The 116,325-nt window shown below is 42.8% G+C and overlaps 2 protein-coding genes, 2 long non-coding RNA genes, 3 other non-coding genes and 2 pseudogenes across 11 annotated transcripts; 8 read left to right on the top strand and 1 right to left on the bottom strand.

Moving 5' to 3' along the window:
* The first annotated feature begins 5,282 nt into the window (after nt 1-5,282).
* LOC120057621 (rho guanine nucleotide exchange factor 15-like) lies at nt 5,283-34,653 on the top strand. Its single transcript, XM_039006187.1, has 16 exons — nt 5,283-5,827; nt 6,246-7,364; nt 7,518-7,569; nt 7,714-7,778; nt 8,330-8,502; nt 8,660-8,743; nt 8,941-9,101; nt 9,448-9,600; nt 15,037-15,166; nt 16,200-16,274; nt 18,539-18,631; nt 31,539-31,693; nt 31,860-32,036; nt 32,169-32,254; nt 32,364-32,468; nt 34,192-34,653. The coding sequence occupies exons 1-16, from the start codon at nt 5,458-5,460 to the stop codon at nt 34,341-34,343; spliced, it is 3,150 nt and encodes a 1,049-aa protein (XP_038862115.1). The 5' UTR covers nt 5,283-5,457; the 3' UTR covers nt 34,344-34,653.
* Nucleotides 34,654-53,513: 18,860 nt separating this feature from the next.
* LOC120057394 (mitochondrial fission 1 protein-like) lies at nt 53,514-69,624 on the top strand. 2 transcript variants are annotated; one of them, XM_039005999.1, is made up of 5 exons: nt 53,514-53,993; nt 54,410-54,542; nt 54,723-54,799; nt 55,255-55,360; nt 66,915-69,624. In XM_039005999.1, the coding sequence occupies exons 1-5, from the start codon at nt 53,877-53,879 to the stop codon at nt 67,079-67,081; spliced, it is 600 nt and encodes a 199-aa protein (XP_038861927.1). In that variant the 5' UTR covers nt 53,514-53,876; the 3' UTR covers nt 67,082-69,624. The 2 variants fall into 2 exon arrangements, with proteins under 2 accessions (XP_038861927.1, XP_038861928.1); XM_039006000.1 differs by lacking the exon at nt 66,915-69,624 and adding an exon at nt 65,965-66,872 and having other exon boundaries at nt 53,523-53,993.
* On the bottom strand, nt 59,190-59,297 carry LOC120057635 (annotated as a pseudogene).
* A 3,480-nt stretch (nt 69,625-73,104) lies between the features above and the next one.
* On the top strand, nt 73,105-76,576 carry LOC120056680. Of its 4 annotated transcripts, XR_005477824.1 has the most exons (5): nt 73,105-73,192; nt 74,077-74,214; nt 74,513-74,645; nt 74,936-76,059; nt 76,308-76,576. It is a non-coding gene; the product is annotated as an uncharacterized LOC120056680 (long non-coding RNA). The 4 variants fall into 4 exon arrangements; XR_005477823.1 differs by having other exon boundaries at nt 74,077-74,645; nt 74,865-76,059; XR_005477825.1 differs by having other exon boundaries at nt 74,077-74,645; nt 74,936-76,087.
* A 27,523-nt stretch (nt 76,577-104,099) lies between these two features.
* Nucleotides 104,100-106,687, top strand: LOC120056681. Its single transcript, XR_005477826.1, has 4 exons — nt 104,100-104,212; nt 105,090-105,227; nt 105,530-105,662; nt 105,882-106,687. It is a non-coding gene; the product is annotated as an uncharacterized LOC120056681 (long non-coding RNA).
* Nucleotides 106,688-110,710: 4,023 nt separating this feature from the next.
* On the top strand, nt 110,711-110,897 carry LOC120057639. Its single transcript, XR_005477931.1, has one exon. It is a non-coding gene; the product is annotated as a U2 spliceosomal RNA (small nuclear RNA).
* A 305-nt stretch (nt 110,898-111,202) lies between these two features.
* Nucleotides 111,203-111,319, top strand: LOC120057647. Its single transcript, XR_005477936.1, has one exon. It is a non-coding gene; the product is annotated as a U5 spliceosomal RNA (small nuclear RNA).
* Nucleotides 111,320-112,797: 1,478 nt separating this feature from the next.
* Nucleotides 112,798-112,964, top strand: LOC120057637 (annotated as a pseudogene).
* A 300-nt stretch (nt 112,965-113,264) lies between these two features.
* Nucleotides 113,265-113,380, top strand: LOC120057649. Its single transcript, XR_005477938.1, has one exon. It is a non-coding gene; the product is annotated as a U5 spliceosomal RNA (small nuclear RNA).
* The last annotated feature ends 2,945 nt before the right edge of the window (nt 113,381-116,325 follow it).

Genomic DNA, 116,325 nt, shown 5'->3' on the forward strand with positions numbered 1-116,325 from the left:
GACAGGATGGACAGCAGATCGTCCTCGCAGTGGCAGGCCACATGTAACAACACCTGCACAGAATCGGTACATCCGAACATCACACCTGCAGGACAGGTACAGGATGGCAACAACAACTGCCCGAGTTACACCAGGAACACACAATCACTCCATCAGTGCTCAGACTGTCCACAATAGGCTGAGAGAGGCTGGACTGAGGGCTTGTAGGCCTGTTGTAAGGCAGGTCCTCACCAGACATCACCTGCAACAGCGTCGCCTATGGGCACAAACCCACCGTCGCTGGACCAGACAGGACTGTCAAAAAGTGCTCTTCACTGACGAGTCGCGGTTTTGTCTCACCAGTGGTGATTGTCGGATTCGCCTCCTTGTCATTGCAGGAAATCTCAATGCTGTGCGTTACAGGGAAGACATCCTCCTCCCTCATGTGGTACCCTTCCTGCAGGCTCATCCTGACATGACCCTCCAGCATGACAATGCCACCAGCCATACTACTCGTTCTGTGTGTGATTTCCTGCAAGACAGGAATGTCAGTGTTCTGCCATGGCCAGCGAAGAGCCCGGATCTCAATCCCATTGAGCATGTCTGGGACCTGTTGGATCGGAGGGTGAGGGCTAGGGCTAGGGCCATTCCCCCCCAGAAAGGCCTGGGAACTTGCAGGTGCCTTGGTGGAAGAGTGGGGTAACATCTCACAGCAAGAACTGGCAAATCTGGTGCAGTCCATGAGGAGATGCACTGCAGTACTTAATGCAGCTGGTGGCCACACCAGATACTGACTGTTACTTTTGATTTTGACCCCCCTTTGTTCAGGGACACATTATTCCATTTCTGTTAGTCACATGTCTGTGGAACTTGTTCAGTTTATGTCTCAGTTGTTGAATCTTGTTATGTTCATACAAATATTTACTCATGTTAAGTTTGCTGAAAATAAACTCAGTTGACAGTGAGAGGACGTTTCTTTTTTTGCTGCGTTTATATATGTTGTAGTTGTTTATAACCATCAGATAAAACATCTTTGTAGTTGACTTTCAGATTGATTTGTCTTGTATGAGCCTGTATAAAACCCTGCCATGCACTCCTGTAAATGCATACTTATTTATTCTCATTCAGTTTTACCTCACAATCCAGAAGAGGTTTCTGTACACACTCAAGTTGTACAACTACTGTACAACACATTTGGTACAAAAGTTTTGATAGAACGGAAAGTCTGTCCACACAAAAAAAGTATGTGTTGTGGGAACACCGCACAGTGGTAAACATTTTTGTGCAGACAAATTCTCCATTATATCACAAAAATATGAATTGTATTACAACCGTTGTGTCAAATGCGGTGTACATGAGTTGTACAACCTGAACCTGCATAGTACCCAGGATTGTGGTGTACTGTAGCACTTCTCAAAAAAATACACTTAACATGTTCCTCATTATATCTTTGAAAGAGAAATGAAATTAAGATGCGTGAAAGTAGTTCCCCATACGATAAACACATTCCAAACTTCCTGTGCCTACATCTACCTCAAAAGCTCACTGCTTCCAACCCAGTCACAGTCAGAATGGACTCTACAGTATATTTTATCTCCCAGGGGATGAGACATGTTAGACTATCAGACACGCCAATCTATCGCTAAATGTTCTCCCTGATTGTCATACAGTAGAAAGTGAAGGACAAAAATAATGTTGTATAGTCACAGCGATAAAAAAAAAAAAGTGTCACTCCACAATGATACAATAATTAGTTTAAAGACACTGTAGGTTATCATAGGCAAACAGTACAATGTGTTGTAACAAACGCATCACGTTGGATACACAGTATACATCATAAACAAAGTGAACCAAAAGCACAAGTTAAAGGGGAAGTTTACCCAAAAAACACATCTGGACCCTTTATAACAATTGCCTGTCAATGCCCCAGACAGTTTTAGGTCCATTGTTTGAGTATTTAGCATTCTGTATTTTTATATCAAAATGCTGATTTTCCGAAATTACCTAAAATGCATTAAAAACAGTGTATTTATTGTTACATAAACAACGATTGATGTCGCTGCATTGAATTGCCAAATAAATGTGGTGTTTAATGTAAAAAATCTAGAAAAACAAAGACCTTCTTCATGCTAGCGCAAAAGTCTTCCATATGGTCTGTAATCCGGTAGATACTCTTCTTCGTGGTTCTAAAATGGATAATTACAGGATGCGGGATGAAGGAGTGTCTTACTATTGGTCTTCAAGAAAGGAAATCAAAATGAAAGGAAGTAAACAAAGAGATGGTAGCTAGCTAGGCTACCGTTTAGTAATCTCTGAAGGTAAAGTAAGGTTAACCGAATAATCGTCTCTTATGACCGAAAAGAGCTTCTGGTTACCAGGACAGCGATTTTTCACCTCGTACTGGACAAATCATTTTTCTTTAACGAGTCGGACACAAAGGATTTATTTTCAGACACCCGATAAGGCCCACATCCCCATCATTCGCATGAGAAAGAGACAGAGATATTGGGGACATAGGTTGGGGTGCCTTGTAAGGATCCAAAGGCGAGTGGGTAATCTGCCTCTACCATCAGTCCTGTTAGCTAACGTACAATCATTGGATAACAAAGTAGACGAGCTATGATCACGAATATCCTACCAACGGGACATTAAAACTATAATATCTTATGTTTCACCAAGTCGTGGCTGAACGACGACATTCATAAAACACAGCTGGCGGGTTTTACGCTGTATCGGCAAGATAGAATAGCTGCCTCCGGTAACAACTGCCAGACGGATTATCAGAACGTGTTCTCCAAACATGCGCTGACCAACTAGCAAGTGTCTTCGCTGACATTTTCAACCTCTCCCTGTCTGAGTCTGTAATACCAACATGTTTCAAGCAGACCACAATAGTCCCTGTGTTTAAGAACACTAAGGTAACCTGTCTAAATGACTACCGACCTGTAGCACTCACGTCTGTAGCCATGAAGTGCTTTGAAAGGCTGGTCATGGCTCACATCAACACCATTATCCCAGAAACCCTAGACCCACTTCAATTTGCATACCGCCCCAACAGATCCATAGATGATGCAATTTCTGTTGCACTCCACACTGCCCTTTCCCACCTGGACAAAAAGGAACACCTTTGTGAGTAGGCTTTTCATTGACTACAGCTCAGCGTTCAACACCATAGTGCCCTCAAAGCTCATCACTAAGCTAAGGACCCTTGGACTAAACACCTCCCCCATGCAGTTGGATCCTGGACTCCCTGACGGGCCGCCCCCAGGTGGTAAGGGTAGGTAACAACACATATGCCAAGCTGATCCTCAACACGGGGGCCCCTCAGGGGTGCATGCTCAGTCCCCTCCTGTACTCCCTGTTCACCCATGACTGCATGGCCAGGCATTCCCCATCCAACGTGACAGAGCTTCAGAGGATCTGCAGAGAAGATTGGGAGCAACTCCCCAAATACAGATGTGCCATGCTTGTAGCATCATATCCAAGAAGACTCAAGGCTTTAATCACTCCCAAAGGTGCTTCAACAAAGTACCGAGTAAAGAGTCTGAATACCTACATAAATGTAATATATATATATTTTTTTTAATGATCTAAAAAACTGTTTTTGCTTTGTCATTATGGGGTATATTGATGAGGGGGGAAAATATTTAATACATTTTAGAATATGGCTGTAACATAACAAAATGTGGAAAAAGTCAAGGGGTCTGAATACTTTCTGAATGCACTGTACATCTAAATACTCAAGCAATGACCCTAAAAACTGTCTGGGGAACTGACAAACGACCAGGCAACTGTTATAAAGGGCCCAGAAGTGTTTTTGGGTGAACTTCCCCTTTAAGGACTTCCCCTATGACTAAGAGAGTACGGGGTAAATCTACAGACAAAACACAGAAGTGACCCCCTATCTGGCCCACTGTAAAATGAAAGTAGTCTACAGCACACCACTCTCAGTCTCACAGAGGACTGCATGCAGGAAAAGACATGATCGTGGTATGTAAATATTCATAATATCTACTAATTATCATCAAAGTCATTCTGGCGTCCCAAATGGCACCCTATTCAACTTCATGGTTCAACTTCACATGCTGAAAGTGTCACTGACAGTTATTTATGATGCTTTGGATGAACGTGTCTGCTGAATGACCATTTTATGAAAGTGATTGAGTTCTCCTGTGTCAACTCCCTTGTGGTGATCTTTAACTTACTTTCCCAGCTGATCTATGTAGCGTTTCAAAGATCTAGAGAGTAATAGCGGAGGCCCTTTTCAGCTGCACTGAACAAAAATATAAAAGCAACTTGAAACAATTTCAAGGATTTTACTGAGTTACAGTTCATATAAGCAAATCAGTCAATTGAAATAAATGAATTAGGCACTAATCTATGGATTTCACATGACTAGGAATACAGGTATGCATCTGTTGGTGACAGACACATAAAAACAGTAGGGGCGTGGATCAGAAAACCAGTCAGTATCTGGTTTGACCACCATTTGCCTCACGCAGCGCAACACATCTGTTTTGCATAGAGTTGATCATGCTGTTGATTGTGGCTTGTGGATTGTTGTCCCCCTCCTTTTCAGTATCTCTGTGCATTCAAATTGCCATCGATAAAATGCAATTTTGTTCGTTGTCCATAGCTTATGCCATAACCACACTGCCACCATGGGTGCGCTCTGTTCACATCAGCAAACCGCTCGCCCACACAACACCGATATGTGCAGAGATTCTTTAGTCGTGCAAACCAACAGTTTCATCAGCTGTCCGAGTGGCTGGTCTCAGACGATCCTGTAGTTGAAGAAGCCGGATGTGGTCTGCGGTTGTGAGGCCGGTTGGATGTGCTGCCAAGTTCTCGAAAACAACTTTGGAGGTGGCTTATGTTAGAGAAATGAACATTCAATTATCTGGCAACAGCTCTGATGGCATGAGACTATCTGGCAACTTGAGATCTGTGGCATTGTGTTGTGTGACAAAACTGTACATTTTAGAGTGGACTTTATTGCCCCCCAGCACAAGTGCACCTGTGTAATCATTATGCAGTTTATTCAGCTTGTGTATATGCCACATTTGAGAGAAATACCATTTTTTTGTGCCTATGGAAAATAGCAGGGATCTTTTATTTCAGTTCATGAAACATGGGACATACACTTTACATGTTGTGTTTATATTTTTGCTCAGTGTAAAAGTAACAAATAGTGGTGAGTCATAAGAATAATTGCTTTGATAATAAAGTTTTTAATCAATGTTCTTGTTGTTAATGAAGTCCAGATTTCGACCCAGAGCCGTCGTTCCCCCAAATCCTTCCAACCTCAAACCCTTGGGGCCAAACATCCCAAACCACTTCCAGACCAGAAACCAGAACAGACCAAACCCGAACCAACCCCCATCAGGGGAGAGGAGCCAGGAGAGGAAACAACATCAACCACCGGAGGGGAAGGTGAAGAGGATTGTGCGTAAGTTCAGCAGCCAGGAGAATGAGGTGATGGGGCAGGCAGGACTAGAGACAAGAACAGGGGTAGAGGCAGGGGCAGAGACCGTGACTGGGGCAAAGCAGGGAGACGGTGGGGTGGTGGGGTGGACAAGGACAAGGGCAGAGGCAGGACAGCAGGCAGACAGTAACAGAGGACAGACAAGGGCCCGGCAGGCCGACTATGATGCTATAATAATGAGCCCTTCTGTGGAACTCAGCATCATACCACCTCCGGTACCATTGAGAAAGCCACGTTCTGGCCCTCACACACAACCTACAGCACAACCCACAGCACAGAGGGATGCCGTGCCCCTGGGGCAGGAGACAGACAACCATCCGTGCACCCTTCTCACACCTGGACATGGACGAGGAAACAGATCAGGTAAGCCGAGTCACATCTCTTAACCTCAGAACGTTCCTTTGTAAAATGATTAGAAGTCAGCGCTATTTTCTGACAACGAATTACGTGAGAAAGGGTGCGTTGCTGCACATGAAGGAACAGAGAAAACCTTGTGGTATATTGATGTTCCTATATATCCATGTCCATAGGTCTATGAGGAAGAGAAAGAGTAAATAACGATCATGTCTCAGACGTACAGAATCTGTTTTATGTTCCAAGTAGTCTCTTGTGACATCAATGTAAAAATTGAGTAGCGGGAGATTTGGTTCTGGGTGCCGAGGTTAGGTTCACACGGAATGGATTATTTGATATAATAATGTTGCACTAAGTAAGTAACAAATGAACAAACGAGCACAGTGTATTTCAGACTCACAACACAATATCACGCACTGTCTTTCAGCTCCCGATGGTAGTGAGGTGGATGAAGCGCCTGTGTGTGTTGCCATTGAGAGCGGACAAACCACAGGCTCGGCAGCCACCCCTAGTGGTCACCATGGCAACACGGCACAGTGCCAGTGCATCTGTCACCTGAGGAGAACTGGCATGAAGTTAGTCTGGGTTCCCCTGGAGGAAGAGGAAGATAACTATTTAGAGGTGATAGGGGATGAAGAAAAAGACAAACGAGGAAATGAGCACCAGAAGAGGGTGGTGAAGGAGCGGAAGGAAGAGGAGGAAGATGACTACATAGATGTGACAGGGGATGAAGAGAAAGAAAAACGAGGGAATGAGGACCAGAAGAGAGAGAGGAAGGAGGTGAATGAAGAGATGTTGGGACCTTTCAGAGCAGATGAGCGAGGGGGGAAAAGTCAGACAGGGTGCCAGACAGAGACAGCTGCAGTGTTCAGTGAGCACAGAGAGGACAGAGTTCACGAGGTCAGCGAGAATAACAGCCAGAGATCCTTCCATTCAAAACATAACACATCATCCAATGCAGAATCTTCCCTGGCCCTGACGATCTGCTCACAGCACAGCTCATATCAGCATAGCACACAACAGCACAGCTCACACCAGCACAGCTCACACCAGCACAGCTCACACACCAAGCAGATTAGACCCCCTCAAAACAAAACTGAGACATATGATGAGGTTACATATGAGGCCATGCCCATGTTTGACAGAGAAGAACCACATCCACCCCCACCCCCACCCCCACGCCTGATGAAACCTCCACTGACGCACAAAACGCAGCATCCCTCTCCTCCGAAGGATCATCTCCAGAGAACCCTTCTCCAGAGCATGTCCACTCCCTCTCTCTCTGGCCTACTAACCTCAATTTCAAAGTCAGACATCCAGAAGAGTACCCCTTCCCCTCAGACTCCTCCCTCCATCTCCAATGGCAACTCCCATCAGCCAATCCTGCGACCTCTGCCTCCACTTCCTGTTTTACATGATCTCCGCCTTCTCCCCAGCCCCATCATGCCCCGCCCTCCTCAACTCAGACCTCAGATTCCAATGAAACCTCTTCCACCTAACCCTGAGCCCAGTGGCCCTAGCTGTCCCAGCCGACGCTCATCCACAGGTGGGTAGAAGAAGAACTTTAAAATATGGATTTTATGGTTGATTTGGTTATGAATCTAGAAATTCTATTTATATGGGGAAAATGCTCACAATTGAATAAGGAATCAATGGAGAAATATTAGAAACCAGATGAAATCACCACTTTCCCTCCCAGATGCTGATGTTAGGGATGACTGGGTGACTGTGGACAAGGAGGACATAGAGGAGTAAGTCTGAGCTGCCATAGTAGCAACTCTCAACATACGGTACAACACAAACACCGTACATGTGTTTACATCTATGCTATGAATCATCTCAAACGTTTAAAAGATTGATAGATATGTTTTACATTCAGCATTGTGCTTCCACAGGCCACAGGAACAGGCAGATAGTCCCAGGAGGATCTCCTCAGACTGGGGACCTTTGAGGCTGGACGGTACAGACTCTCGGTTTTGTTTTATTTCTGATATTACAACACGGAGACAATATACACCGAGTATACCAAATAGGAACACATATTGAGTTGCACGCATTCTTGATACACACGGGTAACTGTTGAGCGTGGAAAAACCCAGCAGCATTGCAGTTCTTGACACAAACCAGTGCGCCTGGCACCTACTACCGTACCCTGTTCCAAGGCACTTAAATATGTTGTCTTGCCCTCTGAATGACACACCTACACAATCCATGTCTCAAGGCTTAAAAATCATTCTTTATCCCGTCTCCTCCCCTTAATCGACACTGATTGAAGCAGATTTAACAAGTGACATCAATAAGGGATCATAGCTTTCACCTGAATTGACCTGGTCAGTCTATGTCACGCAGAGAGCAGGTGTACTTAATGTTTTGTTTACTCAGTGTATCTTTTTACCTCTCCTCCCTTCCTCTCTCTCCCTGGCCCTCTCTCTCTCCCCCCCTCCTCCCTCGTTATTGCTCCCCCACCTCACCTCACCCCACCACTGCCAACCCCCTCCCCTCCGCTCTCAGAACCTCTGTACCAGATCTACCAGGCTAAGTCCATCAAGGAGGCGATCCAGCTCCAGAGCATCAGCCGGAGTGCCAGCAGGGCCACCGTGGACCTCCATATGAGGCTGAGGGGCGGTGGGTCCTTAGGGGCCCCTAAGGGCCAGTCCTCCAGGGCCAGGAATGGCCCCGCAGAGGTCAGTCTCAGTAAAGAATGAGAGTTCTCAACTCTAAAAAGGATGTTTTGAACCAAAAATGTATCACATAAAAATGAAAAAGGCCAGCACTCGAATATGATGATTTTTTGGGGATAATAATATCATATATATGATTATTTTTTTGGACTCCGCGGAGGTCACACTGTGGCAGGAGTTACCGGTGGTCAGAGACAGTGGGATCCTGGAGAGACTCAGTCCAGAGGAGCTGCAGAGACAGGAGGTGAGAGGAGGGGTGGAGGGGAGGGGAGAGGGAAGGGAAGGGAAGGGCAGGGGGAGGAGGGAGGGAAGGAGGGGAGAGGAGAGAGAGGAGTCAGTTATATTGTCAGTCCTTTATACCAGTCCTTTATTGTACCAAATTCCTATGTGAAACATTTTCTTAACAGTTCAACAATATTTCACTAATGTTTTTTCTGTCAGAGCATGTTTGAAGTATTGACATCGGAAGCCTCGTACCTCCACTCACTGAACGTTCTCACTGATCACTTCCTAATGTGTCGGGACCTTGACGACACACTGGTGATCCATGACAAGAAGACCCTCTTCTCCAACATACTCCAAGTGTATGAGGTCAGCCAGAGGTAAATGTTGTCTGGAAAACAGACAGATGGAGGAGGAGTGGATGGAAGGCGGGAGGGAAGGAGAGAGAGAGGGGATGGAGGGAGAGGGACGGAGTGGATGAAAGGAGAGGGGATGAAAGAGATGGGATGGAAAGAGAGTGGATTAGGGGGAAGGGATGGAGAGAGGGGATGGAGGGAGAGGGGATAGAAGGAGAGTGGATGGAAAGAGAGGGGATGGGGAGAGGGTTTGGAGAGAGAGGGGGAGGGAGTGAGAGGGACTGGAGAAAGGATGATACAGGGGACTGTAAAGAAAGAGAGATCCAACCTACGTAAGTTGAAACATCCCTCACTCAAATTCTTCTCACAGGTTCTTGAAGGATCTTCTGAATAGGATCGATGAGAACATTCTGATAACTGATGTGTGTGACATCATCCACCAATACGCCCTGTACGACTTCTCAGTCTACATTGATTACATCCGTAACCAGGGTTACCAGGAGAGGGCCTACAGCTCCCTCATGTGAGTAAATAAGTTCACCCACAACACCTTATAAGGCCAATGTACTTATGGATTGTGTGCTTCTGAGTTTTGAAATATATATATTTATTTATCTTAAGACTATTGGGCAAAACATAACCCAAAACACAACCAAAACAAACTGCAAATGCATCCGACAAGTTTGTAGAGTCACAAGCTTGATGTAGTCATTGCATGCAAGAAATATGGGACGAAATACTGAACTGAATATACAGTACTATAAGAGAATTTGTCCAAATACTTATGACTTCTTCGGGGGCTAGATACATTTCTAAACGGTAAAACATATGTATGAAGGGCCTCCCGGGTGGCGCAGTGGTCTAGGGCACTGCATCGCAGTGCTAACTGCGCCACCAGAGTCTCTGGGTTCGCGCCCAGGCTCTGTCGCAGCCGGCCGCGACCGGGAGGTCCGTGGGGCGACGCACAATTGGCATAGCGTCGTCCGGGTTAGGGAGGGTTTGGCCGGTAGGGATATCCTTGTCTCATTGCGCTCCAGCGACTCCTGTGGCGGGCCGGGCGCAGTGCGCGCTAACCAAGGGGGCCAGGTACACGGTGTTTCCTCCGACACATTGGTGCGGCTGGCTTCCGGGTTGGAGGCGCGCTGTGTTAAGAAGCAGTGCGGCTTGGTTGGGTTGTGCTTCGGAGGACGCATGGCTTTCGACCTTCGTCTCTCCCGAGCCCGTACGGGAGTTGTAGCGATGAGACAAGATAGTAATTACTAGCGATTGGATACCACGAAAATTGGGGAGAAAATGGGATAAAAATTTAAAATAAAAAAAATAAAAAATAAAAACATATGTATGAAAATACCCTCAAATAAAAGGTGACCTTTTGTCACCTCATACCAAATATTTGATCTCCAATCCAAAATGCTGGAGCATAGAGCCACATTTGAAATTATAGCTTCCCTCATGTATTTGGACAGTGACGTAACATTTTCACATTTTGCTCTGTACTCCAGCATATTTTTTGTTTTTTTTGTCTACAAATGTTTTTATTGTTATTGGTAAAACAAGTACACATGGACAAATTAACAGACGGAACAAGAACAAGACAAACATGTCCCTCCCACTCACAGGACTTCCCTAACTAATAGTTAGATTAGTAGTTCATACTAGCAATCTTACTGAGTCACATGCTGATGAAAGAGCTGTTATGTTTCTTTCGCTAGCCTCATGCATATGTGCTACAGATATTTCCATGTTTATAATGTCTTTGAATGACAGCAACCACTGATGTCTGTTTGAAAATGCAGGAGCCCACCAACTTGAGGCTATCGTTTGTTGGCTGCTGTTAATCCAGCCAGACAAATATGTCACTGCTTGAGAGACAGGTCCAAAGTAGTGTCATCATTTAACAGTAAAAATAGATGGTGAACATGGTATATTTCTCCCCATTATGTCAGAGAAACCGGATGAAACACATCTCCAGAAATGAAAAAAATTGCCAGGAACCCCCTGAGGGCACAGTGAGCAATTTGGAGATTGTTGTGCAGTAAATCCTATGGGCAAAATTGTAATGTTTTATTTGATGATCGGAGATTCTTGAAGCAATTTATATATTGGATCACGCTCTGGTCCAATTGATTACAGTAGTACCCATGGATTGGTCTTTCTTCCAAGAAGCATGGGAAGGAATTGCTTTGTGGGTAATTGTGATTAACAGACAATGTAATTTTGAAAATAAATCCCTGTGTACTGAATAAACAATTTGTGAGTTGGGTATATAGAGCATTCTTTCCCCCATAGGCATGCAAAGCAGAACAGAGCTGTAAGTAATAGAAAAAGGAAGTGCCAGGTTTCTGGAGGTTTTGTAATGCACGGAAACAGTAGCCTTCAGTAATGTCTGAGACCATTGAGGAAAAGAGATATGTTTTCCAAACAGGTGCCAGACTGAAATAAGTTGCGAAACGTCAGTGGCAAATTTGAGTTTGCAGTGTTTGCGTGGGATATCAGAATGGGTTATGTCTTGGAGTCTGTGAGGGGCAACTCGATTTTCCTCCAGGGGGCGCCGGGATACAGCGGTATTAGGATTTAGCCATGAATACAGAGGGCGTAAAATAAGATTTGGCCACTGGTTTTGGTCACCTGCACATTTTTCCCACTGAAGGGTAGAGAATTTAACATGAGGGAGGTCCTCTTCCAAATGAATTTGGCAAGCAATGAATGTAGCCTATCCCAATCTACTGATGGTGGTGAAAGAGGGATCATGGAAGTATAAAAGTTGATTCTTGGCAGTATATTCATTTTAATGATCGAGTCTTGAGCCTGGAATGAGTTTGGGATTTGCTCCCATCTTTCCACATCCGACTCTATGCTTCTTAACATGGTATTGAAGTTGTTTTTGACTATTGACTAGAAAGAAGGATAGATTTCTATTTCCAGTTTGCGGAAATGCTGGACTCTGGGAATGTTTAGAGGCAGCTGTGAATTACACATTGCCTAGTTCAAGGGGTAATCGAGCAGATTTTGTCCAGTTTTTATAGCCAGATATAAAGCTGTAGTTATTAAAAACGCTGAGAAGTTTAGGTAATGACTGAGGTGCGTTGCCAAACATAGAGCAGTTTATCATCTGCATACAGAGATACAGTATGTGGTGGTCTGTGCCAAGTACAGTAATGGGATCATAATGTTGTGACTGTCGGACCACTTGCACAAGCGGTTCGGGGGATAAAGCAAATACCAAAGGACTCTGGCAATCTTGGCAACAAGATCTGCCTATGTTGAAGTGGGATGACCGTATTTTGGATTGGTATAAAGGACTTGGATCATGGATATGACTTGTTCACCAATTCTCATACGTCGTAGGACGAGCCATAACAATTCCCATTATAGGCTTTTTCTGCGTCTAATGAAAATATACGTAGGTGATGGAGAGTCAGTATTTATAGACCCCCAAAAAATATAGAGCAAGTGAAATTATAGCAGTGTTCATGTCTCTATTGAAGGAGCCCATATTACTGAAATAATGAATAATGTCTAGGAGTAGTTGACCTAAAAAGATACAAATAACTGTGATTTCCTGGTATTCATTGTTTGGATATTTTTTGTTGTTGCTCAAATCAGAGTAATAGGGAGTAACAAGTGCCTCTAGTGTTGCAGGAATGAGCATCAGGGTGATGCTGTGGCAGTTGCAAGTCACGGAGTAAGGAGATACGTTTATCATCATTATCATGTGGGATCTCAGATCTATGTAAAGTCCCGGAATGTTGAATGTATTAATACTGGGTCAGAGTGTATGATGCCGTCCATTGATTTATTTGAAGTTATATTTTTAAAGTTTTGGTTGGCACATAGTCTCCGGGCTAATAGAAGGCTTGGGCGAGCTCCATGAAAATAATAGAAGTGTTTCAGGAAACTGAGATTCTGCCCAGTGTCTATGTGAATAATTAAGTTATTTTCTGACAGTCTACTGATCAAGAATAGCTTGTGGAGACGTCAGAGTGCATTTTTGTTTCTAGTGGTGATCATTTATATTCCAAATCAGTAATTTGTCATTGTTTAAATTAGATTAATACGAGGTAGAGTATGAGCTAATAAAACCTTTGACCGCATACCACAGTATTCGAGGGCCCTGAACAGTCATTGTTTATACCAATGAATTCAGATAATTGCTCTTCCATCCGAGACATGAGCTGAGGATTTCACCAAGAGAGGCTTTGCATAAAATACCCTTGTGGTCAGATAAATCAGTGGGTAATATTCCAACATTTTGAATGTTATCAAACAGATCTTTAGAGGAAGAAATATATTTGATTCTTGCGGTGTCTCAATTAATAAAAATAGAAAACTCTGGCTGTAGGATTAAGAGAGCCAGAGGTCAATAATTGCGATTTCATCAGCCTAGCACCATAGCACCATAGTTGATAGTTATTGGTCTCTCACTTCTGTTGGTCCAGTTCTATTACGCACATGATCCCATTTAGCATTAAAATCACCACCAATAATCAGCCTGAAATCATACAATTGTTGCAAAATATTTGTTAATGAGCCATGAAAGTTTTTCTCAAATGTGTTTGGTGCACAGACTGACACCAGAGCAATCGTATGCATAATGATTGTAGTTTTGATAAAAGTTGTTATATCCTCAGAGTCATGACCTAAGTTAATGAATTGTACATTTCACTTTGCTACTATCATTGCCCCTCTTGTTTTTTTGTTGTACGAGGATATCACTTGATATTGCGTGTTGCCGAGTCAATTCACATATTTTTGTAACATTTTTCCTTAATAAATCTAAGCTGCTAGCCCGCTTGCGAGGCATATTTAAACCATCTACATTCCAAGACAGCGGTGTGAAATGATTCATAAAACATATTTAAAGACACAACAGCAAATGGAATTAAATAAGGTCCTGTCCCTACCCCAAGTCCCCACACAAACCCTGAGGTAGACACAGTGACAAGCCATTCCACCTACAAGTACCTACAAAAAAACAACAACCCATTACCCACCCTCTGAAAAAAAGATGGCAGAGGAAAAATCCCCACTCGACCACTCCCACCCCAAAAAAAGTATGTCCGTGATCATTGTGAGATCGCATGGTGTAAGAATGAATGCAATCAATTGATTATTGAACGTTATCGATGGACACAGCTTTGTAGAACCAAAACATACACAGTCTGCCTCTGCTCTACTCTCAAACTCAAGAAGAATCGTTTCGGGGGCTGCTGCAGTTCGCGAATGATAGCTAGGCTATTGGGCAAATCTCCTTCGTGGCAGTCAAGCAATTGCATTCCGCCAAGTCATTCACAATCTAGTCTGGTTGCGGCAGCAACTAGACCTAATTTAAAAGGTGTCAATAAATTATCTTATTTGTATGCCTAGCAATCCCAAATGTACATTGTTTGAAGCACAGTTTTATAAGTTTCAGTCACAGATGACAGCTCCAATAAGCCACCTAATGTGAACGAGAGGCTTGTAGAATCATGATTATTTTGTTTTTAGTTCATCGTTCACCGGTAGGGGGTCCTGCGTGCTCTGGGTATTAAAACCAATTTGTGGTCTTTCTGGAATCTGCATTGGCCATACAGCATTTACTGCGATGCGGCCTCTGCAGAAGTCAGGACATTCATACTTCGTGTGCTTTGCGGAGCAGAACTGTTGTGAAGGAAGTTGTCAAGGAAGTGAGTTTGTGTTTATGCAGATCTTATCAACCCCACCTACCGTCAACCAATCATGTCAATGCAGAGCTATACGGAGCCCTCCTCATTGTTATTTTTTTGGGGGGGTGGCAAGACGATGCGGTAAATGCTCTGCATGGTCTTTCCGGTTTCTGGATTGGTGGATAAAGCATAAATCGTCCTTTACTGACTCAAATGAACAAAATCAGTCGAAAGATTCAGTCGGAAAGATCAGAGTCAGTAAAAAGAGCCGACCTTCCCGTCACTATTCGTTAACCCACCAATCCACTTTGCAGGCAGACCAACAACCCGTTTGCGTTGGTGATGCGGAGGCTGGAGGAGTCTCCTCTATGTCGTCGTCTTCCCTTCTCCTCCTTTCTGCTCCTTCCTTTCCAGAGGATCACACGCATCAAGATCCTTGTACAGGTCAGTGGCTGCATCTCTCCAACCCAGAATCATCATAATGTAATAATAATTTGAATAAATTAGATAGTGGTAATTCCATCACATGCATCAACATCTAGTGTCCGATTTCCCAAAAGCATCTTAAGGCTAAGTTAATTGTTAGAACTTTCATAGGTTAATCGTTAAACTTCTTGCTGAAGTAATACTTGAAAGTGCTCGTTACTTAACGACTGCCTCAGCCACTCATAGACCGGCTAAGTGCGTCATTTGCCCTTGTATATGTTACATCCCTTTATACACAGGCAACCTCCGCTAAACATAGAATCAAGATGTTTATCTGTCTCTCTGTGACCACCGATAACTTCTGAACAAAGTTGACTACAAATACAAAGTTGCAAATGTCTTTCGCAATTGTTACAAAAAAGCAAAGGATGAAAACCGAGATGACTGCAGTGTTGAATACTGAAGGCCATTAGGCTACGTAGACCAATATATTACAATCATATTGAAATCAATTTCATGTTCATTTCAATGAGTTCTATTACTGTCTGTAATTTTACCTCAGTATATTTCATGATGTGTAATAACATGTGCTCAATGACGTGCCAAATCTTGATTTAGTGCATTATTACAGGGTAAGCATCGTCGGTATTGTGGAATAATTTGAATGTTAGGGTAAGATTTCAATGGATAAAACTGTTCCGAGAGCGGCGCTGTCTTTCTTTCGATCCTATCGGTATCGACAAATGCCTCAACGATGCACTTAGAGACCGTTCTCTCTGCGTGGTGTTTCGGGAAACGAGTGGTGCATCTTCGGCGTTTGTAAGAAAGATGCATCGGGCCCTGGTCAGTAACAGTGGCTGGCACCATCTCTAGGTCACAGGTCAAATTACATAGCAATGCAAAAAATGTATGCACTCACTTTACTGTACGGTTGCATCCCAAATGGCACCCTATTCTATACAGTGCACTACTTTTGACCAGTCAAAAGTACTTCAATATATAGGGAATAGGGTGCAATTGGGACACAACCTAAGTCTGCTTTTCCACACAGAACATCCTGAAGAGGACTAAAGAGGGAACTAGGGAGGAGAACACTGCCTCTAGAGCCCTGACCTCAGTGTCTGAGGTAACACCTATTCCATCCACCCCAATTTGATACACTATATGACCAAAGGTATGTGGACACCTGCTCATCGAACATCTCATTCCAAAATCATGGGCATTAATATGGAACTGGTCCCCCCTTTACTGCTATAACAGACTCCACTCTTCTGGGAAGGCTTTCCAACAGGTGTTGGAACATTGCTGCAGGGACTTCCGTTCAGCCACAAGAGTGTTAGTGAGGGTGAGCACTGATGTTGGGCGATTACACCTGGCTCGCAGACGGCGTTCCAATTTATCCCAAAGGTATTCGATGGGGTTGAGGTCAGGGCTCTGTGCAGGCCAGTCAAGTTCTTCCATACCGATCTCGACACACCATTTCTGCATGGACCTCACTTTGTGCACAGTGGCATTGTAATGCTGAAATAGGAAAGGGCCTTCTACAAACTGTTGCCACAAAGTTAGAAGCACAGAATAATCTCGAATGTCATTGTGTGCTGTAGCGTTAAAATTTCCCTTTACTGGAACCAAGTGGCTTAGCCCAAACCATGAAAACATCCCCAGACCATTGTTCCTCTCCATCAAACTACAGTATACAGTTGAAAGTATGCATTGGGGCAGGTAGCGTTCTCCTGGCATCCACCAAACTCAGATTGGTCTGCCGGACTGCCGAATGGTGAAGAGTGATTCATCACTCCAGAGAACGCATTTCCACTGCTCCAGAGTACAATGGCGGTAAGCTTTACACCACCCCAGCCGACACTTGGCATTGCGATCTTAGACTTGTGTGTGGCTGTTCGGCTATGGAGACCCATTTCATGAAGCTCCCAACAAACACTTATTGTGCTGCCGTTGCTTCCAGAGGGAGTTTGGAACTCAGTAGTGAGTGTTGCAACCGAGGACAGACACGCTTCAGCACTCGGCAGTCCCTTTCTGTGAGCTTGTGTGGCCTACCACTCCGCTGCTGAGCTGTTGTTGCTCCTAGACGTTTCCACTTCACAATAACAGCACTTATTTAAAAAAATAAACTTTATTTAACTAGGCAAGTCAGTTAAGAATACATTCTTATTTACAATGATAGCCTACCAAAAGGCCTCCTGCGGGGACAGGGGCTGGGATAAAAAAAATATAGGACAAAACACACATCACGACAAGAGACACCAAAACACTACATAAAGAGAAACCTAAGACAACATCATAGCATGCAGCAACACATGACAACACAGCATGGTAGCAACACAACATGACAACAACATGGTAGTAACACAACATGGTAGCAGCACAAAACATAGTACAAACATCATTGGGCACAGACAACAGCACAAAAGCAAGAAGGCAGAGACAACAATACATCACACGAAGCAGCCACAACTGTCAGTAAGTGTCCATGGTTGAGTCTTTGAATGAAGAGATGTCCGGGGCAGCTCTAACAGGGAAGACATTTTACGAACTGACTTGTTGGAAAGGTGGCATCCTATGACGTTGCCATGTTGAAAGTCACTGAGCTCTTGAGTAAGGCAATTCTACTGTCAATGTTTGTCTATGGAGATCGCATGGTTGTGTGCTCGATTTTATACACCTGTCAGCAACGGGTGTGGCTGAAATAGCCGAATCCACTAATTTGGGGTGTCCACATACTTCTGTATATATAGTGTACCGTTGGATTCTGGGTTAAACTTGGAACATTGCTATCCTAGAGACTGGTTTTTACATCAGAAGTTAATGGTTATCTGTAGGAGCCAGATGGCTTTGGAATGTGCTGGGTGGACAGGAGGAAGTCACAGGATTGCTATAGGGGATACAGGTGGAGATCTTTGGATTAGGCATCAACAGGGTTGAGATCAGGTCAGATCCCCTTAAGGGAAAAACAATGGTTTATTACCCAATCACTTCCTCTTCCTGTCGAACCATAAGAAGGAGGAATACCTAAATTGGAGTATATATACTTGTGGTGGTGGAAACATGTTTTGTCTAATGCAGCTGCATTGATCCTCTGGGAAGAATTAAACTTGGTTAAGCTTTCATAGTGTCCGTTGAGTTATTTACTCTGATAATTAGAACCTAACAGTACGTATTGGTCACTGTAGACATGCAAGCAGTATAAAATATTACACATACACTATGAACAATGTGCCATTGAAAATAAGTAGGCCTGTTGAAAAGATTTGAAATCCATTAGGAAATGGACAGCAGTCTTTCTGTTGGATACTTCTTCAAAATACTGGGCCAACAAAACCAAAATGTGCTCCACTACACCTCCACTCTTTGTTGTTATTCTCCCTCTTCCAGATCATCAAGGAGTCCAACACCCAGGTGGGCCAGATGAAGCAGATGGAGGAACTCATACAAGTCAGTAACACACTGGAGTTCAACAAACTCAAGGTATGTTCATATACATGTCATTACCACACAGGAGTTCATCAAATGAAAGGTATGTTCAGAAACATGTAATTATTACCACATTGGAGTTCCACAAACTCAAGGTATCTTCATATATAGTACCAGTCAAAGGTTTGGGCACACCTAATATTCAAGTTTTTTAAATTAAATTTGTCCTATTTTCTACATTGTAGAATAATAGTGAAGACATCAAACCTCTGAAATAACACAATCATGTAGTAACCAAAAAAGTGTTAATGAGATTCTTCAAAGTAGCCACCTTCACTCTTGGCATTCTCTCAATCAGCTTCATGAGGTAGTCACCTGGAACGCATTTCAATTAACAGGTGTGCTTTGTTAAATGTACATTTGTGGAATTTCTTTCCTTCTTAATGCGTTTGAGCCAATCAGTTGTGTTGTGGTATACAGAAGATAGACATATTTGGTGAAAGACCAAGTCCATATTATGGCAAGAACATCTCACATAAGCAAACAGAAATGACAGTCCATCATTACTTTAAGACATGAAGGTCAGTCAGTACTGAACATTTTAAGAAATTTGAATCTTTCTTCAAGTGCAGCAAAAACCATCAAGCGCTATGATGAAACTGGCTCTCGTGAGGACCGCCACAGGAAAGGAAGACCCAGAGTTACCTCTGCTGCAGAGGATAGGTTCATTAGAGTTATCAGCCTCAGAAATGGGTAATTAACTGCACCTCAGATTGGACCTCCGAGTTCAAGTAACAGACACATCTCAACAGAAGAATAGAGAGTGATGGAGTGCTGCATCAGATGACCTGGCCTTCACAATCACCCGACCTCAACCCAATTGAGATGGTTTGGGAGAGTTGGACCGCAGAGTGAAGGGAAAGCAGCCAACAAGTGCTCAGCAATTGTGGGAACTCCTTCAAGACTGTTGGAAAAGCATTCGAAGTGACTAACTCACGAAGCTGGTTGAGAGAATGCAAAGCTGTCATCAAGGCAAAGGCTAGTTTGAAGAATCTAAAATATATTTTGATTTGGGCACCGACAGATATAGCTCCTAAGCAACCTAAGCAACTTTGCAGTACTTTGTTTTTGTGTGTTATTTCTTACATTATTAGACCAGAAAATGTTTTGTGTTATTACATACGGCCGGTAACCAGCATTACGACCAGGAATACGACTTTCCCGAATTGGATCTTTTGTTCGTACCTCCCAGGGCAATTTAACTTATTCCAGAGGCTACTCCAAAACACCGCCGGCGGAGAAGAGGTGTTTGCAGTGGACTTCTAGTCTGACTCAGGAAGCGTGCACACAATCCACCGCTTCAGAGTATATTACTTGCTAATGTTCAGTCTCTGGATAATAAAGTAGATGAGCTCAGGGCGAGGATCTCCTTCCAGAGAGACATCAGGGATTGTAACATACTTTGTTTCACGGGAAACATGGCTCTCTCTCTCAGGATATACTGTCCCCGTCCATTCAGCCAGCTGGGTTCTCAGTACATCGTGCAGACAGGAAAAAATAACTCTCCGGGAAGAAGAAAGCTGGGGGTGTATGTTTCATGATTAACTACTCATGGTGCGATTAACATACATAACATACAGAAAATCAAGTCCTTTTGTTCACCCAACCTAGAATACCTCATGTAAATGACATCCCAAGAGAATTCTCTTCAGTTATAGTCACAGCCGTGTATATTCCCCCTCAAGCCAATACCATGACGGCCCTCAAAGAACTACGCTGGACTTAATGCAAACCACATATCCTGAGGCCGCATTAATTATAGCTGGGGATTTTAACAAAACAATTTGAGGAAAACGCTACCGAAGTTCTACCAACACATTGAATGTAGTACTCGTGCTGAAAAAACATTGGACCACTGCTACTCAACTTTTAGAAGGCTGGTGCCTACAAGGCCTTCCCCCGCCCTCCCTTCGGCAAATCTGATCACGACTCCATTTTGCTCCTCCCTTCCTATAGGCAGAAACTCAAACAGAAAGTCCCTGTCCTAAGGTCTATTCAATGCTGGTCTGACCTATCGGAATCCATGCTCAAAGATTGTTTTGATAATGCGGACTGGGATATGTTCCAGGTAGACTCTGAGAATAACATTGACGAATACGGTGACTGAGTTCATCAGGAAGTGTATAGGAGATGTCGTACCCACTGTGACTATTAAAACCTACCCAAACCAGAAACCGTGGATAGATGGCAGCATTCTCGCAAATCTGAAAGCACAAACCACCTTATTTAACCATGGCAAGGTGACTGGGAATATTACCAGTTACAGTGTAGTTATTCCCTCCGTAAGGCAATCAAACAGGCAAAACGTCAGTACAGAGGACAAAGTGGAGTCGCATTTCAATGGCTCAGACACTAGACGTATGTGGCATGGTCCATAGACAATCACGGACTAGAAAGGGAAAACCAGTCACATAGCGGACACCGATGTCTTGCTCCCAGACAAGCCAAACACCTTCTGCGCCCGCTTTGAGGATAACACAGTGCCACTGACAAGGTCTGTCGGCTCTCCTTCTCTGTGGCCGACGTCAGTAAGACATTTAAGCAGGTTAACCCTCGCAAGGCTGCCGGCCCGGACGGCATCCCTAGCCGCGTCGTCAGAGCATGTGCAGACCAGCTAGGTGGAGTGTACAGATATATTCAATCTCTCCCTATCCCAGTCTGCTGTCCCCACTTGCTTCAAGATGTCCACCATTGTTCCTGTATCCAAGAAAGCAAAGGTAACTGAACTAAATGACTATCACCACGTAGCACTCACTTCTGTCATAATGAAGTGCTTTGAGAAGCTAGTTAAGGATCATATCACCTCTACCTTACCTGACACCTAGACCCACTTCAATTTGCTTACCGCCCCAATAGATACACAGATGACGCAATCGTCATCACATTGCACACTGCCTTATCCCATCTGGACAGGAGGAATACCTATGTAAGAATGCTGTTCATTGACTATAGCTCACCATTTAACCCCATAGTACCCTCCAAGCTCATCATTAAGCTCGGGGCCCTGGGTCTGAACCCCGCCCTGTGCAACTGGGTCCTGGACCTCCTGATGGCCGCCCCCAGGTGGTGAAGGTAGGAAACAACACCTCCACTTCGCTGATCCTCAACAATGGGGCCCCACAAGTGTGCGTGCTCAGCCCCCTCCTGTACTCCCTGTTCACCCATGACTGCGTGGCAACACACGCCTCCAACTCAATCATCAAGTTTTCAGATGACAACAGTATTAGGACTGATTACCAACAATGACGAGAAAGCCTACAGGGAGGAGGTGAGGGCCCTGGGAGGTGAGGGCCCTAATCTCTTACTCAACGTCAACAAAACAAAGGAACTGATCGTGGACTTCAGGAAACAGCAGAGGGAGCACGCCCCTATCCACATCAACGGGACCGCAGTGGAGACGGTGGAAAGCTTCAAGTTCCTCGGCGTACACATCACTGACAAGCTGAAATGGTCCACCCAGAAAGACAGCGCCTCTTCAACCTCAGGAGGCTGAAGAAATGTGGCTTGGCCCCTAAAACCTTCACAGATGTACAATTGAGAGCATCCTGTTGGGCTGTATCATCACCTGGTACGGCAACTGCACCGCCCGCAACCGCAGAGCTCTCGAGGGTGGTGCGGTCTGTGCAACGCATCACCGGGGGCAAACTGCCTGCCCTCCAGGACACCTACAGCACCCGATGTCACAGAAAGACCAAAAAGATCATCAAGGACATCAACCACCCGAGCCACTGCCTGTTCACCCCGCTATCATCCAGAAGGCGAGGTCAGTACAGGTGCATCAAAGCTGGGACCGAGAGACTGAAAAACAGCTTCTATCTCAAGGCCATTAGACTGTTAAATAGCCATCACTAGCCGGCTTCCACCCAGTTATGCAACCCTGCACCATAGAGACCGCTGCTCTATATATATAGACTTGGAATCAGTGGAACACTAGTCACTTTAATAATGTTTACATACATTTCTCATCTCATATGTATTCTATTCTACTGTATTTTAGTCAATGCCACTCCAACATTGCTCAATCTAATGTTGATATATTTCTTAATTCCATTATTTTACATTTAGATATGTGTGTATTGTTGTGAATTCTTAGATACTACTGCATTTCGCCTTACCTTCAATAACATCTGCTAAATATGTTTATGTGTGTAACGCTCGTCTAAGTCGTCCTCCTCATCTGACGAGGAGGGGCGAGAAGGATCGGACCAATATGCAGCGTGGGTTGAATACATAATGAATTTATTAAATAAAGACGAACACGAAGAACACTTGAATAAACTACAAAATAACAAACAACGTGAACAGACCTGAACTTGAGAACAAAACGCACGAACAGGAACGAACACATACACAAACGAAAACGAAACAGTCCCGTGTGGCACAAACACTGACACGGAAGACAATCACCCACAAACAAACAGTGAGAACAGCCTACCTTAATATGGTTCTCAATCAGAGGAAACGTCAAACACCTGTCCCTGATTGAGAACCATATAAGGCTAATAGAAAAGAACCCAACATAGAAACACATAACATAGAATGCCCACCCCAACTCACGCCCTGACCATACTAAACAAATACAAAAACAAAGGAAAACAGGTCAGAAACGTGACAATGTGACCAGTAAAATGTCATTTGATTTGACTTTCTGGTTACTACATGATTCCATATGTGTGATTTCATAGTTTTGATGTCTTCACTTTTTTTCTACAATGTAGAAAATAGTAAAAATAAAGAAAAACCCTTGAATGAGAAGGTGTGTCCAAACTTTTGACTGTTGTGTTATTACCACACTGGAGTTCCACAAACTCAAGGTATGTTCATATACATGTCATTACCACACTGGAGTTCCACAACTCAAGGTATGTTTATACTTTGACAGATTTCCCAACACACTGTGTGGCCTCAGGCCCCTACTCCACCACTACCACATATCTACAGTACTAAATGTATAGTGCGTATGTTATCGTGTGTGTGTGTAAGTATGCATGTGTCTGTCTGTGCCAATGTTTGTGTTGCTTCACAGTCCCCGCTGTTCCACAAGGTGTTTTTTTATCTGTTCTTTAAATCTAATTTTACTGCTTAAGTCAGTTACTTGATGTGGAAGAGAGTTCCATGTAGTCATGGCTCTATGTTGTACTGTGTGCCTGCCATAGTCTGTTCTGGACTTGGGTACTTTGAAGAGATCTCTTGTGGCATGTCTTGTGGGGTATGCATGGGTGGCCAAGCTGTGTGCCAGTAGTTTAGACAGACAGCTCGGTGCATTCAACATGTCAATACCTCTCATAAATAAAAGTAGTGATGAAGTCAATCTCTCCTCTACTTTCAGCAAGGAGAGATTGACATGCATATTATTAATATTAGCTCTTTGTGTACACCCAAGGGCCAGCCGTGCTGCCCTGTTCTGAGCCAATTGCAATTTTCCTAAGTCCTTTTTTGTGGCACCTGACCACACCACTGAACAGTAGTCAAGGTGCGACAAAACTAGGGCCTGTAGGACCTGCCTTGTTGATAGTTTTGTTAAGAAGGCAGAGCATTGCTTTATTATAGACCGACTTCTTCCCATCTTAGCTACTACTGCATCAATATGTTTTGACCATGACAGTTTACAATCTAGGGTTACTCCAAGCAGTTTAGTCATCTCAACTTGTTCAATTTCCACATTATTTGTTAAAAGATTTAGATGAGGTTTAGGGTTTAGTGAGTGTTTTGTAAATACAATGCTTTAAGTGTTAGAAATATTTAGGGCTATCTTATTCCTTGCCACCCACTCTGAAACTACCTGCAGCTCTTTGTTGAGTGAACAAGGTAATTTCAGTTGCTGTAGTAGCTGACGTGTATAGTGTTGAGTCATCCGCATACATAGACACTCTGGCTTTACTCAAAGTCAGTGACATGTCGTTAGTAAAAATTTAAAAAAGCAATGGGCCTAAACAGCTACCCTGGGGAATTCCTGAGTCTAACTGGATTATATTTGAGAGGCTTCCATTAAAAAACACCCTCGGTGTTCTGTTAGACAATTAACTCTGTATCCAAATTATAGCAGGGGATGTAATGCCTTAACACAAGTTTTTCCTGCAGCAGAATATGATCGTTAATGTCAAAAGCTGCACTGAAGTCTAACAAAACAGCCCCCACAATAATTTTATCATCAATTTCTCTCAGCCAATCATCATTCATTTGTGTAAGTGCTGTGCTTCTTGAGTGTCCTTACCTATAAGCATGCTGAAATTCTGTTGTCAATTTGTTTACTGTGAAATAGCATTGTATCTGGTCAAACACAATTTTTCCCAGAAGTTTACTAAGGGTTTGGTAACAGGCTGATTGGTCGGCTATTTGAGCCAGTAAAGGGGGCTTTACTATTCTTGGATAGCAGAATGACTTTAGGTTCCCTCCAGGCCTGAGGGCACACGCTCTCTAGTAGACTTAAATTGAAGATGTGGCAAATAGGAGTGGCGTCTGCTATTATCCTCAGTAATTTTCCATCCAGATTGTCAGACCCCGGTGGCTTGTCATTGTTGATAGACAACAATAATTTTTTCACCTCTTCCACACTGACTTTACGGAATTCAAAAGTACAATTCTTGTCTTTCATAAGTTGGTCCTATGTACTTGGATGTGTAGTGTCAGCGTTTGTTGCTGGCATGTCATCCCTTAGTTTGCTTATCTTGCCAATGAAAAAGTCATTAAAGTAGTTTGCAATATCAGTGGGCTTTGTGATGAATGATTCAATGAATGAAAGAGCTGAGTTTGCTTTTTTCCCAAATTTTTTATTTAAGGTGCCCCAAAGCTATTTACTATCATTCTTTATATAATTTATCTTTGTTTCATAGTGTAGTTTATTTTTTCGTTTAGTCACATGATTTCTTAATTTGCAGTATGTTTGCCAATCAGTTGGGGTGCCACACTTAATTGCCATACCTCTGGCCTCATCCCTCTCAACCATAACATTCTTCAATTCCTCATCAATCCAAGGGGATTTAGCAGTTTTTACAGTCATTTTCTTAATGGGTGCTTGATTATTAGTAACTGGAACAAGTAGTTTCATAAATGCGTCAAGTGCAGCGTCTGGTTGCTCCTCATCACACACCACAGACCAGCAAATATTCTTTACATCATCAACATATGAATCATAACAAAACTTATTGTATGACCTCTGAGATGTGTCTGTTACTTGAACTCTGTGAGGTGCAATCTGAGGTGCAGTTAATGCCGATTTCTGAGGCTGGTAACTAACGTATCCTCTGCAGCAGAGGTAACTTTGGATCTTCCTTTCTGTGGCGGTCCTCATGAGAGCCAGTTTCATCATAGCACTTGATGGTTTTTATGACTGCACTTGAAGAAACTTTCAAAGTTCTTGAAATATTCCGTATTGACTGACCTTCATGTCTTAAAGTAATGGACTGTTGTTTCTCTTTGCTTATTTGAGATGTTCTTGCCATAATATGGACTTGGTCTTTTACCAAATAGGACTATCTTCTGTATGCCACCCCTACCTTGTCACAACATAACTGATTGGCTCAAATGCATTAAGAAGGAAAGAAATTCCACAAATGAACTTTTAACAAGGCACACCTGTTAATTGAAATGCATTCCAAGTGATTACCTCATGAAACTGGTTGAGAGAATGCCAAGATTGTGCAAAATTGTCTTTAAGACAAAGGTGGCTACTTTGAAGAATCTCAAATATTAAATATATTTTGATTTGTTTAAAAAAATGGTTTCCTACATGATTTCATATGTGTGATTTCATAGTTTATGTCTCCACTATTATTGTACAATGTAGAAAATAGTAAAAATAAAGAAAAGTCCTGGAATGAGTAGGTGTGTCCAAACTTGTGACTGGTACTGTATGTGTTATGGCTTTTGAACCTCAGATTGCCATATCTTGGATTCATAGCTATCTACTAGAACACAGGAGATTTTCGTTAATTGAAGCTGCTCTAATGTTACACATGTAAAGTGTGGTGTACCGCAGGGCAGCTCTCCAGGCTCTTTACTCTTTTTACCAATGACCTGCCACTGGCATTAAACAAAGCCTGTGTGTCTATGGATTCTTATGATTCAACCCTATAATTTTCAGTAACCACTGCTAGTGAATTCACTGCAACCCTTAACAAAGAGTTGCAGTCAGTTTTAGAATGGGGGGGGCAGTAGTTAACCGTTCCTGAACATCTCTAAAACTAAGAGCATTGTATTTGGTACAAATCATTCGCTAAGTTCTAGACCTCGTAATGAAATGTGTGGCTCCTCAGGTTGAGGAGACTAAATTACTTGGTGTTACCTTAGATTGTAAACGGCCATCGTCAAAATATATTGATTCTATGACTGTAAAGATAGGGAGAGGTCTATCCGTGATAAACAGATGCTTTGTGGATCGTGGTGTCAAAAAAAGCAGAGCAAGTACTTCAGGCTCTAGTTTTATCTTCAGATGCTTTGTGGATTGTGGTGTCAAAAAAGCAGAACAAGTACTTCAGGCTTGTTTTATCTAATTTTGATTATTGTCCAGTCATATGGTCAGGTGCTGCAAAGAAGGACCTAGTTAAGCTGCAGTTAGCCAGAACAGAGCGGCACGTTTTGTAATCAGAGGCCTAATATCAATATTATGCATGTAAGTCTCTCTTGGCTAAAATTTGAGGATAAACTGATTTGTTTCTTATTAAAGCAAGAAGTGATGCAATGTGTTGAAAATTTCTAATTGTTTGCATAGTCATCTTACACACAGCACTGACACACACACACAGCACTGACACACACACACAGCACTGACACACACACACACACACACACACACACACACACACACACACACACACACACACACACACACACACACACACACACACACACACACACACACACACACACTTTCCCCACCAGGGGCCTTTTCACAGTCCCCAGATCCAGAAAAAATTCAAAGAAACCTACAATATTATACAGAGCCATGATTGCATGGAACTCCCATCTCATACACGGAGTGTATAAAACATTAGGAACACCTGCTTTTTCCATAACATAGACTGACCAGGTGAATCCAGGTGAAAGCTATGATCCCTTATTGATGTCACCTGTTAAAACCTCCTAAAGTCTATTGAGGCACCAATGCGTCAATCCACACTACATCACCAAAAGTATGTGGACACACCTTATTGGAGTTGGCTATTTTAGCCACACCCGTTGCTGACAGGTGTATAAAAATCGAGCACACAGCCATGCAATCTCCATAGGAAACATTGGCGTAGAATGGCCCGTACTGAAGAGATCAGTGACTTTCCACGTGGAACCGTCATAGGATGCCAACTTTCCAACAAGTCAGTTTCTCAAAATTCTACCCTGCTAGAGCTGCCCAGGTCAACTGTAAGTTCTGTTATTGTGAAGTGGAAACGTCTAGGAGCTACAGCCACGAAGTGGTAGGCCACACAAGCTCACATAACGTGCTGAAGCGCGTAGGTCATACAAGTCGTCAGTCCTCGGTTGCAACACTCACTACGGAGTTCCAAACTGCCTCTGGAAGCAACTTCAGCACAAGAACGGTTTGTCGGGAGCTTCATGAAATGCGTTTCCATGGCCAAGCAGCCGCACACAAGCCTAAGATCACTATGCGCAATGCCAAATGTTGGCTGGAGTGGTGTAAAGCTCGCCGCAGTTAGACTCTGGAGCAGTGGAAGCATGTTCAAATCTGGGTTTGGCGGATGCCAGGAGAACGCTACCTGCCCGAATACATAGTGCCAACTGCAAAGTTGTGGTTTTTCACAATTCTGTGCTTTGTGGCAACAGTTTGAGGAAGGCCATTTCCTGTTTCAGATGACAATGCTCGTGGCTGAATGGAAGCAAGTCCCTGCAGTAATGTTCCAACATCTAGTGGAAAGCCTTCCCAGAAGAGTGGAGGCTGGTATAGCAAAGGGGGGACCAACTCCATATCAATGCCTGTGATTTTGGAATGAGATGCTTGACAAGCAGTGTCCACATACTTCATTTCGTGTATCTTGAAAGACTGTTTGCAAGAAGGACTAAGGTAACACCAACATATTTTAGGGAACGGTATTGAGGTGACCAATAATGGTTGTAATTGAGATGAATGAATGAGATGTTTGACTAGCAAATGCCCATACACCTTTGTTCATGTAGTTATCGTGTCTTTGGCATCATTAAAGTGAAGACTTACTTTATCAAATCAATTCTCTAATTATTATTACGTGATTCAACTAATCATGTAAATGTAATTAACTAGGAAGTTAGGGCACCAAGGAAAATCTTCAGATTACAGTTACAATTTTCCTAAAATAACTCCAGATATTTTAATATCTTATCAATTTGTCTTCTAATTAATGAATTATTCTTTACCTCACGTTATTCTCATTCCAAACGTCGTAAATTGTTGGTTATCTGCACAAACCCAGCCTTTACTATGAATCATCCATACACCAATTGTCTTATTCATTTATTTTCTAACTAACTAAATAATCACAGACATGCATAAACAAACAAACAGTAGATATGGTTACAAGGAAATGATAGGGGAGGTTCCCTAGTGGGCTAAGCCGATATGACGGCTTGGTGGACAAAGGGAAGTGGGTGTGGACTGAGAAGTGCGGGAATTACAAAAGAGTCACTACACAGTTGATAATTACATTAATTGAAATGATAATCCTTTGCACATGAACGCTCACTCATTCAGGAATAATTGCAATCAATATATATTTACACCCAGTGTGTCGTCGTGATCTCTGTTGGAATCGTCAGTCCCTATGTTGGAAGTTTCAGCCGAGGGTCTCTCTTTGCTTCCCTGAAGTATTTCGTGATTAGAATGGATACTTCAGAGTACCATTCAGAAATGTTCTCATGGAATAGGTGTTTCGGCGGTTGACGGTCTTCGCATCCCAGGTTAACAATTTCTAGCTGCATACTAGTAATTAGTATCTAAGATTTGCTCTTATTCTGTCGGGTTCGATAGTCTCAGAGTTTAACCATTTCCACCCGTGTAGCCAATGCTCCGTGTGTTATGGCTAGGAATTCAACAACCATTACAACAGCTTACACTGAGGTTTTTGTGGTCTCTACTCAAACCTTTGCCACCTCAGCTGACCGAGGTACGGGTATTTCTTCAGGTGGGGGTTTTATTCGTAACAGTAGAAAAGAGCTGTTCCATGATGCCAGATCATGTCTGTGCTCATGGGGGCGGGCCAATGACTTAGTTAAACTCACATATCATTACACAAATAGTTTAGAGTAAATCTTTACTCATTCATTTTATACAATAATTAGGCGCAAACCTCATAATGGAGGCACCAATATAAACAGAGTTATGGTAATGTGGCTGTATTGTCTTTTACGAGGTCACAAAAATGAAACAAAACGGACCGGGTCGTAGCTGGCTTCTCCACCGACCTTTTACACATTCTCCAAAACATGGATTTTGTTCAGTTCTCAAGTTATGTGATGTAGAAGAAGTTTGTTCTACCGTGAAACCCTCTCTCTCTATACTGCATGGCCGCAACAGTAGCCGCAACAGTACTCTGTAGGGATAGCACAATGGTGTAGCCCGGAGGACAGCTAGCTTCCGTCCTCCTCTTGGTACACTGACTTCAATACAAAACCTAGGAGGCTCTTGGTTCTCATCCCCTTCCATAGACTTACACAGTAATTATAACAACTTCCGGTCCTTCAACCTATCAGAGCTCTTGCAGCATGAACTGTACATGTTGTCCAGTACTGAAAGCATAAACTACAGCTAGCTAGCACTGCAGTGCATAAAATGTGGTGAGTACTTGGCTCAAAGAGAGAGAAAGACAATAGTTGAACAGTTTTGAACAAATTAATTTCTTCCAAAATTAAGAAGCAAGTGACACTTTTTCACTTTCACTTACTTAGCTAGCAAATGCAGCTAGCTAGTTTAGCCTACTGAAACACCCTGCTTAAAACAGAGGGATGCTATGTTAGCTACAGTAGCTCGCTATGACTTTCCAACACAACACTGGAACTCTTCTAAGTCAAGGTAAGCTTTTGGTATTACAAATGTATTTGCCGGTGTGACTGCACAATAACGTTACTGCGTGATTGTAGTATGTTTACTAATGCGTTAGTTCTATTAGCTATGCTGACTATGACTTTATTTAGCTAATATGGTGACAACAATGTAGGCTGTGTGCAGCTTTTTGGCTTGGATTTTTTTTTGTTGCCTAGTCACATAGAGCTGATGGGTTGTGCATTGAAGTCCACACATGAAGGGAAGAGGTGAGAGGAGAGCCAGGAATAGGAATTTTTACCTCATCTTTCAGGGGTTCGATCTAGCAACCTTTCGGTTACGTGGCTGCTATGAAAGTGAACTGTGTTCAGGTGTTATCAGGGGGTGTATTCATTCCACTGATTCTGTTGAAACGTTACTTAAACTGAAGCAAACAGAACAAAAATGGGGATAAACGCCTGCATTTTTCCAATAGAAACTAGTTTGCAACTGTTGGACTAATGATTACCGTCTGTCACCTCAAATGTCTCTCAACCTGTGTGCACCTACGTTGTAAACTTTCAATCATAAGCTAGGTTGTAGCAACCTCATGATGGGTATAGGGATCATTTGAGTATTATGTAGTAGCCTAAACCTATTGATGTTACATTGAACTGGGTGAATGGAATATGAATGAGAGTAATCCAATGTGCTGTAATAGAAATAAGGCCGTTCTAATTTTTTTTTTCCATAACTGGTGAAAATGCCCTTAAGATGCTTTTGGGAAATCGGTCCCCAGTTGGTCAAAAGACAAATGAGTGAGAGAAAAAAATGTCATAATTGGGCTGCTTGTGTAAACGAAGGATTTGTGACAACTGCAGAAAAGGTCTTTATAAATGATTGATTGGATGAAGCTCACTGATTGAGACCCTGCCTCTCCACCATGTCCACATGCAGGCTGTTCCCATTGTCTCGAAGGCTCGCTTCCTGGAGAAGAGAGGAGAGCTATATGAGCTATCCAAGGGGGCCTCCCTCTTCAGTGCTCGTCTCAAACTCACCCCCATCTACCTCTTCCTCTTCAATGACCTACTCATCATCACATGCAAAAAGAGGCAAGCAAAAGGACATACTCCACATACTGACCAACTGTTACAATGTTTTCTGACCATTTAAGTAAATGCGCTGTGGGCAACTGGTTGTCATATTTCATCCTCGTTTTGCCTGCTGGGTGGTGAATATGCAAGTTGAGTATAGTTTCTCTCCCCCTTTCCTTTCCAGCTCAGAGCGCTATATGGTGACAGACCACACCCACCGCTCCCTGGTGCAGGTCCAGCCCACGGGGTTTGGGGCTGGAGCGGAGGACCCAGGGCCCAAGTTGGAGCACTCCTTCTGTCTGCTACTGCTGGAGAACCACCGAGGCCTGGCCTGTGAACACCTGCTGAAGGCCCATTCAGAGTGAGAGAAAACACACACACAGCCTCCCAACCAACCACCTCTCAGATAATGCACTATACACTAAAGAGTAAAGACAAAAATGCATTACACAGTGTTGTACCAAGTTTCTACTCTCTCGCTCTCTCTCTCTAGGTCAGATATGCACAGGTGGATGGCAGCATTCCCTTCCATAAATGACCCAAACAGAAAGAAGGAAGAGGTGATTTATGAGGACTGGGGTGAGTAAAAAGATGTGACTGACCCAGTTATAAAATATTAACATTCTTAGTTAGATGCACATACTTCCCTGAAGTGAAATTGTAGCTTTAACCTTTTATGGGATTAAAGATTGTCCCCAGGTGCAGTGTGTGGAACAATACGTTGCCCAGCAGGCTGATGAGCTCACCATGGAGCCTGCTGACATCATCAACGTGCTACGCAAGACCCATGAGGGTAGGTGGAACAAACAAGGAAATATACTTTCAGTACAAAATTCCTACTGAATTGTCAAGCATCTTTATTGGAAGACTTACAGTTCATCCGGAAAGTATTCAGACCCCTTGACATTTTCCCCCCAAAATTACATTACAGCCGTATTCTAAATTGGATTTTGTTTTTTTTCCCCTCAATACCCCATAATGACAATGCAAACCGTTTTTTTTTTTATTGTTTGGAAATTCATCAAAGAAACAATACCTTATCTACATAAGTATTCAGACCCTTTGCCATGAGACTCAAAATTTAGCTCAGGTGCATCCTGTTTCCATTGATCATCCTTGAGATGTTTCTACAACTTTATTGTCGTCCATCTGTGGTAAATTCAATTGATTGGACATGATTTGGAAAGGCACACCTGTCTATACAAATGTCGCACAGTTGACAGTGCATGTCAGAGCAAAAACCAAGCTATGAGTTCGAAGGAATTGTCCGAGACAAGATTGTGTGTAGGCACAGATCTGGGGGAAGGGTACCAAACAGTTTCTTCAGCATTGAAGGTCCAAAAGAACACAGTGGACTCCATCATTCTTAAATGGAAGAAGTTTGGAACCTCCAAGACTTTCTACAGCTGGCCGCAGTGCCAGACTGAGCAATGCGGGGAGAAGGGCTTTGGTCAGGAAGTTGACCAAGAAACCCCTATGGTCACTGACAGAGCTCCAGAGTTCTTCTGTGGAGATGGGATAACCTACCAGAAGGACAACCATCTCTGCAGCACTCCACCAATCAGGCCTTTATGGTAGAGTGGCCAGACGGAAGCCACTTCTACGTAAAAAGGCACATGACAGCCAGGTTGGAGTTTACCAAAAGGCACCTAAATGAATCTCAGACCAAGAGAAACAAGATTCTCTGGTCTGATGAAAGCAAGATTAAACTCTTTGGCATGAATGCCAAGCTTCACGTCTGGAGGAAACCTTGCACCATCCCTACGGTGAAGCATGGTGGTGGCAGCATCATGCTTAGGGGATGTTTTTCAGGGGCAGGGACACTAATCAGGATCACGGGGAAAATGAACAGAGCAAAGTACAATGAGATCTTTGACGAAAACCTGCTCCAGAGCACTCAGGACCTCAGACTGGGGTGAAAGTTCACCTTCTAACAGGACAATGCACACAGCCAAGACAACGCAGGAGTGGCTTCGAGACAAGTCTCTGAAGGTCCTTGAGTGACCCAGCCATGGCCCGTACTTGAACCCGATCTAACATCTCTGGAGAGACCTGAAAATAGCTATGCAGCGACGCTCCCCATTCAACTTGACAGAGCTTGAGAGGATCTGCAGAGAAGAACGGGAATAACTCCCAAATACAGGTTTGCCAACATTGTAGCGTCATACCCAAGAAGCCGCCACTAGGGTGTAATCATTGCCAAAGGTGCTTCAACAAAGTACTGAGTAAAGGGTCCGAATACTTATGTAAATGCAATAAAAACTGTTTTTGCTTTGTCATTATGGGGTATTGTGTATAGATTGAGGGAATTTTTTACATTTATTTTAGAATAAGGTTAACGTAACATTTTGAAAACGTCAAGGGGTCTGAATACTTTCCAAATGCACTGTACAATGTGAAAACCTTTTCCATTAATCACAATGTAATCTCCCTCTGAAGTATATTTTGTCACCACAGTACATTTTTAAATCTCTCTTTTCCCCTTTATGACTACTGGTATGCCCTGCGTCCGTCAGGTTGGTACAAGGGGATGCGTCTGTCTGACGGAGAGAAGGGTTGGTTCCCTAGCAAAAGCGTGGTGGAGATAACCAACGAGCATCGGAGGAGACGGAACCTTCAGGAGCAGTACCGCATCGCTCAAGCTGCAGCTAAAGTCACAAAGAACTAACTACCTGCATATTTGTATGTGTGTCCCAAATCACACCCTATTCCCCATATAGTGCACTAGTTTGGAGAAATGGTCAATGGGTCCTGGTCAAAAGTAGTGCACTATAAAATGGTATTACAGTGCTATTTGGGACAAAGCCTATGTCAAACCAAGGATTTCTCTAACCCTCTTTTTCTTGTTTGCACTTGAGCTTTAACTCAAGTGCATCATATACATACACTTTTGTAGCTGTATTAGTTAAACTAATAGTGCTATACTACTCTTACCTACACCTGCTGCCAAATGCTCCCCATCCACTGTTTGATGTACTGTATTGATGGAAATCTTTCCTAGACAAAAATCAATCAATAAACATGTTTATATGCCAAATTATTATTTTATTAGACAAACATTACGTGTCATGATGTTGTATAAGGCTGGGCTGTGACTGGCCAAATCAGGAACAGCCCAGTATACAGCGATAATGCCAGGACCCCCTGGCATCATGGTGACCAGGTTTATCATTGGTACGTGTACACCTCAGAGGACAGGGGGCCTGCGAATACAATACCATGCAACACACAAACAAGATAAACAGTCACTAAATGTCCTATCATAGGTAGTTGCCTCTCCAATGCCTTCAAGGTATCAAAGCTGTGTACAGTAGTAGTATTAATTATTGAAAGTTGTGGGAAATTATTTAAGTCAACATGAAATATGTTCCAGAGAACATAAAAATGTAAAAAAAAGTTGCTCAACAGTAAAAGATAGCAATGCTTAAACAGTGTAATCTGCAAAGACTGAACTGAGAGACATACCTGCTACTGATGTCAACCTCCAGCTGGTAGCCCATTACGCTTTCTTCCTATAGGGACTCAGAGGACAAGTGGTTGGAAAATGCAATCATAGCCATGTCAGAATAGAGGCATTAAAAAAAGGGACAGTATTGGCAAATGTTGCCAATAGAAATGTCAAGAATAGAGTTGACATTACTCCTTATTCTATTCAGATGGATGAAGCTCACCTCTGATGAAGGGGTGTTGCTGGGACCCTGGGTGATGGTGGTTGGAGCGAGAGGCTCGGCTGTGGGGCCAGGCAGGGAGGGCCCGGGGCTGGTAGATTGTCAGGGCACGGGTCCCATTCGCTGGGTGGATGCAACCAATTGGGATACTATAAAGGAATTAATGGAGCCAATCAATCAAAAACAGACTGAGTGGAAATATTGGAATATGGTTGCAAAAGGTGGAGAAAATATGTCTCACCTGAAGTGGGGATATGGGGAGCTGAGGGTCTTCAGATCTATGGGGACTTTGGGCCGATACCGGACTTCATTGGTGTACACCAGGTGATCCTCCACCAGCTGGGTAGAAAGGAGAGTCATCAGGTGTTGTAGAGAATAAAATCCAAAACAATGGCACAAGAGTAGAGATTCTTCAACTCTTCCCTTCATCGAACCCCATCCCATGATATTTCTCATTTAGTCAGATCTCGCAACAAAAGACCAACAAAAGTAATATGGTATTATTGAACAGAGGAAATCAAAGTTGCTGATGCTGTAGAGTCGAGATGAGGACCACTCACAGTTGTGGAGGTGCCACAGGAGTCTAGAGAGAAGCTGTACAGAGCCCTAGCTCCATCAGTCTCTATGGGAACACAGGAGGCATCCAGCAGGGATGTTAGCCTGGGGTTGACGGCTGAAGAAACCCTGGATGTATCCACCAACACCACCATCCTGTTGTCTGGGAGGCACACTGCATGGAGAGAGAAGGGAAGAACATCCAGACTTCAGAAAAGCAAAAGGACCACCAGAGGAATATCATTTTATTTATTTTTGGGAGGACCACTTTCTAAACTACTGTGAGCACTGATAACATGCATTTAATAAGGAGCCACAGATTTTTGACTTCAGTCAATATACAGTATCATCACTAGTGATAATATATTGACTGAAGTCAAAGAGAAATCTAATAATATTTAAGACGAAATAGTTAAGTTCTCTTTTATTTAAGCAGACTAACATCTCTACACTTGAAAGAGAAAAAGGAGAGCCTCACACTCTAGGAGCTCAGATGCAATATTTGTATAGCTTCATTAGGGTATAATTTCAAACACTGTGGGTCACTAATTTAAATACTTTGAAAGGACACATGGGTGTCTGTAATCATGGCCGGGTGTGATGTGATTTCATTGGTTGATTTACAGAACATATAAAAAAAGCATGAATGATAACAATGGATAGCAAAAACACAATCACAAGAATGGCTTCAGATCAAAGTCTACGTTGAGACCGAAGGTAGCAAGGGTCTTTAAATTAACGATCCAGACGGCCTCCCGTTCTAACAATAAATTGTCAAGGTCACCCCCTCTCCTAGGGAGGGTGACATGTTTGATGCCGATATAGCGAAGAGACAAAATAGCTTCCAGAAAAGTGGGCCACAAATGGGTACGGCGAGTTTTTGCACCATTCATTTGCACTTTGTTCTACCCACATCATTTACCACACGGACAAGTAATAAGATAAATAACTGCCTTAGTGGAGCACGTGATAACACCTTTGATTGAGATCTGTTTCACTGTTTGGAAGTGCCATTGCACTTGTAGTTTCCATCCGGTAGAGGCGCAAATAGACGGTGTGCAGGGGTATTTTGGGGTGGTTAATCAAAGTTTACCAATTGATCTGAGATTTCTGCCCCGCAAAAATACAACCGGCAAACATTATCAATACTGTCATCGGATCATAGAATGTGCCAATGTTTGTGAACGATTCCCTTAATTTGTTCAGAGCACTTTGAATAGTTTGTAGTAAGAAAGCAAAAAAGCTTATTTTTTCTACACTGTCCTTGAGAGGTTTCGATTTTCTCAATAGCACTACTGATCTGACCATTTTTGTAACCCCTCTCCTTGAATTGTCTTTGTATCTCAGCTATGTTTTCTGTCAAAATCTGGAGAAAAAAAATGGCTAATTCTTTAGATTCCACAGAATTGGCTGTAGGGCAAACTATTTCTCAAGGGAAGCGGGTGATTTCCTGTCAGATCAGTGTATAGAACATTATCCTCACACAAAAATCAAAGGTTCAAGGAAACTGATTTGACATGTGTCAAACTGCATAGTAAATCTCAGGTGCTCAGAACAAGAGTTAAGAAAAGCATGGAATGCCTGGAACTCTTTTGCATCACCCCTCCATAGAACAAAAATATAAATGTAACATTTCCTAATGTTATGCCCCAAAACTATTTTTGAGAGGATTGAGAATTGACTGTTTCTCCATGTAACCCACATACAAATTAGCATTGTTAGGAGCCATAGGGGGATCCCATAGCAGTACCCTTTGTCTGGATAAAGAAATAGTTTAGAAACATGAAATAGTTATGTGTGAGTACGATTTCATCCAATGTTATGAACTACCTTCCAGTGCATGCATTATTTGGGTCACCGTTGCAAAAGATACTGAGATACCTACTGCAGCCCTCATCCTCCACATACAACGCCCATTCTGCCAGTCACATTCTGTTAAAGGTCCCCAAAGCACACACATCCATTGATCACTACTCTTTCCAGCTCACTGCAGCTATCGACTGGAACGAGCTGCAAAAAACTCCACTCAAACTGGACAGTTTTATCTCCATCTCTTCATTCAAAGTCTCAATCATGGACACGCTTACTGACAACTGTGGCTGCTTCACTATTGTTGTCTCTACCTTATTGCCCTTCGTGCTGTTGTCTGTGCCCAATAATGTTTGTACCATGTTGTGCTGATGCCATGTGTTGCTATCATGTTGTCATGTGTTGCTGCCATGCTATGTGGTTGTCTTAGGTCTCGCTTTATGTAGTGTCTCTAGTCGTGATGTGTATTTTGACCTATATTTTATTTATTTATTTTTAATCCCAGTCCCCGCAGAAGGCCTTTTGGTAGGCTGTCATTGTAAATAAGAATTCGTTTTTAACTGACTTGCCGAGTTAAGTAAAGGTTAAAGAAAAATAAATATAGCTGCCCTCAGATTGCCGTGCAGATGAAATTTCAGCCCGCCCTGAGAAGCACGAGATTGAACTTCACGCAACTTTCTAGAATTTTCCTCTTTAGTTAACACTATCAACGGTTCGCTCTGTTGTGGGAATTGTGCTCAAATCAACGTAATATTAGGCACTTTTAATGTAACATACCGAAACAAATGAACTATGTGAAACTGTGCAAGTGGTTTTCTTGTAGGCAGAGCGCATTGGAGTAGGATTCTATTGCATTGACATGCACAACTCAAAGCCACTTTATGCTTGATCCGAAAATGTGTTCGGAGGCACCATATGGATGGTGTGACGCACTTGCGAAGCCTCCACAGGTTTGCAGAGGCCAACTTGATCTCCGTACCGCATCGCCATGCGCCTCAAATTTTTAACAAATGCGGAGGGCACCGTATATCTCTGCATTGACATGATTGGTTAATGGTATGTGAGGGCGGGAGGTCCTGTATAAACACAAACTCACAACTTCCATCACCGCCTGGTACGGCAACTGTACCGCCCGCAACTGCAGGGCTCTCCAGAGGGTGGTGCGGTCTGCCCGTCGTATCACTGGGGGCACACTGACTGCCCTCCAGGACACATACAGCACCGAATGTCACAGGAAGGCCAAAATGATCATCAAGGACATCAACCACCCAAGCCACGGCCTGGTCACCCCGCTACTATCCAGAAGGCAAGGTCAGTACAGGTGCATCAAAGCTGGGACCGAGAGACTGAAAAACAGCTTCTATCTAAAGGCCATCAGACTGTTAAATAGCCATCCCTAGCCAGCTACCAGCCAGTTACTCAACCCTGCACCTCAAGAGGCTGCTGCCCTATATACATACAATCACTGGTCACTTTAATGTTTACATACTGCTTTAATAATTTCATATGTATATTCTGTATTCTCTTCTACTGTATTTTAGTCAATGTCACTGACATTGCTCGTCCTAATATTTATATATTTCTTAATTCCATTCTTTTACATTTAGATACTACTGCACAGTTGGAACTAGGAACACAAGCATTTCGCTACACCCACAATAACATCTGCTAAATATGTGTACGTGACCAATAAAATGTGATTTGATTCCATGTTTGTCGCTTTACTAAACTGATTTAGAACCAGAGTTACCGCAAGTCAGGGGCACTGCCTCCGCTATTCCAGCACCATTTCAACTTAAACATCAAATCAACTAGGCTATATATGCTTAGTTTAATTAATACAATGAAAACAATCTTAAAAGACACCAAAAACTATTTAGTCCAATCAATGTTCCTAAATATCATGTTGCTGTTCATGGTACTGATTTCTGTCTGTGTGTGTGCGGCGCAAGTAAAGAATTCAAGTTGACTCAACCTAGTTGTTGCCATCCTCTCTTTCATGTTGGCAAAACAGTCTATGGCTTTGTCATACAGTACACTTTTGTTTTTTGTTGTCATGGGCTACCTAGCTAAAAAGCTTGCTAGCCTAACTTCCTCGCATGGGCAACTAAGAATCAGCTAAGCTAGGCAGCTAGTTAAAGGGAGCTTACTAGGCTACGAATTGAACTTCAATCGTCTCAGGCCAGTGGAACAGAATCGCTGTCTTGATCATTGGCCTGTACAGATAATTAACTGAAAACCACAAATCCAAATTCCCAATCCATGGTTTAAGAAAGGGATGATTTAGCAAGCAAGCTGGGGGGGGGGGGGGGGGGGGGCAACCTACAGTTGAGCTCAGTGCTGATTGCCTACATGTCATAGTAGTTTGGTCCAGACAGCAACAGATACATGAGCTATACATACGGAGACAGAGGTGTGCCGTTTCCCCTCGCTCCGGTGGGATTCAGTCACTTGTGAATTGAAGGAAAATTATGAAAACAGAGAAACAAAATAAATTGTATAATTTAAATGTTTCTATTGGTCAAATATTTGGGGAAGCCTGGCTTCCTTTGGCATCCATGAAATATCAAAGGCAAAGCCTAGGTAAAAAGTTGAAGAAACCCCACCTCAGTCTTCTGAAAACCTAACCCTGAGTTTAGGGTTTTATTGCTCTGCGGGACAATTACACAAATGTTTTCATGCAAAAGACACCAGAATGGCTTTCTAAAAAGGTGTTGAATGTTCCTGAGTGGTCTAGTCCTGACTTAAATCTGCATAAGAAAATCCAGTTTAAATATTGCTGTCCATCAATGACCCCCAACCAGATTTACTGAGCAATTTAGAAAAATAAACGGATATATTTGGTCGTTGGTAGAATCTTAATTAAATGGATTAACAGCTGTAATGTCTGCCAAAGGTGCTTCCCCCAACTAATTTTTTTTCTTAATTGTGAACACAACTTTATTTCATTTTGAAGGTTGTGTAGAGCAAAATTATTATTATTTAATCCCTTTTAAGAATACATTTTAAGGCAGCAAAATGTGAAAAAGGTTCAAGGGGTGTACACTTTCTATAGGCACTGTAGATTAAACTGCAACTGAACAAACCGATTGGCACCGTGTTTATCCGAAATTTCAGTCTTGGAGGTGTGTTTCCTGACCGATTCTGCGTTTGGTTAATGATGTTTGTCCCCCATGAGACACTGTAGATGCGAAAGCCTATTTCACTTCCTCAAAATCCCTAGAATGAAATCGAAGATAACTCAAGAAATCTGTAATTCATTTAGACGTTTTTGCCAAGGATTTGTTAGTTGCACAACTAAGGTGTTTGGTGCCGTATTTCTCAAGTTACAAAATGTGCAACGCATTGTCTTATGTATTTGTATTTATTATGGATCCCCATTAGCTGCTGCCAAAGCAGCAGCTACTCTTCCTGCGGTCCAGCTAATTTGAAAAACATTACAATACATTCACAGATTTCACAACACAATGTGTGCCCTCAGCCCCTACCACATATCTACAGTACTAAATCCATGTGTATGTATAGTGCGTATGTTATTGTGTGTCTGTGTATGCATGTGTCGGTCTGTGCCAATGTTTGTGTTGCTTCACAGTCCCCGCTGTTCCATAAGGTGTTTTTTTCCCCCAATCTAATTTTACTGCTTGCGTCAGTTACTTGATGTGGAACAGAGTTCCATGTAGTCATGGCTCTATGTTGTACTGTGTGCCTCTCATAGTCTGTTCTGGACTTGGGGACTGTGAAGAAACCTCTTGTGGCATGTCTTGTGGGGTATGCATGGGTGGCCGAGCTGTGTGCCAGTAGTTTAGACAGACAGCTTGGTGCATTCAACATGTCAATACCTCTCATAAATAAAAGTAGTGATGAAGTCAATCTCTCCTCTACTTTCAGCAAGGAGAGATTGACATGCATATTATTAATATTAGCTCTTTGTGTACATCCAAGGGCCAGCCGTGCTGCCCTGTTCTGAGCCAACTGCAATTTTCCTAAGTCCTTTTTTGTGGCACCTGACCACACCACTGAACAGTAGTCAAGGTGCGACAAAACTAGTGCCTGTAGGACCTACTTTGTTGATAGTGTTGTTAAGATGGCAGAGCATCGCTTTATTATAGACAAACTTTTCCCCATCTTAGCTACTACTGCATCAATATGTTTTGACCATGACAGTTTACAATCTAGGGTTACTCCAAGCAGTTTAGTCAACTCAACTTCCACATTATTTATTAAAAGATTTAGATGAGGCTAAGGGTTTAGTGAGCGTTTTGTTCCAAATACAATGTTTGTAGTTTTAGAAATATTTAAGGCTAACTTATTCCTTGCTACCAACTCCGAAACTAACTGCAGCTCTTTGTTGAGTGTTGCAGTCATTTCAGTCGTTGACGTGTATAGTGTTGAGTCATCCGCATACATAGACACTCTGGCTTTACTCAAAGTCATGTCATTAGTAAAAATTGAAAAAAGCACGGGGCCTAAACAGCTACCCTGGGAAATTCCTGATTCTGGATTATATTTGAGAGGCTTCCATTAAAGAACACCCTCTGTGTTCTATTAGAAAAGTAACTTTATCCACATTATAGCAGGGGGTGTAAAGCCATAAACCTACGTTTTTCCAGCAGCAGACTATGATCGCTAATGTCAAAAGCTGCTCTGAAGTCTAACAAGCCCCCCCAATCATTTTATCATCAATTTCTCTCAGCCAATCATCAGTCATTTGTGTCAGTGCTGTGCTTGTTGAGTGTCCTTCCCTATAAGCATGCTGAAATTCTGTTGTCAATTTGTTTTACTGTGAAATAGCATTGTATCTGGTCAGTTTTTTCCCAAAACTGTATGTAAACAAAGTCGGAACTGCTGGGCAGGTCTGTCTCACGGTCTATGCTATTGGATAGAGAACAATCACTGCAGCTGTTCACCCCATGTGTAATCAGTGCCTGTAATCTGGATCAGGTTATTAAATCAACCTACCAGGGTGTTTACAAACACTACAGGAACAAGATCATCCACATGCATTGATCACATTTGTACTAATACTGTAGAGTTTTTTTACTGAAGCTGTATCCATTTTAATTTGATGCAGTGATCACAATATAGTTGCTGTTATCCAGGAATGTTTTTTAGAAAGGGGTCTAAGATTTTGCTGTGACTTATGTCGATTATGTAAGAACTATTTGTTGGTCTGATGTGATTAATAAGGAGCATCCAGATGCTGCACTTGTAAATATGAAATTGCTTCTTCCAATTATTGATAAACATGCACCTGTTAAGAAACTAACTGTTAAGGCTACATGGATTGAGGAGGAATTGAAAAACTATGGTTGAAATAGATGAGGGAAAAGGAGTGGCTAATAAGTCTGGCTGAACATTTGACTGACTGACTGCAAATTGAGAAATTGTGTGACTAAACTCAACAATAAGGAATTGTATTATGAAGCCAAAATCAATTATATAGAGAATTCTGGAAAACATTGGAGTACTTTAAATTAAATGGGTAGAAAGAAGTTAAACTCCATCTTCAGTCGAATCAGATGGCTTATTCATCACAAAACCATTTGATGTTGCCAATTATTTTTATTATTTCTACTTGGACACCCCATGCCCACATTTACCAGTCTTCCATACCAAATAACCTGAAGCCACAGGGCTCTTCTTGCAGGCTCTATTTCCCTACATGGGAGCATTACATTGAACAACACCTCAGCTTTTTTGAAGTTGCCTCTTCTACAATGGGGGTCAATAGGAAATAATGTTGGTTTTCCCCAATTCGTGGGCGTGGTTGAGGGGAATTCCATATTATTAAAAGAATACCGGCTGGAACTATTGGTAGGATGATGCTATAGTAACCGTGCTATTCCAAACAAAAAACCACAGCGGAATATAAACTGGATAATACCATTTGGGAGGATGACATGCTTTTTTTGAGCCTAAAATGAAGAAAATTGTCACGGCATTATAAGAGGAGATCTTCCCTCGGTTTATAATCTTTAGCGTATTGTATACAGGGCACTCGGAAAGTATTAAGACCATTTTTTTTTTTTTTTTTTTTCACATTGCATTACAGCCTTATTCTAAAATGTATTAAATAGTTTTTCCTGTCATCAATCTACACACAATATCCCATAATGACAAAGCAAAAAGTGTTTTTTAGACATTATTGCAAATGTATTAAACAACAAACGGATATATCACATTTACGTAATTATTCAGACCCTTTACTCAGTACTTTGTTGAAGCACCTTTGGCAGCGATTACAGCCTCGAGTCGTTTTGGGTATGACGCTACAAGCTTGACACACCTGTATTTGGGGAGTTTCTCCCATTCTTCTCTGCAGATCCTCTCAAGCTCTGTCAGGTTGGATGGGGAGCGTTGCTGCACAGCTATTTTCAGGTCTCTCCAGAGATGTTTGATCGGGTTCAAGTCCAGGCCACTCAAGGACATTCAGAGACTTCTCCCAAAGCCCCTCCTGAGTTGTCTTGGCTGTGTGCTTAGGGTCATTGTCCTGTTGGAAGGTGAACCTTCATCCCAGTCTCAGGGCCTGAGGGCTCTGAAGCAGGTTTTCATCAAGGATCTCTCTGTACTTTGCTCCATTCATCTTTCCCTCGATCCCGACTAGTCTCCCAGTTCCTGCTGCAGAAAAACATCCCCACAGCATGCTGCCACCACACTTCACCGCAGGGAAGGTGCCAGGCTTCCTCCAGACGTGACACTTGGCATTCAGACCAAAATAGTTCAGTCTTGGTTTCATCAGACCAGAGAATCTTGTTTCATGATCAGAGTTCTTTAGGTGCCTTTTGGCAAACTCCAAACGGGCTGTCACGTACCTTTTACCGAGGAGTGGCTTCCGTCTGGCCACTCTACCATAAAGGCCTGATTGGTGGAGTGCTGCAGAGATTGTTGTCCTTCTGGATGTTTCTCGCAGAGTGACCGTCGGGTTCTTGGTCACCTCCCTGACCAAGTCCCTTTGCTCTCGATTGCCCAGTTTGGCCAGGCAGCCAGCTCTAGGAAGAGTCTTGCTGGTCCCAAACTTCTTCCATTTAAGAATGATGGAGGCCACTGTGTTCTTGGGGACCTTCCCAGATCTGTGTCTCGACACAATCCTGTCTCGGAGCTCTAAAGACAATTCCTTTAACCTCATGGCTTGGTTTTTGCTCTGACATGCACTGTCAACTGTGGGACCTTGTATAAACAGGTGTGTGCCTTCCCAAATCATGCCCAATCAAGTTGTAGAAACATCTTAAGGATGATCAATGGAAACAGGATGCAGCTCAGCTCAATTTCGAGTCTCATAGCAACAGGTCATACTTATGTAAATCAGGTAGTTTTTATTTTTATACATTTGCAAAAATGTCTAAACCTGTTTTTGCTTCGTCATTTTGTGTGTAGATTGATGAGGAAAAACATTTATTTAATCCATTTTAGAATAAGGCTTAAACGTAACAAAATGTGGAAAAATACTTTCCGAATGCACTGCATAATATGTATGCATGTAGGATGGTCCTGTAAATGCATTGGTTGTTTTACCCAGTAGTTCCTTCACAAGGAAGACACAGCGCTGGGTGAAGGTGTGCTCCTGTATGGCCGTCTCTCTGTCCTCCAGTGTCATTCTCACAGTTACCACCAGCCCCTGCAAACTCAGACCCTGACGGAGAGCGAGAGAGCAAAAAAGAGGAACCGGCTGGGATCAAGAGATGAAGGCTAAATATGGGTATAGAGCCACTTTGAGTCGACTTTGTTATACCCACTACAAAAATGTACATTGCCACCCATAACAAATAGAACCCAACAGCTAAACTGGTTTAGTCCCCACACCTCGTAGGCCATGCCAAGGCCGTAAAGAGGGATCACCATACTGAAGTAGTCCTTCCTGGTCTCCAGGGCGTAGTCGCCCATCTCCACCAGATCCCAGTCCAGCCTGCGACCCCCCACGTACACCTCCCACTGGGTGTCCATGTTTCCGTAGTGCAGCTGCAGACGCACCCCTTTATCAGAGCACCCCCCCTCCACTCTGGGCAGGACTGGAGGACAGGGGAGGGAGAACAGAAGGAGGGATGGATGGGTTGGAGGGATTGATGGATAGGCATAATTCTCAAGTCATGGGATCGTTTCAGGTGTTAGCCTACCTTACAGTAGCCTACCATTTGAGTTTAATTTAACTTTATAAGCTCACAGAGGGGCTGTGCTTGTATGGGAATGCATGCGAGTCATACATACCAACATCCTGTAGGACAGCCTCCACGGTGGCAGGATGGTGGTACAGGTCAGAGTGGGGGGAGATGGAAAGAGTGAAGGTCACTGCCAGACTGTACCTCCTGTACCCCTGCCCAAGATACTACAGGACCAGAGACAGAAGGATATCAGCAAAAAATATGTAGACTAAGGTCAGAGCTTAAGTATTGAACATTGAACACACACACAGAGCAGTTTCACTGTTCCTTAATCTCATACATGAACTGCTTCAGTGTTTCTAGTATCACACTGACTGGTACTAACATACCCTCACCTTCTGGGAGACCAGATGGTGTGAGAAGGGGGTCTTCAGTAGGTAGGCATGGGTGCCATTGGGGAAGGGGACCTGTGAGAGGGAAACCCCTAGCTGCTCTGCCATGGACTGGTCCCCCACGGTGATGTTGGACAGAGACACGTCATGGGGGAACAAGCCCAGAGACACAGAGAACTGTCCCTCAGAGGGATTGGTTTCTGCAGGAGGAAGAACAGTCATAACATCCCATACTGTAAGTTCTCTCATTAACATGTTGGTGGAAGTTAACCTGGTTCCAGACCCGTTTGTGCCCTCTTGCCAACTCCTATGGTCATGTCGTTGTCAGACGACGACCATAGGATTTGGCAAGACAGGGATGAGCACAACCGGATGCAGAGTTTCCCCAAACTTCGTCCTGCCCCCCCTGGTGCAAGTTTTGGCTTTTGCCCTAGCACTACACAGCTGATGCAAATAATCAAAGCTTGATGATTGGTTGGTTACTTGAGTCAGCTGTGTAGTGCTAGGGCAAAAACCAAAATGTGCACCTAGGGGGGTGCCCCGGGACCGAGTATGGGAAACCCTGCCCTGCTGGAGGCTCTTAAGTGAAACGTTGGCCAAAGCGACAGAAAGGGGAGATATGCAACTTTCTTTTTAATTTGTATGGTATGAGGACTACTTGCCGTTGATAAGGATTGGTGTCTGAGGCAGATGGATGATAGAAAGGGGTCTAAAGGAGCGGTATTCAGTGTGAGCCGACTGAGAATCCTCCCACTGGTGCATGTAGAACAGGTCAATGAAATAGGACTGGGAGTACTGGCCATCCACCACCTGGCTCTGAGGGAGAGAGTAATGGTTAAGGCAACATAAATCAATCAATCAATCAAAAGCATAATGAAGCTGCAGCATCAAGGAGACAAATCAAAGAAAGGAGAGGCTGGGACACTGCACATACGCTGCTTCTGAGTGCTTTATTCCCCACAAAATAGAAACATAGAAACTCCATAGAAACATTTGTCAGTTGTGCATGTCACCTGCTCACACTTCAAATCAAGCCACCCATTTCTTCACTAAAATAGTTGATACAATTATTTATAATAATAAAATAATCAATACTTGACTGACATACCACCTGTATTTGTTAGGAAATGAACTAAGTACAGTTTGTGATTAAAAAACTGGGATAAGAACTAAAAAAAACCTGTGAAATTAAAGCTCCATCTCCTTTGTCTGTAATACCTTGATGTAGCCACCTTCTGCACCAAATGGAATCCTGATCTCCACAGCTCCATCCTGTTCCTGTATGTCATATCCTCTCTGACGGGCCACACAGTCACTCAGGTAGCGTCCCTCCACTCCCACCGTCAGGCCCTTGTCTCTGAAGGGGGGCTGCACCAGGGTGGACAGCACCTTGGGGAACCTCCACAGAATGTGATTCCCATCCATGGAGGCCTTGTCTGGAGAAGAGGGGGTAAGGTACTAAAACTGCTGTAGAGGCCAATTAGACCTGATCCCAGAACAGTTTATGCAGTCTTGCCAACTCTTATGGTTATGGGCAGGTGTGTTTGGAGTTACAATGACCATATAAAGTAAAAGTTGGAAGTTCACATACACCTTAGCCCAAATTTTTTTTTTTTAAACTCAGTTGACAATTCCTGACAATTAATCCTCATAAAAATTCCCTATCTTAGGTCAGTTAGGATCACCACTTTATTTTAAGAATGTGAAATGTCAGAATAATAGTAGAGAAATATTTATTTCAGCTTTAATATCTTTCATATTCCCAGTGGGTCAGAAGATTACATACACAATTAGTATTTGGTAGCATTGCCTTTACATTGTTTAACTTGGGTCAAACGTGTCAGGTAGCCTTCCCACAATAAGTTGGGTGAATTTTGGCCCATTCCTCCTGACAGAGCTAGTGTAACAGTCAGGTTTGTAGGCTTCCTTGCTTGCACACGCCTTTTCAGTTCTGCCCACAGATTTTCTATAGGATTGAGGTCAGGGCTTTGTGATGGCCACTCCAATACCTTGACTTTGTTGTCCTTAAGCCATTTTGCCACAGCTTTGGAAGTATGCTTGGGGTCATTGTCCATTTGGAAGACCCATTTGCGACCAAGCTTTAACTTCCTGACTGATGTCTTGAGATGTTGCTTCAATATATCCACATAATTTTCCTACCTCATGATGCCATCTATTTTGTGAACTGCACCAGTCCCTCCTGCAGCAAAGCACCCCCACAACATGATGCTGCCACCCCCATGCTTCACGGTTGGGATGGTGTTCTTCGGCTTGCAAGCATCTCCTTTTTCTCCAAACATAACAATGATCATTATGGCCAAACAGTTCTATTTTTGTTTCATCAGACCAGAGGATATTTCTCGAAAGAGTACGATCTTTGTCCCCATGTGCAGTTGCAAACCGTAGTCTGGCTTTTTTATGGCGGTTTTGGAGCAGTGGCTCGTTTTACTGTGGATATAGATACTTTTGTATCCGTTTCCTCCAGCATCTTCACAAGGTTCATTGCGGTTGTTCTGGGATTGATTTGCACTTTTCGCACCAAAGTATGTTCATCTCTAGGAGACAGAACGCGTCTCCTTACTGAGCGGGATGATGGCTGCATGGTCCCATGGTGTTTATACTTGCGTACTATTGTTTGTACAGATGAATGTGGTGCCTTCAGGCGTTTGGAAATTGGTCTTGGCTGATTTCTTTTGATTTTCCCATGATGTCAAGCAAAGAGGCACTGAGTTTGAAGGTAGGCCTTGAACTACATCCACAGGTACACCTCCAATTTACTCTAATTATGTCAATTAGCCTATCAGAAGCTTCCAAAGCCATGACATAATTTTCTGGAATTTTCCAAGCTGTTTAAAGGCACAGTCAACTTAGTGTATGTAAACTTCTGACCCACTGGAATTGTGATACAGTGAATTACAAGTGAAATAATCTATCTGTAAACAATTGGAAATATTACTTGTGTCATGCACAAAGTAGATAGATATCCTAAACAATTTGCCAAAACTATAGTTTGTTAACAAGACATTTGTGGAGTGATTGAAAAATGAGTTTTAATGACTCCAACCTAAGTGTATGTAAACTTCCGACTTCAACTGTATGTTGGCAAGACCACACAATCAGATCTGGGACCAGGTTAGAGGCAAATGGGGTCATGTTCACATATCATGCATTCAATTACATGAATGAAATTCAGTTAGAAACCGTCTATTTTCCAATGATCAAAAGAGATGTACTTGTGGTGCAAGCAACCGAGGCGTCCACTCTTAGAAGTGTCCAGTGGTGTTTGTAAAGAATGGTGGCACTGACCACCTCCACCTCGATACCTTTCTCCTGAAATAGTTAGAAAAGGTTTCACATTACTTAGCCAAGCAGAACCGAGTCAAGCTGCACTGGAGAGGACATTGTGAAGAAAAAAAATCCAATCCAGAACAGCATGGTTTAGGTTATCGCGATAGCGTGAAAAGGGTATTGGTGAATCTGACCAGTAATCCATAGGAAATAGAGCAAAGCAAACTGACCTAAAGCAGTATTGATATAACAATGGAAACAGATCTACAGCCCTGGCTCTGCAGTCTGACCTGTAGGGTGTAGGCGAGGCGGGAGCCATAGGCACAGCGCAGCAGAACACGTGTCTCTGTGGTGTTGATGTGGTAGCCCAGGAGATGGGCCATCTCTACAGGCAGGGTCTTCTCTTTCATAGAGGGTCTCCCATCACTCCCCTGCTGGTCACCTGGCACCCGGAACACCACACGCCACTCCCTCAGACCCTCCTCCGACCACTGGAGAGAGATCACAAGGTATTAAATCAAGAATTCAAAGGCATTGAAAGAGGTGGATTTGGGGAAAAACAAAACACTATTGAATTTAATTTAATTTTGACCAACAGATAAAGTATACATCTACAAGATGTGTATTTGATCACAGTGGAAAGCACTTGAAAGCATGAATGGCCCTCTCGTTGGCCTCTGTGTGTGAAAGGGAATATGTACCACAGGTGGTGGTGTCATCCATTCCAGACCCTTGTGGTTGGCGGGAGGGACCTGTTTAATGGCAGACACCTAATATTGGAAAATAAAGAATTGAACAACGATATGCAAAAACATTCTATCCTAATGAATATTGAGTAAATCATGTCAGACGATAATACATCAAAAAGGTACAGTCAGTCACATATAGCTCAGTTAAAATTTTCCATGACCTCCATATAGTTCTCCTCACAGACGATCTCCCGGGGATTCCATGGCTGTTGTAAAGGGCAGGTCAGCTGGAGAGGGTAGGACATCTCCTCACCGTCAACATCTCTGTTCACAAACCACACCAGCATTCGGAAAGCAGTGTCTTTCTGAAGAACATAATATAGCAGGAGGCATACTAATGAAAATGCTAAAGGTAGAAACTGACTCAGGCACACATGATCATTTTGTTCACACTTGAATCATTAGGAACCCTTAGAAGAAAAACAGGTGAACACTCACTCACAATTAAAAGTTGATGGTCTTAGTTCTTTAGAGGCTGCCCCCAGATTCCCCCCTATTCGTTATGAATCCCCAAACTGTGACTTCCAGACACTGATAGCAATAATCACCTCATTGTGTACATGACAAGCCAGGTAGGAGGCACGGAGGACCAGGTCCCCCCAGGAGTCCAGCACCATGGTGTAGCCACATTCTGCAGCCCCCTGGCCTGAGAGGGTGTGGGCACCACTGCCGTCTGGTTGGTTGGTTGGTGGTGGGGGGGGGGGGGGGGGGGGGGTTTATAGAGTAGAGTGGTCATTTCTATGACCTGTTCATGTGATGCAGTGATACAAGCCTGATACTTGGTAGCTACATTTTAAAACAGCAGTGATACGTGAATTATTCCATACAGCCGTTACACAGTATGTAGCGTAAAGCATAGCATGGAGAATTTACGACCAACCTTTACTTGGCGATGCTTCCTCAAGTCCTAACTTGGAAGAGAACAAGTCTTCTACATTTTCATGTCTAGTTACAGGGGTTAGTTTAGTTAGTTTAAATGTAGAAAATGTTCTGTTATTAAATGTTTTGCTCCGTGAAGTAATCCAACAATATTGTACTCTGCCATCTTGTCTATTTAAAATCTTCTCTCACTGATTGAGACAGGTGGCTGTCCACCCCAAAGTGCCGCATGTCAGGATGAAATTCACCAGTCTCGATCAATGAGAAGATTTGAAATAAACAAGACATTGTGTACACATTGTTGGATTACTTCATGGAGCAAAAAAAATACATATTTTTTTTTTAAATGGAGCATTTTCTAAATTCAAACGAACCCCCTGCAACTAGACATGGAAGTTCAGAAGATGTGTTGTCTTACAAGTCGGGAATTTAGGAAGTATCGCCAAGGTTGGCTGAATTCTCTGTTTTATGCTTTACACTACCTCCTGTCTAACAGCTGTATGTATGGGTTGCATTCACATATCACCACTATTTCAAAGTGTAGTTACTTACTAGGCATCTCACTCACCTTCAACATCAAACCTAAACTTCTGACCAAGGAGGCTCGACTTGACTGACAGCCAGAAGTGGCGATCCTGACACTCAGTTCTGAACATTCCTTCACAAAATAAAGAGGATAGTCAGGTTGTCACTGGTTATGAAGTGAGTAGAGACTAGAGGGATGCAGGTTTGATACCAACTTACCAATGGGTATGGTGTCAGTAGCATAGATGGGAAGTATGCAAAGCAAAAGTACACTAAAAAAAAATCAAATAAGTCAGTCACAGCACACAAATTAATTCCTTGGGCATGACACCAGGTGTGAAATCATTAAGGTGATTCTGTTGCAAAACATTTCGCAACAAACCATTTCATTCAAAAATAAAAGAAAACGAGAGTTTCTATTGTACAAATTCAGTAAGTCCCTCCCTGTTTTATGTTTGCTCTGGGGTGTATTCATTCCACCGATTGTTGCAAAACATTTCTTAAACTGAAGCAAACAAAATGGGGAAGGACCTACCTGAATTTTCTTTTTAACCTTTAACTAGGCAAGTCAGTTAAGAACAAATTCTTATTTACAATGACAGCCTACCCCTAACGACGCTGGGCCAATTGTGCGCCGCCCTATGGGACTCCCAATCACGTCTAGTTGTGATACAGCCTTGAATCGAACCAGGGTCTGTAGTGACACTTCTAGGGCTGAGATGCAGTGCCTTAGATCGCTGCGCCACTCGGGAGCCCAATTTGTCCAACAGAAACTAGTTTGGTCCGTTTCCTTTAGTTTGGTTCTTAAACAATAAACGGTTTCCGTAATGAATACACCCATGCAATATATCAACTGTTACAACAGTCAAATCTGAATACCAACTACACTCCAACGCTTTGGACCCTTTTTTTTTTTTTTTTTTTTTTTACATTCGTAGGCCTAATATACTTTTAAAAAACCAAAGCAGCTCACCAGATAACTCTTTCATCTTTCATAATTGTGATTTCATAAACAACAAGGTTCTTGTGCATTTGTAAAGTTAACTTATAATTCCAAAATTCATTTTTTCTTTCACATTTGTTGTACTCTTGAATCAGGCACATTGTCTTATCAGCTGCCATTTTGACTGGGTGAGGACCACACACCTGGCAGGTGAATCAACAATTAGCCTAATTGCATAGGCTATGTATCTACCGTTTTTTAAGCTATATTACAGTCAAGACTTCCCCACTAATAGTAATTATGGCAATGTTGTTGTAGCATTTTCATTCAAAGATTGTAATGCAAAAGGGAAACAAAGCGCTCATTTTCAGCTTCATGAGCCAGGTGGAATAACAAGGGCGTTTCTCTGCCCAGGCGTTGTTGACGCAAGCCAGATCTTACAACGCATTGATTGGTATTTTAAGTATGAGCTAACCACATCATCTGTTACAGCAGTCTGTCAGTCGATGACACAGCCGATAATGTGGCGCGCAACCATTCGTCTGACAGGATTTACACTATGGGAAGATCTCAATTGCAGCCTGGTTTTCTATTATTTTATTTATTGTATTCACAGGAATGTCCCTGTATTGATGTGTAATACTGTTATATTGTGGCAAAAAAATAAAATAAATTACGACACCCAAATTGAAATAAAAAAAATTATAATACAATCACAATTGCATTCTCCTTGAATCCTTCTCAAAACCAATTGGAAGAGAAAGCCAAAGGTCCCTCCCCTCTGAACTTCTCCTCCAATGGAAGAGGCCGTCATTTCTAGCAACGCGCTAAAATCCATAAAATGGTGCTAGCCAGCCAATCTTGTAGGTGATGGAAGATATAGTGAGTTGAGATTGGTCAATAGCCCGCGATGTCAGAGAATTTGCAAAAACTTCAGATGTGCGTTCAATTCGCTTGAACGTTTGCTACGTTGCGGAATGGTTTGTACTGAATTGACACGTTTCCCCAAAATGCGGGGGTGTATTCATTACGCTGATTCTGTTGCTAAACGCTTCGTCTGTTAAGCGTTTTGTAACAGAAACCGTTTACTCCAAACAGCTCTATTTAGTTATTAAACTGAAGTTGTTGTTCAGTCCTGTCTCTCCTCAAAAAATAAGCAAGAAGTTGGAAGGAACCCTGTGGACTTCACATGGAAGAATTTATCATTTATGCGCAGCTTGTGCCAATAACGTCGGACTATTCAGATTGGAAAGGCAACGTGTGGAAACCATACCCACTTTAAAGAGCGTTTGAGTAAATGGTATATTTTGCGAAACTTTTGCAACAGAATTTGCGTAATGAATACACCCTTGTTACTTCATCCGGAAACATGGAGGCTGTCGTCTGTGATGTTGTTTCACCAGAGGATCTCTTGGTAAGTTTTATTCCTCCTACATGGCTTATTTGGCGATTTGACCTAGCTGACATTGAACGTTTAATTTGGCCTTATCGGGGTATCATTTATTGGAAATATCGAGGCCAATTCAGTAGAACTAGTTACAGTAACGTAAACTAACGTTAGCTAGTTAACGTGACTGTAGCTTCTAACTAACGTTAACTAGCCTGTCGTTGTTTGAATATTAAAGTTATGTTATACAGTGGTTCTAGATAGCATTATTCGCTAGCAAGCTAGCCATGTTTTTGGAGATAGCTAATGAATCAGATGTGAGCGACAATACGAAGCTCTAGCTAACTAAGAGAACGTGTCATAAGCTCAACCATTATTGCAATTTAATAGCCGCCATTGCATCATTCACCATCAGCCATTATTGCTGGACATTTTTTTTGCAGAAATTTGAGAAGAAGTATTCTACAGAGTTGGCTAAAGGGGATTTGACCAAAGACACAAAGTTTGAGTATGCGTGGTGTCTGATCAGGAGCAAATTCCCAGATGACATCAATAAGGGCATCGTTCTGCTGGATGGTAAAACATCAATTGGACACCGACTCATTAGCTTAGTCACAGATATGATTGTGCATATACCCGACTGTTATGATCGATGTCAATGCCAAACAGATATGGGACCAGGCTACTAACATTACACCCCCACCATTTAAACTGAAAGTGAACAGAGATGCTAATGTTTTTTTTCTGTCCCTACAGAGCTGGTTCACAAGGGTACCAAGGATGACCAGAGGGACTACTTGTTTTACCTGGCTATTGGAAACTACAAACTGAAGGTGCTGTGAATGTAGTTTTTACCCTTGCCACTGTCCTACTTGCTGTTGGGGGTCTAGGCTGGGTTACTGCAAAGCACTTGATGGGTGCATGCGATACAATTATGTCTTAATTTGACCATGTCCAGGGATTGATGTTAAAGTCTGAAAGGCACTTGCCCATCTGGCAAGTCGGGAGCGTTTTTTTGTTTCCCAAAGATTATGATCACTTGTCCGAAAATGTAAAATAGCTATTTACACTCTAAAATACATTGCCTGCCTTTTCCCCTACAGGGGAGGAATCAGAAAGATCCGTGCTGGAATTCTTTGTCTTTTGGACCAGTTTTAGACTACTAGAATTATTAGCAGTTTGGTTGTTTTTATCATCTACCCAATGGGGTAACCTCGAAGCATGTTCAGTGTACTTGCCCCAGGCAATAAGGCAACGCTTAATATCCATCCCTGATGTCACGCCACAGGAGTATGAGAGGGGCCTGAAATGCATCCGGATCCTCCTGAAGAATGAACCAGGGAACACGCAAGCTCTGGATCTGGAGAAGCTCATAGTGAAGGCCATGAGGAAAGGTGAGGTCAGGGTTAGTCTGAGTACCAGTCTGTTTGTGTTATCATGCCAACTCCTTGTAAATCACTGTCATGCCAAACAATTCTATAAAGAGTTGGCAGGAAAGCAGAAACAGACATGGACACCAGGGTAGGGTAGAGTGGTCAATCAGGAGTTTACTGTAAGATGTGTGTCCCACACATCCATCGGCAATATTTGGTATTGAAGATTAATCTTCAATGTTATATGCATAGCAGTAGGTACAATTTAAGTCTACAGTCAAAACAACCATAGGTGTGTTTGAACACCTGGTGTAGTTTAACAGAAATGTTACGCTTTAAAAAAGTATGAAATTTGATAGATACTCTACGGGGATTGGCTTGCTTGAATGTACAGTTGAAGTCTGAAGTTTACATACACCTTAGCCAAATATATTTAAACTCCGTTTTTCACAATTCCTGACATTAAATCCTAGTAAAAATTCCCTGTCTTACGTCAGTTAGGATCACCACTTTATTTTAAGAATGTGAAATGTCAGAATAATAGTAGAGAATTATTTATTTCAGCTTTTTTTTCTTTCATCACATTCCCAGTGGGTCAGAACATTACATACACTCAATTAGTATTTGGTAGCATTGCCTTTTAAATTGCATAACTTGGGTCAAACATTTCTGGTAGCCTTCCACAAGCTTCGCACAATAAGTTGGGTGAATTTTGGCCCATTCCTCCTGACAGAGCTGTTGTAACTGAGTCAGGTTTGTAGGCCTCCTTGCTCGCACACGCTTTTTCAGTTCTGCCCACATATTTTCTATAGGATTGAGGTCAGGGCTTTGTGATGGCCACTCCAATACCTTGACTTTGTTGTCCTTCAGCCATTTTGCAAGTATGCTTGGGGTCATTGTCCATTTGGAAGGCCCATTTGCGACCAAGCTTTAACTTCCTGACCGATGTCTTGAGATGTTGCTTCAATATATCCACATAACTTTCCTACCATGATGCCATCTATTTTGTGAAGTGCACCAGTCCCTCCTGCAGCAAAGCACCCCCACAACATGATGCTGCCAACCCCGTGCTTCACGGTTGGGATTTTGTTCTTCGGCTTGCAAGCCTCCCCCTTTTTCCTCCAAACATAAAGATGGTCATTATGGCCAAACAGTTCTATTTTTGTTTCATCAGACCAGAGAACATTTCTCCAAAAAGTACAATCTTTGTCCCTATGTACGTTGCAAACCGAAGTCTGGCTTTTTTATGGCGGTTTTTCAGCAGTGGCTTCCTTGCTGAGCGGCCTTTCAGGTTATGTTGATATAGATACTTTTTGTACCCGTTTCCTCCAGCATCTTCACAAGATCCTTTGCTGTTGTTCTGGGATTGATTTGCACTTTTAGCACCAAAGTACGTTCATCTCTAGGAGACAGAACGCGTCTCCTTCCTGAGCGGTATGACGGCTGCGTGGTCCCATGGTGTTTATACTTGCATACTATTGTTTGTGCAGATGAACGTGGAACCTTCAGGCTTTTGGAAATTGCTCCCAAGAATGAACCAGACCTGTGGAGGTCCACAATTGTTTTTCTGAGGTCTTAGCTGATTTCTTTTGATTTTTCCCATAATGTCAAGCAAAGAGGCACTGAGTTTGAAGGTAGGCCTTGAACTACATCCACAGGTCCACCTCCAATTTAGGCTAATTGACATAATTTGAGTATCAGAAGCTTCCAAAGCCATGACATAATTTTCTGGAATTTTCCAAGCTGTTTAAAGGCACCATCAACTTAGTGTATGTACACTTATGACCCACTGGAATTGTGATACAGTGAATTATAAGTGAAATAATCTGTTAACAATTGTTGGAAAAATTACTTGTGTTATGCACAAAGTAGATGTCCTAACCAACTTGCCAAAACTATAGTTTAAGACATTTGTGTGGAGTGGTTGAAAACGAGTTTTAATGACTCCAACCTAAGTGTATGTTATCTTCTGACTTCAACTGTATATGCTTTGATAACTCTAAATCTCTGTGTAATAGATAAGAATGTTTAGATTTGATGAAGGAAATGCATACGTAAAGGATATTGTTATGTGTATGTGTTGAACCGTTTCAGTAAGTTTGTTGGTATGTGGTTCTGCTTCTCAACCAACAGAGCAGTGTTGTCTCAGCAATTTATCAGATGAAGCATCAAGCCGATAGTTTGCTTGAAGACCCATGCATTTAGCCTGGACCCAGATGTTTGTGTTGTATAGCTGACAGCAACCATATGCATTATGGCTATATAGCACAAAGAGATCTGGGATGAGGCTACAGTGAGGTCAGTCACTTGTAGAAGTTTTGTCATGTGCTGCTGGTGTTAGGCTGTAGAAAAGGGACTTTCAGATGGACTGTGGGGATACCCTTGTCAGTGGGTTTGTCGTTGACTAGAAGGCAGTTTTGATGCAAGTTGAACAAATCCTTTCCATACATGGCTAAAAGGTCTCGTTCTGCAGTATTTCTTTGATTTTGCTCAGTTTTACCAACCCGCAAGACCAGAATGCAACTAGGGGTCTGTTGAGTACAGAGCTGCTGATGTCACTTTCAGTGTAAGTCACATTATTGTGCAATAAAATATATATTAGATTTGAGCAAGTATGGAATCCGTTGGAATGTTTGCACTCAATGCACTGTAGCAATATAACTGAGTGATGTTTTCTTTCTGCTTATTGACTTTTTTGTTGTAGTGCCTAATAAAAGGCATGCTGCCAAATATAAATGAGTATTGTAAATAAAGACAAGGTTGTAAGGAAATGACACAACTCCCTTCATTCTTTGGTAACAATGAGGATTGAATTAAATTAAACCCACAATGTGGAACTAAACCAATGCTACAAAAAAATACTTTTTACAATAACCTTTTATTTTGAATTTCAGGGAAATGTATTTGAATCTCAACACACACCAGAATGTTCTCTGGAAGGAAGGTATACCTTTGTTTCTGGAATTGTGTGGTCAAGTATGGAGGGGTTAAACCACCTTCAGGTCCATGTTTTTTCCGTTGTGCATTGCCTTTGTCCTTGTCCATTTCGTTAGTCTTTGCATGTTGTCCGTCATAGTAAACCAAAATAGGACCCCAAAGCTCTCCTAGCAGCAAAACTGCAAGGGGGGAAAAACGAACCAAACTTGAACTTATTCAAATGCAAAAATCAAAATTATACTTCGAAAAAGTTTGAAATATAACCAAAAAAGCTCTCAAGCAAACACTCACTCACAGCTCTATCACCGACACCTGTCTCACTTTTCCAAACCGGAAGGGCGTATTCAGGCTGGTATGGCCGTAAGCGAGAGAACATCTCTTGGTACACTGTATAAAGTCAAAGTGAGTCTGATTAACAGATGTTGCTTTTTCACATATTAGATAAGCAGCTTCAACTTTGTGTCACTCAAAAAGTGGAAGAAATTGCATATACTGTAGCCATCACTTTGTAGCACAGATAGTTGGATGAAATACAAACAAACCTTGCTTACATTTCAAAGCGAGGGCACATATTTCAGCCTTGTGGGAAAAAACAGACAAAGGGTTTTATTTCCACCATGGAAAACACACTGCCATCAGACACCAGTCCAGTTCCACTAACCAGCATTATTTCCTTTGATCAGGGTAGGGAGCACAAAGCACACAAGCTGCATTCAGTAACAATATTCTTATTTGTCTTATAAATTCAAGGCAGTTCCTCCCTGACAACAAAAGGATCAATGATCCTATTAATAGGACAGGGGAGACTAGCCCATACAAGATTAATTTAGTCAAATAAACATTCAGTATCAAATGATTACACAAGGCAGTGTTACTGATGAAATAATGCAAGAGCACATCCTAGTGGACAAAAGGCTTACAGCACCTGGTATTCCCAGGCGGTGTCCCATCTAAGTACTAACCAGGCCCGACCCTGCTTAGCTTCCGAGATCGGGGTATTCAGGCTGGTATGGCCGTAAGCGAGAGAACATCTCTTGGTACACTATATAAAGTCAAAGTGAGTCTGATTAACCTGTCTAGGACTGGAAATTGCAGGGCGCCAAATTCAATCAACAAAAATCTCATAATTCAATTTTCAAGTATTAGACACCATTTTAAGGAAGCCGGTAACTCCCCTTTTTCTATTGATTCTTGAAACATAGCAAGAATGAAAGGAATCAATTTATCATTGAATGCTTTATAAAACTTGCTTATTAAACCATAATTTCCAGGGGACCTATTGTCCTTATGTCACGCCCTAACCATAGAGAGCCCTCTGGGTTCTCTATGGTGTATAGGTCATAGCGTGACTAAGGGGGTTTCTAGCGGTTGTATGGTTCCCAATTAGAGGCAGCTGGTTATCGTTGCCTCTAATTGGGGATCATATTTAGGTAGCCCTTTTTCCCAACTGTGTTTGTGGGATATTGTTTTGTGTGAGTGCATTCAGCACCACGTAGTTCACGGTCGTTGTATGTTTATTGTTTTGTTTAAGTTTTCACTGCAAATAATGATGTGGAACTCAACACACGCAGCGCCTTGGTCCGTCCATTATCACGACCATGACACCTTAAGGCTTTTAATAGTCTTTTATCTCAATTTCAGATAACTCATCATCACAAAAATCCCTGAAATCATTATCTATCTTCTTAGCAATGTTTGCTACATTGTCTAAGAAAAGATCCATATTGGAAGTTGGCTGGGCTGAAGTATACAGATTCTGATAAAACTGGGCAACATGCTGAGAGATTTCTTTTGGATTTTCATTGGGAGTATTAGTAATCATTAATTTACATATGGAAGTGTTTTTGCCTGGCCTTTCTTCTAAATCAGGGGTGTCAAAGTCAAATGGACGGAGGGCCAAATAAAAAATTTAGCTACAAGCCGAGGGCCGGACTGTTCGAATGTTCATTGAAAATTTTTTAAATGACGCATATAGTCTAGTGAACCTAATTGAACCTACTGAAAACCTAACAAATATATTCCAATATGATCAGATAAATAAAGCAATATTTTCTTATGGCTCTGTCAGTAATCTTTAATTTTCAACAGACACAAAAGACAAATTTCCTTTATATAAAAATCCCCATAACATGAACATTAAATGAAAGAAACCGGTATTCAAGGCACCATCAGTAGCCTATATTTTCTATTTTAGCAAAAGTGGGCTAAATTTACTTCAAAGAAAAAAACAATAATAGCAATTTTCTATCATCCACTCAACTGAAATATTTTTAAAATATAATTGGATTGAAATACAATAAAATAAAGTGCAAAAATCTATTAATCAAAAACAACACTTTGTTTAAGGAGAAGTAACATGCAGTGAAAACAAATATTAAACTTTAACTTTTAAACTTGAACTGAGTAAAAACTCTAAATATGTGATTGCACAGTAATGTTCACTTGTTTGAGGTTGAGGGTGATACTTGGTGGTGTCCCATCTTTTCCACAAGTTCATCAATGTTCGGGGTAAGGCTCTGAACTGAGGAAATCCTCAGAATTGAGTGGAGGTGTTCAGCAGTAAGTCGACTTCTGTGTGATGTTTTGTTCAGGTTCATCAAAGAAAACAGTTGTTCACACAGGTATGTGCTGCCAAACATAGACAACGTTTGAGCAGCCTGGATGCGCAGCTGGGGCATTGTGTCGGGGAGGAAACGGGCGAACTCCGCAGCACCCACTGCCGCATATTTTGCCCTCAGTGCATCATTGCATTGGAGGTCAATCAACTCCATTTGGAGGTTTGGTGGTGAGCTTTCCACGTCAACAGCAAATGGGTTACCGAGCAGTTCCAACCTGCTTTTTTGTGCTTCAAAGTCAGCAAATCGGCGTCGAAAGTCAGCGGCAAGCATACCTATTTTATCAGCCAACTGTGCGCTCGGGAACGCACTGGTAGAGAGCTTCTCTTTCATGGTCTGGCAGCTGGGAAAGTGGCTCAAATTTTCTTTCCGCATCTGCGTCTCCCACAGAGTCAGTTTGGTTTTAAATGCCTTCACTGTACTGTACATATCAGAGATGACATGATCCCGACCCTGCAGCTGCAAGTTCATTGCATTCAGATGACTCGTAATGTCACACAGAAAAGCCATTTCACACAGAAACATTTCGTCTCGGAGTTGTGTTGTGTCTTTCCCTTTGCTGTCCAAGAACAGACAAATCTCCTCACGAAGCTCGAAACATCTTTGAAGCACCTTTCCCTGGCTTAGCCATCGCACCTCTGTGTGATAAGGCAAATCACCATGCTCCGTTTCTAACTCCGTCAGAAATGCCTTGAACTGGCGGTGATTCAAACCTTTGGCTCTGATAAAGTTAACTGTGCGCGTGATGATGCTCATTACATGCTCCATTTTCAAGGCTTTACCGCACAACGCTTCCTGGTGTATGATACAATGATAAGCTGTCAGCTCACCTGTCGCGTTTTCCTCTTGCATCTTTTCCCGTATCTTCGCCACCAGTCCGCTCCTGTGTCCACACATCGCAGGTGCTCCGTCGGTTGTCAAACCCACGAGTTTTTCCCAAGGCAGCTCCATCTCATTTACACATCTTGACACCTCTTCATACAAATCATGCCCCGTAGTTGTGCCATGCATAGGACGTAAAGCCAAAAACTCCTCTGTCACGCTTAGGCTGGAGTCCACTCCGCGGATGAAAATTGACAACTGGGCAATGTCAGAAATGTCGGTGCTCTCATCCACAGCCAAGGAATATGCAATGAAATCTTTTCCCTTTTTCACAAGCTGCTCTTTTAGATTGATGGACAACTGGTCTACTCTCTCGGCAATGGTGTTTCTGCTCATACTCACATTTAAAAAGAGTTGCCTTTTTTCTGGGCAAACTTCGTCACAAACTTTAATCATGCAGTTTTTGATGAAATCCCCCTCCGTAAATGGCCGGGCTGATTTAGCGATCTCTTCTGCCAAAATAAAACTGGCCTTGACAGCAGCCTGGCCTTGTGATTTGGCTTTTTTGAACAGAGCCTGTCGAGATTTGAGGCCTCGTTTTAATTCCTCTGCCTTTTGTAGCCTTTGTTCCATGTCCATATTCTTGTTTTTGTCCGCGTGTTTCGTTTCATAATGTCGTCTCAGATTATACTCTTTCAGTACCGCCACACTTTCTCCACACAGAAGACACACAGGTTTTCCAGCTACCTCCGTGAACATATACTCCGACTCCCACCTTGTTTGAAACCCCCGGTTCTCAGTGTCCACCTTCCGTTTTGCCATTTTTGATGGGTATCTGAAAGTTAATTTTACTGTGATGCTGACGACTGCTGTGCCAATAAATATTGAAATGAAGCAGCCTACTGCTCGGTGCGTCACCGTTGCATTGTGGGAAATGTAGTATTGGTGCGTGTAAAAGATCTGCGGGCTGCCGGCTTGCTGCGGTCTGCGGGCCGGTTCTAATAATAAATCAAGATCATCCCAGGGGCCGTAAAAAACCTTCTCGCGGGCCGGATGTGGCCCGCGGGCCTTGACTCTGACATATGTGTTCTAAATTAAAGAAATATTTAGTATTTTTCTCTCCCTCTTCCATCCATTTTCGTCTTGATCTTACAAACGCTCCCCGGGCCTTTTCCTCGTAGATACAGTCTAACTGCATTTGCAATGATGATAGCTCCAGTAATTCCTGATTAGTTAGTTCACTGTTTTTAGTATAATCCATTATTCCCTTTATGATGTCATATTCTTTCTCTCTTGGCACGAGCAATTTCTTTCCCCATTGAAATAGCCAAAAGCCGTAATCAAATTTCTTTAGCTCCCAGTAACTTCCAAACGTATTCATAACACAGGCACAATTCCAGTATTTATCATTAATTCCTGCTACTTCCTTCTTAAATACTTAATTCTCTAGTAAAGTCTTGTTCATTTTCCAGTAACCTTTGCTAACTTTTTGTTGTTGACAAACCATGCATATTTATCTTTATTGAGATCCCTTTGTGGTCTGTTAAAATCGATGGTTCAATCGAGACTGTATCAACCTTGTCAGCCATATCTTCAGATATCAGCCAGAAATCAATTTCGGGATTGTATAGATAAATCTTTGGTACTCCATGTAAACATAATTTTATCTGGGTTCTTATGTCTACAAATATCTAGAACACCTAACCTTAAGGAATATATGTCTATCTCACAAACAGAATTGCTATCCTTAGGAGGCCATCTATGTCACGTCCTGACCTTAGTTCCTTTTTTATGTCTCTATTTTGGTTTGGTCTATGCGTGAGTTGGGGTGGGCATTCTATGTTTTGTTCTATGTTTTGTATTTCTGTGTTTGGCCTGGTATGGTTCCCAATCAGAGGCAGCTGTCTATCGTTGTCTCTGATTGGGAACCATACTTAGGTAGCCTGTTCCCACCTGTGTTGGTGGGTAGTTGTTTCCTGTTTTGTGTTGTGTCACCTGATAGGACTGTTTCGATTTTCGTTGTTTCACTATTGTTATTTTGTATTTCAGTGTTCAGTTGTAATAAATTTAACATGGACACGTACCACGCTGCAGTTTGGTCCGATCTTTCATATTCCTCGTCCGAAGAAGACGACGATCGTTACAATCTATCTAGATTATCATGTAAAACTGTATTAAAATCTACACCCCATATTACTTTTGCCAATGAAAATGTAGACATAATTTAACTTATTTTCCTCTCAATGTCTCTAAATAAAATACAGTTACTTGACTTGTTATTGGAAGCATAAGTTTTTACAACAATGAATTGAACATGGTTGACATCTACAAATGGTATAATCCATCTCCCTGTATTATCTGCTTCATGACTCAATATATGACCCTTAAAGTTGCCTTTTAAAATAGCGACACCTGCTGACCGATTAGTACCAAATATCATTCCCCCCATTGACACTTCCAAAACGCAGTATCTGTGGAACAGGCATGAGTTTCTTGAATGAAATAAAAGTCGGCACTCTTACCCTTACAATACAAAAATAAAGATTTCCTTTTCAAAATATGACGGATTCCCCTGACATTAATACAAAAAACAGAAATGAACATTTACTATCACAGTGACTATATGAAGAATATTAAACTTGTATACGTTCACATGAATCAGGGTCTCACAAAAAGAAAAGTTCTTACTAGTTGCAAATATAAACAGTCCTTTGCACCACGCAAGTGGTTGACCTAAATTATATATATATTTTTATACAATTGCAAATAACATTGTACCATAGATTGGTAAAAATGAATAACCATCTAGCTAACATTAAGTGTCAGTGCGAATTTCCCTGCCATAAATAAATATATATACATAAAATAATTTTGTCTCACACAAACAATGCTCATTCCTCAAGAAATATAAAGTTTTATCAGATGCAAATAAAACTCAGTCCTGCACACCACACTTGATAAGTCCAGCAGTCAACAAACTAGGCGTCAGCGTGAATTTCCCTTCCATTAACAAAAGCCTTAGCTCCCGCAAAGTATGCACTTTTCCCTTCCTTCCTTGCTCTCTCAATTATCGGCCATAGACGATTCCGAGCTTCTGCAAATGTCCTTCACTCTTGCTTTGATGTTCTCGTCAGATTTTTCTGCTATTCCATAAATTCGAAGATTCCATCTTCGACTATACTGGTCATTCTCGTTTACCTTTGACTCCATTTCAGTGAGTTTCTTCTCCTGCTTTGCAACCTGAATGTTCAATGTTGCGTTCTGCTGCTTCAGAGTTTTTACTTCCTCAGCACTGAAATCAATCGATTTCTTCAGGTTAACGATACTGATAGTGTTCTTTTACACCAAATTCGTGATGTCATCTGCGCTCTCTTTGATTTTAGCCGTGAGGATGCGGACGATGTTGTCCTGTAGCTGGCTCATTGATGGTTCACTTCTCAACTTCTTTGGAAGTTGCTCCTTGGTTGGGGTATTCGGGTATGAATCGCATTCACCCCCCTTTTTTACACTGCAAGCATATGAGTGAGTTTCAACAATGCCTCTTTTCTCCTTGGAAGTTTCAACATCCATTATCTCAGCAACAGTTTGGTCATGTCCTGATTACATGCTACTAGCTATGAAGACGTTAGCAGGCTAACTTAACTACACACGCTGAAACTTTTCTATAGGTAGCTTGTTCGTTGGAAATTTCAATGGTTTGATTAATTACAAAATTATTCAAAATAGCTACATTGTATGGTTAGATATCATTTTTTGTGAGAAAAAAAAAAACTAATTGCAACTGCGGTCTAAAACTATAAACTTTGTGAGAAAACCCTAAAATTGTTCCTCAACTAGAAATGTTACATCCCCTCATGTCGCCATCTTGAGCAGAACCGGGCACTCTTGTAAAATAGATGTTTAATGTCAATGTGACTCCCTGTTTAAATAAAAGTTAAATACAATTTAAAAAAACATCAAGACAAACACAGGATATGGGGTACACATGGTATCACATTATTACATACTAGGCCCTACTGCACCTGCATTCCAGCACCATTCCAGCATCTGGAATTGACTCAACATGTTTGAGGTGGGGGATCAATACATGTGGGGGAAGAGGTGGCTGTTGAATGTATGATTCTGATATGTACAGGTAAGTTCATTGTGTGTGTGGGGGGGGGGGGCGTCCATGTTTGTGTCCTTACTCTGAGGTGTGTTTGAATATGAATGTGCAGCAGTGCTGTGATGTGTCCTATCCCATCCTTGCAGAGTGATCTTCCTTGGCCTCATCACATGTCTCAGTGGCTCCTCCTTAGGAGGGAGGGGGACAACACCACGGGACAGACCCCACACTCATTGCTAAAGATCAAACTTCAGACTCCCTCCAAAACCACTGAACCCCTCAACACACCGGAATAGATTACAGTGCACACCCTTAGAGGGAGCCGGAACAGGATAACTCCCTCCAAACTCACAAAGACACAGAGGAGGAGGAACTATCCAACACCCAGGGAGAGAGAACGAGTGACCTCAGTCGAACACAGTCAGAAAGAGGAGGTGGAAGAGGCGTTAGATAGAGGAGGAGGTTACCCCAGAGGCTATTCCTTCCTTCCTTCAGGGCTAGCCAGTCAGCCTGCCTGCTCTGATCCTCAAGTCAATTCTATTTAAACTCATGTGCATTAAAGATTTTTATTCAAGAATTGAAAAGTCCCATTTACTTAATGATCATTTTTCACTGTCTTCAACCCTCAAGAACCAGGGTGAGTGGGTCACCCTTTTACTGGGCAAACACAACTTGCATATGGTCATAGACTAGGCCGAAACGTTAATCTTTTAACCTTGCTTGAATAAAATAATGCATTTTTATAGTGAACAAGAGTTGCGCTTTTTCCTTTTCTATGATGATTCATGTTTTTGGTTGCACCTCAACTCAAATTGGTTGAGCCCCCTTCGTTTTTTTGTTGTCAAATAATATTTATATTTTTAAATGTACTAAGTAAATTATTAAAAGCATTAAAATTGTGATGTTTCCCAGGTATTTACACAACCTACACTTGCAAAGTGAAAGTTTATAGAAAAGTTCTGAAATTAAGTAGCAAACAGAAGAAAAGCAGAATTGAGTCCAATTATAATGCGAATAATTTAATGTTCTATGGTTCAATCCCATTTCTGAATGTCTGATGAATAATTAATATTGTTCCTCCTCTTCCTTGTGGCAGGCGCAGCAGCACACTGCCCTCCAAAGACTGCAAAAAAATCGCCGGACTGCCCCTTTCCTTGCTCTGCATGGAACATCCAGTGTCACATCCTTGGTGACGTGTGGGGTGACATCCGGGATGACCACAGCAACATCCTCTGGAAAGGGAAAAAGAGGGACAGAATGTAAGCAAATGCAAACCGTAGGTTCTAAACACTGGCCAGTTGAAAGGTTCTACTAAGATGTCATGACAAACGGCACCTGTCAGAGTGCTCTCTAAGTGTTACTCACCTGCTTGGATGTTAGCTGGCAGAGGGGCGAAGACGGCCATCGTGAGAGTCCTTTCTTCAGGTGTGACGTCAACTACCTCCAAGAGGGAAGAGATGGGCTCTGCCTCTGTGTAAGTGGTGATGTCCAGAACATTCAGGTGGGAAGAAGCGTGGTCTGCCACTGTGTTAGGAGTGATGTCTTTAACCTCCAGGTGGGAAGAAGCCTGGTCTGCCTCTGTATTAGCTGTGATGTCCACAACCTCCAGGTGGGAAGAAGCCTGGTCTGCCTCTGTATTAGCGGTGATGTCCACAAACTCCAGGTGGGAAGAAGCCTGGTCTGCCTCTGTATTAGCGGTGATGTCCACAACCTCCAGGTGGGAAGAAGCCTGGTCTGCCTCTGTGTTAGGGGTGATTACCACAACCTCCAGGTGGGAAGAAGCCTGGTCTGCGTCTGTGTTATGGGTGACAACCACAATCCTGATGAGTTCTATTACTACAAGTCACCAAGATGTCATCAGAACAGGCATCTGTCAGAGTGCTCTCTATCATTGCTACTCACCTGCTTGGATGTCAGCTGGTAGTGTGGTGGAGACGGCCACCGCGAGGACAGGGGGGACTGGTAGGGTGGCTGCAGGGGGCTGGAAGCAGCCCTGCACCTCGTCCGCCACAAAGGCACAGACAGAGCTCATATAAAAAGGGCTCTGGAGGTCATCCGTGGAGAAGGACTGACTGATTCTCCCGAGGATCGACCGCACAGAGTCAAAAGCAGCAGCCCGGGAGAAAGGGATGTGAGGGGAAGGGTCTTTTAACATGCAGGAGAGCTTCTCCACTACGGCCGCCACCATGCCCACGGCCATCCCGCTTGTAAGGATTGGGTGCTCTGAATGGCCTTCCTCTGGCTGAAGCCACAGGGCCAGGAGGAGCCTGGGCACCACCTCCACCACCACCTGAGATGGGCTGAGCAGGTTGCTACGGGGCTCATTGGACTGCTCGCCCAGAATGCTCCTCACAGCTCTCTCCACGATGCTGTGGACCTTAGGATCGCTGAAATCAACAAAAAGGAGAAGACAAAGCTAAACGATGTGCAATGTTCTCACATAGAACACTGTCTTAGTCTTTTTCTGCGTAGTTACAGATATGTAGATAAATGGATCAAGTCATATGCAGGGCAGTACATGGAACTCACATGTCAGCTGGCGAGGTGGGGTGCATGAAGCGGCGGAGCTTGCAGAAAGCCTCGTGCTCTATGTCCATCATTTTTAGGCAAGTGTTTACTTCCCAGGCCTGCAGTATGAAACAGGAAGTCCCATTAGTGTAATTTCACAACAGATCTATCCTGCTGTGCTAACTAGTTGTTGAAAGGCTATTAAAGAGCTCACTAACTTGTAGTATGTCTCTAACTCTCATTCTCTTACCAGCCGAGCGAGGTCGTTTCCCTCCTCCAGGGTTTCCTTCCACACCCTTCAAATAAAACACAGAGCAATTCAACTATCCTGGCTCCTGATTTTTCTGTTGTTTATTTTACCCACACCTCCTGGAGTGCTGCTGGTGGCAGGGAATGGCAGTGAGGGTGAGTGCTGACGTGGTACTCACCTCTCCCTAAGGGATTTTTTGCCCTGAGACACCAGCCAGTTGCTCATGTGCTCCGTGGTGACATGGGGCGGGACCTGGCCTTGACTCTGGAGCAGCAGATAGTGGACCATGAGCTTCTTCTGCAAGATGAGGTATGGTGTGAGACCGTGCCACGAAATACCATATCATGTGCTTTCAGAAGGGCCTCTCGCAACATTTCACAACTGCTCATGCCTGACAATTTGCAAGTGATATTAAGAACTCTTATGACCAACTTCTCTAAACTGTCTTGAAATACAACTCTCTTTCTGTTGTTTATGTTTTTGTGGGATGAATCTTACCTGTTTATTGTAATATGTTTCCTCCCAGCAGGCCTGCAGAGTCTGAAAATAAATGCTGCTTCTACAGAATTCCTTTGAAGATAATGAAAATAATTATGCTTTGTTATGCACATTATGCACAGGCATTTACAGTATGCTAAAATTCATTTCTCCTAAGATTACCTTTGTGGGACCATAAGTGAACTCCGGAATGCACCAAACCCTATCCATGGTAAGATGGGGAAGAAATGCAGCGCTATAGATATACGGGATGCTCTAGAGATAACAGGAATGACTTAAAGTCGTGAATGATCAATGACTGTGGAGTCGTCCAATATGCTGCACTTAGAATTGAGTTGTAGGCTACGTTTGGCACAAAATAGAATGTCTACGTTCTATTGCCATGGAGAAATGGAATGTGTAGAACCTGTATAATTGGGTATGCTTCTATGTCTTTATTTCGTGAAAGATTAAGCTCTTTATTATGTCATAATGTGTATATCATCTACTGCATCTTGCCATCTTTATGTAATACATGTATCACTAGCCACTTTAAACTATGCCACTTTATGTTTATATACCCTACATTACTCATCTCATATGTATATACTGTAGTCTATACCATCTACTGCATCTTGCCTATGCCGTTCTGTACCATCACTCATTCATATATCTTTATGTACATATTCTTTATCCCTTTACACTTGTGTGTATAAGGTAGTAGTTGTGGAATTGTTAGGTTAGATTACTTGTTGGTTATTACTGCATTGTCGGAACTAGAAGCACAAGCATTTCGCTACACTCGCATTAACATCTGCTAACCATGTGTATGTGACAAATACAATTTGATTTGATTTGATATGAGGACGTAGGAGCCCGTGACGCGATTATCCAGGAGCATGTTGCTTAGACCTACTAATCCAACCTTGGTTTACAAGTTAAATACATAGATTTGTATAGGCATATATAAACAATCGACCACATCCATTTAAAACAATGATTGTCAATTGAAAATGTGGTTGTTGTGTTATCCTGTTGTGCGCCTTGAGTGTCAGTCCCCTTAAGCACATTATTCCAATATTTTCGAGCTCTGAATTGACACAATGAACACTTTTACAAAGATATTTGGTTAAAAATAAGAGTATGAATGACAATAAACGTATGACTTGGATTGTATGCATAACAGTGTAGTAAAGAATATCGCTCAGCGTGGGAACTTTTGGTGTTTGGAAAGTATCTGTTATAAGTCTCCATGGCACGTATCACTTTGTTGTCTTGTTGGTAATAGTAAAAATGCATGACAGTCCGCATTGTAATGGTCTAACAGGTGTTTTTCATTTGGTTTCTCACATTAAACAGACAATTGAGAACGGAATTGCTTACAGTTGTACCTATGATGCACAGACACACTAAAGCTGTACAGTGTAATTTGAATAGTCAGTTTCAATTATTTGCAGATGTATTCCCTATTATTTACAAATCGAAAGATGTAACATTTGAAATGAATGTGGCAGAACAGCTTAGCATAGAGTTCCTGTGGGAGTCTTCTCCTTCAGTCTTTTTGCCTCTTAGGCCTCGTTTCTCATTACATGGGATTTCCCCAGTGCCAACTCCACATGAGATGGCCGCTGTCTACTGTCATGTGATGCTGAATGACAGATATTGCTATGCCGATATCGCTGGTGTCCATGGTCCTGAAATATACAATCTTGGCTATTTGCATATGTACGACCGTCCAAACTTGACCCCTCCACACATACACACATATTAATGCTAATGTCTAGAGTCACACACTTTTGAACATTGCACAACCTGCAACAAGACACTGAAAGAGCATTTTATTCCAAGTGTGTTTGTGTTTGAATAAAGAGCCGAAGAATGAAATCAATGTGTGGATGTTGATTGGACAATGTATATGTGCTTTGCGGAAGCCATTTTTTTGCATTCCCTGTAGCGTGTATTTTACTGGAGCATGATCAGATTGCTTTGTTTATTCCAGAATGAAGATTTGGTCTGAGAAACTATGCCAATTATAGCATGATAGCTATTTTCTTTTAAATAAGGCAATGTTTATATGACCCCTTTCAAAGAGTCGCTCATTTATCACTTTCTTGCAGATATACAGTGCCTTCAGAAAGTGTTCATACCCCTTAACTTATTCCTCATTTTGTTTTCTTACAGCCTGAATTCCAAATGGATTCAATTATAGTTTTTTTATCATCTCACCCAGCTACAGACAATACCCCATATTGACAAAGTGAAAACATGTTTTAATTTTTTCCCCAAATGTATTGAAAATGAAATACAGATATCTAATTTACATAAGTATTGACAATACATGTTAGAATCACCTTTGGCAGTGAATAAAGCTGTGAGTCTTTCTGGGTAAGTCTTCAAGAGCTTTGCACCCCTGGATTGTACCATATTTGCAATATCACACCTACACACCTACTTTGCAAACACACCTACTCATTTAAGGGTTTTAATTTATTTTTACAATTGTTTACATTTTAGAATAATAGTGAACACATCAAAACTATGAAATAGCACAATTGGAATCATGAAGTAAGCAAAAACGTGTTAAACAAATCAAAATAGATTTGAGATTTGAGATTCTTCGAAGTAGCCATCCTTTTCCTTGATGACCGCTTTGCACACTCTTGGCATTCTCTCAAACCTTTTCATGAGGTATTCACCTGGAATGCATTTCAATTAACAGGTGTACCTTCTTAAAAGTGAATTTGTGGAATTTCTTTCCTTATTAAAGCGTTTGGGCCAATAGGTTGTGTTGTGACAAGGTAGGGATGGTTTACAGAAGATATTCCTATTTGGTAAAAGACCAAGTCCATATAATGCCAAGAACAGCTGAAAAAAGCAAAGAGAACCAACAGTCCATCATTACTTAAGACATGAAGGTCAGTCAATATGGAATATTTCAAGAACTTTGAACGTTTCTTCTAGTGCAGTCGCAAAAACCATGAAGCGCTATGATCAAACTGGCTCTCATGAGGAAGACCCAGAGTTACCTCTGCTGCAGAGGATAAGTTCAGTAGAGTTAACTGCACCTCGGATTGGAACCCAAATAAATGCTTCACAGAGTTCAAGAAACACACACATCTCAACATGCACTGTTCAGAGGAGACTGTGTGAATCAGGCCTTCATGGTCGAATTGCTCCATTGAAACCACTACTAAAGGACGGACACCAATAATAAGAAGAGACTTGCTTGGGCCAAGAAACACGAGCAATAGACCTTAGTCTGGTGTAAATCTGTCCTTTGGTCTGATGAGTCCAAATGTGAGATTTTTGGCTTTCAATGTGTGTGTAAAGAATCCAGGGTGTTTAGTTGGGTCTACTCTTCATTATAAAACTATTTGTTGAATGGTTTAAAATCCATCAGAAGCTGCTTTCAATTCAGGGTAGCTCTGAAAAAGTCTTGACAGAGCTTGTTTTGTCAAGGAAAGTTAAAAGGACTGAGGCAAAGTAAAATGGAAAATACATGGAAAGGAACATGGAGGAACCTCAAAGAACATTGCATTTTTGAGATCATGTAACATCAAACATAACATCAAAATGCATCTTATATTCCTGCCCTTACAGAAAAACCACATGATTTCAACTAACAATTTATGTGAAATCATGTGAAAACATGTTTTGGAACACAACGTGATCACGTTTTCACATGTGTAGTTTAATGTAATCACATGTTGCTTTACATGTTATCACATTATCTTCACATAAGATTACATGAAAACATGCTCTTGGAAAACTTCCCATGTTCACATGTGAAATTCATGTGGTTTTTGCGTAAACACCCTGCAGTTCCACACTCAAGGTTCTTAATAATGCTTTAAAATGCACATGTACGATTGTGCATGTGTAATGGGTTGAAAACAAAGTCACTAAAAACAGACACCCATTTATTATACCCCCCCAATTTGTTTATGTATTTGTCTTAATTAATCTAAATTGTATTTTCTACATACTTTAGCGTTAGCAGTCCATCAGGCCAATAGATGGCGATGTTGCACTGTTGTAGCAAGAGAAACAGCAAGTTCTGGCCAAGCGCTCACCATTCTGCAGAATAAGGATCAGAACTTTACAGAGGTAAACTGTGTCTGTTCTTTTTACTATTACAGGTATGTAACAGAACATCCAAACGTTCAAATATATTCACAATATGTAAAAACATGCCATTTAACAACTTTGTCAAGATATTATCACTTTAGGAAAGGTTTTGTTTTGGCTTTGTGTCGAAATGAGTGAGAGAGGAACGTGATTTACATTGAGTGAGAGTATATGTTAGCTTGATGCTAGCTGAGGTAAAAAACGATTTACGAGTCACAGAGACTATGTTTACTGAGTAGCTTACTTGTACTGGATTTTGTCTAGGATATTTTTTTATAAAGAATCCATTTGTTAGGGATTTCTGAGTTCGTTTTACATGTTATTGGTTTTGTGTAAAATTGTGCTCACTAGCTGGTAAACTGGCCGAGCACGCTCAGTCTGGTGGACTTTTAGTGCATACAGTGAGAGAGAGACGGTTTTCTGGAGGTGCCACTATCTTAAAGCTGAATGTATTATTGTCAGTTTTCTATAGAGGTAGCGGTATATAGAAAAACATTCAGTTATTTATGTTTTCATATATAGGTGTTTCTATTGTATGAATGTGAAATACAATGTGGTTTTCATGTGAAACCATACACTAAGACAGGGTTATTTGTGGAACATTTTTGAATTCTGCTTTAGGTAAAGTGCATTTATGTTGTGTAATTTAAAGTGTACACTTGTTTGATGTGAATATTTTCAAAGTACTAACAAGAAAATAGACAATTGAACAAGAGAAAAAAACCCTTCTCCATATAAAGAAAGAGGCAGAACTTTGCAGATGTAAACTTGTGTCCGTTCTTTTTACTATTGCAGGCCACCTCAGCTACACAAGCACTCTGTCTGCACACGCATCGACGCATGCACATACACATGGACAAACACACACTAATGTTCTCTCTCTTGTGTTTGTCAGCAGTTCATCGTGGCCCTGTCATTCGCCTCCTTCACCAAAGCTCTGTCAGGGACCTACATGAAGAGTGCCATCACTCAGAGAGACACTTTGACCTGTCCAGCTTTCTCATCGGACTCATAGACGGCAGCTTTGAGATGGGTATCAACAATAACATTGAGTTGCTTGAGAATTCATGTATTTAAAACCAGATACAAACTACAGTATGATACATTTTTTGTTGTGGTTCAATCAGAGTCTGCTCTCAATACTGTCCAGTTTTATAGTTGTTCCTATTAATTGATTGACTGGCGTTTGTCCATAACTCTACTGTCAAACCCCTAACATTGCTATGTTGTTGCAGCCTAGTATCCAAACTGATATGCCATTTTTTTTTTTTTTTTAAACTGTGTTTATAATTTGCGATTCCTGGCTACTGTAGTGTTGTGGTTTCTTGCAGGTAACCTGCTGTTCCTGGCTGTGGTCAGCCATTTTTGGGCGAAGCTGCACCGGCCCAGGCTCATTGCTATGGGCTGTTTCCTCATGGCTGTAGGATCCTTCCTCACAGGCCTGCCACACTTCTTCATGGGACGGTAAAACAACTGAAATACTGGTTAAAGTTGTACTTGTAGAGATACTCCAATGCGGAGGATAGTTTTACTTTAGAAATAAAGAAATGTATCCAGTTGTTGATTAATCTCAGTTAACTTAGAACTAAAGTCTTGCGTAATTGGTCAGCTGCTTGATTATGTTTTGGGGCCATACATGTTAAGAGAAGGGATTAAGAGATGCTATAACTGTGACGTGGTAAGGTTGGACCCAGGTGCAGAGAAGAGACCAGAAGATGAAGCAGTGGTTCCAACCAGTGTCTCCACTCCTCAAGGGCCCACTTAACTGCCAAGAGCTCCCGGTTGCCTACGTGGTAGTTGCCTTCCGCTGGTCGAGATCCGCTTGGAGAGAAAGGTGCATGAGTGCAGTGTCTTGTCCTCCTCGTTCGCTGTGAAAGGACCGCCCCAGCTCCGGTGTCCGAGGCCTCTACCACAAAGGGACGAGTAGGATCAGGATGAACGGGGAAGGGTCCGGAGGTGAAACGTCCCTTGAGCTCTATGAATGCCCTGTCAGCCTCGGGATTCCAGCAAAAACCTGCTTGAGTGAGGTGGGACAGGGCTGTATGTGTTCCGGAAGGGTTTTTGGGGAAGATCAGGATGTCGTCGAGGTAAACAAAGACGAACCGATTCAACATTTCCATAAGAGTGTCATTGATCAATGCCTGAAAGACTGCTGGTGAGTTAGATATTCCGAAGGTCATGACTAGATACTCAGTGACCACTAGGGGTGTTAAAGGCAGTTTTCCACTCATCTCCCTGATTCTCACCAGATTTTAAGCGTTGCGGAGGTCCAGTTTGGTGAAGAATTGGGCTCCTAGGGCCAACTCCAAGTTTGGGTCAGAGACAGAGAGACAAGGGATGCGTTTAGACAGGCAGCCCAAATATGATATTTGTTCCACTAATTGGTCTTTTGAACAATCACATTAGATATTTTCGCATCAGCTCTTTTTCAGAGCATATCTGATTGGTAAAAATACAAATTACAAAAACAAATGGCTGAATTGGGCTGCCTGTCTCAACGCAGCCATAGAAACCTGGACATGCTCCAACTGAAATGTTCCCTCCTGTCAGTACTGATGTTGAATGGCATTAAATACACCTTTTTTTGTTCTCTCCCATCCCCTGTAGGTTTGTTGAACATGAGTGGAAATGAAACTCCAGCACACTGTTAGCACTAAAGACGTGTGAGTATAACTTTTCCAGGTGAGTTGAACCTGCCTGTGGGTGCGGTGGGGACATTCCTGGAAGGTCTACTGATGAAGAGGTATAAGCTAGGCGTTGTGTCTGGAGCCCAGCTGTCTTTCGTCCCCTCCTTCATGGCCTACCTCCTCCTCCCTCTGCAGTCTGGCACTAAGTGTGACAACGTTCAGGTGGCTGGTCTGACCGTGTCCTACAACGAGTAAATATGACATCTGATTGGTTGGCGGGTGGGTTGATAAAAACAAAAGTTTTGATCAGTGGAATATGAGGGAGAGTTAGACCAAAACACACATGGGCTTGTGCCGGGGCTCCCTCTTGTGGGAATATACAGTATGGTTGTTACTGAGCTAGGATTCCTGGCTGTTTTGTCACTGTGCCTATGTCAATGATAGTTCAGCAACAATTATTTAAACATCATTATTATCAGTCATTTTCTCTGTCCCCCAGGTCCCCTGGTATATGATGGTAGCCTGTTGTCAGAGTGTAACAGAGACTGCTCCTGCTTGGCTGGGGAGTGGGACCCTGTGTGTTCAGACAATGGCATCACCTACACCTCCCCCTGCCTCGCAGGCTGCTCCAGCTCTACAGGTTATGGCAAGAACACGGTACCAATACTATTAATGTACTGAGTGTACAAAACATTCACAGGGATGCTGGCCCATGTTGACTCCAATGCTTCCCACAGTTGTGTCAAATTGGCTGTATTGTCTTTTGAGTGGTGGACCATTCTTGATACACACGGGAAACTTTTGAGCGTAAAAAGCGTTGCAGTTCTTGACACAAACTGGTATCCCTAGCACCTACTACCATGCCCCGTTGAAAGGCACGTAAATATTTTGTCTTGCCCATTCACCCTCTGAATGGCACACAATCCATGTCTCAATTGTCTCAAGCCTTACAATATATTTTTTAACCTTTCTCCTCCTCTTTATCTACACTGATTTAAGTGGATTTAACTAGTGACACCCATAAGAAATTATAGCTTTAACCTGGATTCATCTGGTCAGCATATGTCATGGAAAGAGCAGGTGTTCTTAATATTTTATACACTCAGTGTAACTCATTGACACGGAAATAAGTTATTTTCAACCATTAACTGGGGCCTTGTTGAGGCCTTATCTAAGTAAGAAGTTGCTGATTGACAATAAAGTATTATTTTGATATATGGAAAAAATATGGTATGCAATTCCTATGTAGAGAAGCTTCTCTCTGGTAGTTGTTCAATATGACCTCAACTTTTACAGGGCACTCTTTTTTTTCCTCTTTTTTCTCTTTTTTTAATGAACAAATATCATCAAACAAAAGAACAAACAAGCATAATAAAACTTTTTACATTGCCAGGAATCCTAAACAAACAAATCATATTCATTAATAATACAACAAGTTTTAATTGCCTTTTTGTTTTTCATTTTAGTTAAAGTGGTGCCATATTGTTTAAACTCATTTATAAATTGAAAAAAGTTAGGTTTTGAATTAGACCATTTGCATTTGTGAATATGAAATGTACCTATTATTATTAGCAGGTGAATTAAATATACTACATCTTTATTTACGTTAGAATTTCTGAAATAAATCATTATATCAAAACCATTATAGTACAACCGGTCCTATTTTTTTTGTAACAAAATTCTGTATGTCAATCCAAAACATTCTGCTATAAATACAGGTAAAAAACAAATGCAAAATGGTCTCCTTCTCCATTCCACAGAAATCTGTTGTATTTAATATTCAGCTTGTGTCACGCCCTGACCATAGATCTATGGTGTTTTAGGTCAGGGCGTGACTAGGGAAGTTTCTAGGTATTATATTTCTATGTTGGTGTGTGTGTATGGTTCCCAATTGGAGGCAGCTGATAATCGTTACCTCTAATTGGGGATCATACTTATTAGTGTGACCTTTTTCCCACCTGCGATGTGGGATATTGTTTTGTGTGAGTGCCTATGTTCGCTACGTGTGTAACGGGCGTCTAGTTCTTCCTCCTCGGACGAGGAGAGGAGAGAAGGATCGGAGGACCAAAATGCAGCGGGTTTTGAAAACATAATGAATTTATTAACTGCCGAAAACGAACACGAAAACAAACACTTGGAATGACTACAAAATAACAAAACGAACGTAGACTGACCTAAAACATGAGAACTTACATATAACACGAAGAACGCAGGAACAGGTACAGACTATAACAAACGACCGAACAAACGCTACAGTCCCGTGTGGTACGAACGAACATACAGACACAGAAGACAATCACCCACAAACAAACATTGTGAACAGCCAACCTTTATATGGTTCTCAATCAGAGGAAAACGTCAAACACCTGTCCCTGATTGAGAACCATATAAGGCTAATTACAAGTGACCTAAACATAGAAACACAAAACATAGAATGCCCACCCCAACTCACGCCCTGACCAACTAAACACATACAAAAATAACATAAAACAGGTCAGGAACGTGACAGAACCCCCCCCCGCCCTCAAGCTGCGAACTCCGGACGCACCACCAAAAGTCTAGGGGAGGGTCTGGGTGGGCATCTGTCCACGGTGGTGGCTCAGGCTCTGGGCGTGGTTCCCATCCCACCATAATACATCCCCGCTTCTTTATCCCCCTCACAATGCCCACCCTCCAAATAACCCCACCTAAATTAAGGGGCATCACCAGGATAAGGAGCAGCACCGGAATGAGGGGCAACACCGGAATGAGGGGCAACACCAGAATGAGGGGCAACACCAGAATGAGGGGCAACACCAGAATGAGGGGCAACACCAGAATGACTGGCGGATCCTGGCTGGCTGGCTCTGGCGGATCCTGGCTGGCTGGCTCTGGCGGATCCTGGCTGGATGATGGCTTAATGCTGGATGACGGCTCTGGCTGGTCATGGCTGGATGACGGCTCTGGCTGGTCATGGCTCGCTGACGGCTCTGGCTGGTCATGGCTCGCTGACGGCTCTGGCTGGTCATGGCTCGCTGACGGCTCTGGCTGGTCATGGCTCGCTGACGGCTCTGGCTGGTCATGGCTCGCTGACGGCTCTGGCTGGTCATGGCTCGCTGACGGCTCTGGCTGGTCATGGCTCGCTGACGGCTCTGGCTGGTCATGGCTCGCTGACGGCTCTGGCTGGTCATGGCTCGCTGACGGCTCTGGCTGGTCATGGCTCGCTGACGGCTCTGGCTGATCCTGTCTGGCGGAAGGCTCTGGCTGATCCTGTCTGGCGGAAGGCTCTAGCGGCTCCTGTCTGGCGGACGGCTCTGTAGGCTCATGGCAGACGGGCGGCTTTGCAGGCTCATGGCAGACGGGCGGCTTTGAAGGCTCAGTACCGACGGGCGGCTTTGAAGGCTCAATACAGATGGGCAGTTCATGCGGCGCTTGGCAGACGGACAGTTCAGGCGCCGTTTGGCAGACGGGCAGTTCAGGCGCCGTTGGGCAGACGGCAGACTCTGGCCGGCTGAGACGCACTGTAGGCCTGGTGCGTGGTACCGGAACTGGAGGTACCGGGCTGAAGACACGCACCTTCAGGCTAGTGCGGGGAGCAGCAACAGGGCACACTGGACTCTCAAAGCGTACTATAGGCCTGGTGCGTGGTACCGGCACTGGTGGTACCGGGCTGAGGGCACGCACATCAGGGCGAGTACGGGGAGAAGGATCAGTGCGTACAGGGCTCTGGAGACGCACAGGTGGCTTAGTGCGTGGTGCCGGAACTGGAGGCACTGGGCTGGAGACACGCACCATAGGGAGAGTGCGTGGAGGAGGAACAGGGCTCTGGAAACGCACTGGAAGCCTGGTGCGTGGAGTAGGCACTGGTGGTACTGGGCTGGGGCGGGGAGGTGGCGCCGGAAATACCGGACCGTGCAGGCGTACTGGCTCCCTTGAGCATTGAGCCTGCCCAACCTTACCTGGTTGAATGCTCCCCGTTGCCCGACCAGTGCGGGGAGGTGGAATAACCCGCACCGGGCTATGTAGGCGAACCGGGGACACCATGCGTAAGGCTGGTGCCATGTAAGCCGGCCCGAGGAGACGTACTGGTGGCCAGATATGTAGGGCCGGCTTCATGACATCCGGCTCAATACTCAATCTAGCCCTGCCAGTGCGGGGAGGTGGAATAACCCGCACCGGGCTATGCACACGTACAGGAGACACCATGCGCTCTACTGCGTAACACGGTGTCTGCCCGTACTCTCGCTCTCCACGGTAAGTACAGGGAGTGGGCGCAGGTCTCCTACCTGCCCTTGGCCCACTACCTCTTAGCCCCCCCCCCCAAGAAATTTTTGGGGTTTCTTCGCGGGCTTCCAGCCACGTCTCCTTGCTGCCTCCACATACCACCGCTCCTGGGCTCTCGCTGCTTCCATCTCCTCACGAGCGCGGCGATATTCCCCAATATGAGCCCAGTGTCCTTTTCCCTCCAATACTTCCTCCCAAGTCCACGAGTCCTGATTATTTGGCCGCTGCTCGAACTCACACTGCTTGGTCCTGGTTCGGTGGGTGGTTCTGTAACGGGCGTCTAGTTCTTCCTCCTCCTCGGACGAGGAGAGGAGAGAAGGATCGGAGGACCAAAATGCAGCGGGTTTTGAAAACATAATGAATTTATTAACTGCCGAAAACGAACACGAAAACAAACACTTGGAATGACTACAAAATAACAAAACGAACGTAGACTGACCTAAAACATGAGAACTTACATATAACACGAAGAACGCAGGAACAGGTACAGACTATAACAAACGACCGAACAAACGCTACAGTCCCGTGTGGTACGAACGAACATACAGACACAGAAGACAATCACCCACAAACATTGTGAACAGCCAACCTTTATATGGTTCTCAATCAGAGGAAAACGTCAAACACCTGTCCCTGATTGAGAACCATATAAGGCTAATTACAAGTGACCTAAACATAGAAACACAAAACATAGAATGCCCACCCCAACTCACGCCCTGACCAACTAAACACATACAAAAATAACATAAAACAGGTCAGGAACGTGACAGAACCCCCCCCCGCCCTCAAGGTGCGAACTCCGGACGCACCACCAAAAGTCTAGGGGAGGGTCTGGGTGGGCATCTGTCCACGGTGGTGGCTCAGGCTCTGGGCGTGGTTCCCATCCCACCATAATACATCCCCGCTTCTTTATCCCCCTCACAATGCCCACCCTCCAAATAACCCCACCTAAATTAAGGGGCATCACCAGGATAAGGAGCAGCACCGGAATGAGGGGCAACACCGGAATGAGGGGCAACACCAGAATGAGGGGCAACACCAGAATGAGGGGCAACACCAGAATGAGGGGCAACACCAGAATGACTGGCGGATCCTGGCTGGCTGGCTCTGGCGGATCCTGGCTGGCTGGCTCTGGCGGATCCTGGCTGGATGATGGCTTAATGCTGGATGACGGCTCTGGCTGGTCATGGCTGGATGACGGCTCTGGCTGGTCATGGCTCGCTGACGGCTCTGGCTGGTCATGGCTCGCTGACGGCTCTGGCTGGTCATGGCTCGCTGACGGCTCTGGCTGGTCATGGCTCGCTGACGGCTCTGGCTGGTCATGGCTCGCTGACGGCTCTGGCTGGTCATGGCTCGCTGACGGCTCTGGCTGGTCATGGCTCGCTGACGGCTCTGGCTGGTCATGGCTCGCTGACGGCTCTGGCTGGTCATGGCTCGCTGACGGCTCTGGCTGATCCTGTCTGGCGGAAGGCTCTGGCTGATCCTGTCTGGCGGACGGCTCTGTAGGCTCATGGCAGACGGGCGGCTTTGCAGGCTCATGGCAGACGGGCGGCTTTGAAGGCTCAGTACCGACGGGCGGCTTTGAAGGCTCAATACAGATGGGCAGTTCATGCGGCGCTTGGCAGACGGACAGTTCAGGCGCCGTTTGGCAGACGGGCAGTTCAGGCGCCGTTGGGCAGACGGCAGACTCTGGCCGGCTGAGACGCACTGTAGGCCTGGTGCGTGGTACCGGAACTGGAGGTACCGGGCTGAAGACACGCACCTTCAGGCTAGTGCGGGGAGCAGCAACAGGGCACACTGGACTCTCAAAGCGTACTATAGGCCTGGTGCGTGGTACCGGCACTGGTGGTACCGGGCTGAGGGCACGCACATCAGGGCGAGTACGGGGAGAAGGATCAGTGCGTACAGGGCTCTGGAGACGCACAGGTGGCTTAGTGCGTGGTGCCGGAACTGGAGGCACTGGGCTGGAGACACGCACCATAGGGAGAGTGCGTGGAGGAGGAACAGGGCTCTGGAAACGCACTGGAAGCCTGGTGCGTGGAGTAGGCACTGGTGGTACTGGGCTGGGGCGGGGAGGTGGCGCCGGAAATACCGGACCGTGCAGGCGTACTGGCTCCCTTGAGCATTGAGCCTGCCCAACCTTACCTGGTTGAATGCTCCCCGTTGCCCGACCAGTGCGGGGAGGTGGAATAACCCGCACCGGGCTATGTAGGCGAACCGGGGACACCATGCGTAAGGCTGGTGCCATGTAAGCCGGCCCGAGGAGACGTACTGGTGGCCAGATATGTAGGGCCGGCTTCATGACATCCGGCTCAATACTCAATCTAGCCCTGCCAGTGCGGGGAGGTGGAATAACCCGCACCGGGCTATGCACACGTACAGGAGACACCATGCGCTCTACTGCGTAACACGGTGTCTGCCCGTACTCTCGCTCTCCACGGTAAGTACAGGGAGTGGGCGCAGGTCTCCTACCTGCCCTTGGCCCACTACCTCTTAGCCCCCCCCCCCCAAGAAATTTTTGGGGTTTCTTCGCGGGCTTCCAGCCACGTCTCCTTGCTGCCTCCACATACCACCGCTCCTGGGCTCTCGCTGCTTCCATCTCCTCACGAGCGCGGCGATATTCCCCAATATGAGCCCAGTGTCCTTTTCCCTCCAATACTTCCTCCCAAGTCCACGAGTCCTGATTATTTGGCCGCTGCTCGAACTCACACTGCTTGGTCCTGGTTCGGTGGGTGGTTCTGTAACGGGCGTCTAGTTCTTCCTCCTCCTCGGACGAGGAGAGGAGAGAAGGATCGGAGGACCAAAATGCAGCGGGTTTTGAAAACATAATGAATTTATTAACTGCCGAAAACGAACACGAAAACAAACACTTGGAATGACTACAAAATAACAAAACGAACGTAGACTGACCTAAAACATGAGAACTTACATATAACACGAAGAACGCAGGAACAGGTACAGACTATAACAAACGACCGAACAAACGCTACAGTCCCGTGTGGTACGAACGAACATACAGACACAGAAGACAATCACCCACAAACATTGTGAACAGCCAACCTTTATATGGTTCTCAATCAGAGGAAAACGTCAAACACCTGTCCCTGATTGAGAACCATATAAGGCTAATTACAAGTGACCTAAACATAGAAACACAAAACATAGAATGCCCACCCCAACTCACGCCCTGACCAACTAAACACATACAAAAATAACATAAAACAGGTCAGGAACGTGACAACGTGGTTCACGATCGTTATATCTTTGTTGTTATTGGAAGTTTCACTATTATTAAAATGTGGAACTCTACTCACGCTGCGCCTTGGTCTAATTATTCATACGACGGTTGTGACAGCTTGAATCTTTCCAAAACATGTTTTACAGTATAAATTCTAAGTATAACATTTTAAATTGACTTCCTTTGTTGCTGATACAATATTTGTTAGCAATTTTCCATGCTTTCCCCCATTGTATATCACCATAGATATCTGACCAAAATAAACTTGCTGAGGGAATTGTAGTATCACAAACAATATTCCCAATCTGTTTATTACTACATTTATCTTTGATGTTAATATTGCCAATTCATATATTTTCATGTAAATCTATGTTACTTACATCAACCACAGAGGAATTTAAAAGAGACAACCCCCCTTGGAATCGCATCAAAAACAATTGCATATTCTTTCGGGGTTATTGGAATTTTAAATTTATCAAGATATTCCCCCATATGAGAGAAGATATCCATCCTTATTCAGTAACTGACCAACCAAAATAATTTTATTCTCAAACCAGTCATGAAAAAAAAGAGACTTATTTTTAAATCGTATATCTTTGTTGTTCCATAAAAAGTATCCGTGAGTGGAAAATTGTGTTTATACGCTAACATACAAGCTAAAATTGCCTGCTTATGGAATTTTGCCAACTTTACTGTGATTTTATCAAAATTACATCGAAGCAAAAATTCTAAACCACCAACAGAGTCAAATAAATACTTATGGAAGACATTCCAAATACTGTTCTGGTTCTTAACATACTTCAGAATCCAATTTATTTTAAAAGTATTATTTAGAGTATTGAAATCTAAAACTATATGATACAAGCCTTGTTTCAATCTCTTGGCAAATACAAAGGCAAATAATTTCCCATCATTATTCAACAGGCTAATGGGCCTCCAGTTGTCTATATAAAGAGTATCCTTATTAGGTTTGGGAATCAAAGTAATTACACCTTGCTTTAACTTCTACTTCATCACCATCCCGGATCCGGGAGCATCCTCATCAGTAAAAAGCTGACTAGCATAGCGCCACAAGTAAATACTAGCATATAAATATCATGAAATCACAAGTCCAAGACACCAAATGAAAGATACACATCTTGTGAATACTGCCATCATTTCCGATTTTTAAAATGTTTTACAGCGAAAACACAATATGTATTTATATTAGCTAACCACAATAGCAAAGGACTCAACCGCATATTTTCACCATTTTTTTACCGCATAGGTAGCTATCACAAAACCGACCAAATAGAGATATAATTAGTCACTAACCAAGAAACAACTTCATCAGATGACAGTCTTATAACATGTTATACAATAAATCTATGTTTTGTTCGAAAATGTGCATATTTGAGGTATAAATCATAGTTTTACATTGCAGCTACCATAAAAAATATCACCAAAGCAGCCGGAATAATTACAGAGAGCAACGTGAAATACCTAAATACTCATCATAAAATATTTATGAAAAATACATGGTGTACAGCAAATGAAAGATAAACATCTTGTGAATCCAGCCAATATTTCATTTTTATTAAGTGTTTTACAGCGAAAACACAATATAGCATTATATTAGCTTACCACAATAGCCAAACACACAACCGCATTCATTCACCGCAAAGGTAGCGATCGCAAAAAAACAGCAAAAGATATAAAATTATTCACTAATCTTGACAAACTTCATCAGATGACAGTCCTATAACATCATGTTACACAATACATATATGTTTTGTTCGAAAATGTGCATATTTAGCGGTACAAATCGTGGTTTTACAATGTGAATACGTAGTCAAAATGCACAAAATTCTCCGGAGATATTTTGGACAGTCACCTAATCTAATCAAATAACTCATCATAAACTTTACTAAAAAATACATGTTGTACAGCAAATGAAAGATACACTAGTTCTTAATGCAACCGCTGTGTTAGATTTTTAAAAATAACTTTAGTACGACATACAGCTTACGTTATAGCGAGACAGCGCTAATAAGTGCGGAAAATAGGACTAAACATTTTCCACAGAAATACGAAATAACATCATAAATGGTTCCTACTTTTGCTGAGCTTCCATCAGAATCTTGTACAAGGAGTCCTTTGTCCAGAATAATCGTTGTTTGGTTTTAGAATGTCCTCTTCTCCTGTCGAATTAGCAACCATAGCTAGCCATGTGGCGCAAACGTGCCCAACTTCACATGACGCAAAGAAAAGAAAATTCCAAAACTCACAATAAACGTTCAATAAACTGATATAACTCGGTTGAAAAAAACTACTTTATGATGTTTTTATCACATCTATCAAATAAAATCAGAGCCGGAGATATCTAACGTGTATAACGAAAGCTTTTCAGAAGGCAATCTGGGGTTCCTTCTCGCGCCTTCGAAGACAATAATTTCCAGACACGTCATTCCAAAAGCTCTTGTTCGGCCTCAGATCAAGCTAGACACCCCATTCCACCTCTCACTGCCTGTTGACATCTAGTGGAAGGCGTATGAAGTGCATGTATATCCATAGATTTCAGGCAAATTAATAGGAAAGCCCTGAAACAGAGCCTCGATTTCAGATTTTTCACTTCCTGTCAGGAAGTTTGCTGCAAAATGAGTTCTGTTTTACTCACAGATATAATTCAAACGGTTTTAGAAACTTTGAGTGTTTTCTATCCAATAGTAATAATAATATGCATATTGTACGAGCTACAATAGAGTACGAGGCAATTTAATTTGGGCACGATTTTTTACAAAGTGAAAATAGCGCCCCCCCCTATTGAGAAAAGGTTTTAAGGAAGCCGGTAACTGCCCTTTTTCTATTGATTCTTGAAACATAGCAAGAATGAAAGGAATCAATTTATCATTAAATGCTTTATAAAACTCGCTTATTAAACCATCATTTCCAAGGGACCTATTGTCCTTATGTTACGCCCTAACCATAGAGAGCCCTCTGGGTTCTCTGTGGTGTATAGGTCATAGCGTGACTAGGGGGGTTTCTAGCATTTGTATGTTTCCCAATTAGAGGCAGCTGGTTATCGTTGCCTCTAATTGGGGATCATATTTAGGTAGTGTAACGTTCGTCTAATTCCTCCTCCTCGGATGAGGAGGAGCATGGATCGGACCAACACGCAGCGAGGTATGCAGACATAAAGAATTTATTAACAAGACGAACACTGACACGAAATACACTTGAATAGAATACAAAACGACGTAGACAGACCTGAACTTGAGAACTTACATAGACACGAAGAACGCACGAACAGGAAAGACTAGCCAAACGAACGAACAAACGAAACAGTCCCGTGTGGTAGACACAGACACAGGAACAATCACCCACAAACAAACAGTGAGAACAGCCTACCTTAATATGGTTCTCAATCAGAGGAAACGTCAAACACCTGCCTCTAATTGAGAACCATATCAGGCAACACATTAACCCAACATAGAAACACATAACATAGACTACCCACCCCAACTCACGCCCTGACCAACTAAACACATACAAAAACAACAGAAAACAGGTCAGGAACGTGACAGGTAGCCCTTTTTCCCACCTGTGTTTGTGGGATATTGTTTTATGTGAGTGCGTTCATCACCACGTAGTTCACAGTCGTTGTATGTTTAAGTTTTCACTGCAAATAAAGATGTGGAACTCAACACACGCTGCTCCTTGGTCTGTCCATTATCACGACCATGACACCTTAAGGCTTTTAATACAGTCTTATCTCAATTTCAGATAACTCATCATCCCTGAAATCATTATCTATCTTCTTAGCAATGTTTGCTACATTGTCTAAGATCCATATTGGAAGTTGGCTGGGCTGATGTATACAGATTCTGATAAAACTGGGCAACATGCTGAGAGATTTCTTTTGGATTTTTATTGGGAGTATCATTAATTTACATATGGAAGTCTTTTCACCTGCTCTTTTTTCTAAATGATAGAAATATTTTGTATTTTTATCTCCCTCTTCCATCCATTTTCGTCTTGATCTTACAAACGCTCCCCGGGCCTTTTCCTCGTAGATACGGTCTAACTGCATTTGCAATGATGATAGCTCCAGTAATTCCTGATTAGTTAGTTCACTTTTTTTAGTATAATCCATTATTCCCTTAATGATGTCATATTCTTTCTCTCTTGGCACGAGCAATTTCTTTCCCCATTGAAATAGCCAAAAGCCTTAATCAAATTTCATTAGCTCCCAGTAACTTCCAAACGTATTCATAACACAGGCACAATTCCAGTATTTATCATTAATTCCTGCTACTTCCTTCTTAAATACTTAAATCTCTAGTAAATTCTTGTTCATTTTCCAGTAACCTTTGCTAACTTTTTGTTGTTGACAAACCATGCATTTATCTTTATTGAGATCCCTTTGTGGTCTGTTAAAATTGATGGTTCAATCGAGACTGTATCAACCTTGTCAGCTATATCTTCAGTTATCAGCCAGAAATGTATTTCGGGATTGTATAGATAAGATTATGTTTACATGGAGTACCAAAGATTTATCTGGGTTCTTATGTCTCCAAATATCTAGAACACCTAACCTTAAGGAATATATGTCTATCTCACAAACATAATTGCTATCCTTAGGAGGCCATCTATCTAGATTATCATGTAAAACAATATTAAAATCTCCACCCCATATTACTTTTGCCAATGAAAATGTAGACATAATTTTACTTATTTTCCTCTCAATGTCTCTAAATAAAATACAGTTACTTGACTTGTTATTGGAAGCATAACTTTTTACAACAATGAATTGAACATGGTTGACATCTACCAATAGTATAATCTATCTCCCTGTATTATCTGCTTCATGACTCAATATATGACCCTTAAAGTTGCCTTTTAAAATAGCGACACCTGCTGACCGATTAGTACCAAATATCATTCCCCCATTGACACTTCAAAAACGCAGTATCTGTGGAAAGGCATGAGTTTCTTGAATGAAATAAAAGTCGGCACTCTTACCCTTACAATACAAAAATAAAGATTTCCTTTTCAAAATATGACGGATTCCCCTGGCATTAATAGAAAAAACATAAATGGACATTTACTTTCACAGTGACTATATGAAGAATATTAAACTTGTATACGCTCACATGAATCAGGGTCTCACAAAAAGAAAAGTTCTTACTAGTTGCAAATATAAACAGTCCTTTGCACCACACAAGTGGTGTATCTAAATTATATGTTTTTAAACAATTGCAAATAACATTGTACCATAGATTGGTAAAAATGAATAACCATCAAGCTAACATTAAGTGTCAGTGCGAATTTCCCTGACATAAAAAAATATATATACATAAAATAAGTTTGGCTCACACAAACAATGCTCATACCTCAAGAAATATAGAGTTTTATCAGATGCAAATAAAACTCAGTCCTGCACACCACACTTGATAAGTCCAGCAGTCAACAAACTAGGCGTCAGCGTGAATTTCCCTTCCATTAACAAAAGCCTTAGCTCGCGCAAAGTATGCACTTTTCCCTTCCTTCCTTGCTCTCTCAATTATCGGCCACAGATGATTCCGAGCTTCTTTGTCAAATGCTGTCAGATCCTCCTTGAACCTCAGGTTGTTCTTCTTTAAAAAGTCATTTTTCTTTGCACTTTTCCATGTCATATCCCTCGCTGTCCTGGAGATGAATCTCATGATCACTGGTCGTGGTGGCTGGTTGTTGTCCCCATCTCTCAGCCTACCCAGGCGGTGCACTACATCCAGAGAACCTGCAACAACATTTCGCTCCTCCTCCGGGACTATTGCCCTGCAAATGTCCTTCACTCTTGCTTTGATGTTCTCCTCAGATTTTTCTGCTATTCCATAAATTCGAAGATTCCATCTTCGACTATACCGCTTATTCTCGTTTACCTTTGACTCCATTTCAGAGAGTTTCTTCTCCTGCTTTTCAACCTGAATGTTCAATGTTGCGTTCTGCTGCTTCAGAGTTTTTACTTCCTCAGCACTGAAATCAATCGATTTCTTCAGGTTAACGATACTAATAGTGTTCTTTTACACCAAATTCGTGATGTCATCTGCGCTCTCTTTGATTTTAGCCGTGAGGATGCGGACGATGTTGTCCTGTAGCTGGCTCATTGATGGTTCACTTCTCAACTTCTTTGGAAGTTGCTCCTTGGTTGGGGTATGTGGGGTTTTATAAGGTTTTTTGACATGCTTAACTAACTATAAGCTAGTAGGGCTTCTTATGCATTAAAGTTTGAATTACTGACTCATGTGAACCTGTATTTTCCATTAGTCTCTACTCTTACCAGTGCTCTGTCTAACCATGAGGCCACAGCCTGAAATGTGTGTGTGTATGAAATATGTGTGTGTATGCAACAAATGTATCAGTCTGAAATGTGTGTGTGTTAAAAAGGGCGCTGTACTGTGTGACCGAGACTGTGCTAATCTTAGAGAGACACAGGAGGGGGTGAATCATGAGACTGCTGACTGTGGTGTACAATGGACTATAACCCAATACTATAACAAACATGATTAGCAACTATATCATATGTGATTGAATACTATAACAAACATGATTAGCAACTATATCATATGTGATTGAATACTATAACAAACGTGATTAGCAACTGTATTAAATGTGATTGGATATTGACAAACTGTTGGTCTGGGCGCCTGGATGTCTGTTAGTGTGTGCTGGAAGTAACAGTTAGCTCAGATAAGAGTGCTGGGAAGCTGTAGTTAGCCTTGAGCGAGAACAGTGGACATTGTATACAGGTGCAGATATCTCAGACAATGTTATAAAACTGTCTGACCCCAGTCTCTGGGGTGAGGGAGCGTAATCTACACAGCAAACAGCGACAGGACACCAGAGAGCGCAAAGGGGCTGGGACCAGCTTATGTGCCAACACCAACGATAGGCTGGGTGAGTCTAAACCACGCCCAGTCTCTACTCTGACAGGCCGGCTCGGAAGTGGGAACTAATCTCTGTCACGAGTATAATATACTATCTTTGTCAGAAACAAATCAGTTCTCTGTCTTATCCTGCGTGATGAAACATTGAACCCGTATATACGGAAATTGTATTTGCCATTTATTAACTTTTGAATTAAACAATTATTTTAACCAAGTTCAGGTGTACTATTGTTCCTATCTCAGTTGAACTTTCGCAACCCTAACAATTGCTGACCCCGACGTGATCTGAGGGAACTTTGCTGGACATTGAGCCATCCAGCCTTTGGCCTAGACTGTCGCCAGACAGGGTCTTCTCACAAAAAGACCGGTCTACTAAAAATCAGGTAAGCAGAGCCTATTGTTTCAAAACTGAAATTCTGCATATTGACGTTAACCAAATTTATTTTGTGAGAAAACCTAACTGGTGTAAGTTGCTAAATTTTCGAACCATATGTTCATTACAGTAAAGTAAGGATAAACGGAAAACGAACTACGTATTATTTCATTACGTACTACTTGATGGCGAATGCATTTTCAGTTGGCCAACAGAATAACAATGGAATGACTGTATGTGTATGACGTGAAATTAAAAGCCTGATTGTGTGTGTGTATGTATCTAAGCTAGGGTTGTTTTATTAAAAGTCTATAAGACTTTAGGGAAGTGATTGAGGACAATGGCCACATAACCACCGTGACTGGCGGGATATTGGACATAAGACAAGTTCTAATATTGAACGGCAATATACCGACTTCACGGATTTTTATGTATTTACATGGTATGTGGGATATAAGACAAATTGTCGATTAACAAGTCTAGGTGGACCCTCGACTAAAAGTGGACGGCAACATAGTCCAGGGAAAGGCAGAAGTATTGGAATATAAGACAAGTCTAGGTGGACCCTCGACGGCAATACACTGAGTAAGACAAGTTCCCTGTAACAAGTGAACGGCAAGACATTGGATATAAGACAAGTTGGGTTTATATGCGCATATTACCGAACGGCAATGTTTTGGAAATAAGACAAGTTCACTGATTGAATAAGACATGTTGGATATAAGACAAGTCACACTGTATGTCTGTTGCTTTATGATTGTATCCCTCTGTATGTACTGTATCAGGCTTTTATGTGAAAGGGAGTAAGGACATATATACATAACGTAACCATATATACTCAAGTTACACATTAACCACATACTATAATCTCACATTATTTGTCACGGACACTCTAGTCTAACTAGGTAATAACAGATAAAAACAAAAAAAAATATAAAACAAAAGTTATAATAAGAAACTAATATGGCTCAAATTGAGAAGGTTGAATAGACTGGGTGGAGAGCTGTACAGAGTATGGACAGAAGAGGGCAGTATTGCCACACTCAACGGTCTCCCAGTCGACGGGGAGCCTGTTTGAATGCTGGTGACATAGAGAAAAACTTCAAACCTATTCGGAGTAGAGAGAATACATTTAATAACTTATTTAGGTTAAATTTACAGACTAATGTTATTATTGTCATGGATTGGCTGACATGCGATATAAATTTAGCGAAGGATATGGTAAGTTTACACTTTGGAGTGGAGTAAGTTGAGAAGTTGATTTTACTTATACGATAGTTTTGGTGCAAAACTCAGTTGGAGTAAGTAGATGTTTTGCCTAGAGGCATGAATAAGCCAGTTAGTTTTGGTATTGTATTGGCTACTAATTTTCAGGGTACGTTGCTAGAGACAGGATGATTTGTTGTGTATCGACGTAAAACAACCTAAGTAGGTGGGATACACGACTACGTTACTCGAATGGATTTGGCCATTGTTCAGGTACACTATTTTCTGTACTTCTGGCAGTATAGTTTTGATTAAGAGATGTTGATTGACGTTGTAAATTCTATTCAAGATCCAACCTTTGTGATAAATTGGGTTTGGTTTATCGAACCCGTACTATTGCCTGTTGCAGTTAGTCAACAATGATTTACAGTTCGTTGAAAGCTACTGCGTTCTGAACACAGGTTGAGCGCTGGTAAACGCATATCTTGATTTGAACTATACTAATCTATTTGTTAAAATTACTAAACCTGTATACCACAACGTTGAATTTAGCATTGGGTATTATAGGAGGAACGGGATACAATTTGTACTTTCCCCACCGGGTGTGGTCGTATCAAATTATGCCAGAAAAAATTGTTTGTGTCATTTAGAGGGAAAATGCGTGCATTATAGCTTTGCTTCACTTTTCAAAAGTGGCTAAAAGTTATTCGTTTTTGTTTAGGTAACACCAGGGATTTCGAACAAGAAGTAAACGTATTCTAAACGTGATCTGTTTTCATTATGGGGAACAATGACCGGCCCGCAAACTGGTATGGCTGGCTGGGATTTTTTAAAGGGACAGTACACGTTTATCACAGTTGTGTGAATGAGTTACATGAAACATCGGGGAAATTTAAAACGAATGATTTGAGGGTATTATCATAATTATTAGGTTTTGTTTTTGTGGTAAACGTTTGGGTTAAGGGGTTTCCGTGTTCCCAGAGACAAGATATCTTAAAGGGGTACACTCATATGGAATATTAGGAGTTTTATTTTCTGAGTTTTATTTAGACAAGGGAATTTTTTATGATAAAGGGTTCTTTATGGAACATGAATGTAAGGGGGTGGTGTAACCTTTGACCTGTTTTCATTGCATTCTCCGGTGGTTTGATCACCCACGGGGGGATGCGGTGAAGATATTGAATTTGTGGTCATTTGGGATACTAGTTTTTAGGTAAATATAGGTTTCAGTTCTTAGAGGAGTGACCCTGGGGGGAGAGAGTTTATTAGTAAAGAAAGGATTTTATATGGTTAGCATTTGTTTTGGCCATTAGAAGATTTTTATTTAAATAGTATTAAAATTGACAGGGGTATATAACATATGTGATGATTTAGGATTATTGATAGGATAGAGATAGGTTGATTAAGGTTATGTAAGGACTTTAGAGATTGACACTATAAGACATGTTGTTGTTATTTTTAAATCCATGATTTTAGATAAAGTCAAAACAGTGAGACACTTAGTTAATATTGCAAAGGAACACATAGTTGTTATTGACTATTATGAGAAAAAGGCAGACAGATGGGTCTACCCCGCACTGTTGAGACCTTGAAGGTTTGAGAGCAGAGTGGGAGGGGGGACCAGGAAATGAGCAAGGTAGGCTGTGAAATAAGATAGGAGAGAAAGGGTTTAACATATATAAGCAGCACAGATACATTTTAAAGTAGATAAGTCACTTGACAGATAATTGGAAAAGGATAGATATGAATGGACGCCCAAGGGAGAATTGGACATGTGGAAAATGAAAGGTACGTTCCTTCATGATAATGTAGAACATAAGAATATTTTACTAATCTTACTAGAATAGGTACGGTTGTTACCTGGCCAGGGCCAGGTATCAAAAGGGGGATGGGTACATTGTGGTCTAGGATAGGATGGGGCCTATTGGATAATAAACTAATTGAAAAAATAAATAAAATAATAATAATAAAAAATTCTAGCTAACAAATAGGCATAGAAGTTAAATATATAATCAGATAGAACAAATGAGAAACTGTTTGTTAACCAAACGTATATGTCCAAGATTTTATGCATTACAGGTGAATTAAAGGAGAAGGTGATTCACTCGACCTGGGGGCATATCGCACTTGAAGGGTGAGACACACTGACACTGCCGAATGATCACAGAGTTAAGGAGAAGAACCTAGCTAATAGAGTTCGGGGGTCAACTCCTTAATGAAGATTCCCTGACCCCGCCCTCTCATCACTGTGTACGTTCATAGAAGTGAAAGTGTTGCTTGATCTCTGGCTGATAATGTGTTCTCTGGGAGAGGGTGGGGCTTTACAGGACTGCTTGTAGTCCTGAGCTGTCTGATTGGGATACGATGGGGATGGTTACCATCACAGTGCTGCCAGAACCACCACCAGTTCCAGCGGGCCAGGTTCAGCCGGCCTCCTCCACCACTTCAAGACCAAGTCCCACACCATCACCTAAGCTCTCCAATCTGGTACAGGTAATAAATGTGAAAGACATCTCAGATAGTGACCAATTGGGGACTGAAACTGGTTATGAGGGAAGGGAGAATATGTGGTTGGCCTATATGAGATATACAGCCAAAACACTTAATAGAAAGGACTGTGCCGTATGTGGACATGCCAGACCTATTCTGGCTGCTCACCCATCTGCCCTAAGCAATGGGAAAGGTTGGATGTGCATATTGGAAAGTTTCTATTATAATAAGCCAAATTCAACCCTGTGTAAAACTCTGAGTCTTGTGTTCCCAGAAGTCCCTCCCCAGAGGACACCATTGGGGGTTAAGGCATATGGGGATATTACAGCTGTAACACTGGTACAGGTAGGGGTATAGACTATGGGAGGCTCCCTACTACTGACTGCATCACTAATGTCACTATTAACTAGAGGTGTTGCTGATGTATGGTGGATGTGTGGACCTGGCAGGCGGTTGACCCCCATTTTGAAAGGAGACTGGCAGGGCACATGTGCTTTGGCCAGTCTGATAACACCATTGACTATTATTGAGGTTGCAGCTAACCAACTCCTGGGAGCTGCACATGACACAGAGGCTCGGGACCAACCCAGGAGACGGCAGAAACATGACGCTCCTTGGTCCGAGGGTACAGATAACATCCACACCAACCTGTTGGGGTCCCAATAGGGGTCCCCCACGAATTCCAGACATTAAACAGGAATGATGGCCTGTGGCATTTATTGCCCATTATTGGCCAAGCTATTGTTGATGCTAAGCAGAATGCCTGGATCAATTATATCTACTATAATCAACAATGATTTGTTAACTACACCCACACTGCACTTAAGGGGATGGCTGAACAATTGGATGCCACCTCTCGAACCGCTAGACAAAATAGACTAGCACTAGACATGATTCTGGCCAACCAGGGGGGTGTTTGTACAATGTTTGGAGAACAATGTTGCACGTTTATCCCTAACAACACCAGTCCGGATGGGAGCATTTCAAAAGCTCTGAGCGGGTTGGAAAAGTTATCTGTGGAGATGAACGGTCTTGCAGGTGTGGAGGAGAGTGGACTGTTCTCCTGGCTGGGTGGCTGGTTTGGTGAGTGCACTGCATTGATGGTTACTGGATTTCTGACCCTAATAATTGTATTTTGCTATGTTAATGTGTTGCGCTGCTTGCATTTTACCTTGTGCCAAGAAATCTATTGCAGATGCTGCTAAGGCCTCTGGCATGATGCCCCTGCTTGCAGCTAGTGGGGAGGATGCCGAGACCAATGAACAGAGGGGGTTGACTGAGGATGACCCATGGTTTGCTGTAAAAGAGGTTTATGAATAACACTGTTCTCCCTAAGAAGGTTTTAAGTTCCTGGGTGGTAACGAGCCCACCTAGTATATGGAAAAGGGATGAAATGTTTATTGTATGTGACACCTTTCAGGTGTCAAACGGGGGAACCAAAAATGTCTATGTTAATCAAAAATGTCTATGTTGACACCTTTTAGGTGTCAAACGGGGGATTGTGGGGTTTTATAAGGTTTTTTGACATGCTTAACTAACTATAAGCTAGTAGGGCTTCTTATGCATTAACGTTTGAATTACTGACTCATGTGAACCTGTATTTTCCATTAGTCTCTACTCTTACCAGTGCTCTGTCTAACCATGAGGCCACAGCCTGAAATGTGTGTGTGTATGAAATATGTGTGTGTATGCAACAAATGTATCAGTCTGAAATGTGTGTGTGTTAAAAAGGGCGCTGTACTGTGTGACCGAGACTGTGCTAATCTTAGAGAGACACAGGAGGGGGTGAATCATGAGACTGCTGACTGTGGTGTACAATGGACTATAACCCAATACTATAACAAACATGATTAGCAACTATATCATATGTGATTGAATACTATAACAAACATGATTAGCAACTATATCATATGTGATTGAATACTATAACAAACGTGATTAGCAACTGTATTAAATGTGATTGGATATTGACAAACTGTTGGTCTGGGCGCCTGGATGTCTGTTAGTGTGTGCTGGAAGTAACAGTTAGCTCAGATAAGAGTGCTGGGAAGCTGTAGTTAGCCTTGAGCGAGAACAGTGGACATTGTATACAGGTGCAGATATCTCAGACAATGTTATAAAACTATCTGACCCCAGTCTCTGGGGTGAGGGAGCGTAATCTACACAGCAAACAGCGACAGGACACCAGAGAGCGCAAAGGGGCTGGGACCAGCTTATGTGCCAACACCAACGATAGGCTGGGTGAGTCTAAACCACGCCCAGTCTCTACTCTGACAGGCCGGCTCGGAAGTGGGAACTAATCTCTGTCACGAGTATAATATACTATCTTTGTCAGAAACAAATCAGTTCTCTGTCTTATCCTGCGTGATGAAACATTGAACCCGTATATACGGAAATTGTATTTGCCATTTATTAACTTTTGAATTAAACAATTATTTTAACCAAGTTCAGGTGTACTATTGTTCCTATCTCAGTTGAACTTTCGCAACCCTAACAGGTATTCGGGTATGAATCGCATTCACCCCCCTTTCTTACACTGCAAGCATATGAGTGAGTTTCAACAATGCCTCTTTTCTCCTTGGAAGTTTCAACATCCATTATCTCAGCAACAGTTTGGTCATGTCCTGATTACATGCTACTAGCTATGAAGACGTTAGCAGGCTAACTTAACTACACACGCTGACACTTTTCGATAGCTAGCTTGTTCGTTGGAAATCGTCAAAAATATATTTCGATGGTTTGATTCATTACAAAATTATTCAAAATAGCTACATTGTTTGGTTAGATATAATTTTTTTGAAAAAAAAAACTAATTGCAACTGCAGTCTAAAACTATAAACTTTGTGAGAAAACCCTAAAATTGTTCCTCAGCTAGAAATGTTACACCCTCTCATGTCGCCATCTTGAGCGCAACCGGGCACTCTTGTAAAATAGATGTTTAATGTCAATGTGACTCCCTGTTTAAATAAAAGTTAAATACAATTTTAAAAAACATCAACACAAACACAGGATATGGGGTACACATGGTATCACATTATTACATACTAGGCCCTACTGCACCTGCATTCCAGCACCATTCCAGCATCTGGAATTGACTCAACATGTTTGAGGTGGGGGATCAATACATGTGGGGGAAGCGGTGGCTGTCGAATGTATGATTCTGATATGTACAAGTAAGTTAATTGTATGTGTGTGGGGGGGGGCGTCCATGTTTGTGTCCGTACTCTGAGGTGTGTTTGAATATGAATGAGCAGCAGTGTTGTGATGTGTCCTATCCCATCCTTGCAGATTGATCTTCCTTGGCCTCATCACATGTCTCAGTGGCTCCTCCTTAGGAGGGAGGGGGACACCACCACGGGACAGACCCCACAGTCATCGCTAGAGGTCAAACTTCAGACTCCCTCCAAAACCACTGAACCCCTCAACACACCGAAAGAGATTACGGTGCACACCCTTAGAGGGAGCCGGAACAGGATAACTCCCTCCAAACTCACAAAGACACAGGGGAGGAGGAACTATCCAACACCCAGGGAGAGAGAACGAGTGACCTCAGTCAAACGCAGTCAGAAAGAGGAGGTGGAAGAGGCGTTAGATAGAGGAGGAGGTTACCCCAGAGGCCATTCCTCCTGTTCATGTGAGCAAGAAAGAGCAGAAGGCTTCTGATCAGCCAAATGGCAGGCAGAGGGAGAGGTCATAGTGATTCACACCCACAGAGAGAAAGACAACCCACACAACCTCTTGGTTGAGATGAACCACACAGGGGTAGAGGCAGAGGGCCTTCAGGGATAGCCTGCATAAAATCATGAATTTTTTATAGTGAGCAAGATTTGCGCTTTTTCTTTTTCTATGATGATTCATGTTTTTGGTTGCACCTCAACTCAAATTGGTTGAGCCCCCTTAGTTTTTTTGTTGTCAAATAATAATATATATATATTTTTTAAATGTACTAAGTAAATTATTAAAAGCATTAAAATTGTGATGTTTCCCAGGTATTTACACAACCTACTCCATACTTGCAAAGTGAAAGTTTATAGAAAAGTTCTGAAATTAAGTATCAAACAGAAGAAAAGCAGAATTGAGTCCAATTATAATGCGAATAATTTAATGTTCTATGGTTCAATCCCATTTCTGAATGTCTGATGAATAATTAATATTGTTCCTCCTCTTCCTTGTGGCAGGCGCAGCAGCACACTGCCCTCCAAAGACTGCAAAAAAATCGCCGGACTGCCCCTTTCCTTGCTCTGCATGGAACATCCAGTGTCACATCCTTGGTGACGTGTGGGGTGACATCCGGGATGACCACAGCAACATCCTCTGGAAAGGGAAAAAAGAGGGACAGAATGTAAACAAATGCAAACCGTAGGTTCTAAACACTGGCCAGTTGAAAGGTTCTACTAAGATGTCATGACAAACGGCACCTGTCAGAGTGCTCTCAAAGTGTTACTCACCTGCTTGGATGTTAGCTGGCAGAGGGGCGAAGACGGCCATCGTGAGAGTCCTTTCTTCAGGTGTGACGTCCACAACCTCCAAGAGGGAAGAGATGGGCTCTGCCTCTGTGTAAGTGGTGATGTCCACAACATTCAGGTGGGAAGAAGCCTGGTCTGCCACTGTGTTAGGGGTGATGTCTTTAACATCCAGGTGGGAAGATGCCGGGTCTGCCTCTGTGTTAGTGGTGATGTCCACAACCTCCAGGTGGGAAGATGCCGGGTCTGCCTCTGTGTTAGTGGTGATGTCCACAACCTCCAGGTGGGAAGATGCCTGGTCTGCCACTGTATTAGGGGTGATGTCCACAACCTTCAGGTGGGAAGATGCCGGGTCTGCCTCTGTGTTAGGGGTGATGTCCACAACATTCAGGTGGGAAGAAGCCTGGTCTGCCTCTGTGTTAGGGGTGATGTCTTTAACCTCCAGGTGGGAAGATGCCGGGTCTGCCTCTGTGTTAGTGGTGATGTCCACAACCTCCAGGTGGGAAGAAGCCTGGTCTGCCTCTGTGTTAGGGGTGATGTCCACAACGTCCAGGTGAGAGGAAGCCGGGTCTGCGTCTGTGTTATGGGTGACAACCACAATCCTGATGAGTTCTATTACTACAAGTCACCAAGATGTCATCAGAACAGGCACCTGTCAGAGTGCTCTCTATCATTGCTACTCACCTGCTTGGATGTCAGCTGGTAGTGTGGTGGAGACGGCCACCGCGAGGACAGGGGGGACTGGTAGGGTGGCTGCAGGGGGCTGGAAGCAGCCCTGCACCTCGTCCGCCACAAAGGCACAGACAGAGCTCATATAAAAAGGGCTCTGGAGGTCATCCGTGGAGAAGGACCGACTGATTCTCCCGAGGATCGACCGCACAGAGTCAAAAGCAGCAGCCCGGGAGAAAGGGATGTGAGGGGAAGGGTCTTTTAACATGCAGGAGAGCTTCTCCACTACGGCTGCCACCATGCCCACGGCCATCCCGCTTATAAGGATTGGGTGCTCTGAATGGCCTTCCTCTGGCTGAAGCCACAGGGCCAGGAGGAGCCTGGGCACCACCTCCACCACCACCTGAGATGGGCTGAGCAGGTTGCTACGGGGCTCATTGGACTGCTCGCCCAGAATGCTCCTCACAGCTCTCTCCACGATGCTGTGGACCTTAGGATCGCTGAAATTAACAAAAAGGAGAAGACAAAGCTAAACGATGTGCAATGTTCTCACATAGAACACTGTCTTAGTCTGTTTCTGCGTAGTTACAGATGTGTAGATAAATGGATCAAGTCATATGCAGGGCAGTACATGGAACTCACATGTCAGCTGGCGAGGTGGAGTGCATGGAGAGGCGGAGCTTGCAGAAAGCCTCGTGCTCTATGTCCATCATTTTTAGGCAAGTGTTTACTTCCCATGCCTGCAGTATGAAACAAGAAGTCCCATTAGTGTAATTTCACAACAGATCTATGCTGCTGTGCTAACTAGTTGTTGAAAGGCTAGTAAAGAGCTCACTAACTTGTAGTATGTCTCTAACTCTCATTCTCTTACCAGCCGAGCGAGGTCGTTTCCCTCCTCCAGGGTTTCCTTCCACACCCTTCAAATAAAACACAGAGCAATTCAACTTTCCTGGCTTCTGATTTTTCTGTTGTTTATTTTACCCACACCTCCTGGAGTGCTGCTGGTGGCAGGGAATGACAGTGAAGGTGAGTGCTGACGTGGTACTCACCTCTCCCTAAGGGATTTTTTGCCTTGAGACACCAGCCAGTTGCTCATGTGCTCCGTGGTGACATGGGGCGGGACCTGGCCTTGACTCTGGAGCAGCAGATAGTGGACCATGAGCTTCTTCTGCAAGATGAGGTAAGGTGTGAGACCATGCCACAAAATACCATATCGTGCTTTCAGAAGGGCCTCTCGCAACATTTCACAACTGCTCATGCCTGACAATTTGCAAGTGATATTAAGAACTCTTATGACCAACTTCTCTAAACTGTCTTGAAATACAACTCTCTGTTGTTTATGTTTTTGTGGGATGAATCTTACCTGTTTATTGTAATATGTTTCCTCCCAGAAGGCCTGCAAAGTCTGAAAATAAAGGCTGCTTCTACAGAATTCCTTTGAAGATAATGAAAATAATTTTGCTTTGTTATGCACATTATGCACAGGCATTTACAGTATGCTAAATTTAATTTCTCCTAAGATTACCTTTGTGGGACCATAAGTGAACTCCGGAATGCACCAAACCCTATCCATGGTAAGACGGGGAAGAAATGCAGCGCTATAGATATACGGGATGCTCTAGAGATAACAGGAATGACTTAAAGTCGCGAATGATCAATGACTGTGGAGTCGTCCAATATGCTGCACTTAGAATTGAGTTGTAGGCTACGTTTGGCGCAAAATAGAATGTTTACATTCTATTGCCATGGAGAAATGGAATGTGTAGAACCTGTATAATTGGGTATGCTTCTATGTCTTTATTTCGTGAAAGATTAAGCTCTTTATTATGTCATAATGTGTATATGAGGACGTAGGAGCCCGTCCCAATTCATGAAGCGATTATCCAGGTGCATGTTGCTTAGACCTACTAATCCAACCTTGGTTTACAAGTTAAATACATAGATTTGTATAGGCATATATAAACAATCGACCACATCCATTTAAAACTGATTGTCAATTGAAAATGTGGTTGTTGTGTTATCCTGTTGTGCGCCTTGAGTGTCAGTTCCCTTAAGCACATTATTCCAATATTTCCGAGCTCTGAATTGACACAATTAACACTTTTGCAAAGCTATTCGGTTAAAAATAAGAGTATGAATGACAATAAACGTATGACTTGGATTGTATGCATAATTGTGTAGTAAACAATATCGCTCAGCGTGGGAACTTTGGTGTTTGGAAGGTATCCGTTATAAGTCTCCATGGCACGTATCACTTCGTTGTCTTGTTGGTAATAGTAAAAATGCATAACAGTCCGCATTGTAATGGTCTAACAGGTGTTTTTCATTTGGTTTCTCACATTAAACAGATATTTGAGAACGGAATTGCTTGCAGTTGTACCTATGATGCACAGACACACTAAAGCTGTACAGTGTATTTTGAATAGTCAGTTTCAATTATTTGCAGATGTATTCCCTATTATTTACAAATCAAAAGATGTAACATTTGAAATGAATGTGGCAGAACAGTTTAGCATAGAGTTCCTGTGGGAGTCTTCTCCTTCAGTCTTTTTGCCTCCTAGGCCTCGTTTCTCATTACATGGGATTTCCGCAGGGCCAACTCCACATGAGATGGCCGCTGTCTACTGTCACGTGGTGCTGAATGACAGATATTGCTATGCCGATATCACTGCTGTCCATGGTCCTGAAATATACAATCTTGGCTATTTGCATATGTACAACCGTCCAAACTTAACCCCCCACACATACACACACATTAATGCTAATCTCTAACACACCTTTGAACATTGCACAACCTGCAACAAGACACTGAAAGAACATTTTATTCCAAGTGTGATTGTGTTTGAATAAAGAGCCGAAGATTGAAATCAATGTGTGGATGTTGATTGGACAATGTATATGTGCTTTGCAGAAGCCATTTTTTTGCATTCCCTTTAGTGTGTATTTTACTGGAGCATGATCAGATTGCTTTGTTTAAGCCAGAAGGAAGATTTGGTCTGAGAAACTATGCCGATTATTGCATGATAGCTATTTTCTTTTAAATAAAGCAATGTTTATATGACCCCTTTCAAAGAGTCGCTCATTTATCACTTTCTTGCAGATATACAGTGCCTTCAGAAAGTGTTCATACCCCTTAACTTATTCCTCATTTTGTTTTCTTACAGCCTGAATTTCAAATGGATTAAATTATAGTTTTTTAATCATCTCACCCAACTACAGACAATACCCCTTAATGATAAAGTGAAAACATGTTAACATTTTTTTTTTTTATGTATTGAAAATGAAATACATGTTAGAATCACCTTTGGCAGCGATTAAAGCTGTGAGTCTTTCTGGGTATGTCTCCAAGAGCTTTTTACCCCTGGATTGTATGTAACGCTCTGGGTGTTGGGGGGGGGGGGTGTGAAGTCAGGCGCAGGAACAACAGAGAGTTCAATATAGTGCTTTTAATGCACACACGGTAAACAATGTCCCCACGAAAACACTGGGTGTAACAAACAAATGTCCCATACACGGGGGACAAAAACCCAGTCCAAATACACTCTATGAACGAAACAAACAAATACGTTCGTCTAGTCCCGATACCAATGTACAACTGAATAAATCCCGCACAAAGAAACGTACGGGCTGGCTGACTAATAAAGCCCAACTAATTATAATCACCTCAACACAGGTGTAACAAATAAACACATAAGGAGGGGGCGGAAAAAGAGTCAGTGGCAGCTAGTAGGCCGGCGACGACGACCGCCGAGCGCCACCCGAACGGGAAGGGGAGTCACCTTCGGTCGGAGTCGTGACATTGTACCATATTTGCAATATCACAATATATACAGTACCAGTTAAAAGTCTGGACACACCTACTCATTTAAGGGTTTTTCTTTATTTTTACAATTGTTTACATTTTAGAATAATAGTGAACACATCAAAACTATGAAATAGCACAATTGGAATCATGTAGTAAGCAAAAAAGTGTTAAATAAATCAAAATATATTTGATAAGGAAGATATTCCTATTTGGTAAAAGACCAAGTCCATATAATGCTGAGAACCAACAGTCCATCATTACTTAAGACATGAAGGTCAGTCAATACAGAACATGTCAAGAACTTTGAACGTTTCTTCTAGTGCAGTCGCAAAAACCATGAAGCGCTATGATGAAACTGGCTCTCATGAGGAAGACCCATCTGCTGCAGAAGATAAGTTCAGTAGAGTTACATCAAACATAACATCAAAATGCATCTTATATTCCTGCCCTTACAGAAAAACCACATGATTTCAACTAACATTTTATGTGAAAACATGTTTTGGAACACAACGTGATCACGTTTTCACATGTGTAGTTTCATGTAATCACACATTGCTTTACATGTTATCACATTATCTTCACATAATATTACCTGAAAACATGTTTTTGGAACACTTCCCATGTTCACATGTGAAATTCATGTGGTTTTTGTGTAAACGCCCTGCAGTTCCTCACTCAAGGTTCTTAATAATGCTTTAAAATGCACATGTACAATTGTGCATGTGTAATGGGTTGAAAACAAAGCCACTAAATACAGACACCCATTTATTATACCCCCCCCCCCCCCCAATTTGTTTATGTATTTGTCTTAATTAATCTAAATTGTATTTTCTTCATACTTTAGCGTTAGCAGTCCATCAGGCCAATAGATGGAGCTGTTGCACTGTTGTAGCAGGAGAAACAACAAGTTCTGGCCAAGCGCTCACCATTCTGCAGAATAAGGATCAGAACTTTACAGAGGTAAACTGTGTCTGTTCTTTTTACTATTACAGGTATGTAACAGAACTTCCAAACGTTCAAATATATTCACAATATGTAAAAACATGCTATTTAACAACTTTGGCAAGATATTATCACGTTAGGAAAGGTTTTGTTTTTGCTTTGTGTCGAACTGAGTGAGAGAGGCACGTGATTTACATTAAGTGAGAGTAAATGTTAGCTAAATGCTAGCTAAGGTAAAAAACGATTTACGAGTCACAGAGACTATTTTTACTGAGTAGCTTACTTGTACTGGATTTTGTCTAGGAGATTTTTTATAAAGAATCCATTTGTTAGGGATTTCTGAGTTCGTTTGACATGTTATTGGTTTTGTGTAAAATTGTGCTCACTAGCTGGTAAACTGGCCGAGCACGCTCAGTCTGGTGGACTTTTAGTGCATACAGTGAGAGAGACGATTTTCTATAGGTGCCACTATCTTAAAGCTGAATGTATTGTTGTCAGTTTTCTATAGATGTAGCGGTATATAGAAAAACATTCAGTTATTTATGTTTTCATATATATGTGTTTCTATTGTATGAATGTGAAATACAATGTGGTTTTCATGTGAAACCATACACTAAGACAGGGTTATTTGTGGAACATTTTTGAATTCTGCTTTAGGTAAAGTGCATTTATGTTGTGTAATTTAAAGTGTGCACTTGTTTGATGTGAATATTTTCAAAGTACTAACAAGAAAATAGACAATTGAACGAGAAAAAAAAACTTCTCCATATAAAGAAAGAGGCAGAACTGCAGACGTAAACTTGTGTCCGTTCTTTTTACTATTGCAGGCCACCTCAGCTACACATGCACTCTGTCTGCACACGCATCGACGCATGCACATACACATGGACAAACACACACTAATGTTCTCTCTCTTGTGTTTGTCAGCAGTTCATCGTGGCCCTGTCATTCGCCTCCTTCACCAAAGCTCTGTCAGGGACCTACATGAAGAGTGCCATCACTCAGAGAGACACTTTGACCTGTCCAGCTCTCTCATTGGACTCATAGACGGCAGCTTTGAGATGGGTATCAACAATAACATTGAGTTGCTTGAGAATTCATGTATTTAAAACCAGATACAAACTACAGTATGATACATTTTTTGTTGTGGTTCAATCAGAGTCTGCTCTCAATACTGTCCAGTTTTATAGTTGTTCCTATTAATTGATTGACTGGCGATTGTCCATAACTCTACTGTCAAACCCCTAACATTGCTATGTTGTTGCAGCCTAGTATCCAAACTGATATGCCATTTTTAGTTTTTTTTTTTTTTAACTGTGTTTATAATTTGCGATTCCTGGCTACTGTAGTGTTGTGGTTTCTTGCAGGTAACCTGCTGTTCCTGGCTGTGGTCAGCCATTTTGGGGCGAAGCTGCACCGGCCCAGGCTCATTGCTATGGGCTGTTTCCTCATGGCTGTAGGATCCTTCCTCACAGGCCTGCCACACTTCTTCATGGGACGGTAAAACAACTGAAATACTGTTTAAACTTGTACTTGTAGAGATACTCCAATGCGGAGGATAGTTTTACTTTAGAAATAAAGACATGTATCCAGTTGTTAATTAATCTCAGTTAACTTAGAACTAAAGTCTTGCGTAATTGGTCAGCTGCTTGATTATGTTTTGGGGCCATACATGTTAAGAGAAGGGATTAAGAGATGCTATAACTGTGACGTGGTAAGGTTGGACCCAGGTGCAGAGAAGAGACCAGAAGATGAAGCAGTGGTTCCAACCAGTGTCTGCACCCCTCAAGGGCCCATTTAACTGCCAAGAGCTCCCGGTTGCCTACATCGTAGTTGCCTTCCGCTGGTCGAGAACCGCTTGGAGAGAAAGGCGCATGGGTGCAGTTTCTTGTCCTCCTCGTTCGCTGTGAAAGGACCGCCCCAGCTCCGGTGTCCGAGGCGTCCACCTCTACCACAAAGGGACGAGTAGGATCAGGATGAACGAGGATGGGTCCGGAGGTGAAACGTCCCTTGAGCTCTATGAATGCCCTGTCAGCCTCGGGATTCCAGCAAAAACCTGATTGAGTGAGGTGGGACAGGGCTGTATGTGTTCCGGAAGGCTTTTTGGGGAAGATCAGGATGTCGTCGAGGTAAACAAAGACGAACCGATTCAACATTTCCCTAAGAGTGTCATTGATCAATGCCTGAAAGACTGCTGGTGAGTTAGATATTCCGAAGGTCATGACTAGATACTCAGTGACCACTAGGGGTGTTAAAGGCAGTTTTCCACTCATCTCCCTGATTCTCACCAGATTTTAAGCGTTGAGGAGGTCCAGTTTGGTGAAGAATTGGGCTCCTAGGGCCAACTCCAAGTTTGGGTCAGAGACAGAGAGACAAGGGATGCGTTTAGACATGTCATGGAAAGAGCAGGTGTTCTTAATATTTTATACACTCAGTGTAACTCATTGACACGGAAATAAGTTATTTTCAACCATTAACTGGGGCCTTGTTGAGGCCTTATCTAAGTAAGAAGTTGCTGATTGACAATAAAGTATTATTTCGATATATGGAAAAAATATGGTATGCAATTCCTATGTAGAGAAGCTTCTCTCTGGTAGTTGTTCAATATGACCTCAACTTTTACATGGCACTCTTTTTTTCCTCTTTTTTATATTTTTTTAATGAACAAATATCATCAAACAAAAGAACAAACAAGCATAATAAAACTTTTTACATTGCCAGGAATCCTTAACAAACAAATCATATTCATTAATAATACAACAAGTTTTAATTGCCTTTTTGTTTTTCATTTGAGTTAAAGTGGTGCCATATTGTTTAAACTCATTTATAAATTGAAAAAAGTTAGGTTTTGAATTAGACCATTTGCATTTGTGAATATGAAATGTACCTATTATTATTAGCAGCTGAATTAAATATACTACATCTTTATTTACGTTAGAATTTCTGAAATAAATCATTATATCAAAACCATTATAGTACAACCGGTCCTATTTTTTTTGTAACAAAATTCTGTATTTCAATCCAAAACATTCTGCTATAAATACAGGTAAAAAACAAATGCAAAATGGTCTCCTTCTCCATTCCACAGAAATCTGTTATATTCAATATTCAGCTTGTGTCACGCCCTGACCATAGAGAGCCCTCGGGGTTCTCTATGGTGTTTTAGGTCAGGGCGTGACTAGGGAAGTTTCTAGGTATTATATTTCTATGTTGGTGTGTGTGTATGGTTCCCAATTGGAGGCAGCTGATAATCGTTACCTCTAATTGGGGATCATACTTATTAGTGTGACCTTTTTCCCACCTGCGATGTGGGATATTGTTTTGTGTGAGTGCCTATGTTCGCTACGTGGTTCACGATCGTTATATCTTTGTTGTTATTTGAAGTTTCACTATTATTAAAATGTGGAACTCTACTCACGCTGCGCCTTGGTCTAATTATTCATACGACGGTTGTGACAGCTTGAATCTTTCCAAAACATGTTTTACAGTATAAATTCTAAGTATAACATTTTAAATTGACTTCCTTTGTTGCTGATACAATATTTGTTAGCAATTTTCCATGCTTTCCCCCATTGTATATCACCATAGATATCTGACCAAAATAAACTTGCTGAGGGAATTGTAGTATCACAAACAATATTCCCAATCTGTTTATTACTACATTTATCTTTGATGTTAATATTGCCAATTCATATATTTTCATGTAAATCTATGTTACTTACATCAACCACAGAGGAATTTAAAAGAGACAACCACCCTTGGAATCGCATCAAAAACAATTGCATATTCTTTCGGGGTTATTGGAATTTTAAATTTATCAACATATTCCCCCATATGAGAGAAGATATCCATCCTTATTCAGTAACTGACCAACCAAAATAATTTTATTCTCAAACCAGTCATGAAAAAAAAGAGACTTATTTTTAAATCGTATATCTTTGTTGTTCCATAAAAAGTATCTGTGAGTGGAAAATTGTGTTTATACGCTAACATACAAGCTAAAATTGCCTGCTTATGGAAATTGGCCAACTTTACTGGGATTTTATAAATATCAAAATGACATAGAAGCAAAAATTCTAAACCACCAACAGTCAGGGAAGACATTCCAAATACGTTTCTGGTTCTTAACTTCTCTAGGGTAGGGGGCAGCATTTTCACATTTGGATGAAAAACATACCCAAATTCAACTGCCAGTTACTCATCGCCAGGAGATAAGATATGCATATTATTAGATTTGGATAGAAAACACCCTGAAATTTCTAAAACTGTTTGAATCATGTCTGTGAGTATAACATAACTTATTTAGCAGGCGAAACCCCGAGGACAAACATTCAGATTTTTTTTTTTTAGGTCACTGTCTTTTCAATCAGATTTCTAAGCAACTTGCTTGCAGTTCCTACGACTTCCACTGGATGTCAACAGTCGTGAGAAATAGGTTGAGGTTATTCCTTTGTGTAATGAAGAAATACGGCCATCTTGAAGTCGAGGCACTCCTGGTGTCCTAGACATGCTTTTAAATCAAACAGAAGGCATGCTACATATCGTTTTAATCCTGTATTGAACACATATCATCCCGTCTTCAATTTTAGCGATTATTAACGTTAAAAAATACCTAAAGTTGTATTACATAAGTAGTTTGACATTTTTTGGCAAAGTTTAAAGGTAACCTTTGATATATTTTGTCGTCATGTTTGAGCAAGTTGGAACCGGTGTTTTTCTGGATCAAACGCGCCAAATAAATGGACATATATCAACGGAATTAATCGAACAAAAGGACCATTTGTGATGTTTATGGGACATATTGGCGTGCCAACAACAGAAGCTCGTCAAAGGTAAGGCATGAATTATATTTTTATTCTGCGTTTTGTGTCGCTCCTGCAGGGTTGAAATGTTTTCTCTCTTTTGTTTACAATGGTGCTATGCTCAGATAATAGCATCGTATGCTTTCGCTGAAAAGCCTATTTGAATTCTGACATGTTGGCTGGATTCACAACCAGTGTAGCTTTAATTTGATATCTCATGTGTGATTTAATGAAAGTTTGATTTTATAGTAATTTTCATAGTCATTCATTTTAATGTGGCGCTATGCATTTTCTCAGGCTTTTTGCCAAGTGATACAGTAGCGTCTTGCCTAAACTTATATTTTTGGATATAAATATATACTTTACCGAACATAAAATACATGTATTGTGTAACATGAAGTCCTATGAGTGTCATCTGATGAAGATGATCAAAGGTTAGTGATTAATTTTATCTCTATTTCTGCTTTTTGTTAATGCTCTCCTTAGCTGGAAACATGGCTGACTTTTTCTGTGACTTGGCTCATACCTTACATAATCGTTTGGTGTGCTTTCGTCGTAAAACCTTTTTGAAATCGTTTGGCTGGATTTACAACAAGTGTAGCTTTAAAATTGTGTAAAATACTTGTATGTTTGAGGAAATTAAATTATGGGATTTCTGTTGTTTTGAATATGGCGCCCTGCAGTATCACTGGCTGTTGATGAGGTGGGACGCTAACGTCCCACATACCCTAGAGATGTTAACATACTTCAGAATCCAATTTATTTTAAAAGTATTATTTAGAGTATTGAAATCTAAAACCTCAAGACCTCCTTGTTCTTTGGTATTGGTGAGAATATATTTTCGTAGATAGTGAGGCTTGTTCCTCCAAATAAAATTGTAACGAATCTTATCTAAGTCCTTTACAATTTCAGGTCTAACACGGGTCCTCGGGCGGAACAGCTGCCGTGGCACTTTGGCCAAGTGCCTGCATGCGCTTGAAGTTGCCCGAGTAGGTTTAGATCACAGGCACCTGTACGAGGATGTCAGACAGGCAAGGAGTCTGGCACCTGTAGTGGGCGTCCTGGCAGTGGTCTGGGAGGGAGTGCAGGCGCGAGGCCTGAAACAGGCTCAAGGACCTGAATTGGTTGAGCCTCCACAAGTGCTTGCCGGTGCGTTCCATCATGTACCAGCATAGCTTGGCGCGATCCCCCACCTGTCCAAGACCATCTTGTGGCAGGGAGGAGACCGTGCGCCATGCCTTTTGGGACTGTGCCTTTGCCGGAGTAGTATGGGCTAGGGCACGGGTGTGGTTAGGAAGGGTAAGAGGGGATTTTGTTTTGACGTGGGCAAGGTTAGAGAGAGGTGTAGGGAGAGCGAGAGGGACGGATAGGGATAGGTTTCTGCTCTGGCTTCTCATGAGTCTCTTTAAACTGGGGCTGTGGGAAGCCAGGCAGAACATGGTAAAGACAGGGAGAGATTGAGGGGTGGAGGGGATAGTTAGGAGGGTGGAAATAGATTTGAGAGGGAGGATGAAGAGGGAGGCGTGGGGGGAAGTGGGGGCAGCATGCTGATTGGGAGAGGTGGAAAGGGGTTTTAGGGCTGGGATTAATTTAGATATTTTACGGGGATAGATTGGGGACGTGGAGATAGGGAAAGGTAGTGTTTAGGTATGATGGGGAGGGAAGATGCTCCCCTGAGTTTTGTTTTGAGGATTTATTTTTGTGTTGTAATTTAAAAATGCCTAAATTTGATTTTGATTGTAATATATGGTTTTGTATTGAACGGCATTGAAAGTAATACATCATTTTTTTCAGTTTAATATCTAATACGTCCCCCATCGGGGGACTACATATTAAATAGATTTTTCGAACAGGGAGTCGGAAATGGGGCTTGCTCCGTCCGCTCCACGCATCGACCCGGTATTGCAGTACCTCCGGGAACGGTGCAATACATTTCTCCCATTGTCAAGGGAAAAAAATACACAAAGCTATGTAAACAGCTAGCAGAAGAAGAGAAGGAAAGAAAAAAGACGAAACATCCAAACTGAAAGAAGGACGAAGCGCCCTTCACGGGGTTCCCCGTTTCCCTCCATTTTACTTGAAAAAAAAAACATTGGCCAGGATAGTGTGTGTGTGTGTGTCTGTGACTTTTTACCCACAGCCCTCGAAAACTTGGAAGAGTGGGTTCGGGGATCACCCGCGAGATCCCGGCCTAGAGTGCACAGGGTGTATCTCGGGCCCCGACCTCTGACTTCCATATGACTCTGGTTTCTCTTCATTACGCACAAGCCTTTCGCCTTTTACTAAAGACCTCCGTGGAGAGGAACACTTACTAGTTCAACGTATTTTTGGAGGGGCTTTGCTTCTGGCAGAGCCCGGTATATCTTGTTTCAAGAGAAATTGACAGAGATGACGCCGAGACTTTTTTGCTCAAGCGTTTGACTTCAATCGGGCTGACCGACCTGTGTATTTTTCCACTCAAAGTAGTCGCTTGGGCAATTGAGTTCAAGCCCGACGATGACAACGACTGTCGTATTAGCTGGGCTTTGAATAAATAGTCGCACTAGGCGTAAAGAGCTTGTGACTTAAAAACGCATTGGCGTCTTAAAAAAAAACACCTGCCTGTCACCAGGGAAACATTGGGTGGGGAGGAGCCAACTTTTGCCAAACCGCTGAGGTCTGCCATTTTTGTTGAATGAGCTCGCTAATCCGGTGATTCATCCCTCCGGTTACTTCCTGCGGATGTTCTTCTCGTACCAGGTGAGAAGCGTAATGGTGTGGTCCAACACGGGTCCTCGGGCTGAACAGCTGCCGTGGCACTTCAGCCATGCGGTGAAGTGGCTGTGTGCGCATCCCGAGGTTGAAGTTGCCCGAGTATGTTTGGATCACAGACACCTGTACGAGGAGGTTAGACGGAGCGTTTGTGCTGCCCCTGTGGTGGGTACCACTGCTGTGGTCTGAGAGAACATACAGGTGCGGGGCTTGGACAATCGCCTCAAGGATCTAAACTGGTTAAGCCTCCACAAGTGCTTGCCGGTACGATCCGTCATGTACCGGCATAGCTTGGCACGATCCCCTCAGTGTCCGAGACCAACTTGCGTTGGGGAGGAGACGATACGCCACATGTACTGGGACTGTGCCTTCGCTGGAGTAGTGTGGGCCAGGGCACAGTGTTTACTAGGTAGAGTTAAGGGGGACTTTGTTTTAACATGGGCTAGGGTGGAGAGAGGAATAGGGAAAGCGGAAGGGGTAAGGAGGGACCGTTTTTTGTTGTGGCTGATCATCAGCCTTTTTAAACAAGGGCTGTGGGATACCAGGCAAGGTTTGGTTAAGTCGGGGGCAAACTGTGGGGTGGAGGGAATAGTGAGGAGAGTGGAGGGAGATTTGAGAGGGAGAATAAGGAGGGAGGAGAGGAAGTGGGGCCACCATGCCGCCCTAGAGCGGTGGAAAGGGGGGCTAGGGCTGGTCAGATAGGTAAGTCCTAGAAGGTACGTTTGGTAGGCTGTTGTGGTATTTTGATGTCTTATGTTTATTGATATATTGTGGTTTTTGTTCGCTGCGGTCTCCTGCAAAATAACAGGGATCATGCTCAGGTTAAACACCAGTAGTCTGTGTTTATGAGCCATAAAAATTATGTATCCAAGTACCATAAATTGAGAAGGGGGAAATGTCATTCGGTTGGAAAATGTATTTGACGTGCTGATTTTTCAACTGTGAAATAGATTATGGTGTATGTTATGATGTGGTGGTACAACGTTTTGAAAACCAGTGGCTTTTTAAAAATAAAAACAATTTGTATGGGTATGTTATAAATGTGTGAATTGTTCACCGTTTGGATGTATTAAAGGAAGAATAAAACTTTGAATCATCTGTTCTTATCAGTTTAATATCTGATACGTCCCCCATCGGGGGACTACATATCAAATGTTTTTTTCGAACAGGGAGTCGGAAATGGGGCTTGCTCCATCCGCTCCACGCATCGACCCGGTATTGCAGTACCTCCAGGAATGGTGCAACAAATTTCTCCAGTTGTCAAAGGAAATAAATACACAAAGCTATGTAAACAGCTAGCAGAAGAAGAGAAGGAAAGAAAAAAGAAGAAACATCCAAACTGAAAGAAGGGCGAAGCGCCCTTCATGGGGTCCACCGTTTCCCTCCATTTTACTTGAAAAAAATGTTTAAAAAAATTGTGTGTCTGTCTGTCTGTCACTTTTTACCCACAGCCCTCGAAAACTTGGAAGAGTGTGTTCGGGGACCACCCGCAGGATCCCGGCCTAGAGTGCACAGAGTGTGTCTCAGGCCCCGACCACTGACTTCCATACGACTCTGGTTTCTCTTCCTTACGCACAAGCCTTTCGCCTTTTAATAAAGACTTCCGTGGAAACGAACACTTACAAGTTAACGTATTTTTGGAGGGGCTTTTCTTCTGGCAGAGCCCGGTATATCTTGTTTCAAGAGAAATCGACAGAGATGACGCCGAGACTTTTTGCTCAGGCGTTTGACTTCAATCGGGCTGACCGACCGGTGTATTTTTCCACTCAAAGTAGTCGCTCGGGCAATTTGAGTTCAAGCCCGACGATGACGACGACTGGCGTATTTGCCGGGCTTTGAACAAATAGTCGCACTAGGCGTAAAGAGCTTGTGACGCATTGGCAACTTACAAAAAAAACACCTGCCTGTCACCAGGGAAACGTTGGGTGGGGAGGAGCCACATTTTGCCAAACCGCTGAGGTGTGCCGAGACCCCCGGGTGCACGGCGGGTGCAGGGGTCATCGCTTCTCAGCCTTTTGCTCTTGGCTCAGCGGGCTTTGAGACACCTCAGTGCCAAGCATGATCTGAGCCAAGAGCCGAAGGCCGGTAAAGTTTTTTAGGTTTTTTGGGTATTGACTCTCGGCCATTTTGGTATTTCTTTTCAGGTATTTCTTTTCTGGGAAGAGAGCGGGAGCGGCGTCGAGTGCTCCATTCTCCTTGCGGAGATGGCGCAAAATTCATCATACAGGTCGGTCCCGGTGATCGGGCTTGCAAACACGGTTCGTTTTACGTGGAAGGACAAGGAGATTGAACCTTTTGGACGGGAATCTTTTGGAAGGACCATCTTGATCGGGATCCTCAAGCTGACGGTGAAGGATGGGTTCTGCCTCCAAGGTACCCCGTTGGAAGGAGTTTACGACGTGGCTTTACACACAGAGGAAAAACACGACGAGGTCCTGAGAATGGCAACAGCAGTAGGAGGTGCGAGGCCTGATGTGCAACTATGAGGTGACCAGCCTGGCGAGGAATAATTACAGGGTTGTATCTGTAAAAATGTATAACCCTTATGTCAAGGATGAGGTGAGGGCCTTTCTGGGGAGATACATGGATAAGGTCTCCTCAGCAAGGCACCTCAAAGATTCGCTGGGCTTTTGGAACGGGAGGAGAGGCTTGCAGGCCCTCAGGGAGGAGAGGCTTCCAGGCCCTCAGGGAGGACCCGAAGGGGCTGGGCGGCTACCTTCATCCTCCAGCTATGTTCTCCCTGGGGGCTGACAAGGGGACATTATTTTATGCACGTCAGCCACCGTTTTGCAGGCGCTGTATGGCCTATGGCCATATCCTAGCCTCATGCAGCACAAGAGAGTGCAGATTTTGTGGATCTGGGGAGCACGAGGCTAAGGACTGTGATGAGCCTAAGGCGTTCCACAGCTAGTCAGCACACCTGTGGCGGGGATGCCCGGCTCGTCAGAGGTCATACACATCTGCAGCTGGGGGGGCAGGAGCAGGGGATGGGGGAAGAAGAGGAGGGGGAGGAGGCCCAGACCAAGACCCAACCACAGGTCCAGAGGTGACGGCCTCACAGGAGGAGGAAATACTGGCAGCAGGAGGAGAGGGGGACGGAGATGGTACGGGAGCAGGAGAACCGGGAGGAGAGGAGGGAAGGAGGTTGGAAGAAGCAAGGAAGTGGAGAAGCCAGAAAGAGCAGCAGAGGAGGAAGAGGTGGGGGAGAATGAGACGGCGGAAGGACCAGTAGAAGAGGGGGTGGGGGGGACAGCATAATGTCGAGCGCTCTCGTGGAAGAGATGAGGGGAATGGTGGAGGAGCTGGCGGGTAGGGGAGGTGGTAAGGGAAGAGGAAGGGGCCAAGCGAGCGATGGGGGTGGGAGAAACCTCTGTGTCCTCGCTGGTTTCCCCAGCCCCTCAACTCCTGGTGGATTTTGATACACCAAACAAGGCTGAGGAGGGGTCGCAGTTCCTGATTGGGTACATGGGCTCCCCTGTTCTCTACCCAACCAGCTACGGGGCTGGGGAAGTGGAGGAGTGTGGGGATCAACCCAGGATGCAGGGCACTCCGGTGCCAAACACCATTCCTGCATCCTGGATTGGCGAGATGGAGGAAGACGGGGCGATGTCAGGAGTGCGGACGGCGTCCCCGCCGGTGGAGATGGAGCAGGGGAGCATCGGGTGAGCCTCCTGTTTTGTTTTCATTTGGGCTTAGTTTTTGGGTGATGGTAGTTATTTGATTTGATTATACATTTTTTCAAGATGTGTATGATTACTTTTGTTAGCTTAAATGTAAGAGGGTTAAGGGACTTTGTTAAGAGGAGGGCGGTTTTTAGTTATTTAGAGGGTGAGGGTTTTGATATCTGTTTTTTTACAGGAGGTTCACCTGAGGTATGTAAGGGAAGTCGGCAAGTCAGATCCGTAACTTCGGGATAAGGATTGGCTCTAAGGGCTGGGTCGGGAAGCGTGGCTGGGCTCGAGCCGCGGCTGGGGGAGCAGTTGCTCCGCCGCCCTCCTGTCGCCACCATTGGAAGTTTGTCGTGTGGCCCATCATGGGGGCTCTCATTGGCGGTCTCGCAAGGGGCCGTTTGTGGGGGTTCATTGTGGTGGTGTCCTGCGGCAGGCCTAAGGCGGACCGGCGAGGGGTTGTGTTTGGCGGTTTGCAGCTGCGACTCTGGACGCGTGCCGGGCCCTTCTCGCGGATCTCCCCAGCTACGGTGCTCGTCGGCCCCGTTTATGCGGGGTCTCCGGCGGGTTGCCTCGGCCGGCGCCTAGCAGCTGACTTAGAACTGGTGCGAACATTAGCCCCGGACTGGGAGCGGTCCCTATGTGGGGGTTCCAACGTAATACTCTGTCCCTTAAGGACGGGGTTAAATAATTATGGCCTCAGAGAGAGCTAACAGAGAGAAGAAGGGAGGCGGCTAGATCTATTCGTGATTGTATAGCCTCGCCCCCCTATTGGGGGCCCCTTCAAGAATTACTCTGTGTTGCTAATCTGAGGTGGCGTTCAGCCACATCACGCTAACTGGGGCGGGGGAGAAAGTGGAGGTAAGGTCGAAGAAGGCCTGTAGATGGAAGGGCCCTCCCAACTTCTTCCCCGTGTGACGCCCATAAAAAGGTGACCCCAGT

This window comes from Salvelinus namaycush, chromosome 12 (assembly GCF_016432855.1).
Source record: "Salvelinus namaycush isolate Seneca chromosome 12, SaNama_1.0, whole genome shotgun sequence".
NCBI lineage: Eukaryota > Metazoa > Chordata > Actinopteri > Salmoniformes > Salmonidae > Salvelinus > Salvelinus namaycush.

Excerpts from the sequence above, each read along its gene's own strand:
- LOC120057394 (XM_039005999.1), top strand. The coding sequence starts at position 53,877 with ATGGTATATTTTGCGAAACTTTTGCAACAGAATTTGCGTAATGAATAC. Across the intron at positions 53,994-54,409 it reads TTTCACCAGAGGATCTCTTG|AAATTTGAGAAGAAGTATTC; the intron begins GTAAGTTTTATT and ends TTTTTTTTGCAG. Across the intron at positions 54,800-55,254 it reads TTGGAAACTACAAACTGAAG|GAGTATGAGAGGGGCCTGAA; the intron begins GTGCTGTGAATG and ends GTCACGCCACAG.
- LOC120057621 (XM_039006187.1), top strand. The coding sequence starts at position 5,458 with ATGGGGCAGGCAGGACTAGAGACAAGAACAGGGGTAGAGGCAGGGGCA. Across the intron at positions 5,828-6,245 it reads TGGACGAGGAAACAGATCAG|CTCCCGATGGTAGTGAGGTG; the intron begins GTAAGCCGAGTC and ends ACTGTCTTTCAG. Across the intron at positions 9,102-9,447 it reads GTGTATGAGGTCAGCCAGAG|GTTCTTGAAGGATCTTCTGA; the intron begins GTAAATGTTGTC and ends TTCTTCTCACAG.